At 46.3% G+C, this 117158-nt stretch overlaps 5 protein-coding genes across 11 annotated transcripts; 1 reads left to right on the forward strand and 4 right to left on the reverse strand.

Annotated features, from left to right (window-relative positions):
• Positions 1-7665: 7665 nt before the first annotated feature.
• On the reverse strand, positions 7666-10596 carry Kncn (kinocilin). Its single transcript, XM_057785436.1, has 4 exons — positions 10446-10596; positions 9424-9492; positions 8545-8619; positions 7666-7745 (listed from the first exon to the last, which is right to left on the reverse strand). The coding sequence occupies exons 1-4, from the start codon at positions 10594-10596 to the stop codon at positions 7666-7668; spliced, it is 375 nt and encodes a 124-aa protein (XP_057641419.1).
• A 5513-nt stretch (positions 10597-16109) lies between these two features.
• Mknk1 (MAPK interacting serine/threonine kinase 1) lies at positions 16110-57094 on the reverse strand. Of its 7 annotated transcripts, none has more exons than XM_057784336.1 (15): positions 56979-57094; positions 48751-48908; positions 41150-41407; positions 40798-40905; positions 38574-38675; positions 36521-36618; positions 32179-32258; positions 30710-30783; positions 28727-28831; positions 25528-25583; positions 22152-22247; positions 20497-20691; positions 19828-19992; positions 18767-18810; positions 16110-17395 (listed from the first exon to the last, which is right to left on the reverse strand). In XM_057784336.1, the coding sequence occupies exons 4-15, from the start codon at positions 40811-40813 to the stop codon at positions 17161-17163; spliced, it is 1266 nt and encodes a 421-aa protein (XP_057640319.1). In that variant the 5' UTR covers positions 40814-40905; positions 41150-41407; positions 48751-48908; positions 56979-57094; the 3' UTR covers positions 16110-17160. The 7 variants fall into 7 exon arrangements, with proteins under 7 accessions (XP_057640319.1, XP_057640324.1, XP_057640318.1 ...); XM_057784341.1 differs by lacking the exon at positions 56979-57094 and adding an exon at positions 49086-49261 and having other exon boundaries at positions 20515-20691; XM_057784335.1 differs by lacking the exon at positions 56979-57094 and adding an exon at positions 49086-49258.
• Positions 57095-60251: 3157 nt separating this feature from the next.
• Positions 60252-69176, reverse strand: Mob3c (MOB kinase activator 3C). The gene is made up of 4 exons (XM_057784441.1): positions 69008-69176; positions 65001-65457; positions 62708-62910; positions 60252-62211 (listed from the first exon to the last, which is right to left on the reverse strand). Exons 2-4 carry the CDS (start codon positions 65416-65418, stop codon positions 62182-62184), a joined length of 651 nt encoding a protein of 216 aa, XP_057640424.1. The 5' UTR covers positions 65419-65457; positions 69008-69176; the 3' UTR covers positions 60252-62181.
• Positions 69177-86859: 17683 nt separating this feature from the next.
• Atpaf1 (ATP synthase mitochondrial F1 complex assembly factor 1) lies at positions 86860-111262 on the reverse strand. The gene is made up of 9 exons (XM_057784107.1): positions 110818-111262; positions 108244-108352; positions 106102-106152; positions 105433-105495; positions 101269-101319; positions 100086-100133; positions 98588-98683; positions 93121-93228; positions 86860-87719 (listed from the first exon to the last, which is right to left on the reverse strand). The coding sequence occupies exons 1-9, from the start codon at positions 111141-111143 to the stop codon at positions 87525-87527; spliced, it is 1047 nt and encodes a 348-aa protein (XP_057640090.1). The 5' UTR covers positions 111144-111262; the 3' UTR covers positions 86860-87524.
• A 3383-nt stretch (positions 111263-114645) lies between these two features.
• Positions 114646-116339, forward strand: Tex38 (testis expressed 38). Its single transcript, XM_057785014.1, has one exon. It carries the CDS (start codon positions 115585-115587, stop codon positions 116233-116235), a length of 651 nt encoding a protein of 216 aa, XP_057640997.1. The 5' UTR covers positions 114646-115584; the 3' UTR covers positions 116236-116339.
• The last annotated feature ends 819 nt before the right edge of the window (positions 116340-117158 follow it).

The raw sequence follows: 117158 nt of genomic DNA on the forward strand, positions 1-117158 counted from the left end.
CTTTATTCTGTTGCTGCTGTAAATCCTTCAGCACCTTTGTGTTTCATTCCAGTTAAAGCCCTCAAGCCCAGCACTTGAGTGCAGGAAAGACCATTGCTCTGAATATTGAGTTGGCAGACTAAAAGAACTTCGCTTTAGTGAGTCCGTGGAGATCACCTAGACCATGCCCTGATCTGGGAAGCAAACCCAGAGCCTCATACGTGGAAGTCAAGTGCTTTACCACTGAGCTACATCCTTAGATTTTTTTTTTTTCTTTTGAAACAGGATCTTGCTAAATTGTTAAGCTGCCCAGGATGGCCTTGAACTTGTGATCCTTCTGCCCTGAGGAGGTGAAATTACAGGCACGCACCATCACATTCCACAACCAAGTCCTCAATAGATGGGAGAAACTGAGGCTCAGAATGAGAGAGGTTTTGGAGGAAGACTGTGCCAAGCCAGAACACAGATAGACAGAGGTCTGACCACTGATGTCTGCTGCCCACCATCCTGGCTAAGCTGTTTCTCCTCCTTGCTGTCCTGCTTCTGGCCAGGAAGACCTTGTAATCTCTATTTGGGAGCCTAGTGTAGAAGCATTTTGGGGCAGAGACAGGGGCAGCAACTTGGGGTGGTCCTCAGAGATTTGCATTTTAGCTGATAGGCAACTTGGAATAGCTGGGGCCTCTCCTTGGCACCTTAGCCGTCTGAACAAGGAAGGGAGGGATATAATGTGAATGGTTATCTCTGAACTGAGGTCTCTTGTCAACCTGATGCCCCTTGCTTAACTACTTGAGGTTTGTGAAGGTAGAAGTAGGGGCCTGTTTAGAAGTCCCTATCAAAATATCACAAGGTACCATAGAAGGAGCACACTGATCAGTAACATGACTTGAATTTGTTCATTTCCTCAAATTCTTTGCTTTGGGCTGAAATAAGCTATTTCCCAAAGAAGTCACCACTACACCTGGGTTCTGACACACACACACACACACACTCTCTCTCTCTCTCTCCCCCTCCCTTTCTCTCTGTCTTCTGCCCTCCCCCTCTGTGTGTGTGTATGTTTAGGTCAGAGGAAATCTCAAATCCTTCAGATGCTATACAGACAGTCAATCACTCAGACAGACAGACAGACAGACAGACACACACACACACACTTTTTAAAAAGACTGTAACCGTTGATTATAATTACCTAGGTAACCATCAGCAAGCAGGGTGGTTGTCAGTAGGTAGAGCTACGAGCTCCTTGTCGGGGAAGTTTCTGCCTGAAGCCCCTGTGTCAGCCTGTCCCAGACCATGGTTCTAAGACTTCTGTGTTGAACAAAAGCAACTGCCTGGCTGGCAGCAATTGATAGGCCTCCTAGTCCTGGCTCCTTCTCCAAGAGCCTCTGGGTAAGAGCCCAGGGACTTTGGTAAAGATATTAGCCTTGTCCTTCATGTGTGTTCCAGACATTTCGCTCAAAGCCTTTTGTTGTCCTTGCCTGGGAACTCTTCCTTTCCTCTTTAGTCCCTAAAGTTTGGGCAAGGCCCCTCCCCCCCTCTGGGCCCCAGACTAATGCCCGCTCTATCCTCAACTCCATCGCATCCTCAGAGAGCCTCCTATATCACTGTTACTCATTGCCTGCTGGGGCTTATTCATTACACTGCAAGTTCTCAGCTCGTGCCAAATGGATTCTGCCTCCCCAGGGCCCAGAGAGACACCATCATCCCTCTCCAGTTAATGGCCAGAATCTTTCCCACTCACCCTCGACATACGCAAACACACACACACACACACACACACCAACCTAGGGATGATGTTTGAGGAAGAATTTTGGAAAGCTTAGCTTTCTAGTCTGTGTGTGACATCTGGACTCTCTTATCTGGTCTTCCAGTGTGTGACACCTACCACCACCACCCCCTCACTCACTACAAGCACACTCAGGAACCAAACAAACCCAGAGCGCAGCTGCATTGCTCGCAGAATGCAGACATGAGCTGACACATCTCTGTCTGGTGGAGAAGAGCTTCTGCTTAGCAGGTGTATCTCTAGATGCACCCCGTGCCATGGTGGTGGTGGAGGACGGGTGAGGTGCCTGAGAGCAGTGGCCTCAGGAGAGCTGACGGAGGAGGAAGCTCTGCTCCATGTGCTCCTACGACGCTCTCCTGTTTACAGTGGCTCTTCATGCCTCTAGCCAGCAAGCAGCCCCAGAGCTCCTCACGGGCTATTCCACTGCCACTCGCCTATCACCTGCTTACCACTCGCCTACCTGTGAGGTAGGAGCCCACGTGGAAGGTCCCCACAGGTTTCGTAGGCTTTCATTCTAACACATTCTAACACAGTAGATAGCCCAAGGGACAAAGGATTCTGCATCAGCCACAGTCCTGTGTCCATTAGACCAACTTTTGTACCCATCCGGGCGACAGTGGCTCTGCTGCCCTGGGTCTTTTGTTTCCTTTCGGTTCTTATGCATTCCTAGTTCCTAGCCAGGGGACAGGTATGGGCAGATGGTCTAGGCCTCTGCTCCACAACAGCAACTGAGCTACCTGGAACAACAGGAGGGATGGCTGGGGGAACTTCGCACCGTTGGGCTGGAGCTATCCTCCCTTCATCTCTTCTAAGGCCTTGAGACCAACTCCACTTTCCCCTCCTCCCTGCCCTATCTTGCCCAGGGCCTGCAACCCTTCTGGCCTTTTCTCTGTTAGTTCCTTGACTTCTAATCCCCATTGCCCAGTTCCTTCACCTCATTTCAGCTACTCTGCCCCCCAATGTACCCTCTAGGACTTTATCATCCTGTAAGATACTAAGTCATACGTATTTTGTTATAGCAATGGAAAATGAACAATGATTTAAGCCCTTTATATGTATTAATTCATTTAATCCCATGACAGTCCTAAGAAGTAAACATATTACAATCCCTTTTTGACAATTAGGAAATACAGATTCACGTTAAGTTAATAATTTAAAGACACAAACCTTGTGGTAATACATGGCAGAGCTTACCAGGCTACTTAATGTTCTTTGAAGCCATGCAATCCCCAGAGTCCTATCTCTTTGCCATGATCCTCATGTCTCTGATATTTTCTGTGTCCATTTGTGGCCCACATTGACTTTACTTTAGTGACTCTTGTGATTTTGTCTCATCTCTTTGTCCTGCCAATGTTGACCAGCAAAGCTTAACCCTGTCTCAGTCCAGCTTCCCACCTTCTCAAGACTTCACCCAACTCTTAAGTCTGGGAGATGAGAAGAAACACCACTGGGCCACACCAACCAGTATACCTACAATTCCCTTCCTGACCCGAGCTCACCAGCCCCCTCGGTGGGTCCCGCCTCCTGGTGGGAACTGTGCCTGTCCCATCTTCAATCCAACCCAATCATGGTCTTGAACTAGCAGCCTCCCCGCTCTGTGAATACATGGTCTATTCTCCACAGTTCCCTTCCTTCCCAAGGGCATCCACTCCAGTCTGATTTCTGCCCCATCCTGTTCCGGCCTCTCTATTCACAATGCCATCAGTGACTCCCCCCCCCCCAATGAGCTTAATGGACATCATTCGGCTCTTGGTCTCTGCTACTGAAGCCTCTGAACCCTACTTCCTGGGAATACTGCCTCTGTGTATAGGTTTCTTTAATATTGCCTTTTCTCCATGAAGGCGGCCCTCCATCACCCTTAGGTTCTCCTCCACGCTCTTGAAACCCATCTTGGGGCCCTTTAGGTCCTCCTGCCAAAGATCCTTCCAGTCGGTTCTTTCTTCTCTTTTTCCACACTTGATCTTGGTCATTCCCCATTCCTCCTCACTGTTAAACCCTGCTGAACCCCTCAGCTGCTTCTCTATCAGCCCTCTGGATTCTGCTCTGGTGGGAGCTAAGCTCCCCAGGTTCAGAGAGCTGGTCTCCAAGTCAGTTTGTCCCCAGCTCGCTCCCCCAGCTCTACCATCCTGTGCAGAGGGTGTGCCATTCAGTTCAGGCTCCCGTAGTCATGGGGGCCTCTTGTGTCCAGGATTGGGGTTCCTTTCTCTTTTCAGCGCTCAGGGGGATATTAGAGAAACACATGGGAAGGGAGCATTGGTTGCAGAAGCTGCGGAAGTCTGTCTCCTGGGCTACACTTGTCTCTCGGACTGGGAGTTGCTCTCTGCCAGTTTCTCTCAGCTTCTCCTCATTTTGGGCATTGGAGAAAGTGTAGGGGGTGGAGGGAAGTTCTAGGGTAGATTCATCTGTTAAGAGCATCGGGGACCAGGGTAGGACAGGGAGTCAAGGCAGCCAGTCTGTGGTATGTCTCCTGTTCGTTTTCCCCTTTCTCTTTTTCACTTTTATTTTCTCAAGACCCTGATCCCTTGTCTGGTACCCTCGCAGGATAAGCATCTTCCCCTTTTCTTCAGCAGTCCCTCCAGAGTCCACGCCCACTCCAGCAACCCCCAAATTTCTACAGCTGAACTTGCCTGAAAGGGCGCGTGGACACGCCCCTGTTGTGACCAGGCTCCGCGAGCGAAGGGAGTTCCGGGGTTCCAGGGTCTGGTCAGCCAACGGTGCAGGCAGGGACTCCGGGAGGGTCGGCACAGCGGGCCGAGATCTGTGGTCAGTTCCTCTCTGCTGGGTCGCAGCACGGGCTGGAGGCAGCGATGTGGGTTGGAACAGCAGACCTGGCTGTGTATCACAGCTGCCTCTCGCTGGCCGGAGCCCCTTTCCGGCGTGGGCGGCCAACCTAGCCTGGCTCCCACCCGCTGCCTCCAGCCTACAAGCCCGGAGCGTCCTTCTCGCCTTCGCTCCTTTGGGTGCGTGGTTTAGGAGCACCCCAGCAACTAATTCCCCGCCGCCCACACTGTCTAGGCTGCAGTTTTTCTCACCCTGCGTGGAAACAGTGCAGTTCCTTTCAGGAAGCCTCTGCCTTTAGCATTTGTGCAGCCCTGGAGAACCTGGGGCTGGGGAGGGGGCAGGGAGAGTTTTCCCAGGGGTGGGACTTCTTTTCAACACCCCTTCCCTAATTAGAGTCTGCACTAGAAAGGGGTGTGGCTGCATGCCCCTATAGGCATGGGTTGAAGATCCAGCCTGAGGGTGGGTTTTGTTGTAGAGAAGCCCGGATAGACACAGAAGAGTGTGGACGGAGGATCATCTATGAATTCATTCACAAATCCACTCAATCTGTCCACATCCCAGGCATCCTTCATTCTGAGACTGGACCAATAAGGACCTGTCAGAGTCCTCCATTTGCAGACGAACCAGGTCCAAGTTTCCCAGCTTCTTCCTCTGCCCTCTGGAGGCCTGAACCAAGATGGAGATCTCATTTTCACACCCTTACCTGGAGCGGTTTCCTTCCAGATAGGCCCAGTAAGGATGCAACTTCAAGGGGCTGCCTAGATCAAGTATTGCCCAGCTTTGCTTGGGTACGTATTCTAACACTGAACTGGCTCAGCCAAGGCTCAGGCCCCAGATGTTGGGGGCGTCTAGAAAGAAGCAGTTTCCTTTCAGAGTAGACCCCTGGAAGAGCTGGGTGTCTGTCCACTCCCAGACTCATGCTGACCCATTGGAAGGTTCTGTTGCTGCTCGGAAGTCCTCCCTAAGAACTACTTACCACACTGCTGCTATTGCTTGGCCCCACCTCTTCTCCCAGCAGGCCAGGAGAGAAGGTGTGCTTCACTGGGTGGGGGTGATGGCACAGGGGGGGCAGGGGGACTGGGAGAGTAGGTACTCCCATAGAGATCGCATCTAGACAAGCCATCCGTGCTGAAGAATGGAGGTTTCAGAAGGCCCACAGCAGGGAAAAAGGGAATGAAAGGGTCAGGCTTCCAGAGCGCCCACCCACCTCAGGACTCTGCCAGTTTCTCTAAGGGATATAGCTCTTGCTTTTGCATGTGATTACTTTTTGAATTTATTCCACAATGGTCACAAGCACTTCTCTGTGCCTGACTCCTCAGGCGTCAGGTTTACCATATCCGATTTTAGGGAGATCCTGCCTGGGAGGATCAAACGGAGGGGAGCCACCTTCTCCTCAGCTTAGGATTTATAGCTCCCATTCCCACTCTCCACCTTTGGGCGTCTCTCTGGAGCACAGAGGTAAGACTGAAGGTGGACAGGAGGAAGGGGTTTCTCGTTCATCAGGGAAGCGTGAGTGGTTATGATGTTGAGGAAAAGGAGAGGAGAAAATGACAAGGAGCAGGCAAAAGGGTGGTGGAGAGAGAGAGCGCGAGCTCCTCTCCTCAGCTGGAGGAGTCAGTCTCTACCCTGACCAGCATTTGTGAAATTCGCCCTTTTGTTGGCTGGGAGCTGAGCTCTATGGCTATGCCAAGGAGAGGAGACCTGGCTGCAAAGTTTGACTCTGTAGCTTTTCCTGGAGCACTCAATGAGTCCTTTATCCTGAGATGTTTCTCAGCTGTCCAAGATGGGCTCTCTTACATGGCCTGTTTGCCAACATCCCCTGTGAGTCTTCTGTGTACCTAACCCCTTGCTCTCACGCTCAACATGAAGACACAGACCAATGCCATTCAAGTGAACAGGTGTCCTTGGAACTATTGGGGCGATGTCAGAGAAGGCTTCTGAGAGGAGTCATTTGTATGGGTCCTACAAGAATAAGAGTGTTCCCAGCTTGTCTTCTCCTCAAAGCAGGACAAGGAGCAGGTGTCTGTGGCGATCAAACAATATTGCTGTTCCTGGAGGGGCAACTGTGGAGGGTGGAGCAGACTTCTGTCTGTGCGTGTGCACCAGGGCCTCCCTATCTCAGACCTTAATGTGCATGTGCCATAATGTAGCTCTCCAGGAGAGCCTAGTGGGTAGGGTTTTTTCTTCACTTAATTTAAACCACTAGCATTTGCTAAGGACCTACAGTGTGCCCTGTCTGGTGCTAGGGACTATGGAAAAAAAAGCATCATTCAGCATATTTAATATGCTTGAGAACTGTTTTTTTGAGGCCTAGGGATATTGATGATGATTGGTAGAGTATTTTTCCAAGTGTGTTCAAGACCCTGGGTCCAGTACTCAGAATAAAAAAAATAGAATTGCTAATTTTAGCCAGGCATGATTGAGCACATAAGGTCAGCCGAAACCATGAGATTCTGTCTTAAAACAAACAAACACAATTGCTTTTGTGAAAAAGAATTCAAGCCTTCCTGATGGTCCCAAAAGAGAGGGAGACACAGGCTTCTAGAATAGGATAAGGAGGCAAGAGGCATGTAACTTATGGGATTCTAAGCTGGCCTTTAAGAGGGAGCAAGGAGTACTCTCCTTGCCAAGAGAAGCGGCGAGAACAGGAGATGCTGGGGACCGTCTGGAGCCAGGTGCATCAAAGCCCTGAGAGGAGAAGGACAAGAGCAACAGTGCCAGTGCTCGGCTTAGCTGGAAAGTCACCTCGTCAGTGGTCACCTGTGCTCCTGACATTGACGTGACAGTCTCAGCTAGGAGCCCCATCTGAAGTTCTTGCGGTCAGCTTCTATGGCCAGGATAAAAAAACATTTCTGGCTGTAGTCAGGACCCTGGACCAAATTCCAACAAGAGATGAAAAAGGGAACAAAGCTGAGCTGTTGTCCAGAGCGATGAGCCGTGGGGAGAGACTGAAGCCACTGGGGTCTTGCAGCGATGCCAGGAGTGAGGGGACCTACCATGAAGAACCTCATTGGAAGAGAAGGAAGTCCAGAATCCCCAAGGATCATTTCTGGATCTTCTAGCTTGAAGGAGGGCCCTGAGATAGGAGTCCTGGGGGAGGGGACGGTGGGACAGGAGGCAGGGCCTCAGCTCTCCTCAGTTCCCCGGCCTCCAGGCTTCAGTTTCTCCAGGGTCCTGGTCACAGTGGACAGGCCGCTGCGGGCTCCTGGAGGAGAGAGCAGAATGCAGACACCTGAGTTCAGACCCATATTGAGTTGTCAGGTCAGAGAGTCCAAAGAGGGTGGAGGTCAGAATGCTCCAGGACCTAGGGCAGAGCTGAGACGGATGGGGATGTGGGGAGTTCTAGGGACCAGTGCAGTGTAAGGAGGGCAGGACTCGGGAGCTGATGTTTGGCTTCAGCGCTGGTCCTACTGACTCCTAGCTGTGATCTTGGATATGCCATGTAACCTCTCTGCATCTCAGTTGCCCCATAAAAACAAACAAACAACAAAGTTTACTGTAGCACCTCTCTGCCTGTGGTTGTGAGAACCCAGCTGTTGTATTTGTAAAGTGGTTGGGTCAGCATCTGGAATTCGTCCTTCTGCTGAGTAAGCACTGGGGGCAGGACACATCAACAGATGGGGCTGGGCTGACTTGGAGACACTCCTCCCTGGGGTTTCCCAGTATGGAACAGAACAGAGTCAGGAAGGGAGAAGATGCCCGGTTGTCATTGCCAAGAGCCAGACTCCAGTATTGGGAGCAGAATGGACAGTAACCAGGGTATGAGGTAGGGGAAGGGAAAGCAGGGGGCCCTGTGTCTCAGTGTCTATGCTGGGCAGGATTGGAAGACCCTAAAGACAAATGACAAGAGCTTGCACACATGGAAAGAAGGTGACCCAACATCACTGCTTCCCTGGGTGGGGACCCTTCCCTGCCTATTACCCTCAAGGTTCCTCCTGGGACTTATACGGTTGCTAGTCATAGAGCAGAGACAACAGCTGGGCCCCACAATGTCAGGTACTTACCTTCCTTATTGCCGCTGTTGCTAGACCTCCCCTCCCCATGATCTGGTCCTGAGTTAGGATGGATTCTCAGGTTTCCTGCAGGATGAGAGCACCCCAAATTCCCATTTACTGGGCCATCCCCAAATTCAGCCCAGTTTGAGAAAGGAAGTTCTTCCTGCTGTCTAATCTCAGTCGGGGGGCTGTCTCTGCTCTACTGGAATCCCCCAGGTCTTCCATGTTATCTGGCTGGTTTGGGAAGGGGCAGAAGAAATGAGTCCTTGAAGGGGATGGCAGTGGCTTCCATTAATTAATTAATGATAAACTAATTAGTTTATTGAGATAGGGTTTCTCTGTGTAGCCCTGGCTGTCCTGGAACACGACGTAGATCAGACTGACCTCGAACTCAGAGATCTGCCTGCCTTTGCCTTCCTAGTGCTGGGAATAAAGGCGTGCTGTGCCAGCATGTTCAGCCAGGGTGACAGGAGGAAACTAGGGCTATGTGAAGCTACAAAGGTCTGAGGGTGTTGGGAGTCTGGATGTAGGTTGTGGAAGATGGGAACTATTAGGAGGTCATGGGACCCAAGAGGAGGTAGAGGCTCTTCTTGGGGTTTGGGGATGAGAGTGTCATCTGGGGATCTTGGAGACTTTGGGTAGTAAAAAGACTTCCTGATGTTTAGCTGTGTCTGCTCAGGCAGCTGGCTGGATTCTGGGATTCTGCTACTCTGTAACCATGGTGACTGGCACACACACACACACACACACACACACACACACACACTGATATGCAGCGAGGAGTGCTCTCACACATAGGCATGTTCAGTGACAGTCCCTCACAGGTTTGCAGACAAAAGGTATTGCACTGTACTTGTCAGAGTGTCTATGGGGGAGGAAAATGCTCACCTAGTGCAGGTAGGATGTGGTCCAGGTTGAACCGAGCTTTCAGGAAGGGGTAGGCGAAGATGAGGAGCCCTGGGGAGGGATACAGAGAGTGCTGTGGTTAGTGTGAAGTGCAGGATGCTGGGCGTGGGTGGTGATGTAGGTGGGCAGAGGTACAAAGGATCAGTACTGTGGGTGTGTAAATGTGTGTGTGTGTGCGCGCGTGTGTGTGCGCGCGCGTGTGCATGTGCATGTAGTTCCCCAGGACTCCGACTCAGCCCTTGCTGGGGATTCAGCACTTCTCTGGGGCAGGGTCTGCAGATTATGCAGGCCACAGGTTTGCAGGCTCTTGGTTCCACTCTGCTCAGGTGAAGAGCAGGTTGGTTACTTTCCTTCTGGGCCAGCTGACACCAATATCGCTGCTCCCCCTTTCCTCTCCAGCTCTCTCCTCTTCCAAGACCTCTATGGTGGCCCTCCAGGCTCTATTGCTGCTCCTTCCCACTCAGACCTGATGTTTAGGAAGCCACAGGCTGGGGTCCTCCCAGACCAAGCGTTTCTGGCACTCAGTGTTTGAAGCTATGCCTAGAGGGCCCAGCCTGGAGCTCCAGGTTTTACTAGGAAAGTGGGGTGGGGTGAGAGATGGCATTCCCCATCACTGGGCCTGGCCAGACAGAGAGACAGAACTGCCACTGACACAGTGGAGGAGAGGAAGGTCTTTTGTCTGAGCTGTGCTCTCCTGTCTTGTAGGCTCTATCACCCCACTCCAACCAGGTTTATGAATCCTCCCATAAACACAAGATCCCACCAGGTAGCCAGGAAGGTGTGAACACCCAGTTTATCCCCCCCTAGTCTCGGCATGCCCAAAGGCGCTCCAGGCCGGCTTTCCTTCCTGCATGCTGAGACTGCAGTACTTGACAACTTTCTCTCTCCCCAAACAATTTCCACTAGCCAGTCCTGCCCCCGCCCCCATCTCTCATTTACCTCACCAGACCCCTGTTTCCCCAGGAAACTGCCTCCCCCTACCTCTCAGGCCAGTGCCTGCTCACCAAGCCCAGCGGCGCCCAGAAAGATACCACCCACAGCAGCAGCAGCCTTGGACACGGAGACGCCAATGATGATGCTGCCGGCCACCAGGCCAAGGGCCACACAGGCCAGCTGCAGGCAGTGGAAGTCTCTGGTGCTGATGGGGATGTCCATACAGGTCTTCCCAAGGCTCTTCTTCCAGGCCTCCTGGAAGTCTTGGTCTTCTTGGATGGATGCCTTCTTGTTGGAGTGCTACATCCAGGGTGGAAACTTCTGTGCTGTAAGTCTCTGGGCTGCTAACTCTGGGATTTATCTGTAACTTTATCTCACAGCTCTCCTGGGGGCCCCCAGCCTTAGCTTGACCTCAGCACCCCAGCTTATTCCACCTTCGGTGATGGGCTGTGATGCTGGCAGTCACTCTTGGGGTTGCCTGGCCACATTTCTACTTTGTTCAGGGTTCTAGGGAGGTGCGTCTACTCCACGGGGTTCACTTCTTATAAGCTACCATCTGGGACCAGAGGGTGCTGAGCCTACATTCTCCTGCTCAAGACTTTTGTTTGTCCCAGCTCTGTGGACCCTGCTCAATTGCCTTGGAGCATGGGCCTATTAAAGTTTAAAGAAATGCAAGGCGGGGTTGCAGGGAGGCCTAGGGAACATAAGCTTTCTCAGAGGGGCAGGCAGCAAGGTGATGTGTTATTCATGAGCCTGTAATGTGAGCTTCCCTTTGAGTCCCCAAGGTCCAAGGGGAAGGCAGCACAGGTTCCACTGTTGGTTCCCAAGCAGGAAGACTGGGCTTGTGGCTTCATATGGTGCTCAGGGGGTAGGGATGTGAGGGGACTCCCGAGTTGCACACCCAAGGCTGGCTGTTGGCCTCTGCCCCTTGGCCTAGTGATGCGCCTAGAGGCTTGTCTGGAGCCATGGGAGGAGGGGGTACTCCTCCAAGTCGACTCTCTTCCCTGTCCCTCCCATGCTTCTTTTACCATCTTGTCAGCTGCTGGCCCTAGGAGGTCTCAGTCCAAGCCGTGATCGCCTTAGGTAGGCATTGGTACTGCCCCAGTTTAGCTGCCAGTGGGATGGAAGGCTTAGCCCTGGGGATTCCCGGTTGGGAAAGCAGAGGCAGTAGTAAGTAGTGAGTTTGGGTAGGGTTGGAAGGAGGAACTGGGCGAGAAGTGTCATGAAGCTGAGACATGGTGGGGAACTCTTAGCGTTGAGTACCTCTGCCCAGCCTGGTTGACCTGGTCAATCTGTTTGGAGGATCCACCGAACAGTCTGAGCAGTGGTGACCCAATCAAGCCTCATCCTGATCCCTGTCCCTTCCTAGAGCCTAGCTCTAACTCTCATCATTAATTGCATTCCAGGACCTATGCGGATCAGGTATTCCCGCTCTTAGAGCATGGGCCTGTGCCCTGCTCTAACCTGGAGACACTCCTTAAGGTCACATTACCCTGCACAAAATCCCCAGGCCGCCGTCTCATTGCCAGTCTCTTACCACCTGCAGTCTCTACCAGCTTCAGAATCCCCTGCCTCCACTGTTTCTCCCTCCTCAAGTCCCCTCTCTTCTTTTTTGTTGCCCTGCTGAGCATACGCCTGGCTCTTTCTGTCTAGGGAACCAATCTCTCCTTGTCCCTCAACACCTACACAGACAGCCTTTCCTGAACATGACTGAGCTGCCCTGCCACCCCACCTGAGGGACTCCCCCCTCTTCTTCTGTGGACTGTGAACTTTGCAGAATGCCATGATCACAGAGACTGTGGATAGAAGACAGAGCTCTGGGCTTGGCCCTGCACCACCACCTTGAGACATCAAAGAAGGAGGGCACCAGTAAACTCCATTTTTACCAAGTCTTCTCCTGCTGTACAATGTAAGGGAGGGGAGCTAAGTCTCAGGATCATCAGCTGGGAGCCTCAGCTGTAGGACCACAAGCATAGATGGGCCCTCAGGCCCCATAAAAATGGTGCCTCTGAAGCCAAGCCATCCCACTGCCATCTCCCTGTTCCCAGGATAAGGCCAGAGTTTTCCTCTAATTTGGCTTCAGTTTATATCCCATGTCCTTGTCATTTGTGAAGCATCTCTGAGGGCTAGCTTTAGAAGTTGTTGTCAAGATAAATGGCCACGCGTACATGTTCCCTCAGGAGTCTCAATGGTGTCCACAATGCCTTACCTCCCACTCACCCTTCAGTGTTGGCATCACTGGGGGTTAGTAGGGCCAGTACTAGCTCCTCTCAAAGTCCAAGGCTGAGGGTGGCTCTCCCACACTGTCAGCAAGATAAACCTCCTGGGGGCGGGACTGGGCTTCACCGCTTGCTTTGTCTTGCATCAGGCACCTGTACAGGTACCTCAGGCCTGAGGCAGGGGTGCCTTGCCCTGTGAATTTCAGATTCAAGAACACCCTGATCTTACACTTCCATGTTTTGTTTGGCAATGTGGATGTAATGGGGAGATGGCTCCGTCAGTAAATGGCTTGTCGTGCAAGCATGAGGACTTGAGTCTGATTCCAGGATAAGCATTAAAAGCTGGGCTGGTGACACGCACTTATAATTCCATGGCTGTGCAGGGCACAGAGAATTAAGTTCCTGAAGTTCACTGGGCAGCCAATCTAGTTGAATTAGTAAGCCTCAGGTGCCCACGAGAACCTTTGTTTCAAAAACAAAATAAAACACAAAACCCTGGGATGGATGGCCCCTGAGTAGTAACACCTGAAGTTGATCTCTGGCCTCTCCATGCATGCAAACACATGTGCACATGCACACGTATGTGATGCATATCCACACATACACACTCAATTGCACACACACACACACACATATACATGGAGAGGGAGGCTCTCCTAGTCTTTCTTCAGTGTATGCTAGACAGTCCCTGAGGAAAACACATGCTGATCCCTGAGAGATCTGCTTGGAGTTAGAGATGAGTTCAAGGGAGTTGTCTGTGGGAGACGGTGAGTTCCTAGCCCTTCCAAGTACCAGAGTCCTTCTCATGGGATAGGAGTTATCCTGGAGCCACAGACTCAGAGCACAACTGAGCCATGGCACATCTAGGTCCCACGATAGCATCTCCCAGGGAGGCAATGACTGAGAGGGTGTCTGCCTACAGAGGTGTCTGACTATGGAAGGTGTCAGTCTACACCCTTTCTGTTTCAGAAGTTCCAAGTCTAAGTGTGGGTTGAGCGTGTGGAGGGAGAGTGGCTGAAAAGCCCCAGCTTGGTTTGGTACTATTTATTTTCCATGAAGGGTGAGAACCCTGGTGCAGAGTGTGATTAATCTACTAGTCCCCTGGGGGACGGGCAGTTTTCTTGGATGGTTCAGAAGCTGAAGTCAGGGAAGCAGCTTCCAAGGCAACTGCTACCATGGAAACAAGAATGTCAGCTTTGTGGGGACCTTGCTCCTAGGGTCCTTCCAGACCTGAAGCTGCTGAAGTAGTTGGCATGAAACCAAAGCAAGCTGTCAGAGGAGCTGGGTCTGGCCAGGGGCAGTGGACTAGGAAGGAGAAGAGACCCCAGAGTTCAAGCAGGTGGACACGTGGAAGCCCAAAGACTTGATTATCCTATGACCAGAGCTCCCGGGGTCCAGTTAAACTAGTACTGGGGCTAGACCAATGTCCTCTAGCTGGATTTGAGAAATGAAGCCCGATATCTGAGATATCTAGGACTGGACCAGTTCTCTCCTCCCAAGATGGAGTATCTGCCAGAGGAAGTTGATAGTGCAGAGACAGGAACGCCAATAGCCTCCATCAGCTCCTTGAAGCTGGCTCCTGAAGACTATAGCCCTGTGTGACCTCTAGAGCTGGAAGGCTGGCTATTACCACCCCAAGATGAGATGTCTGGACCAGGCTCCACTATCCAGAGCTCCCTCAGAGCATCCACTATACCTGTCTGTCTAGCAGAACCAGGACATCCAAGGTACCCCAGTGAGTGATGGCACAGATAGGACTAGAACCCAGGACCTCCAGCTTCTAAAAGTAGGCTCTTCCTTGGCACTACGGCTGCCCCGCCCCCCCGCCCCAGGAATCCCAGCACAGAGTGCTGGGAGAGCAGCCTCTCAAAATAAGAATCTCAGGAGCCAGAGGTCTGACTCATCTCAAAGTCAGATCAATCTGTAAACCACACAGGGGGCTCTCAAAGGGCTCCCTGGGCAAAGAAGAGGACAGCTTCTTTCCAGCCTTGGTGTGGTAGCTTCATTACTTCCACCCAAGACAGGACAAGTATAACCAAGATGACTTTCTGGATGTATCTGGAATGCATGACCCTTTATTACTCCGTAGCTCTTAGAGCTTGGTAAGCTAAACACCACTGTCCCACATTTAGAGCCAAGAAACAGACTAAGTCATTTGTCCAGGAAACAGAGCCATGAGTGGCTGAGCCGGGACCTGGACCAAAGCAGCAAGGCTTTAGGTCCTAAGCCGCCCTGGAAGGAATTCAAGTCCCACCATCCATCCCTAGCTATACGGCTCTGGGCATCTACTTTTACTTTGCCTGTTTTTCACGTCCAGTGGGATAAAATAATAGTATGTACCCACAGGACAGCTGTGCAAATGTAATGTCTGCAAACTGTTTGGAATGGACCTACTACTTAATAAATGTACAATAGCTAGCAAAACCGAAGCTCACATAGTCTCATTTAAACAGCTGTCCAAGGGAGAGGACCTTACTATGTGGGTCAATGTGAGGAGGTTGATGGGAGGGCTCAACTTGAGCAAAGGCCAGAGGGATGAGAGCCTGGGGTCTTGGGCTGCAGCAAGATCGGGGATGGTGGTGAAATGTTTGGTCTGGGAAGCGCCTGAAGACACCATCTTACTGGGGCCAGTCTGGAGGACTATCCAGGCCAGTGCTTAAATCCACAGACAGAATTCATTTCCGAGTCCTAGATGTCCAGGCACTGGGAGTCTTTCTGCAAAACTGTTTTTCCAGCTGGCCTCACTTCAGGTGAGGAAGAATACATGCCACCACAATGTACAGATGTCCATACTATGGGATATTGGTAGCCCATGACATGAGCTCTGATCCCATTCAGATTCCTCTTGACACCTCCTTGGGGAGTTAAAATGTCCTTCCCAGCCGGGCAGTGGTGGCGCATGCCTTTAATCCCAGCACTCGGGAGGCAGAGGCAGGTGGATCTCTGTGAGTTCGAGGCCAGCCTGGTCTACAAGAGCTAGTTCCAGGACAGGAACCAAAAGCTACGGAGAAACCCTGTCTCAAAAAATCAAAAAAAAAAAAAAAAAATGTCCTTCCTTCCCACCTAACTCTCTCTAGTCTGGCTGTGGCTGGGAGGTACCATTTCTCTTTGTCATCAACTCTGGTAGGACAAGTGCAGTCCTGGGCATACAGCAGGTCCTCAATAAAGGCATAGTAATGCTTTAGACAGGAAAAACACGGCCTTTCGTGGGTGGGTACCAGGTCATCTATTACAGCTCCTTTGGAAGTCTGCTTGTGTGATGGCTACTGACCCAAACACAACCTCTTGACATAGCAGAGCCGTTTATGGTAGAAGTGGTGTCTGATGAATTTCATCTCCTCATCTACAAACAGAGAATCAAAGGTCCCCATCTCACCTTATGGATCAAATGTGCTATTATATTTGGGAGTCCTTCCCGTAACCTCACTAGGCTCAGCCCTGATCCTGGAAGCCTGCCTCCTCTTCAAGTCTATAGTTGAAAAAAGGACCACCAAGGCTGCCACAGATGGAATTTTAAATTATTTATTAAAACAAGCACAAGTTATGAAAAAATTTTGGTGACTGTGGTTGACTAATGTGTGTGTCACATATGCAAATCTGTTTTATGTGACTCCACAGCGTATCTGACAATGGTTGCACCTCTGTGTCTGAGGAAGTGGGTACAGCATTCCTCAGAGTAGGGCAGCAAGGCTGCCTGTGACCTCGCTTCATCTCAGATGCAGCAGTCTAACTGCTCTGGGTTTGTGCCCATGGCCACAAAAGACCTGGGAGAAGCATCAGCAGACGAAGACACCGTCTCTAAAGTGTTCGTCATAGTAACAGCTTCAAATCTGCTGGGACCATGGGGAAGAGGGGGTTAAAACCCAAACACATGGATATCCTGCTTGGGGAAGTCCATGGGCTTGCAGTGGGAGTTTGGAGTTCTATGACTGCTAAAAGAACATGGTTAAAATAGCAAACATATTTTTAAAAAAGAGAAATAACACTGACTCTAGCAGCAATCCCAAACGTGGAAGAGGATGATAAATGAGGAATACATTTCGGTCACGGCAAAGAAAGATTATGTGCTTCTCTGTGCTACAGACTGGAAGACTGATCTGGCTCCCTGCCCTTCCTGAATTGAGGGGACGGCTTCGCTCAGCCAGGGAGAGGACGCCTGTAGGACAGAGGAAGGTGGGAGGACAGCCAGAAGGAGACAGTGTCGGAAGAGGCTTGTGTGTCCGCAGCCTCTGTCAGCTCCTGGAAGCTGGCTCCCTGAAGGCTGCAGCCCCAGCAGCCCCCACCGCGAGCTGGATCCCGGATGCACACTGGGAGCACTTGGAGCCCAGCGAAGAGGCTCAGGCGATTATGCAAAGTGACGAGTATTGCTTTCCTTTTCAAAGACAACCCCTCTGGAAAAGGCTTTTCCTCGAGGACCCAAGGGAAATGGGGGAGGGGTGGGAACCCGTGGAGCCTTTGTGGACAAAAAAGGCTCGCCCGGAGCTGCAGCTTAGATCCCTCTCTGCCTGCTTCATACTTTGACCAGGGGCATCGTCTGGACAGGCCTATAAGATGTGCCTGCAGTGGTTCAGAGCCCCATGGGTGTTGAACATGGGTTTGCATCTCCGCTTCGTCCAGCCTGGGCCAGGGCTCGCCTTCGTGCCAGGCGAGATTTGGAAGGAGGGGACAGCTTCATGGAGCAGAGGCCCTCAGCAAGGGCCTCAGGTTCCTCAGCCAGTTCGTTCTCCTCATGCTGAGACAGCTGGCGGTTAAGGGCAATGGCCTCAGCGGCGAAGAGCGTCAGGTCCATGGTGCTGCTGTTTCTGTAGGGCCAGGAAAGGCATGGGGAAGAGAGCAGCGGGATTGAGATCAGGCAGGCAGGCTCGCGGATGCACCCGCCCACAGCTGGGCCCTACAGTCCAGTAGGTTTTCCTGGGTCAGCTTCTCTCTCCAAAGCAGCTTTGCCAGGGCTTGAAAACTTGCTTGACTAAGATGAGAATGGCCTTTGAGCCTCATGGGCAGGACAGTCAGGACAAATGGCCTCTTCTCAGAGCACCCACCTCCAGGTTCTATTGTGGTCTCAGCTCTTCCCAAACCAAGATGCTGGACTTATCTCCCTTTCTCCCAGGACAGGGGCTCTGGTACAGGGCCTGTGTTATTTATCTCTGTGCTCCTAGAACCCACCCCAGGGCTAGCATCTGCCGGACACTTTGGGTCTGTTAAATAATCATCTTAGAGGGACCCGAGGTTTGACACTTTGGAGTTCATCTGTAGCAGCGTCAGTCAGGTGGGAATGCCAGCTGGGTGGAGGAAGCCTGGGGTGAACTAAGGGAGACTCTTCTGGGCAGTTCCTAGGAGCTGCAGTGGTCCAGAGCCCCATGGATGCTGAACGTAGGTTTGCATGAGGCTGGGTCCCTGACGGGGTTCCTGTCTAGCTTAGCTCCAGCTCTATGGGCAGAGCTTGGAAGGGATTTATCTACAGCTGCAATGGGGACTGGAAAACTTAAATTTGTTGTGAAGACTATGGCTATTGGCTATAGCACTGTCTCCCACTGCACGGCATTTCAGTTGCTGATGTGTGCACATGACTCTATCACCCAGGGTCATCGCTGAGGTTTATACATGATGAGATTGTATTTCTCTTTTCCGTTTTTAGTGCTGGGGACTGAAGTCAGGGCCTTGTTGATGCTCTAAGCTCATGTTCTACCCCTGGACTACACCCTCAGATTTAAGGAACTACATTTCTCTCACTGCATTTCTCAGGATGGATCCTGGTCTTTGATCTACAAATGACTGTGTATGAAATACCGCTAGTACCACACTGGACATGTGGCCAACATTTAAGACATTATCATTCCTGTGTGCCTAACAGTATATGTGACAACCTGTCCGTCTGTTTCACAGTGGCCCTGACCTCCCTCTCCTTTTGCCAGTGCTAGGAGCAAGAACCCTCCAAGAGAATGATCCACAGATAAGGACCATCTTTGGGGTGTAAATGGTAATTCACAGCCACACTCAAGTGGGTAGAAAACAGAGGTTTTCTTGCAAGGAGAGACTGAGATGAATCTGAGAGAGGGATCTATGTGGAGATTGTCGAGAGAAGGAGGAGAATGATCAGAAAGCTCTCTGGAGAGGGGATCAGAGAGGAAAGTCAAGGTCGAGGAGAGAGGGCAGCGGGTAAGATGAGTATTTACCTCTGGAGGACTTGCGGCGTGGGGAGTCCCCTTTCTGGAGCTTGCTAGAATGGGAAGGACAGATTGTGGGTTATGCTGCTCCCACCTTCCAAGAGTTGCCTCCACGCAGGCCAGCAGAGGGGCAGGTTACTAGAGGTGCTTGGCCCAGCACAGGGGCTTGGCTATGTTGGCTGCAGGGTTAGGGAGAGCAAGGAAGGTATACTCTGAAGTCACAGCTGCCTCTGCAGATAGCCCTCCTTCCTGCTCAAAGTCTTACTAGGCCCCTAAGACCCAGTTCAAAGGTCACTTTCCCTGCCATTCTCCCACCCTTGCTGTTTTGCGCCCCTAGCATTTTCTACAGCATCCACCATACTGTTCTATGTCTTCCTCTCTCCACTGGAGGCTGAGACAGGCCTGCGCCTTCCTGTCTCTGTACTGCTTGGCTCTGACGTGCCGTGGATAGACATTAGCTACCGAGTCACCCTGACGTCACTCTGGGATAGCAATGCTTGCCTCCTTCCAGTGGCAGGGTGATAGAGGCTGGTTAGGGTCTCGTGGATCAAGGACACAGATTTCTTGGAGAGGAAAAGATCAGGTATTGTGACTAATCATGAAGGATTTAGTTTTTTATTGAGGACTTGGTTCCTGAACTCATGGAAACCACCACCACTTGTCTTTTAGGCCCCTGTACCCTGACCCCCACTGCAAGGAGAATCACATGATCCCTGGTGCAGCCACACAAGCTTCCCTCTGGGTGCTCTTAGCTAACACAATTTTATATCATAGACCCTGAACGGCAACTCCAGACTTCCTCTGGGATCGGTCCCTCTGCTGAGAGAGGGATCCATGTGTCAAATCCTCAGAGGACTTTAGGGTTTGGTCAGTGGCCAAAGTTAGAGACAAATATTTGGCACACTAAGGGGCTAAGCCAGGATTCAGCTCCTTCTACCATACAGTGGCCGAAGCTTCTGTCTCACCTATCCCCAGCCTGGGGCAGCCACACTGTCTGGGGTGACAGCTTCCTTGTGACATCTCTGATAGGCCAGCAGAGATCTCATGCTACCCATCCTGTGGTCACTCACCCCTTGTACCCACGGGTGCTGCAGAACTTGGGCAGCGCTGAGTCTTTGCTTCGCATCTCGAACCAGGAGTTTAGAGATGAGGTCTTTGGCCTCACTGGAGATATGAGCCCAGTCCTTGTCAGGAAACTCATATTTGCCTTCCTGGATGCTCTCAAACAGCTTGTTCTAGGCACAGAGAATTCCTTCTGAGGTCACATTGGCTAGGGATGGGCAGGACATACTGCCGCTGATCTGGTCACCTGGCTCCAGCTCTGCTAAAAGTATTGCTTATGGTTTTAGAATGCCACAGCCAGAGCCTCCTTCCTAAATTTCCCCTAGGACCCCAAGTAACACCCACTACCTTGGAAAGCCAAAATAGCTATGCTACACGTGAAGCCACTACTATGGACATGCAGTAGTTTCATACCCGCGTGTCTTGGTCTGTGCTTGTCCTACCTACAGTTCTTGTGTCGTCCCCTGAGCCAGACATGCTAGAGTTTGTTCAGGTCTGCCATTCTCAACAACCCTCCCCCAGAATGTTAGCACTCTATTTTACCTCTGGCTTCCCTACCAGAAGAGGGCACCAAAGCCCCTCCGAGATGGGACAATCTTACCCTAAGCCTGTCTGGCACCCCACCATCACGCTGACACCCCCCTCCCCATGCCCAGTGAGGCCCAGGCAGCACTTACCTGGCACACCCTGCATACCTCTCCCCGATCCCAGCCACAGTCAGCCCCACAATGACCTACAAAGGGGGGGTAGCCACTCAGCATGATGTAGAGGACCACACCCAGGCTCCACAGGTCACAGCGCTTGTCATAGAAAGTGGCCTCATCCCTAAAGACCTCCACCACCTCAGGTGCCATATATTCTGCAGAGCCACACTGTAGGGTAAAGGCATGGGAAGAGGAGATGGCAAAGAGAGAGGGTAAGTTCATGGGTGAGCAGACGGCAAAATACAGAACATAATTTAAACAAGAGCACAGAGGATGGAGCCAGAGACAGAAGTCCTTGGGAAAGCTGCAGGACTCACCAGTACCCCAAGGACACAAATAGAAACTTCATCCTACAGCTCACATGGCCAACTCCAAGTTACTGTCTTGTGCTCTTGGGTCTTTCTCCAGTGGCCCCAGGTAAGGAGCTCCAGGAGGGCCTTCCTACCTCCTCTCTCTATAAAGCAGACCCTGTATACACTTAAATATATGAATGGCACTGGAGGGGGATCTGTGGATATTTGCCTCTGTCCTGCAGGGAGTTTTTTTCAAGTGACTCTTGTCCATCTTTTCACTGCTTAGAGGAAGGAAACTTCAGGGTTCAAAATTCAGAGGCCATCGAATCTTGAAGATCTCTAATGAAATGTCTGTTCTCCCTGCCCTTTAGGAAGGTAAGGACGGACAGAGGCATGGCCGTGGCAGTCTCAGGCTAGGATCGTCCCAGGCCTTGAGCGGAAGACTGTCGAGACGAACTAAACACATGCATTTTGCTTCCCCCTCATTATTTCAGGCTCACCTACTCCTCCCTACCCCTCTACCCCACCACTCCTAACTAATTTGATTAGAAGATGGTAAGTGCTCTCAGGAACAGATAACATTTTGGTTACTGGCAATTAGAGTTAATGAATTCCAGAACAAGGGAGTGCCATATGTTGGATGCCAACATGGAAACATTCCTAATAACTAATAACACTGCTTAGAATGAGACACAATAAAAGCATATTTAAAGGCAAGTCTTTTTTTTTTTTAAAGAAGGCTATTAGGAAAATTCACTGATGAAGCATGAAAATCTCAAAAGAATCATCCTAATTACAGCATATTAAGGACGTGGGAGAGATGTCTTCCGGAGAAGCAGCTCCCAATGCTACCATTTGAAACGCAAAGGGGGAGAAACAACAGGACAAGAGATCCTCTGTGCAGATGGCCTGGGACCTCAGTTTGCCCACAGAGTGAGTTGTGTACTTTCCCGGATGGGATGATTGTTTCTACCCTCTACTGCAAGGGGGGTGCACTGAGTTCAGCAGGGAAAAGGGGCTTACAGGCTCTCCACAGCCTCTATGCAGTAGGGCAGGCTGTGCAGTGTCTGTTTTCACTTGGGGCAAGAGATAGGATGCAGTCTATTTGCGGAGACAATGGGTTCTCCTTTGGCAGAGGGGACCCACCCCAAGTGAAAGTTCCAATGGCAGTCTCATTAGCAACTGGGTGGGAGGGTCTGAGAGCCCAAGCGCCACTTCAGCCTGAGCAGACCACCTCGAGTTCCTTCCCCATCCTACTCAGAGTGGCACAGAGTCGGCTGCTCCTCCACACCCACACATACAGTAGCAGGGGCACAGGGGACTAGGCATACGTACTGGAGTGGTCAGCTCTGGTGTGGTTATGGGTGTGCAGGAGTTGTTCAGTTTCACCCCACTGCCCAAATCAAAGTCACAAATTTTCACTGGAGACACCTGCAGAGGAAGACAGAATCCGGGGGCTGTCATAAGAACCTGGAGGCAGTGGGGACAGAATCCGGGGGCTGTCATAAGAAGCTGGAGGCAGTGGGGACAGAATCCGGGGGCTGTCATAAGAAGCTGGAGGCAGTGGGGACAGAATCCGGGGGCTGTCATAAGAAGCTGGAGGCAGTGGGGACGCAGCACGACCACCAGAGGCTTGGCTGTCAATGGCACCTGCTCTTTCTGCCAGGCTGTATCTACTGTCCTCGGGTTAGCAAGGCATAGGAGGACTGACTCCAAGCTCTCCTTTTCCTTACACTCTTAGTTCCTAAGGGAGAGGGAGCTGAACTAAATGGGGTTAAGATGGCTGTGACCTCATTGTGATTCTCTTACTCCTCTCTACTTTTTCATCTAGCCTCCTCCCTTCCTCCTTTCCTACCTCCCCTTTCCTCATGACAGGGTCTCTCTACATAGCCTGGCTGACCTGGAACTCACTACATAGACCAGGCTGACCTCAAACTCACAGAGATCCACCTGCCTCTTTTTCCTGAGTGCTGGGATTAAAGGTGTGCATCACACTTCCCTGTTTTAGCAATTCTTAAATTACAGCCTAGTGGCATCAATTATAAACACCATTACTACCATCGATTTCCAAAATTCTTCCATCCTTCCAAGTGGGAACTAAACTTTAGCAATTCCTGGCCATTTTGACCCCCTGCTCAGGCAACTCTAACCTACTTCTGTCTTGAAGAATTGGCCCGTTTTAGATATTCCACATAACCAGAACATACATATTTGTGTCTGGACTCCTTTCACTTTGCACAATGTTTTCACTGTTGTTGTTTGGGCAGTGCCGGGAATAGAAGCCCAGGCTTCGTGCATGCTAGGTTAGTACCCTCCCACTGCCGTACCTCCGGTCCTGGCATAAGCATTTACAAGATTGACGTATGTTATAACAGGTATCAGAACTTCATTCCGACACGGCGTTTCTAGGCTTAACCTTTGGATATTCGCCACATTTCAAAGCACCAGCAATGCATGAAGATTTCAACTTCCCCACATCCTCACCACCAATCACTGTCTATTATAAAAATATGGCCGTCCTAGTAGGTATAGAGTAGCATCTGTTGCTTTGATCTGTACTTCACTAACAACTAAGGATGCAGAACACTTTTCTATGTGCTTGCTAGTTACCTGCAAATCTTCTCAGAGTAAAGTCCACTTCCTCAAGCCCTTTGACATTTCAGAATTGAGTTGCTACTCCGTTGTCGAGTTTTAGGAGGCCTTTATATATTTTGGAGTTAAACCTTTATCAAGTAAATTACTTTCAAATATTTTCTCCATTATTTGTTATCTTTTCCATTTCTTGATAATGCCTTCTGACATTTAGCCTCTCTTAAAATTTAGTTTTTTAACCATAAAAGGGGCAATAAACATGTGCCACAGAGAACAAATGAAACAAAGGGGCTAAAACACCTTGTAGTCAGAGGCAGTAATGGGAAGTTCTGAGCACCCACGCAGCTCTAGGGTCAGGTTACCTTAGTGTTTGTCCAGGCTTTTCCATTTGCCATGGATGACCATCTTAAGGTGTTTTATAAACACTAAATAAGCATAGATGCCTTGCACAATATGAATATTTGAAATGTTAACTATTATTAATGATCATAATAATGATACATTATGAAGGTATTGATGTGGGAGGTGATGTATGCTGTGAATATGCTTTATTGCCATTGGTTAGTAAAGAAGCTGTTTTCAGCCAATGGTTTAACAGGGAAAAGCCAGGCTGAAAGAGATATATAGGGAGGATAGGCCATGCCAGAGAGAAGCCATGTAGCCCTGCTGGAGACAGACACCAGATGCCAGATGGAACTTTACCCGGTAAGCCACAGCCATGTGGTGATACACAGATTAATGGAGGTGGGATAGTTTAGGATATAAGAATTAGCTAAAAATATGCTTAAGCTATTGGCCAAACAGTATTACAAATAATATAGTTTCTTTTTTAAAAATATTTATTTATTATGTATACAATATTTTATCTGTGTGTATGCCTGTAGACCAGAAGAGGGCACCAGACCCCATTACAGATGGTTGTGAGCCACCATATGGTTGCTGGGAATTGAACTCAGGACCTTTGGAAGAGCAGGCAATGCTCTTAACCTCTGAGCCATCTCTCCAGCCCCAAATAATATAGTTTCTATGTGATTATTTTGAGTCAGGGTGGCTGTGAAACGAAAGAGTGGTTTCCCCCAACAGTGTATGCCAGAACCACTGACAGAAAGTCACAGTCAAAACAAATTTTTTTAAAAGACAGATTTTATGTAGCTGTGGCTGTCCTGGAACTCACTATGTAGATCAGGCTGGCTTTGAACTCATGGAGATCTGCTTGCCTCTGTCCGGAGTGCTGGGATTAAAGGCATGCATTACCACAACCAGCAGAAGTCACAAAATTTTACTTGCACTAATACATTAGCATCCCCACAAAGAAGTGTGTTATGGACTGACACATTCCCTTCCAGCCACCTCTTAGCCATGAGCTAAGCTTTAGCACTCAGACAACCCATTCCTGCAGAAGTACATGCATGCACACACATGAAGCTGTGAATGTGGACTACTGGTCTACCAACCTCTTCTAACACAGAATTTTGTTAAATTCATATACTTTTATGGAAATGCAAACACTTTCATTTACTAGTAGATGGGCTAAGGTAATGTTTATATAGGGTGCACTGTTCAACATAAGCATTGACGTTTTACTATTAATGACCACTTCTGGAGACAGAAATAGAAACAAACTCTTATCAAGAAGAGTTCCTAATTATTAGTTCTAATAGTGGACACCAACTGGCATTATACCACACCATAATTAGCATTTATGAGTAGAGACACAGCCATATAAAAGGATGCTTTTCAGTTGTCCCTGACTCACACAACTACTCTGAAGCACCGAGAGAGGAAATATTAATGTTGTGCAAGGCTCATATACTTCATGAGCTCACAGGCTGAAGCCAATTATACAGATGGTAAGATCAAAAAGACTACTTGAAATTTTTTTTGGGGGGGGGCGGTCATTTCAGATAAGGTCCCATTTAGTAGCTGAGGCTGGCTTTGAACTCATGGTAACTCTCCTGTTTCAGCTTTCTGAGTGCTGGGATTGCGGGTATAAGCTGCTACATCTTGCTGGAATGTGGGAACATTACATATTAGGTACAACATTCTCAACCCTGCATTGAGGCCGAGAGGCATTTCTGAGCAACATGGACTGTAACATCCCAAACCAGGTCCTCAGTACCTTTTCTGGAGATTCACACAGTATATTTTCTGGCTTCAGATCACGGTGAGCAATGCCTGGAATGACAAACAGCAAAGAAGGGGTTAACACATGCACATAATTATCAAACATTCCACACACAATTAATTTTTTCCAAATGCTGTTGTTCGCAGATTAATTCCCAATTATGGTACATTAAAAAATCAACGAGCTGCAGGAGGAGGCAGTACCCAGAGACACAGACAGAAAGTGCAGTTGATTCTGCGAGTTCTTTGAAGTGGCAGCTTTAGAAGTCTGGCAGGGATAAGAAGCGCTAAATGAATCCCAGCCAGCCTACTTTCCCACTGCGGAGACGACCACAAGGTCTTACTGTGCCACCTGACACGGAGCACAGCAGACAGCCCTGCAGATGGCAAGGCTTGGGACAGTGATGCAGAAATAACTAGTGCCTTGTTTGAGAGTATCTTGGGGGCCTGGACGGTTCTACCTCATTTCTTCTTGTGCAACTGATTTTAGAAAAAGATTCCTCCAATGTGACTCCTGGGATGCTCAGAGGACCAAGAGTTAGCCTGTGATTCTCATAGTTCCAGAGACAGACACCCCAATGCTTGGGCCAGACCTCCTGCAGAGGCCTGCAGACAGTGGCTGACCCATGATGGGGTTAAATTTTTGCTGAAATGGATAAGACGGCACCTGGGGGAAAACCATCTTCTAGCCACAGAAAGGAACAGAGTCAACATGAAGCCATGTTTCTGGCAGAGAAAACAGAATTCTCCCCTCCTTCCCTCCACAGCACACACAACACTGAGACACAAGACCGGGAAGACTGAACAAGAGTCAGACAGCTTCTGAGGCCTGGGAAGCAGCTAAAGAGAGCGAGGGGAAAGTGAATCGCCATACTCAAACTCCCTGGATGATCAGCTTCTCCGGCAATCTTCCAATTCCCTATAACAGGCCAGGCCCAGGCTTCAGAAGTCACTTCATAGAGAAGAAACAGCTGAGCTCCAGCAAGCTAAGTAACTTCATCAGTCACCTAATTGAATGAGAACCCAGAGCAACTCAGGCCGGCCTGCACAAATTGAGTCAGGCTACTGCTCACTGCACTAAAAGTGAAGTATATTTTCCATTATGGCAAGTGCTCCCACAGAAGATCACAAGCCGCACGCGGAGCCTTCCTCTCCAAATAGGTGCCCGTGGTCCATCTGTGCCCCAGCCCGAGAACTCAGGGAGCCGGGCTGTAATAATGGACCTGCCTGAGTGAACGCACCAGCCATCCAGCTGCTCTGGTTCATTTCCCAGAGGTTAAGCTGCAGTATGCCCAGTATTTAAAAGTAGGGAACTTGTTTCGTGGCTGACCCATTCTTGCCCAATTCATCTTTCCGGCATGAAGTTATTTAGAAAACAGCCAAGTTCAGCTGGAAATCGTTTTTCATCCCCTCCAACCTCTAGTCCACGGGCAGCGTGGCAACTAGATGGTAACAGGCACTTCGGAACTCCTAAGACACCACTGGCCTCTGTTCCCTTTAGTGTATTTTTGTAAATAAATAAATAAAAAATAAAACTGCCTTTGCCCCTCCCCCAAGGTATGCTCCTGTGAAAAGTGTGACCCAGTTTTGCAATCTGCAGGGGCAGCTTGGGGAGCAGTTGTAAATCTTTGTCAGGCAGGTATTACCTGCATGCATCCCAGCTTTCAGAAACAGAGCCCCTTCCATTCATCATGCTGCACCAAGTACAGACATCCCCTTCTAGGAATTTTCAGCTCAGGTGCAAAGCCAGGCCCCAGCATGGACACCAGCAGTTTGCAGATCACTTTCAGCCACCGAGGAACCAGGAGGAGCCAATGAACCTGAACGTCTGCTCCCCTGCCACACCTGGATGTGCTCTCTGTCAGACACAGAGTGGAAGGCATGGATGACATGCCACAGCTGGGCCTGAGTCCTCACAGCACAGCTGTGCAGGGAGTAGTGCTAACTCAGTTTGCTCCACCTCCATTCCCCTGCCCAAACCAGGCACAAAGCTTTACTTCAAGGAAAGTAATTTTAGAAATAAAAACTCTTTATGTCCAGTGAGAGAGGGTAGAGGAAGAGAAGTAACATCTAACAAAGGACTACTCTGTGCCAGAGGCCACACACAAGACACTGCTATAAGCCTTTATTATATATGAATTTGTGTATATAGCTGTGTGCAGTCTTCTGTATGTACTGTGTATATATGCACATACATGACAAGAACTGCGCACAATGATCCCATTGCTATACACGGGTATAGTTCCTAACCTGTGTGCACACATATGCCCACAAGACACAAAGAAGATACACACAAATACATAAATGAATTCATCTAATACATAACAAGTGTAACGTGTCAACCACCATGGAGAACACTGTCATCTCTCCTAGTCCTTACCATAACACCACAGGTGGGTGCAACCGCTGGAGGACCACAAGAGGGTTACCAGAGGGTAACTCAGTTTTCTATGGCATTAAAAATGTATTTAATAGTCTAATGGACTTATGGACATGTGGAAATATTTAATTCACTACAGAAGGTCTTAAATTATCATATGCACAAGACTACCTATACCCTACCAGGTTAACTTGAAAGAGAGATACAGGTGATATGCTTTAAAAGAAGAAAAGGAACGATGCTAGAATGTTCACATGGCAATGGGCCATTCGTTTATGAGTTTTACATTATTTGCAAAGAAAAGGAGGGGCTGGAGAGATGGCTCCATGGTTAAGTGTGTTAATCATTCTTCCAGAGGACCCAAATGTGGATCCCAGCACCCACAGCAGGCATCTCATAACCACCTGTAAGCCCAGCTCCAGGGGGATCTGATGCCTTTGGCCTCCTAGTAAATCCTCAGTTGTATATACCACCACACAGACACACATGCATAATTAAAAAAATTAATTTTAAAAAAAAGAAACATCACTTACATAGAACAACGGCGCACCATTCCACACATGCTATGGGGGTGTGAAATCTGTCTTCTTCTCCCTTCTTTTCCTGTACCTCTGTCTTGCCACATTACCATCTCCCATCTTCCATAGCAAACCCTAGAGACATGTCACTTCCCCTTACTAAGTGGACAAGTTTGAATCTTGAGGAACCAGCTGCGCTACCTCTAGACAGGTCCCCTTCCAGGACTGTGACCTCTACCTTGGTACCTAGAGGCTGCCAGCCCAACCTGCCCACCCAAGGCAAAGGTTTCCATCACCTTTAGTATGCAGGAAGTCAAGGGCAGTGGCAACGTCCCGCACCACTCTGCTGGCTTCTAGCTCATTGAAGTGCTTCCGCTTCTGGATGTGCGCCAGGATGGAGCCTGGCGGGGAGCAGAGGGACAAGAAAAAAGGGTTTTGTAGGCTCTGGTAAGCATCACTTCTTACAGCACAAGGTTGGGGTGGGGACATGGGGCTTATTCATTGCTGAATGTCTAGCACCAGCTGTGGTGCTGGCACGGCAGGACCTGCATAATTCTGCTGAACCAGATCACCCCTATGAGGAGTTCAGATGTAGAAAAAGAATTATATACAAGGAAAAATATACTAAAGCTACTGGGGTTGATCTGGCTTCTGAAATCAAAAGGAGCTAAAAGTGAACACACATAGGGGTGCGGGGGCTTAGAGACATTTCCTCCTCTTCCTCTGTACTCAGATCCAGATGAGAACACAGGCCTTCCAGGGGAAATTCCCATGCTCATTGTGTAAGTAAAACCCTGGGGGGAGGGGATATGAGAAGACAGGACTGCTTTTCCTCCTAAAATTCTCCTTTACACGTCATTGTTAATTTTGTTGGCAATGAATAACATTTATTAAGTATTTACTATGTGCCAAGAACTGTTCAGTCCTCCTTAAACACATTATCTCAACACAAATGCACAAAATGGACAGAACAGCTATTCCCATTTTATGAATAGGCAATTTCATATCAAAAATGGTCAAGCAATTTGCCTAAGCTCACACACTAGCAAGTGATGGAGCTATGACTTTTGCCCAGTAAATTCAGCCTCAGAGTTTGTGTACACTTCCTTTCATTGGTGGTCCAACCCCTGCGGGGAGGTAAGCAGTCTTGAGCCCATTCACAACCCTTTCAACCCTACAGTCTGGCTTCAGCAGAGCCACACCTTAAGTGATATGGCTAAAGAAGACTTAGCTGTGCCCAGTATTCTTAACATGTAATCCATACTCACTACTGGACGCCAGTATTTCTGGGCTGAAGATGGTCCTAAAAATGGTCCATGCTTATTCATTATGGCTTTTGCCCTGCTGAATAAGTCTCTGGTTTCTAAATTGATTTAAACAGCAAGGCAGAGAATACCGTTCTGCATACTTCTCAGGTGTCCCTAAGCACAGTCAGTTGTCTTACTAACACCAACAGTCAGCACTCATGGCCCCTCTGTGCCTCTCAGCACAGGGCTCAGTGTTTCTCAAGCACTGCCTCATTCAGTCTTCAGCAGCACTGTGAGGTAGGTGCTACCAACAGCCTGTACAGATGAGAATGCCCTTTGGAAAAGGCTGATGTTTCCAAGGTCATGGTGGCTGAGAAGTGTGACTTAGGTTTAGCTTTGATAGTTTCTAAAAGCCCCTCCATGAGGCGTTCGACTGAGCTCTGCACATTCCTGTAACTTCACCTTGTGAATGTGTCCTAGGGCTGGGTGAGCAAAGGGGAGGGAATGTGTCATTGTTGCTTTCACTGTGTCAGAAGAGCCACTTAAATGTACATTCCAGTGACAGCAGTGTGGTGGCAGAAAGGTATCTTCCTTCTGCCTCAAGGGTGGCGTGTTCTTGTCCTCCTTGTATCCTGAGTCTGTGCTCCACACAATGGGGCCTCTTCTCCTCTGTTTAGCCTTTCTAGACTTTACAATAGAAGCCAAAGCTTCCACTTCATAATTAATTTAGTTAAATAGTGAATGTGTCAAAACAGCGGATTGATAAATTGATCACTAACAGTATCTCTATATGACTCCTATTATAATGAAAAGGCTTTTATAGACTGCCCGCACAGGTGACATTCTAAGCTCTGCAAAATGCTAATTATCACCCTTCCCTGCGGCCTCCCTTCTCCCAAACCAAGGGCAGCTTTTAAGTCCTTCATCCTTTTTATTAGCTTGACTCATTTCAGAAGTCTCTGGGATTCATGATGGATGATCACCACCCTGGGTCTTAATCCAAAGTCCAAACACATACTCAACGAGATATACCTCCTTGCAATTTCTCAAAGACCAAGTAAAACCGTGTGTCATCTTCAAAGAATTCAATCAGCTCCAAAATGTTCCTTAAATAGAGAAAAGGGGGGAGCATTATATGCTAATGTCCACTAATAAATATCCAGTACAGTGGCTGTAGTGGGCAGAAATCAACTCGAATCAGAATGCTTATTAAGGACTCATGTTTGAGAAGCAGATTCAGGTCACCTTATCTTTCCATAATGTTTAGTCTCTGGTGCTTTCGCCAAGTCTGTGCTGTCAAACCCCAACCCTAAAACCCACTAGGTAGAGTTATAAAAAGTCCTGGTCACATTAAACTGAATAAAATCTGCAGCCGACTGGAAGCAATTGCGGCTAATAACACTGAATAGTAGGTGTGTGTCCTGGAGGCAAGCAGCAAATAATTACTTGCCCTCCCTCTTGCCCATAAATCATGGGGCAGTATTTACATTGCCTGGAGAAAATGGAAACATCTGTCAAATAGACTTGGGGCCTAACGTGGGCACCGCTAGACCCTAACTGCTAAGCGCTGCTTAATGAAACCGCCGCGCTCCTGGCCACCGTAGCACTTGTGGCCTTCCCCGGTGAGCACTCTCTGTCTACCCGAGTACTGCACTGCTCTGCCAACAAGGTCGTCTTGTAGCTCAGCGGGGAAGTCACCAGCCTGGATATTGGAGGTGTTGGGGGCTTTTTTCTTTAGAAGAACGAAATAAACCTAGTCGAGTCTCTAATGCTGAACTAAGAAGCTGCAGGGCTGAAAATAAAAATCTGTCCCTCGTAAAAAAATGCTGACCACTTGGGGAGATACCAGGCTTTTACTAGTGTGAAGGCGTCCAAATAAGATGGCCAAATGGCCTAATTTGAAAGAAGATTGTAGAGGCAGTGCCTGGAGTTAAATCAACAGCAGCCTCCATCGTCCGAGCTTAATAACAAAGCCATCAATACCAGGCCACTGGCTCCCTGCTGACCCTGCCAAGGAAGAGGGGGGGGGGCAAATCTTGGAGGTGACCCTGATTTAAAGCCACAGAGGGAGGACCACTCATTTGTAGCTGTGTAACACGGGCTAAAGGTTACTGTGGCCCGGTTATCAAGCAGAGTGCTGGTCCGACTTCAGCACTGTAAGGCAGCCACTGAGAACAGGAAACAGCAGGGAACAGTCTTCAACACTGTGTCGGGGTTAAAGCAGCCCTAAAGATTGCTACCAGGCACTACTCTGCTGGACCATCTTCCAAGGCACTGGAAGAAAATGAAACCCCATTTCTTCCTCAAATAGACACCGACTGGGGGTGCTCATCTTCCTACCCATGAACTACTATCCCTTCTCTGCCCTGGATAGATAGAAGTTCCATGAGCTTGTGGAGACGCAGTGACGGCGATGTGGGAAGAGCTGGGGGTGGTGAGAAGGGATCCCTCCTGTGGCCAAGCATTCTCCAGAGAATCTGCCACCTACATAACACACTCACTTGTTTCCTTGACACTGATACAACGTCTCCACTTCACGGAATACTCGACTCCGACTGTGCCCTGCTTGCTTTTCAATGACCTGTGGGAAGAATGAAATGTGTCAAGTACACTACCTGACCTCAAGATCCCCAGCCAGAGCCCCTGGGAGGAGGCAAGGTCAGACACAGTCCAAATCTACTCTTCAGCAGGAGCTGGAACAGCCTTCAGTGACATGGGAAGCAGGACAGCAGCCGGAGGCTTCCATGTAGTTCTCTCTGGCCATGTACACCATTGTGGCAGCTTACACAGCTGCTGCTCTGGGGCTGGAGAGATAGTTCAGTGGTCAAGAGCACTGGCTACTCTCCTAGAGAACCTAGGTTCAGTTCTCAGCTCCCACATGACAGCTCACAACTGTCTGTAACTCCAGTTCCAGGGCATCTGATGCCCTCACACAGACAAATAAAAATCAGTAAAATATGAATCTGCTAGCTCCTGGCTGCACATGAGGGCTGGAGCGATCAGTGAGGCAGCACTTTCTACTGACTCTTAATCTCAAAGAGCAGGTATGACTGTGTTGAGATGGAGAGAGGGTAAGGATGAAGGAGGACAGGGTGGAGAGAAAGCAAAGACTACTCAGATGCCACTCTGCAACTCCTATAGACAGAAGAAAACACTTCCTCTTCTGCTAACTTTCTTCTCTGGCAGGCTCTGTGTAAGTAATTTAGACATTCTCTGTTGGTCAACCCTGACAACCATGCTAAAAAGATAAGGAAGGTGTCTATCTTCTGTCCACTCCCAGTCCTCTCTCTAGCCCACTTGCGCCCAGCCTAGACAGAATCTTGAGCACCAAGGGCTTTGCTTCTCCTCCCATAGTGTGGGCAGCTCCTACTGCCTGGCTGCATCTCCACTTGGAGCGTCTTAGCAAGTGTTGACTTGAGGAACACATGAACCCACTCAGTAGAGGTTTGCATGGGGTCTAGCTGACTCTGAAAAGCTCTCTGGAACTATCTGGAGCCCTGAAGCATTGGAAACAGAGCCTGCAGGCAGAGCTAGCCCCACTTCACAGCTCAGAAGGGAACATCCTGACCCTTTCTTCTAGCTGCCTGGCTCAACACTTCAAAAGAGTCTACTTTGATGTAGCACAGTAATGTGTATCCAACCGTAACTTGGGTTAGTTACACCTGTTAGGAAATCATTCTGGACCCATCTTTTGAACTATCAGCAAAGTGCAGTGCTGGGGAACAGAAACCATGTTACTCTGAGCTATTCAACTACATTCATCAATCAGGAATTGAAGCACTATTACTAAAAACTAAGAGAGAAATTGGAGTTCAACCTGAAGATCTGAAAAGCAAAACAGTCAGCCATTGGCTCTTACCCCAAGCTTAGTTCAAAATGGCGATCCTGTCTCCAGAAATCTCAGAATGAGACAGTGTCTGAGAGCTGTCTCCTCCTATTTTATAATCCTCTTTAGGGCTGGTATTAAAGGCGTGCACCACTGGAATTAAAGGCACGCACCGTCCGGTTCTTATGCCAAACTAGTGTGGCTACTGGGATTAAAGGTGTGTGTTACCACTGCCTGGTCTGTAAGGCTGACCAGTGGGGCTATTTTACTCTCTGATCTTCAGGCAAGTTTTATTTATTAAAATACAAATGAAATGCCACTACAAGGGATGGTCAAAATTAGAGACAACTCTCCAGCAGGCAGGCTTTCCAGCAACAGCTGACTTCTCTCTGAGGAGGTAACCAACGAATGGACTCACCACTATCCAGGGAGCAGATCATGGATAACTACTTTGAATTAGAGGCAGTGTGGATCAGATTGTTTGGACATTTCATCCCAGTTCTGCAGTCACTGTGTGGATGCTTAAAGGAAAAGCAGTAGTAAGCCATGTCTTGGGAGTCATGCTGTGAGATCTGGCTTGTTTTAAATTACCTAAATTTTCCTGAGAAACACGGATCAGAGGGCCATGTTTTCCTCCTATGACTCACTCTGGAAGAAACAGACCTGTTGTCCATCCATCTGTCCATTAATCTGCCCATTTGTCCATCCATCTGTCCATCCATCCATCTGTCCATTCATCCATCTGCCCATTCATCCATCTATCCACCCACCCATCTATCTATTTATTCATCCACCTACCCACCCACCCACGCATCAATCTATTCGTCCACCCACCCACCCACTCATCCATCCATCCATCCACCCACCCATCAATCTATTCGTCTGTCCATCCATCCATCCATCCATCCATCCACCCACCCATCAATCTATTCGTCCACCCACCAACTCATCCATTCATCTGTTTTTTTAGACAGAATCTCTCTATATAGCTCTGGATGACCTGGCATTTACTATGTAAATCAGGATGGAACTCAGGATGTTTTGCTTGCCTTGGCCTCCCAAGCACTGAGATTAAAGGTGTGTACCACTGCTGTGGGATAATGCTTTTGTACACTGTAAAGATTTGTCACTCATATTGATTTAATAAAACAATGATTGGCCAGTAGCCAGGCAGGAAGTATAGGTGGGGTGACCAGACTAGGCAAATTCTGGGAAAAGGAAAAGTAAAGAGTCACCAGCCAGACCCAGAGGAAGCAAAATGAGAATGCCTCACTGAGAAAAGGTACCAAGTCACATGGCTAAACATAGACAAGAATTATGGGTTAATTTAAGTTGTAAGAGCTAGTTAATAAAAAGCCTGAGCTAATAGGCCAACAGTTTATGATTCATATAAGCCTCTGTGTGTTTCTTTGTTCTGAAAGGCTGCGGGACCAGGCAGGACAGAAACTTCTGTCTACACACCATAACACTGGGCTCCATTCAACTTAATATTTACATATGTGTGTCTATGCTTTACTCATTTTTAAGCATATTAAAAATTCTTTTTAATTTATAGCAATTCGTTTACAAAGAGGAAAGGAAGTAGCTCTTTTGTTATATGTGGAGCAATACCCTAGCCAGAAGGCTAAGCAGAGACGTTCTACATAATCATAATCCACAGCTGGGATTGAGGAGAGCTGGTTGGAAGAGATGTTTCTTTGGATCCAGTTCAGCAAGATTGCCCCAAAGGAGGCAATGCTTAGACCGGATGGCTCAACTGGCTGTTCTAAAATAAACTAAGTGATATGCCTCCCCAGCTTCCATAAGCCTTTCCATGGAAAACTCAGTGGTCCTCAGTGTGTCTCAGAATCATGGGGACACTTTTGCAAAGATATAGCTCCAGGCTCTCTCCTACACCGAGAAACCTGTCTCTTTGTGCTGCTGGCTCACTGGTTGATGGCTGCCCACTGCAGTTGACATCTGCCCTCCATCAGGGTTTTCCAACCATCCTGAGGATCACACTTGAATGGTGACATACATACACAGTGCTGGGCCAGGCCTAATTTCTAATGCACTTGGGCAAGATCATGAGCATTTCTCATACTCCAGGGGGCACTGGTGCTGCTGTCCCAGGGGCCCTACTTTGAGAACCTCAGCCTCTATCCCTTCAGTAGCCAAAGGGTTTGAAAGTGAGACATGCCAGAGTCATGAAGCTAATTAAAGGCAACACTGAGGCGAAGTCCACATCTGCCCCAAAGCCGAGTGGTCAGTCACTTCAGGTCTTAGTCCTCACTGTCCTGATATTGGTCCTTGCTTGTACTTTGTGGTTTATCATAATCACTTCACCAGATTTTGAGGGCAGGAACTGTCACTCTCATTTACATATAGAAACCAGGGCTTCACAGGTTCAGTGAGTTGCCCGAAGTCAAGTAAGTTTGTTAAAAATGACTCAGGTTGCCAGGTGGTGGAGGCACATACCTTTAATCCCAGCACTTGGGAGGCAGAGAAAGGTGGATCTCTGAGTTCGAGGTCAGCCTGTTCTATAGAGCTAACTCCAGGACAGGACCCAAAGCTACAGAGAAACCCTATCTCAAAAAAACAAACAAAACAAAACAAAACAAACCCTCCCTCTCCCCCCAAAAAACCCAAAAAAAGCAGATTCAGGTAGAGCGTCTACTTCCAAAGCTGATGTCGCTTATTGCAGTAATCAGAAACAGTCTACTATGTACAGACAAGGATGTAAGTACATTACATATATTAATTTATTTAATCCCCATAATCCTATGCAGGTTTTATAATTTACACTCATTTACAGAAGAGGAAACTGAAGGACAGGAGGCTGAGTAACTTGTTCAAGGTCAAAAAGCAATTAAGTTGAATAGCCCAGATTTGAGTCCGGTGAATTCAGGTGTGGTCACCCTCCGTCCTGTCCTGTTCTTTCTGAGCTACCATGCTGCATAGTACACAATTTATTTGATGTGGGACAAGCTAGGAAAGACAATTTGCAAAGTAGAGGTGGGACTGTGTGGGACACTCACTTTGACAGCGTATTCTTTGCCGGTCTGCAGGCTCACGGCGCCCTGGACTTTGGCATAGGCTCCCTCTCCCAGCAACTCAGAGGTCAGCTTGTACACATCTAGAGGGAAACAGGCGAGAGAATAGCCAGGTGAACCACCCCACTGCAAGCCATGGCGGGAAGAGCGACTGTCACTTGGCTTCTCTGGTCTGCTCATCCAGGCAGAAGAGGCCATGGTGCCTGCAGCCTCAGTGACAAGAACCTCCCAGCTCTCCCAGACAGCTCCCGACTCTCAACAAGACTCAGCAGACACCTATTCCTCATTTTAGAGATGAGGTCAGAGGAGGGATTTCAATTCAGGGACCCTCGAAGAAGGGTATCATTTGAATGAACAGCATTCATTCATTTACTTATTTGCTGAACACCTACTATGTGCCCAGCTCTGAGCCAGGCATGGGGACAACTATTTTATACACACAAAGCGGAGGTCACCAGAAGAGCCTCAGAGGTTTCTGAAAGTCACCCACAGGAAATGAAGACACAGAGCAGGATGTAAAGAATGCCTTGAGGTTCCAGGTCAGAGTGGTCATGGCAGAGCAGTGACAGACCCTGGCTGGAGGAGTGTTCAGAACACCTGCCCAAGGCCACAATCAACACAATTCTCTGAGCCCCTTCCAAAGGAAGCTGTGGCTCTACCACAACCCTTGCTGGAACTGACCTCATCCTCCCTTGTTCCCTTCCTCAGCTGCTCTCTTGAGGCGACCTAGTTTTTAAACCTACAGCCTGAGCAGAAGACTTGATCAACATCAGGAGATTTTATCACTCTTAGTCATGAGATGTCTGTTGTCTGTGCTTGCATATGTGACAGGAAACCTTTCTGTGCTCAACAAACAAACAAAAGACCTGCTGATCTGTGACGTCTTCTAAAGCCCCAGGGACTCTTCTCTCCCCTACTGCCCAACACACGCGTGTGTGCATACACACACACACACACGTGTGCGCCAGATGTGGTGGTACATTCCTTTAATCCAAGTATTTGGGAGGCAAAGGTAGATAAATCTCTATGAGTTCAAGGCCAGCCTGGTCTACACAGTGAGTTCCAGGACAACCAGGGCTACATAGAGAGATTCTATCTCAGGAAAAAAAAGAAAGAAAAACAATAAACCTCTATACTAAGTGCTCTGTTGGTTCCATTACAGTCTATCCTTGCAGCTGTCTATAGGAATGGATGGCCCATGTTGACACTGTTGACTACTACCTGTAGGTGATTTAAAAGGCGTGCTTCTCTCCCACAGCATCCTTCAGTACCGCCCTTTACACCAGGATGTTAGGTGATAAGAGTTAAGTATTTCTGATTCGTACAGTGTTTGCTATCAGAACATTCTACAAAACTATCAATTTCCTATGTGTGTGCAAGTTTAGGAAGAGGGCCCATGAGGGGAAGTTATTTCAAGTCTCACGGTGAAACCCACACAAAGGAGATATGCTATTCCTAAAAGAGGCTACTGACCCTTCATCACTTAGTGATTCACGTCTTCTCATTGAATGCCCAAATTAACCCTGGTGGCCCCCAGCCTAGTGCCTTAAGCCTGGTCATCCAAACTGTCTGATGACGTAATGTCGTGTACCCTAGATGCAATGACTTCTCAAAAAAAAGCACATGCAGCACAAGTTGCTGCAGCCTCTGGGAGGCTAGTTCCCCACTTAGAGAAGACTGCGCTGTCACTGTGGCTGTAGCTTCAGTGTTCTTGCTTCCTCTTTTCTGGTTCTTCTACCCCCAGCCTTGCAGGAACCACCAGAAGGCAGCTCGCATCAAAGAGGGCTGGCATATGTGAGGCTCTTAGCTCTCAGATTGGCTTTTCCGCTACTGAGGCGATGCTCACGCCACTCAGAGGAGGCCAGTACCTCGCCTGAGAGATTTGCCCATCCTTTCTCCCTCTTGATCGCTTCTCACTCACCCGTCTTACTAATCACAAGGATGACCTGGCTCTGAGGTGAGGTGTCCTGGAATCTGGTCCCGAGGATGTCACAGATGCCCCTCCCCTCTTGCAGCCCAGACTCAGGCCCAGACCAACCTTCAAACTTTCCTGGCAGAGAGTAAGTGGCCCGGGTCTTGCGCTTCTTCTTCCTCCTCTTGTCACTATCCACGATGGGAAGGGGCTCACTGCTGCCCATGTCTGGGAGACAAGAAGGAACATGAAGGAAATTGCACTGTACTGATCAAGCAGTGAGTTTACCCATAAGGAGAAAAGAAAGAGACCCAGGAGCTTTATACTGACGGTTTTAAATATCTGTGAGAGATATTGATTTGTTTTGACCCAGGAGGCAAAACTAAAGGCAAAACCATTATAGGAGATCATTAACTGTGGGAAGGGACTCAGACAGGCAGCTAGATTAGGAGAGGCCACCATAAGCCTGCATTTGCCAAGCTCATTAACACATGGATAAAGATCTGCCACCAGCTAAACCAGAGTTCCCAAACAGAACAAGCAATCTACAAGCAAAGCCCACCTGTGATCATCAGAAAGGGAGGGTCCTTGGGGCTAGGAGCTAGGTAAGGAAGGGATGAGGAATAGAACCTGATGGTAAAATCAGAAGCTGAGCGCTATTTCCATGGATATGCACTGGGGGCTGTGAAAGGCCTTCTACAGAGTCCGCTTTATCCTCAAAGACAACAAGAGGGGTGGGGGCTGGGCTGAGCCTAGCCCCCAATTCCTTCAACCCAGGAGCACAGATTGAATGCCACATCATCCTCTCTTTCCCCGGTCCTTCCTTGAAAGAGTGCAGAGAGGCCCGCAGCTGACAAGTCTAAGACAGGCTGCTGGATGAGGTCACTTATTGTAAAAACATCATTATCTCGCCCTGGCAGGCACCTGGCTCCCATGCTGGCAGACACAGACATGGGACATATTGGGCAGGAAGGGTCAGGACAGAATGAAAGCAGTAGGAGACGGAGAGGGGAAAGAGAGAAAGAGGAACAATGAGAGCCAATCGCAGTTTTGTTTCTAGGCCACTCTAGTAGGGGCCTTCCCCTGCTAAAGATAAATTACTTATAGAACATGTCGTGGCCCTGATCCAGAGTGGAGCCTTAATACTCTTTGCCTGCAGTTAGAAATAATAAGATTTCTCTCAAGTCTCTGGGTCTAAATCCCCACCAGGGTGATTAAACCTCTACATCCTTCTAAAATAGAGGCACTGAGAGCTGATGGGCAGAGGATGTGAGACTTTCACACCAGACTTCAATAAACATAGGCTCTAAGGGTTGGCTTTTCTTGAGGAATTCAAAATGGAATCTGGCTCTTTGCTCACTGAGGGCAAGGCCCACTCCCTCCTCCAAGGGTCTGATGGAAGATTGCGTAGTGCCACTGCCCAATTGCATGCTGCTCAGAGAGGCAGGCGCTTGACAGCTGTTAGCAGGAAGCATGCAGAGCGCCACTTGCGGTGCCACAATCCAGAAAGCACAACTAAACAGTGGAGCGTCTGACGGCTCTACTTAGAGGCATCCCTCCTTCCCTTTTAGGGAGATAACAGCAGGTTTTCAATTACACTCCAGAATAGGGAAGAAAACACACACACACACACACACACACACACACACACACACACACACACACAGAGAGAGAGAGAGAGAGAGAGAGAGAGAGAGAGAGAATCCACAGAGTATCTAAAAGTACTACTCCTGTCGACAGCTTCAAACACAGGTTCTACCTGGGGACAGCAACGCCCTATGGCTCTCAAAGGGTTAAACGCTGCTACTGAAGTAGCCACACGCATAAGGTAAATTACAAGGAAAAATGCCATCCAGATGCATTTACAGGACGTTCCGAGAAATCCTTTAGAAACAAAGCACAAGGTCATTCATCTTTGAAGGTCTGGAGGAGCAGGGCAGGATGGGACAGGACGGGACACGACTGGACTATGTCCCTCTGGTATGCGATCTTGGGTCAATGCTCGTCCCAACTATTTTCTCACCAGTGCTGCAAACCCAGAGTGGAGTGAACAGATTGCGGTTTCAGCTCCTTCACCCTCCCCTGGCCACATTCCGATTAGTGGCCTGCGGACAAACCAAACAGCCAACAGGCAGGCAGTGTGGAGAACAGCAGGAGAGCTGCAGCATTGTGACTCACAGGGGACTCTCAGGCACACTTACAGCTCTAGATAGAAAACCCTGTTAGCAGCAGTTTATACGTGCTCTTTACCACAGCAGGACTGTGCAGCCTCCAGTGGAAGCAGCATGCCCCTGGGCAGAGCCACACATTCAATATTAGATTTATGGCTTCACATACACAGACAGAATACCTGGTCTATTCTGCATGGATCTCAGTGGAAGATGGTACTCCAGGAGGGACAAATGGTTAAGGTTTTTCTTGCAAACAGAACTTGTTGAGGGAGAGTTGTTTTTTGAAACTAGGAAGGAAACATGTAGGAAAACAGTGAAATGAAAAGAAGCATGTATAACTTACCCTGCTTCCGTAGCAAGAGATTGCTGGGAAGGAGGCGGGCACACTCCAGTTTTAGCATGGAGTATGTCCCAGCCACTGGACAAATGCATCCTCAGGGAAGCCCCACAACCACGCTGTACCTTGACCTCCCCATTCCCCTGGTTGTAGGAATTCTTCCTGGCCATCAAAGCCGGCTCAAATGTCCTTACCCTATGCAGCTCCCCAGTAACTCCAGATGAGTTATGGTGTGTGCAATCAATCACTCTGGAAGTCAGGCATGAGACAAATGGGGTAGCACTGTGTAGAACTAGTGGCTGGTATGTCTGCCTCTGTCTCCAAGAGAAGCTCCACTAGGACACTGATTTTCTCTGGCCTTGATCATTCCCTGGGTTCCTGCTGTCCTCTATGCACCGCTGTCTCTTCTGTAAGTCACAGTACAGCTTCAGCTGAGTACCGTCAATCACAAACTGCATTGAAACGGAAAGAGTATATGGCACATACAGTATGTGGCGCAAAGGCCCCTTAGGTGCCCAGTGCACACTCTGAAAGAAATGTGGGTATGCGAGTGCCTTGCAGATGATTCAGGGAAAGGGAGCTCTGGGCTCTGAACCCCATCAACTCTATCACACACTCTCTCCAAAAAGGTCTCAGATACAAAAGTTCTAGAAGCCTGGTCCTCTTTTAGACTAGGTGATGGAGGAAGGTTATTGGCTAATAAAGAAACTGCCTTGGCCCATTTGATAGGCTATCCCTTAGGTGGGTGGAGTAGACAGAATAGAATGCTGGGAGGAAGAGGAAGTGAGCTCAGATGCAGGGCAGCTCCTCTGGGAGACAGACGCCATGCTCTCTTCTCCAGAGCAAACACGATGAAGCTCTGACCCAGGATGGACGTAGGCTAGAATCTTCCCGGTAAGCGCACCTTGGGGTGCTACATACATGAACAGAAATGGGCCAAGCAGTGTTTAAAAGAATAGAGTTTGTGTGTCTTTATTTTGGGGCATAAGCTAGCCAGGTAACCATGAGCCGGGCTGTGGGAAGAGGCCCGCAGCTCCCTACTACAGACTAGGTAATGTGAGGAGGACGTAAGCAAGCAGTTTTCCAGACAGACTGCAGTGGTCTAGAGGCTCCCAGCACTTTGTCTCCAGCCCTCATGCTCACATCAGCAGTACTTGGGGACCCCATCTGTGTATTCTTGTGGAGGCACACGTGGAATGAGTGGAGGCATACTGCAGATAGGGAAGGCAAATGGGCCTGGGTCAGGAGAACAAAGGAAACATTCTGGTGCTGGTATTACCAGAGAACCTCAAGTCAAGCAACTCTGCCTCTTAAAAGCCTTAGTTCCTTCATCCTGAGAATAGGTCTAAAAACACACCTCTTCCGGCTGCCTGCTAGATTGTTATAAGATCTCAACGACACAGTTTATACAAATGTGCTTTAAAAATGTATTGTATGTGTATAGCTATGCATGCATGCATATGAACACAGACAGAATGCGAAGTCTAGGGAAAAATGCAGGAATCTGTTAATATGACAATTTAAAGTGTGAAACTGTCCAGTCATGCTGAATAGTTTATATGCCTCCCCCTCTCCCCCCAAAAAAACAGGGTTTCTCTGTAGCTTTGGAGCCTGTTCTGGAACTAGCTCTTATAGACCAGGCTGGCCTCGAACTCACAGAGATCTGCCTGCCTCTGCCTCCCAAATGCTGTGATTAAGGACGTGTGCTACCACTGCCCGCCATTTATATGCTTTTTAAAATAATGTCCATATCATTTTTAATTTATAGACATGCTCTATGTGATGGGGTTGTTTTTATTTTCTTCTTCATTCTTTTCAGGATTTTCCAAACTATACATGATTGAAATTTATCATTTTATCTCATCATTGTCTGAATCAAATTGTACTTCAAACAAAATAAGTGGGCTGAGGGTGGTACACGGAGCTCAGAGTTGGGGCTGCAAGGAAACTCAGTAGCAGAGCTTTTACTTAGATGGTCAAGGCCTTAATTTTTATCTTCAACACTGGGGAAGAAGAAAAAAAAACCTTTTATTGAAAACACTTTGTAACTTAGAAGCTGATTGCAGTTTTTCAAATGGTGTCTAGATTTCTCTGTATTAAAATCCAATGTTTAGCTGGGTGTGGAGGCAAAGGCCTTTAATCCTGGCACTCAGGAAGCAGATCTCAGTGAGTTCAAGGTCAGTCTGGTCTGCAAATCAAAAGTCAGGCAGGGTTGCACAATGAGTCACTGACTACACAATGGTGGAGAGTAACTGAAGAAGACATTCAGTGCCAACCTCCTGCCTCCACACCTCTGTGCACAAATGTATATCTGCACTTACTTAGACACATCCATCCATCCACATGAATAGATTTCACTAGAAGTATAGCAGTAGAGGTTTTAAGGATACAGATCTAAGACTCAGTCTGGCACCTTTACTCACGGAACAATTGAAAGAGGCTAAGGAGTCCTGGGGGCAGGGACACAACCTATAGCAACAACAGGTACTGGCCGGTGTTCTCCCCAGCAGACAACCTCAAGGTCCACTTTCCAAAGTAAGTGTCACTTCTTGATAGAGCCTGACGAGCCAGCCCTCAGGTTACCAGACAGCACTCCATTCTTCGATAGAGTCTATACATATAGATCGCCAGCTGTCATATCCATGTGTAACACCAGAGGGTCATCTGGTTCACTCGGCTCTGAAAACAATTCTTACTCCCTCCCCGCTCCAACTCTGGAGCTCTTTAAGGATCCCAGTCTGCCTGAGTATTTCCTTCATTTGAAGGCTTTCTAGGAAAGGAAGAATAGTGGAGAGCAGGTTGAAGGGCATTATCAGAGGCAAAGCCAGCTGTGTCCTCAGGGTCAGCTGAGGAGCATGGACAATGGCAGGAAACCAAGGGGCTGGGAGCAGCTGGGTAAGAGTGCTTGTCTACCGTGCTCAGGACCCTGGGTCCCATCCTCCTTAGCAACCATAACAAAACCATAGACAAAAAAGGAAATGGAGGAACTGAAGGAAGTTTGACACACACTTTAGGAAGGGGTTGAGTAAGCCATGTGAGACCAGGGAAGAGGGAACACAGGAGACTGGGGTCATCTGTGTCCCTGTAGACAAAAGTTATGTCCCTGTAGACAAAAGTTATGGTGCACACTACCATAATATTTACAGTGTACACTCTCATGTGGTCCTCACGTGCCAGGCAATGTCGGAAGCCCTTTATAGTTACATACTCTACAGACCCACTGATGCAAGCTTCACAACTCCGAAGCAAGCATAATTACTGCCCACATTTTACAAATGAAGAAACTGGTACAGATGGGTAAAAGTGGTATGCCATGATCATCTCATGAGTAAGTGGCCATGCTAGAACTTAAGCCTGGACTCTGGCTCAAGAATTCTAACCTGTGATGATGCTGTTCTCAAGCATTGATGCTGGAAGGCAAAGGAGGCAGCTGGTGACAACCAGGCACCAATGCTATTGTTTATAAATCCTGGTAAGTGCTTCTTTACTGATGTGCTGTGCTGGCTAATTTTATGCCAACTTGATACAAAGTATAGTCATCTGAAAGGAGGCAATCTCAACTGAGAAAATGCCTCCATAAGGTCTGGCTGTAGGGCATTTTCTTAATTAGTGTTTAATGGAGGAAGGGTGCAATCCATTGCAGGTGGAGCTACCCCTGGGCTGGTGATCCTGGGTTCTATAAAAAAGCTGACTAAGCAAACCATGGAGAGCAAAAAAGTAAGCAGCACCCTCCATGGCCTCTGCATCAGCTCCTGCCCTGACTTCCTGCAATGATGGGCTGTGACCTGGAAGTGTGAGCTGAAATAAAGTCTTTGCTCCACAAACTGCTTCTGCTCACGGTATTTCATCACAGCAACAGAAACTCTAAGACAAGTGCTCTGAGACTCTGACCTCTCAGCAGCTGTCCAGTCCCTCAGCTCACTGTTTACACACATGTTTTTTGCATGTGCTCTGATGTCAAAAAGGTTGGGCAGCTCTCATCCAGCTTACCTAAGCACAAAGCCCTAATATTCACATCCTCACTACTGTATTAGTTAACTTTAACCTTCCAGAAGTCTCTTCTTGCCCTGGAATATCTTAGTATTTGTGTTTTGTCATCTTACAGAAGATGAGCTACAAACCAGTGTCTAAGTACTTTATTTATGGCAGTTCAGAATGAAGCAAGGTGGCAATCTTCTCCTGTCTGACTTAGGAGTTGGATGTGGTTTCTGATGACATCACTATTAAAATGAATCCCTGGATATTGGGAATCCGCCACCACCGCTGTAATAAGCCAATCAAATCTAATTAATAAATCCAGGCTTATTCTGAACAAAGCAAAGGCAGACCCAGGAGAAGTTGAGGAGACTACAATTGGAACCCATGAGGTGGGGGCTTTTAATGACCTCTGGGAGTGGAGCCTCTGATGGGGCTTTATCGGGGGCAGAGTCTGGACTGAGGCAACTCCAGGGAAGTGGGCTGGGGGTGTAGCTTCCACCCGAACATTCCAGATTCTTTGGGGGCTGGAGTGAAGTTTCCACCTGAACAATTACTAGGTATAAGGGCAAAGGAAAAGGCACATTTGAGCAGAAGTTGGTCAAATTTAACAGACAATAAATGTCAGGAGTCACGTATGGAAGTAGCTCCATCAGAGGACAGTCTGTGAGAGTCCACAGAACTGGAGGGTTTTTATTTCAGGACCTCTGTGGTGGCTTGAAGGAGGAAGTGTGTCACGTGTGGGAGTGGGCTCTGAGGTCTCCTATGCTCAAGCTAGGCCCAGTGTTGCATTCACTTCTGCTGCCTTCGGATCAAGATGTAGAAAGATCTCTCACCTCCTCCAGCACCATGTCTGCCTGAACACCGCCATGTCCTGCCAGGACGATAATGGACTGAACCTCTAAAACTAAGCTACCCCAATTAAATGCTTTCCTTTATAAGTGTTGGGGGTTGGAGAGATGGCTCAGAGGTTAAGAGCACTAGCTGCCCTTCCAGAGGTCCTGAGTTCAATTCCCAGCAACCACATGGTGGCTCACAACCAACCATCCATAATGAGATCTGGAGTCCTCTTCTGTTGGTGGAGTGGCGGGGCTGTGTCCCGCCACCCGGTTAGCTTTACCCAGAATAATTACACGGAAACTGTATTCTTTTGAACACTGCCTGGCCCATTCGTTTCAGCCTCTTATTGGCTAGCTCTTACGTATTGATTTAACCCATTTCTAATATTTTATGTAGCACCACAAGCTGGCTTACCAGGAAAGATCTTAACCTGCATCTGTCTGGAGTGGGAGAATCATGGCGACTGACTGACTCGGCTTTTTTCTCCCAGCATTCTGTCTGTCTACTCTGCCTACCTAATTTTCTGCCCTATCAAAGGGCCAAGCAGTTTCTTTATTAATTAACCAATGAAAGCAACAGACAGATACAAGACCCACCTCCATCACTCTTCTGGCATGAAGGCAGAACACTGCATATGTAATAAATAAATAAACATTAAAAAAAAGAGTTTCCATGTTCATAGTATCTCTTCACAGCAATAGAAACCCTAATTAAGTCAATCTCCATGTGTAGAAAGGCCGGGCCATGTGGTTCAACACAGTTGCAGTGAAAATGGCAGCAGGGAGATACTCTGCAGATTGTGATACTCAGATGCCCAGAGGCAAACACCCAGACTCATCTTCTCCCTCTGCTGGGATCCTGGGATCACAGGGAGCTTTCATAGCCACATTGCAACTCCTGGTGGAAGGAATGACATCAGAAGGACGTGGAAGCTGAAACAGGAAGCGTGTGTTTACAGATGAAACAAGGCTGGAGCAAAGGGCAGGGCTTGGGTAGGAAGCACAATACAAAGGCTGAGAAAAGCAAGCTAAGCTAGCCACCTAAGCTCATTAACACAGTTCACAAGGCCCTTTAACATTGGTCCCTGGCTTCTTTCTACCCTTAGTAACTATCAACCATTCTTCCACAGAAAAATGACGACAGTTGCTTTTTGCTCAGCTTACAATTCAGTGCTCACGAGTGCCATCATTGTGCTTTGCTGCACGAAAGAAGTGCTTTGTAAGTGCATCTTCCACACATCATATGGAATATTACAGGTGGTCCTCAGGTCAGGCTCAGTAAAACTAGCATCCTCTCTCTGCTGCTTCATCAAGGATGTTCTCAAGTGAAGACGGCTGATCAGTAGATGGCAGGAGGGACGACGTGGCTACGAACACAGTTCCGTGTCACCGCCTTGACTTCTACTACGGCCATCAGCGGCTTCCTCACTGACGCTGTCCAACAATACATAATACCCAGTCACTACCACTTTGAAAACTGTTGATCCTGCAGGTCCCCTGAAAGGGTTTCTGTGTGGCACACTTGTGAGCCTCTGTTGTGGGCAATGAGAGAGAGTCAGGAGCACTGTGGCCTTCAAGCTGGCTGTGACAGACAGTTAACCAGCAGCTGCCTAGAGACAGGAGAGACAGACACTGCACCAGGCCAGACAGAGGCAGGGAAGCCTACACTAGGGGCAAGAGCAGCAGGCTGGAAGGGAGAGCTTGATATAGAGCAAGGGAGGCAGCCACAGAGGCAGACGACTGGAGACAGTGCAAGAGTCACTGTCCTTAACAGTTATGACCATCCTTGAAATGAGGGGAATGTTTGATTCTTCCCTAACCCCATGGCTTAGCTTGGAATCAGTCACAGAGTGGGGCCTCACTGTAGGTGTACGAAAATATGTTTTTCAATGGAAAACAACCATAAGAACAACAATGTCATCAGAGAAGCGGAGAACTTGGGGGGCAATTATGGAAGTGGGGAGCAGGGTAAGATGGCAGAGCCACCAGGAAGCTTCAGCTGAAGACAGGTGACACACAGCACTTGAGTACTATGAAAAAACACAGGCCAGGCTAAAACAATCTCCTCAACCCTCATGTGCCCCAAATCAGTCACTGAGGTTTGACTGATAACCTGCCACGCATGATGAGGCCTCCGACTTGAGCAAACACGGAACATGTCACAGCCTCGGCATCTGTGCCATGTGTGAGATATAAAACAAACAGAATTTTCAACAGTTCCTCAGGAAGAACAAGACTCCATGGGCAAAAGAATTTCACTTTTTATATGTCTGCTGTACTTGGTTCATCTTGTTACGATGCAGTAGATTTACTTTTATAGCTAAAAGGAAATAAATATGTTTTATTTACTGTTCTATTTTCCTCTGTCCCTCTGCCATTTTGCTCCAGAAGAAATGTGATCCTGTTTACTAGGTAACTGTCACAGGAAGTTACTGGGACCTGAGACAGCTAAGCCAAGTTGCCCAAGCAAATATTGAAAACCATCAACTGGCCGGGCGGTGGTGGCACTCACCTTTAATCCCAGCACTTGGGAGGCAGAGGCAGGAGGATCTCTGTGAGTTCGAGACCAGCCTGGTCTACAAGAGCTAGTTCCAGGACAGGCTCCAAAACCACAGAGAAACCCTGTCTCGAAAAACAAAACAAAACAAACAACAACAACAAAAAAAAAAAAAAAAACCAAAAAAAAAAAAAAAAAGAAAACCATCAACTGCTTCGATGATCTAGAATTCACTCTTTTCTCTGGACAGAGACGAGAAGCTCAATTCAAAGTAATGTGAAAGGGGAAGTGGGGGCTGGCAGGATGGCTCAGTGAACAAAGGGACCCGTCTCCACGCCTGAGGACTCACACGGCAGAAAAGAACTGACACGTGAAAGCTGTCCTGTGACCCCGCACACAACAGCATGGCCCATCCCAACGAACACAAAATAAACAATTAAAGATGTGGCTTTAGGAAAAAGGGAGGAAGCTCACCCAATCTTACCCACAAAGTTCTTCGACTCAGCAGTGAGGCTCGTGAAATCCTGGAGGAATCCCAAGGTGGCTGTCTTCCAGACACAGGGAGCTATCTAGGGGCCTCTGCCCAGTCAATGTCCTTCAGTTTGCCACCTGCCTCTGCTTCATCGCATCCAGCATGGAAATCTTCAAGGAGCAAAAGGAGAGAGGGTGTGAGACTGATGGCTTCGTCAAGAGGACCACAGGAGACACTGATCAACCCAAGTGTTCCTGCTCTGTGAGCTCCACTAGGAAGCGGACGTGTACACAGGAGTCACAGATGTCCCCGGGCTTTAAAACCCATGGCTAACTGAAAATACTTACGCTAAGCACTAGAAGGTTTGTCGGGAGTCTGAATAAAGAAATTCCAGATTTGCTCTCGTGTGGATTCCAGGCACTAAAAGCCATAACCCTCCAGGGTGACAGAGCTGGACCCCTTTCTTGGCTCCTACTCTCACACAGAGGGTTCGAGTTGGCACTTCACAGTTGTTTGCTATGAGAGGCTCACGCGTTCGCTCTGCCTCCTAATAGTCAGGCCCAAGTCTCTAACAGTGCCAGATAAAGCAGACCCTGAGAGCAGTAGGTGGCGAGAACAATCACTGTTGATTCCCCATGTGATGACTGCATTTTCTGTAGGCCCAGTGCTATTTTTAACCCCCTGGCTTCAGTTATCATGTGTCAAAGTTGCTCAACTTTTTCTCAGTGAAACACGCGTGCACTTCCCCTTTTCCCTGGGGAAAAGCACTGAAAATGTGCTTAAGTCTCAATTCTGGGCTTCCGTGCCAAAATTTCTAAGGTTTCTAACTGGAAACTGGATGCATTTCAACGTTGCCTCAAATCACATTTTCCAAGTTGGACGTGCCTGAGCCCCTCCCATGGCTTCCTTCCTTCTGATTTCTCTTCTGCTCTATCCGATTACATCATCCTGCCAGTCATCCAGTCACAGAACCACTAACTCACTCTGCCCCACCTATCTAAGTTCCACAGGCTCATGGTCCAGGTCTTCTCTTCAGCCTTGTCTATAGCTCTTTGCAAAGGAGTTCCCAATTATCTTTCAAAGCTCATAGCAAATTACCGAGAGGATCCTATCAACTTTAAAAGCAGTCTGGACTTCCTTTTCTATTCTCTCCAGCATCTCATCTAGCTCACAGCATTCCATTACAACACAAAATACGAACCACGACTCTCCCACCAAGCTACAAGCGCCTCAAAGGCAAGATGTAGATATTTCCAGTTATATATTTCTAGCATTTAATACAGCATCTGGCACAAAAGGGCTCCAGTGAATCTGAATGAACCACTTCATCCACAAAGTATCCTGTTCATTGCTTATTAGAGACTTCAGCACATTGGACAGTCCTATCTATTGTGCTTTTGTTCCCAAAGGGATCTCCCGAGGCTCAATGAAACTATTTCTAGAACCCAAGGAAGCTTGGCTGATATGCTTTCCTGTTCCCACCACTGTCCTTCCAGGGTCAGCCTTGAATATCTGTGAGCTTTAACTTGCCGCTCGCAAGTATTTTTCTGTAAGGGGTCAGATAGTAAATAGTTCACACTTTGTGAGCCACACGGTTGTTGCTTCAGCTGTTCAGTTCAGCCTTTGTAAAGAAGAGTGCAGCCACAGATTGTACGTAAATGAATGATTACGACATATATCAACAAAACTTTAATTATGGAAACCACAGTTTGAATTTCACATACATTTCATGTCTCACAAATCCCCCTCTTGATTCTCCATCTCCAAACACTTAAAACTGCAAGAAAGCATCTTAGCTTGCAGTCTTTACAAAAACAGGTGGTGCACCAGGTTTGCCAACAACTAGTCTATTGTGAAAAAAAAAAAACCCACAAAAAACAAAAACAAAAATAAACCATCAAAAAACACAAAGAAACAAAAAACAAGATCCAGAATTCTGTTACAGACTTTGTCTTACCCAGCCATTAGGAGTCACTCTAGGGCTGAGGAAGTAGAAAGCATATGGGCTTTCAAACATTAGATTCTAGATTCAGCTTCTGGTCCTGACATCTACTAGCAAGGCAGCATTGGACATACTCCTTAACCCTTCTTCACTGCCATCAGCTACAAAACAGGGGCAATAACATACACTGTGAGAATTAAGCAGAGTGTATAGATCAAACTTGTGGCATTTACGAGGCATTCCATAACTTCCACGATTACATCTTGTGAGACAGCCTCCCTATGTCAATCATAGCTCTGGAAGCAACATCTGGACAGCAAGAGAGAAGATGGTGTCAGCAAAGGCCAAAAGCAGAGAGGAACTTTTAGATACACACAGGGGATCTAAGGGCCCAGGGAGCCTGGTTGTTCAGTCACCCCTCTTATTCCTTTGGGCCACGTTCCTTCTTCAGCAAGGGATCCATTACTTGACTTTCAAGACTAAGCATCTGGAGGATACAGAAAAGGCTAAGGTTTGTGGCATTTACATTCTTACTCCCCAAAGCCAGACCTGAGCTTGCCATGTCTTTGCTGGATGTCTGATAGGTGCCACGGCCTCTGCTGGGGTGACTCGGCCTCCCTGGCACTGCCCAGATCAGTTTCCTAAACTATGCTTCCGCTCTTTTCTAGAAGTCTTTACCTGCAGTCCAGCCACAGGGCCAAGTCACTGCCAACTTCCCATGAGTGTACATCGTATCACAGTCTCCCCGCAGGCTGAGCCAGGGAGAGAGTGGACTAACCTGGGTCAGCTCTGGGTCCTTCTACCTGGCACAAGGCTGTGGCTGACTTCTGCAGCATTCACCCCTCAAACTGTTCTAGTTGGACTTATTAGCAGACTGAGCACAGTTTGGATCACCACCAGGAAGAGGAAAAACCTCAGAGAAAGAAAAGAAGCATAACCAATGTGATCCAAGCGATGGAAAATAGGTTTTGCGGATGAGGTGAAAGCAGCCAGGCGGTGTAGCCCGGCGAAGCGAAGATGAGGCCTAACTGGATTCTGGCTTTAAGTATAGAAAGGTTCTCATGAGAAAATCTTGATCTCATCCCCCCCCCCCTTTATAATCAGAAGGAACTTTTCCATATTCATGGAAAACAGAACAATAAGAACTCACTTAAGCTAAGGCTCGAGGGGTTTCAGCTGGGAGGAGCTAAGTTAGACACCACTATCCAGAGACGCCATACTGCTGTTCTTTTTGACAAGTGAAGTGAAGGGGCCTTGCTTGGTGCTTTGCTGAAGGCTATGCAAAAGGAAATGAACACCTGCTCTGGTCCTGTTTACTATGGAGAGAGGTGTGGAAAACATGAGTCAGGTGAGATAGTCTATCGAGTCACTGGCTTTTTAACTGACAGTTTCCCATCAAGCACTTTAAGTGATGTCATGCTTTGGAACCCTGAGATAAAATCACCTGCCTTTCTAAGTTTCTTGATGGGGCAATGAAAAGAGAAAACAGCAATGTCAGAGTAAGATAGTGGGGAGAATGGCCCTAATAAACACACTTCCTATGAAATTAATACAAAACTGGGTATTACGGCAATTACTAATATAATTACTAAAACTACTATTATTAATATTATTAACTATTAATTACTACTATTATTAATATTAGTTACTGATACTACTACCTGATGGTCACTGAGCTGCTTAGTGTCATTTTAGTTCTTAAAGCAGTCCCATGAGGTTGGGAATATCTGTACCCCATTTTCCAGAAGAAGAAATCTAAAACTAGGCAGAGTTAAATAACTTGTCCAAGTCATATAGCTATCCAGTGACAGAGGTAGGACTCAAACCCAGGCAGTCCGATTTAAAGCCTGTACCCGACCTATTGCTTCCCCACAGAGAGGAGAGGCTGGAGTTTAAACCCTTCTTTCTGAGTCCAGGCTCATCCCCTCTGCTTTATCTTTTAGACAGTCTCAGGGAGAGCAAAGCAACACACGACATCAGCAGGAGAGACCTGTCAAAAACCCAGACCCTTTATCCTGGGGACGGAGGCTGAGAAACACAATGAGGGATGAGTACTACCTGGACCAAAGGCCAGACTCCTGGCTCCAGCTCTTTCCATTACAGATTCCTGTTGAATTTCACAACAGGTGAGAAAATGAAGCATTATGATAATGTCAGTTTTACCTCAGGATTTGCACCTGAAATCCAAGGGCGTCACAGCCTCTGTAAACTCATTCTAAGATCATAGGACCCAGGGCAGAGATGCACTGACTGACTGAGAGCATTGTGAGAGCAGCCATAGGTTCGCATAGCCGGCACAAGCAGACTTAGACCAGGCTTCTCAGGTATTTTACAGCTGAAGCCTCCTCATTCATGTCCCTGTTCTGGAAGTTTCTTTGTTCCAGTTAGCCTCTGTCCCACAGCCACACTCAACAGAGGCCTCATCATGGCATCCAGATTCCTACAGCATAATGGAATGAACAGGAGCCTTTGAACCCAACCCTCCTAGGTCGTCTGAACCATGCAGCCAGTTACTGGCTTTTCTACCCTTAGCGAAGCTACTTTAATCTTTCTGAGGTCTGCTTTCCTCGTCTTTACGGTGGGGATAAGTGTCCCTCTATTACAGAGGTTGTGGGGGTTAAGCAAATTACAGAGTGGCTATGTGGCTCATTGCAGGCCACAAGCAGGCTAGTACTGGATGAACGTTAGCTTCTTCTCCCCCCAGATCAGCAGAACCCCTTCTCTTCCTCAGTGTGCCTGTGCCTCATGTGTGTGTGCCCTTCCACACATTTCTGCCTCCAGACACAACTCCAGCTGCCCTTTCTCCTGGAGTGAACTTCCTCCGTGTTCCAGCTTAACTTCTCGCCATCAGGAATCTGGTCATGCAGGGATCGATTTCTCCTCCTCCCGAGCTCCCTCTTGGTTTACATCCCTGACTTCATTTACCCAAGTCAGTCTGATTTCAGTTATTTATGTACTGATCCATTTTCCTAACTGTGCACAAGGGAGAAGGCTTCGAGGAGACAATCACTTATAGAGCAAAAAAAATGTTGTTATCCTTGGGCATGCATTCCTCAACACTAGAGGCGCACTCACAGCAACAGCTTGTATGTGCCGCTGAATCGAATCTTTCCGTGTTACATTGGGAATCTTATTGAAAGATCCAGGACTGAATTTTCCCTAAAACTAATGCATTTTACTGTCTGGCAATAAACAGACAATTTTTGTTTGGGGATCAAAGTTGGAGCCTGGTGAACGCTAGGCCATGGATCTATCATTGAGATACAGTATCAGTCCGACAGGCAATTTTTTAAGTAATTCATATTCTCAAAGTAAGATCCGCTAATACTCATGTGGACTTGCTTCATTCCTTTGTCCATCCTTCTGGCACATCATGGATTCCTCTTGGGACATCTCTTCAGTGTTCAGGGGGCACTGCTGGGAGGGTGGCGCTCACTCCCAGAGTGAGGGGGCTCCAGGAGCAAGATCTCCAGAGAACTGCTCATCCACTGGGTGGGTGACTGCCACCACAACCACACTGAGCCCTCAGAACCATGTAGGGCTAGAAAACAGTGGGAATGATTCCTATCTGCCTTGGTTTCTGAGTCTATAAAATAGTTTAAGACCCTAAAAACTATAGTCCAGTCCATAGTAAGTATGTGATAAGTGTTAGCTTTATCAACTATGGAGAGCTACTTGGGAGGTCTCATAGGCAGGGTAATCACTTGAGCTTAGTAATCAGAGGCCAGCCTAGGCATCACAGAGTCCATCTCAAAGAATTAAGTTTTTTTTTCTTTTATTTCTTAGAGCACCAGAAAGATGGCTCAATAGCTAAGGGCAAGTGCTGCTCTTGCAAAGGGACCTGAGCTCAGTTCCCAGCATTCACACTGAGTGACTCAAAATGATCGGTAATGTCAGCTGGGAATCCAACACTCTCTTCCGGTCTTCCTGGGCACCTGCACTCATGTGCAGATGTACATAATTAAAAAATACAAATAAGGTCAGAGGTGGTGAGAGTGGTTTTAATTTCAGCATGTGGGAGGCAGAGGTAGGTGGATCTCTCTGAGTGTCATGCCAGCTTGTGTACATACTGAGTTCCAGGCCAGTTAGAGATACATGGTGAGATGCTGTCCTGAATTAATTAATTAATCTACTAGAGTAGAATTGAAAAAAAACAAACAAACAAGTGTCTGGACATTTCACTTCCAGTACCCTCTATCCTTGACTGAATCCTAGTGTAATCTTGATCCAGCTTTTCCTAATCCATAAGATGAAGGTAGTAGAGTCGGATGGTTCATTGCTATGTTCCTTCTGCCTTCAAGAACACACACACACGAGCAACTAAGAACTTTCGGTTCCATATGCTGGGGCTGTTGGCAAGGAAAAATGTGAATTTGTAGCTGCTGGTCCCACACGGAAGGGACTACTGTTTACCAAGGCCAAGGGCAGAACAATTGATTACTCCGCCACCTGTGAGCTTTCCCTACATGAACTATATCACTGACTATACAGGTCCCTGGACACAGCACAACTTCTTTCGTAACTAAACTCAACAACAGCAAGACCAGGGCCTGAAATCAATAACAGCGATGAAGAATCTTGGCTCATGAAGAATTCCTGCCCCTTTGTGCCGCTGATGCCTGTAAGTAGGGCATCATCCATCTAAACCAGGGCCCTCCTTAGCCATTAAGGAAAACACAAGGTCTCCTTCTAAACCTGACAGCTTGTAAAACAAGGACCAAAGCAAGTAAATTTTTAAAAAGTCACTGACTCATTTAACCACAAGCACTACAGAGACCTACTATGTGCCAGTCCCGTGCCATGAAGAGGAGGTATATCACAGTCATGGCTCCTTGCCACCAACTGTAGTCAGGGCACATACGAGTAATGTATCCCAAGAGTTCTTTGCTGAGAATTTGATTGGAAGGTTCAGTCTCTGCTACAGGAGACTGGAATGGGAGTGTCTACTCCAACAGGGGGATGAGAAGCTTCACCGAGGATGTCATAAGATGTGGTGTGAGCAACCATGAGAAGCTACAAAAGTCGCCATATTACTGAATTACTATAGGTCACATAATAGGAGACCCTGCTCTTCCTGGCTAGGCAGGTGCGCAATTTGCCAGCTTGTTTTCAGAACTTCTCTCCCATGGTTTGGTTGGCTATGGCCAGGCCCTCTGACTGCCAAATCTGCTGAAGCAGGAGAGCAACGACATTCCTACACAAGCCAAAGCCCAGCTACTAACCGTCATCAATGATAAAAAGACACTCTGAGGTGGGAGCAGATTGGGGAAGGGGCTCCAAAGGTCCCAACTAGCTTGCATCGATCCAGAATCCAGACCCTGTGTCTTTTCATATCACTCCAAGCCCCGGCCCTTTAGAAGGCTTGAAGCTAAGGACAGTGGGCTGAAACTCTTTGGTTTGATGGCTGGGGATCCAGGGAGACACTGTATGTCAACTACTCAGCTGGTGCTTGGCACAAGGCCTGTCTGTGGTCAACAAGTTTTAGCTCCCTCCTCACACTGCAAGGTCAATTCCGGTGTGTAAATCCCACAGAGGCTCCAAGGCTCAGATTACATCAGCTTTTCCCCCAGGGCCTCCCTGGAATATGCCAGACCAAAATATTCTTTCCTAGAAATCACAACAGTTATGTAGGCAATTTGCATATAATCATACGTAACCCTCGCATGACATTATTATATCCACTTTAATAGATATAAAGGTTCTGAGAGATAAAACGAGTCGTCCTAGGATATGCAGCTAGGAGATGGGAAAGCACGCCTGACCCCAAAGTCACGCACTCCCACGCTCATTCCACAGTACTACAGCTACAGAAGAGAGCCTGCATCCTACCCACGGTCCTACATCTCTATGCTGGACAAATGTGGCAGGAGCCTTTAAACACTGTATTGCGAAAATAACTGGAAATAGTTAATTTACCACAACGAAGTACACACATTTTATAACGTACTCATGCCAGCCCTTCCACAGTCTTGAGCAGATCTTTGGTCTGAGGTTCAAACCCAATACAGGCTGAGCTCCGACCGTGGGTACCCAACCGGGTCCTGAACCTGTCACAATCCAGCCCAACCCCAGGCACAGGCTGAGGGCCAGCGGGATTTTACACACTGCAGTCTCGGCAGGGAAGCAGCTCAGAGGACAGTCCTAAAAGGGTGTCCCCTTCGGCTGTCCCTCCGCAGAGGAATCGGGTCGTGACCTCGAACTGCTCAGAAGGCCCTGACTGCCGCTCCCGGGCGCACCGCCGCACTCCAGACCCCGGCCCCGACCCGCACGGAGGGACTCTTGGCTGTCTCGCTTTTACCTTAGCTGACCACCACGGGAGCGGCCGCGCGCACCCCCTCCTGCAGGTCTCTGCCGGGAACGAGGAAGAGGCGGAGCTAGACTCGGGAGGGAGGGCCCGGGCAGAAAGGGGCGGAGTCACGCATGCGCCCTGAGGGTCACAGTGGTCAAAGAGGCGAGTCGATTACATCGCGCAGGCGCGGCGAATCCGAGCGGTGGCGGCTTGTTGACTTGCGTTACTCTTTTTCAAGCGGAGAGAGGATCCCGCAGGTGCAAATAGTTATTTCTGCGAGCCAGGACGAAAGCGTTTCTTAACCTGAGGGCAGCTCTGTTAAAATTTCTTCGTTTTAAAGTTTAATTTTGAGACAAAGCTAAGGCTGTATACCCCAGGCTGGCTTCAAACTCGTTTTTTTCTCTTGACTCAGTCTCCAGGGTTGTGTGATTACAGACTCGCACACCACCAGGCACGACTATAAAGTTTCTGTAAAGGTCTGTGTATACAGAATTTCATGAGAGTATGGCCAAAGCATTACTTCCAATAATTAAAAACGTTTGTTTTCGAGACGGTCTCACTATGTATCCCTGGCTGTCCTGGACCTCGCTGGCCTCGAACTCAGACATCCACTTGCCTCTGCCTCTGCCTCTCGGAGTGTTGAGATTGAAGGCATGCACAACTACGCCAGCTACAACGAACTCTTATTTTACTGTGTATGTGCTAAAATTAGATGACTACCTCGACCAGCTGTGTGTGTGCATACACTAATTAGATTAATACCTCAACCAGCTGTGTGTATACGGTAATTAGATTAACACCTCAACCAGGTGTGCGGGTGTGTGCGTGTGCATGCGTGTGTGTGTGCGTGTGCATGCGTGTGTGTGTGTGTGTGTGTACACTAGATTAATCCCTCAGCCAGCCTCCCTGTCTCAGTTCCACAGGCTGCAGGTGCCTGAGAGGGGAAGAGCGCTGTTTGGCTTCAGTTCAGGTTCTAAAGCAGTCTTTCTTTGTGTGGCGGAAGTAAACATCCCTGTCCCATTCAGTATTGTTGTGAGCGTCTGGTGAGCAAGGCGCTTAAAGAGCTTCTCGGCTTTCCCATCAGTCACCTTGAAAACATGGGCTCCCTTCTGTGTTCCACTCTGATGGAAGGAAGTGGGAGTTTTCAAGATTTTGCTAGATTTCCAATCTAGATGAAGACTGGAAAGGAGAGTCTTTCCCCCAAGCTTTTGTATTTTGTCCCTCCCAGAATTTGAGTCCTACCCAAAGGCTGTATATCCCAACCTCTTCCAACCTTCCAGGCCCGCCAAGCTTCATGTTTTCACAGGCCTTTCTAGCCTATTCCCCAATTCTCAATAGCCAACTAGTCCTGAGTTGCTCAGGCACAGATTGTGATCTAGATTCTCAAAGTCACTACTCTCCCACATAAATGACAACCATGGATAAAAGCTCTGAGGGGCTGCCCGGAAGGAGGGCAGACAATGCAGAGCCCAGACCTTCTTTGGGCCCATGCTACTCCATTCCACAGCTCCACAGGGGCAGCAGGGAACACAGAAGGGGCTGCAGTGCTCATGAAAGCCCAGGTTATGCAGTAGTGTTTACTCAGTGGGGGATGTTCTTCCCTGCTCCCTGCCACAAAGGTTGATGTAGATTCTGAGCAATGGACAACGAAGCCCAACCTGGTCTCCTAGGTAAGCTGCTTCTGCTAGGTTCTGCCTGCTTGGGTGAGAGAGGCTCTTTTCTGTTGTTAAAGAGGTCAAAGCTCTTCCTCTCTTTCTCTACTAACCATCCCTCTCACTCTCTCAAATCAATTCTCTCTCTCTCTCTCTCTCTCTCTCTCTCTCTCTCTCTCTCTCTCTCTCGTGTGTGTGCGTGTGCGTGTGCGTGCATGTGTTTTCTAATATATTTCCAGACATCTTGATTTTGAGATAAATCTAACTCTTACTTCCATAATGTACATGAACTTGCTAACAGTTGGACTGCCCAATAGGTTTGAAAACACCACTTTTTTAGAAAGCTGGGCTTTGGGCACTAGAAGGAGCATCAAAATGGAGAACCTTCTAGATTCTACAGCAGTAAAAAGAGGGGAGAGATACTGGGGGCTGGGAGGAAGATCAGACAGCTGGTTAAAGAGAGATTTCATTATGTGTCAAGCACCTGAGGCTGTACCAGACATAGTCAGTATTAGCTAAGTCACTATCATCTATGTTCACTGAGAATGAGGGAGCTTAGAGATCATTCACTTTCACTCCCACTTTTTTTTTTTTAAAAAAGTTCATTTATACCAGGTGTGGTGGTGCACACCTTAATCACAGCACCCAGGAGACAGAGAAAGGTGACCCATGGGAGTTTAAGGCCAGCTTAGTCTACAGAGTGAGTTCCAGGCTAACTAGCACTACATGATCAAACCTTGTCTCAAAACAATAAAAAAAAAAATGTTACTACTGTGTGTGTGATGCATGTGTGTGGGTATGCATGCCAGAGTGATGTCTCTCCTTTCACCTTTACTTGGGTCCTGAGAACTGAACTCAGGTCATGAAGCTTGCATTATTGGGCAGGAGATGCCTTCATCTACTGAGCCATCTTGCTAGCTCACCACTTCTGACCATAAAGTAGATTAAGAAGTGGTTTAGAGAGGGAAGGTACTTGCCATGAGACCTTGGGGGCTGGCTGGAGCTAGAGAGCAGGCGTCCACCTCTCAGGCAGAGTCCCTACAGGCTCCATTGCAGGTATAGTAGGAGCTCTAGGTTGGCCTTTATTCATTGTTTACAACCAAACTGCTTTTAACTCTTGTCTGAGTGGCTTGTGGTGTGGAGGCAGTGAATTCTGTCTTCAGGGGAATAAGATCTGGAGTGAAACCTGCCATACTTCTCCTACCCTGAGTCCTGAGAGAGGCTTCCTCTCTTGTGAATGGGGTTGTGGCTGAATTTCCCACTGCACTTTTAGCCATTGGTTCCTCCACACCTCCCAGATATAAATGGGGATAGCTAGTGCCAAGTGCCTAAACAAAATCTCCCCGTCAGACTGAGTTACTTAAGTTCCTCTCTTACCCTCCTCAAGGCTCCCAAGTTAGCTTGTCTAGAATGTAGAACCCTGAGAGAATCTGGGTGTCCTCACATTGGAGACTGGGTAAGTCATGCCTATGCCCATATGGTCAGGAGCTGAGTATTGAATGTCTTTAATCCCATTCTGGAGGTTTTTCCAACAATCTGCCAAGACCCAGATGGTACCCAGACCACAGCTTCTCATCAGTGGTTGATTTAGTTTGTCTTTTATTTTTACCAAAAATAGCAAAATCTTCCCTTTTTCACAAAAATATATTTCCCTCCCCACTCCCATCATCCCTGTTCACAGCCTAGACTTAATATGTCCTGTAGCCCACTATGGGGAATTACCCACTTTCCTTACTTCCCAACCACTGCCAAAGCTGTAGGACAGCATGCTTTCTTTGGAACTTTTCTGGAGCTGGCAGAGAAAGAAAGTTCCAGGTCCTGCTGATCTGGAGAGCCCTGCTGTTTCTTTGGAGGGCAGGCAGTTCCTAGACCATAACGATAAGCCTAGTTTTGGAGGTTTGTCTCAGTAGCCAACTTGAGCCAACCCAGGGGTGGTGGGGCTCTCTGGCATCAGGCTAGAAATCCTTGTTCAAAACAGGAACAGTTGTGTCCTGGAGAGTATTTGACAAACCCTATTTCCACAAGCATCTCGGTGTCACATCAGCAGACCCTAGAGTAGAAGTCAAGAGCCTTGGCTTTTATACCAGCTTTAAAAAAGCTTCCGGGTTTCAGTTTCCTCCTTTGTACACTGAGAGACAGACAGGATTCTTGTGTTACTTCTTGTTCTCCATCCTGACCTCTCAGGATTAAGGCTCTGGAAGGATCACGGTTTCCCTACCTGTGAGCCTGTGCATAGGGCTCAGTATGGAGGTACTAAGTAATGGCTATTGAAAGAGCATCCCCACCTCTCTGGATAGCCTTGCTTGGAGATCCAAGTAGCTGGGATGTCTTGGGATGGTTGGGTGGAGGCAGGTGTTTTCAGGATGGGAAGGTCTCCACCAGCTACATGATCCTCCGTGTCCTGAGACAGCAGAAAAGATTCCAGATGCCCCAATTCAAGTTCCAGTGGCTCTGTTTTAGAGGGCTATGTTGTGCTGGCCTTCAGTCAGGTCAGTAGGTTCTGGGTATGAGCTTGAAGTATCTCAAGTCCCAACTGAAGATCCAGGGACCTTTGTGGACATGAGGGATCAATCTCAATCCTCAAGAGGCTTACTGTTTTGCTTTGCTGTTTTGTGTTTTGTCTTTTGAGACAGGGTTTTTCTGTGTAGCCCTAGTTGTCCTGTAACTCACTATGTAGACCAGGCTGGCCTAGAACTCAGAGATCCTCGTGCCTCTGCCTCATGAATGCTGGGATTAAAGGTACGTGCCACCACAGTAGCTTAGAGGCTTACTGTTACCAGACCCTCCTGGAAGCAGAGAGATGAGTGACATAACAATTCGTGGACATCCTTGGCTGAGCAAATCAGCCCACATGGTGGTAGGTCAGGGTTTAAGGAATTCAGGGCAAAGCTGAACTTTCTGGCCTCCACTCAACTGCATGGGACTCATGTAGATAGAAAATGGTGCTCTAGATGATACCACTCCATCTACACGCACATTCTGTACACTTGTACATATGGTCAGAGTTGAGCTGGGGAACAAAGCTGTCATTACTCCTAAAAGGGTCACGGACTTAGATCATCCTGTCTGTCTGTTCACCCATCCACCCACCCATCCATCCAACATGAGGGCCTACTATGTGCCAGAAAGGAAACTGAATCTCTCAGACAAATCCTACAATCAAACCCCACCCCTTGCACACACACACACACCTACCCGCTTGCTCAGATACAGGAACTCACTCTCATAATTTTCTTGCCACCACTTCAGCCACATCCATATTCCCCAAATGGATTTGGAACCCACCATGATAGGGTGAAAGGGTGAAATATCAGAGCAGGAACCTGGAAGCCTACCCTACTCTTGGACTGAATATGAGGGGTTAAACTCCTTTGCTTCAGTTGCCCACTTGAAGCCCTCCCTTTTCCAGGCGGACTTCTGAGAAGTCCAGAGGTGTTGGGTATGTAGAGGGGTCCTACAGGCCTTCAGATTGCTCTACCGACAGGCTCCTAAGGGTCCCCTCTCCCAGCTACACTGTGTCCGATGGTCCACTTGATAGGCAACAACATCTAGATCTGGACTCAGTGGCAGATCCGTTCTGTCATCTCCCTCTGTAGAGACACAAAGTAAAGAAGGGTTAGCTGGGCGATGGTGGCACACGCCTTTAATCCCAGCACTTGGGAGGCAGAGGCAGGTGGATCTCTGTGAGTTCGAGACCAGCCTGGTCTACAAGAGCTAGTTCCAGGACAGGCTCCAAAACCACAGAGAAACCCTGTCTCGAAAAACCAAAAAAAAAAAAAAATAAAATAAAATAAAATAAAAAATAAAGAAGGGTTAGTCTGAGCTCAGCCTGCTGGGCAACTCCTTGCCAAATCATGGGGTTTGGGGGGCCTCATTCTTCCCCCACTATAGCTTCAACCATGGCAGCAGATCTGGGTTTGTAAATTGACACCTCCAAGACTTCTCTATGAGCGTACCGAATCCACTGGTAAATGAGTTGTCTCCCCTCACTTATCTACCTGGATATGGAAGTTTCATACAGATCCTTTGGAACTGAACTTTCAGGACGAGCCTTGGCAGTGAAGGGTCAGGGAGACTTGGCCTTACCAGTGGCTCTAGCTCCCTCTGGTCCACCAGGCTGAACTCCTGGATGAAGTAGTAAAAGTGCTTATAGCAGGTGTTGACATGTGCCTCCGCCCCCATGCTGAGGATGCTGTCGAAGTGGTGGATGTAGACGTGGACAAAGACTCGGAAGAGTCGGGTCAGGATCTTGGTGCAGACCTGCTGGAAGTTCTTGGGGAAGGGAACTCCTGGGGGTGGAGAGGGATGGAAGAGGGGGTCAAAATCCTAAGGGCAAAACTCCATCCCTTCCCACAGGCACTCCTCACCTCTCCTCAGCGCAGGACCCATAGAGGAAGGCAGAGCAAGGGTTTGGTTTTCTCCTATACTTTTCCTTTTGGGGGTGGTAGATAGTGTTGGGATTGGACCCAGGAATTCATTCACATCATTGAGCTCCAGCCCCAGTCCCCATCTTCCCTTTTTAAATGAAGCACAGATCAAAAAGTACCTTCCTTTCTTGTGCTGTAACACGGATTGCCGTCCCCATTTCCCACTGCCTGAAGCAGGGCTTTTCAAGCTTGTCACCGGCCAGTCTGCCTCAGACCACAGTGAAAATTATGGCCTAACCTGTCTCCAGAAACCTATGCACCCACAGAGATATGCACATCAGCCTCTCCTAGACAGTCCATTGTGGAGGTTGTGGGCCAGTTTTTAAGAACACGGGCCTTGAGGGTTAAGTCTTAATATCCCGGTAGGGCATAGAGCAAAGCCTTTAATGTGCCAACCCTGATTGCTCTCCAGCCACACCCCAGTTCCTCTGCTTACGAGTCTCACAGCTGGCTCACACCCTCCTCTCCATGCTAATTCTTCAAGAACTATTTCCGATATCACTCGTTCCTTCAGATAGCCAATAACATAAAGGACGTTCCCTCTGTGAGTCCAGCCCTGAGCTGGGCCCTTTGTACCTCTGTCCTCTGCTCTTTCAATTGTGCTGATGGGTCTGATAGTCAATCTAGATATGATAAAATGCAGGTGATGCGTGAAGGGGAGGCCACTTGCCAGAGGACCCGTAATTATTCACTAGTACAGACTGCAGGCAGGATTCAAACCCTCTCTGCCCAGCAGTACCTCTCAGAGATAAACCATACAGATCCTGCCCGGCCAGGAAAGACCACGAGAACCATGCGAAAGGCAGCGTGCACAGACCCCAATCCAGGACAGGGATCCCGGTGGCTTACACCCTCTCGTCTGCTATGACAAAAATCATCCAGTTATCCGGTTAAAAGTTTACCCGGGGCTCACCAGCCCAGGGATGTAGGCTAGAGGAGAATAAAAGCCAGGAGCAGACTGAGCCCTATTCCAAACACCTCCGCAGATCCCCTTCCTTCTCACTGCTCCTCGGAGCTTGTGCTCTGCTTCTCAGAGAGTCCAGCCTCGTCCCCGCAACTCCTATCCCACCCCTATAGACAGACTATGGCACCTGGGGCCCACCACACCTGGCTCCAGTTCTGATCCTTTTTCTGTTCAGTGTGCTTCTGTGTAAAATGGAAGGGTCCTGCTGTACACAGTAGTGCGGGAAACGGCAGCGGCAGCTGGGGAGGAGCCGGGGACTCGAATTGTGACTCAGTGCCCCGCTTTCCTCAGCATTCAGACTTTTTCCCTCTGGGCTTGACCATCTGCCCCACCCATTTGAATCCCTATAGCTCAGATGGGTGCTGGGACCTGGGTTGCAGGCGAGGCTGCTGTGATGAACACAGTGTCTCCTGGGTGGGGAGCCTGGGCCAGGGTGAATCATTCATCTCCTTTCCCTACCCTCCTCCCAGCCCAGGTCCATCTGAGGTAAGGAAAGGCCCCATGGCCTGGACCTGACTATGGAGTACTGATGAAAAGGTACCTTTTGGACTGATCCAGCTTTCAACTCTTCCCTTTCTGGGGCCAGGATTCAGAGGGGACTCTCAGGAGGCTGGAAGCCAGATCAGCCCAAGCATGACAGGGTGTTACTTGGTCTGGAAAGGGGAGAAGCAGCGTTTGTGGTCTTGTTGGGAGAGCCCCTAGTGGGGTCTGTGCACACACTGCCTTTCCCATGGTTCTCGTGGCCTTTCCTCGCTGGGCAGGATCTGTATTGTTTATCTCTGAGAGGTGCTGCTGGGCAAAGAGGGTTGAATTCTGCCTCTATGAGGAGGACACGAGGATCCCCAAACCGGAGTGATGTTGTCCTTGGCAAATGTTTGATTGTAACCAAGATCCTGCCTCAACTGGCTTCCTTTTCTACAATATGGGATCTACAATAGAGGAACGACCCTCCCTGGCTAGGCCAACTCTCCAGCCTGACAGTGCTCACCAACACGTGTCGGAAAGACATCCTCATCATTGATGAGACCCTCGATCCAGTCCATGAGCAATGCCATATAACGGGGTGCCGAGAGCTTGGCAGGCCTTCGGTACTGGCGCTCATCCTGCCAGCGGTACTCATAGCGAGGCCCGCCCGCCATGACTGGGCAGCTGGTCTCACTGCAGTGCTCAGCCATGGTGCCATAGATGAGGTTGATGCGGTTGAAGAAGTCCACCACGTGCACAGCGATCCAGTCATCGATGCTTTCGCCAGGTGGCAGCCTCACCACACTGCGAAGGTCCAGGCCAGACTTGAGTGAGGCTTGTGCCTTCTTATAGAGCTCGAAGCGTTGTGTGCCGGGCTCAAAGCGCTTCCGGGGCCGGAAAGTCTTGTCCTTGGCAAATACCTGCTTCAGGCACAATGCCATGGCCAGGCCTAGTAGAGATGGATGTCCAGACCCAGGGACCTGGAGATGCCATGCCAGGGACAAGGGCAGGAGAAGTGGGTGGTCAGGGTCTTAGAAAATGGACTTTGACTTCCCAATACAGCATTTTCCTATTGACTGTCAGCCTTGGGGCAGTTTCTTTACCTCATTGAAACGCTCATCCCCTAGCAATGGCTAATCTTTCAGGGAGTACTTTAGCCCTTACCCCACCCTCCAGCAGCCCCACATGCCTTTCATTTTGTTTAGCTTCCTCCCTGCTTTCTTTGAATCTTGCAGTGTAGCCTGGGCTCCAGACAAGTACTTATAGGACTTAACTGCTGACCATTACAGAAGTGACAAGAGGTTTTTGCAGGCTAACCAGGAAACAGGGGACTCAGATAAGGTGTTCTCTGGAAGCCCCATAGGCTAGCTGTGTAGTGTGAGAGAGCCTAGCTGCATTGTGCTAGGGGGGACCAGGGTGGAGAGTGGGAGGGGGGTTGATGGGGTGGGCCATGGGCTTTGATTTCCTCTGGGATATCCCGAAGTCCATCCGGCCACTGGGGATTCCCAGGGAGCAAAAGGGACTTTTCTACCAAAAATGTCCTTTCCTTTTTCTTTACACTGAAAGAGGAAAGGGCCCTCACACGGCCAGCTGCGTGGCCTTAAGTGTGGCTGCAGACGCTGCAGGAAGGGGCGGGTGGCAGGTCTCGAAGAGCGCTACTTCCTCTGACGAATGTTACAACTGGCTCCTTTCCTCCAAGCTGACCTCCTTCCCAAACCTGAATAAGCCACTGGCCTTCCCCTTGCACCTGACACTCCATAGATTACCAGCACACCTACTATGTACTTGGCACTGGGGGTTGGGGGGAGAGCAGCCAGACCCATCCTGCTGGACCCTTTGGATGTCTGCTTTGCATCTTAGAATGGAAGGATCCCAGACTCAGAGCAGACTCCAGGGGGCATCAATCAGAGCTCTCAAAGTCCTGGGACCCAAACCCGCTTCAAAACTGCCTTGCTAACATCACCACAGATTTATTCCATGTAAATCCTTGAAGACCCTGATGCAGTCAGGTTTCTGAGCATCTTAGGCATTTCACTGGGGATCCAGGCAATTGTAGATCCAGGCAATCCCTGAGACTGGGTCAACCATAGGTGAGTGCAGACCCTGACAGACCCTACTCACTAGGCTTGGGCACTGCGCTTGGGCTCCATTCTGACTAACCCATCCTCAACCTTGGTTAGTCTGAGCTCTGAGCCTAGCTCCACACTGAAAGAGGCTCGAGATAGTGGTGGACAAAGCTTATCCTTCACCTCAGACTGGCCTGACTTTGAAGCAGCTTCCTTTCTCAGATCTTTGCTAACTGCTGTGGCAGGATGGAGGAAGAGAGGGTGGGAATAAGGTGGTTAGTGTAACAAAGGCACGGAGCATAGAGAGATGTTACTTCTGGCCACAAATCCAACTTTCAGAAATGTTTGGACAGTTATTCCTTCTCATCACAGCAGACAGGCAGAATGGAACAAACAGAAAAAATGAGAGTAGTGTGGAGGGCAGAGAGAGTTACTGACCTCTTGAGAGAAGCTTGATGACAAGGAAGGTCCTCTCATTTATTCTGAACCCACCCCCTCCCCCCGCCTCAGCTTCTTCTCAAAGAAATGCCAGGCCAGGGCCTGAACTTCCTGAATGAAGAGCTCTGTACACTCCAGTTGCTATCTCCCTTGTAAGCTCTACCTGGGCCAGGGCTTCCAAAATCACTCATGCAGTCAGTGCGGTTTCAGGAACCTCCACCTTGATATGACCACCCCATTACTGACTGTTACAAACTCTTATTCAGCCTTTCAACTCCATGCCCTAACTTCCCCACCCCACCTCCTCACCAGCAGTCACCCTGGGCTTCTCCTTAACCCCTGAGCATGCCCCTTCTCTCCTGCCCATGTGTCTTTTGCTGGTTGGTTCTGGATTTCAGATTCCATCAGGCTGAATGCTACCTCCTTCAGCAGCCTTCTCCAGATCTCAACCTTGTGCGGTTGACTGCTCTTTGACCATTTCTGTTACTAGCCCTCTCTACACTAAGTCAGGACTGGCATAACGCTGGTGGCCTGTTTTCGGGAAAGTTTAGACTCAAGAGTCTTAGAGTTGGCTGGGGAGATTGTTCGCTGGGTAAAGAGATTGCAGTAAGCGTGAGGAGCAGTTTTGATCCCCATAACCCATGAAAAACCTGACAAGGCCTGGTGGCTTCTTGTAACCCTAACACTTAGGAGGAAGAGGCAGGGGATCCCTGGAAGCCCCAGGTTCAGAAAGACCCTGCCTTGGGCTGGTGAGATGTCTCAGTGGAAAAACTTGCTTGCTGGAGTTTGATTTCATGAAACCCACATGGAAAAAGGAGAGAACCCCCACAAACTGTCTCTAACTTCCACATGTACACTGTGGTGCGAGTGTGTGTATCTGTATGTATATGCATACACAGAAGCAAATGTAATTATTATTTTTTAAATAGACCTTGCCTCGGTAAATGAATTGGAGAGAGTTAGAAACTGTTGCCAACTTTGGGCCTCCATACCTGTATGCCCAATTCCACTTGCCCACAATACCAGGCATGCATACACATAGAGGAATACAAGTCTTCAAGTAGAAATAGCTCTGAGAAATCAAGAGGCTTAACCTACATGAACAGATGGGAAAACTGAAGTCCAGCGAGAGGATCTGAGGAGCCTGGCTTTGCATAGCAAGTTGTAGGAAGTAGAGGATTGGGATAAAGAGGGACTTAGCCTATGACAAGGTACAAAGGACCCTTTTCCTGCTCTGTCTGGTCACTGGCCTAGTGTAGATAAGGGGAGAGGAAGGGAGTAGAGAGGCCCCATCTTCTTGCTGTAGAACTTTAAGGCCCAGAACTTTTTCTAGAAAGAGTAAACGTGGAGGCTGAGTAAGGAGGTGAGAGCAGATGCCCTCCTACGCCTGGTTACTGCTGCTCTCTCCCCATGCCATCACTGAGATGGTTTCTCATACAGCCTCTGTTCCCCTTCACCCGTGGACCCTCCACTTTAATTACTGGGTGGGTGCCCAGCGGTTTGCTCACTCTGAGCATCTAATCTTCCCAGATGAAGAGCACAGATTGATTGACCCAACCTGTTTCTAATATTTAGCCCCCTGCCAGGGACACACCTGCCCCTCCCTGGGTCTGGCTCAGAAACAGCCCCAGTTTGAACTCAGAATCTAGCCTGGTATGCCCTGCAGCACAAGATCTAAAATAAAAGTAGGCGCATAAGACACAGCACTTGTTCAGCCAGACCCCCTCCCACTTCCACCGAGCTCCTAAGACCATCCCCTTATCTTCAGCTGTTAGGGCCAAACAGGTCCTAGGACCCAGAGGAGCCAGCCTGACGTTTCCGCCTTTGAAGACACGCCCCCTCACCAGCCACCGCCACCCCCACCCCGGACTTAGGGCGCTGAGCCTTGGACCCAGGGCTGAGGACTGTGGCCAGCCTGCTTTCGGGCTGGGCTCGCTTTTAAAAGGTGCCAGGCGAGGACCAAGAAAAACTGAAAGTGGAAGCAAGACTGGGCCGCGAGGGGCGCGGAGACGCGGCGCTCACTCACGCGCTCCGCCAAGGTGGACAGCTCCGGGTCTCAGTCGGCGCCGCCGCACCGCAGCGCGCTGGGTCGTCCTACTGCGGGTGATCCCGCCGGGCCGGGCTCCGTGCCTGTCCGCCTGCCTGCCCCGGGCTGCGGCCGCCGTCCCGCCGCCCGTTCGCGAGGAGACGCCAGCTCCGCCCCGGGCTCAGCCACGCCGTGGCCACGGGGCGGGGAGGGGCGGGGAAAGGGACTCCCCCGTCCCAGGACACACACACTCGTTTCTCCAGCCTTTCCGGGAAGTGGGAAGTCCGATGGGGCTCGCAGCCTCCCCGAGGGCCAAGGACTTGCTGAGCAGCCGCCCCAAGGGGCGTCTGGATCTTCTTTAGGGACGCAGCCTCAGATTTCTAGGCTGTAGATTGGGAACAAGCCCAGCTTCTCCCTGAAGCAGAAAGAAAAAGACAGTGGTTTGAATGGTTTCCTAGCCCTCCTACTGTCATCTGTGCTTCATTCTCTGAACTCAATAGGGTTCCTAGCAGCCTATGTTCAGCTTCAACCCCCTGTCACACACAGCACTCAAGAACCACGACTAGAGGCTGCAGGTGATGGAGAGAGGCAGAGGCAGGCAGATCTCTATGAACTGCAGGCTGGCCAGGGCTGCCTGGCGAGACCCTCTCAACACACACACACACACACACACACACACACACACACACACGAATGAGTGAATGAATAGGCAGTGGGAGCCGTGGACTAGGTCACTGGAGTGATTTCTCCACCCTCCTTCCCAAAGAAGGTTCAAAGAATTCATCACCTTCCCCACTCCAGCTGGAGACCTTGTCTGGCTGGGCAGATTCTCACACCAACCAGTCACCATTTCCTATCTCCAAACCTTTGTCTCTGTGGTTCTGCAGAGTGGCTCCTCCTACAGCCCTTTCCACCCGGTTTCAAACCTTTACATATTTGATCTGCATTGCCCACTCTTCTACCTAGATTTCTCACCTGAGAACAGGCCGATATCCCACAACAGGGCTCAACGCATACCGTGGCTTGCTCCCAGAAACCAGACTGCAGGCTCTGTCCGGGGTGAGGAAATTGAAGACTTTCTAGACTAGGAATTATGGTTACTCTTCATTGTCAGCGGCACTGCCTTCAGAACTGCCAAGGAGACACATCTCTGGGAGTGTGACCAGCCTCCTCATGCTCTTCCTGCCTCTTTCTGCCATCCTTTCCCCACCGTGGTGGTCTGCACTCCCAAAGTGTGAGCTGATACAAAACACTTCTCCCGAGCATTTAGTCACTGCCTGAAAAACAATACAGAAGGCCAAGGCAGGCAGCTGGGCTGCTGAAGTCACCTGGAGGAAGTGAACGGTGAGCAGGTGTGACAGGGGACCTGCTAGAGCTACAGGTGGTTTTATATCATGGCACAGATGCCTTATTGGGATTCCCTGGATCTGAGCCTGGGCCTGCTTTCTCAATTGCATGACAACACACAGATCCATGAGAATTTTGGTCAGAACTGAGGACCCATTCTTTGACCAAGAGCTTATTTCTGTTCCAGCATAAAATTCTCTACTGCTTTGTGCCCAAGTCTTAATCTGTCCCAAATTTCATATAAATAAACACATATGTATGGTTTCACATTTGCTCCTCGTAATTTGATATAACAACCAGTGCATTTTGTTGAGCATGACAGTGCACCGAGATCCAGATGATGAATCAGTCTCTGATCTCCAGTGCTGATAGGCCAACAGTTGGGACACGACATACACAGGTAACGGGGTCAGAAGTGGTAGCATAATGCACTGATGGTCAAACACTGGCAAGAGTGGGGGAATTCACAGGAAACACATAGAGCACCCTGAGTGTTTTCAGGAGCGTTTAACAGTGGCGCTGTCTATGGGTGTAGTTAGTTGTGGGGAAGCCATGTAGAGACTATATTACAGATGAGGTAGCAAGGGCCGCAGACAGCCGTCAGCAACCCTAGGCTGAGGTGCAGTGGGAATGGAATCTATGAGAAGCTCTGTGGCCTAAACAGAGGCCGTACCCAGCTCACAGCAATCAAGGGAAATCTACTGGCCAAATAAGCCCTCATTTCCCTCTGTTTTCCTCTCATCTTTGGCCAAGTTCCCCATAGCCGAGTCCCAGAAAAGCCAAGGATAGGGGAACCTGTTGCCACAGCCCAGAGGTCAGCCCCCGGGACACAGAGCTGGGAGGGTAGAAAGTTGTCTGGAGGAACAGTGGGTCAGGGATGACTTCACAGAGGAAATGACTTAGGGACTGCTTGTGCTTATCATTCCACTCTCAATATTTTACAAATGCCACTTATAATTTCCTCTCTCGAACTCTCGGGTGAGTTAGGAGTGGGTTTTTAGTTTCTCAGCCTAGGAAGGTTTGTGTTTTTCTTTTCACCTCTCATTACATTGCCTTGTGGTCAGAGAATTTGATCTATGTGAGTCTTTGGAATTTTGATACGACTTCCTTTGTGGCTTTGCACATGGTCATTTTCTGTGCCTCTGAGCTAGGTTTATAGGAAAGGCAGGGTTTAGTGAAGGATGAAAAGCACAGGCTCTCGCTTTGTGGGAAATGGAGGTGACCCATCCTGAAGGAATTTTAGAAGTTCTGGGTTCATCTGCAGTCTTGGATGTCTTCAGGGCAGAAGGTAGGAAAAGTTGGGGTGGAGGAGCACAGGAATGGTCCAGATTTCTTAAAGCTTGTACCCCTTCCTGTTGCTCTCAGTCTGGGCTGGAAGGACTGCATTCTTCCGGGAGGCCTTTCTGGGGCTGAGAAGACCCAAACCCGTGCCGACAAGTTTCTGCTTCACTGTGCATTTACTGTGTGACCTTGGGTTATTCTCACCCTCTCTGGTGGTAGACAACAACCATCCAGCACTCACTGTACACCCCTACGGGTAAGTCACTGTTCCCTCCCCCTGTGTCTTAAATGTGATACCTGGCTCCAGAGGGCTCAAACAGGAATCCATCTCTTTAGGCTGATGGGAGTCTGTGAGGATCTAGGAGAGTATTGCCCTCTTCCATTGCATAGCACTGACACCTACCTCCATGATGGCAGGTACAACTGTGTGTTCAGGAGATCTGGACTCCATACTCCCTTAACCACACCCTCTGGTGTTCAGGCGACCTGGACTCCTTAATCCCTTAACCACACCCTCTGGTGTTCTGGGAAAGCCCTTAGCCCCTTTTTCGGACCCACTTGTACCACCAAAGCATCTTGTAGCCACACCAAGTGTTCTCCAAGTGCCTTATCAGAACTAGCTCTCTGCTGTATCCCTCTCGGCATGTACCCAGGTAGAGAGTGGCCTCTTCCTGGGGAATCCCTGCCCTTCCCATGCCAGGAAAGACCCCCATCTCCTTCCTGAAATGAGCTGCTACACATCCACTTCAGTTTACCAAGCATCTGGCATCTAAGAGAGCCTTTTACAGGCCCACCCTCTCCTCATTCACTGAGGTTCCTCAGTCAGCCTCTGCCCTTCCCAGGAGGCAGGAGCGCACATCCTAGCCTGTTAGTGGAAATCTGGCAACCAAAGGAATTGAGGTGAGGTTTCCTTGAGCTCGAAGAGGTGAAAGATCAGTGGAATATGACCAGAGAAGACAGGATTGACAAGGATATACATTAAGATGTAGTGTGACCTTGAACAAGGCACACATTCTTCCTGAGCCTGTTTCCCCTTCTCTAAAATAGAAACACCATCTGCTCCTCTGAAGAGCTGTCAGGATTATATGACAGCTCTTGCAAACAGCAGAAGACAATGGCCGGTATGTTTGGGGGGTGCTGCCTTCAAAGTGTTTGTGTAGAATCGCTGAGCTTGTTCTGGAGCCCTGGGGGACAGTAGCCACCAAAGCAAAGGCTCGGGACAATATGAGAAGACACTGGCAAATTAGAGCTGGCCAGTCATGAATCTCCATGGTTGTGCTCATTTTTGGGAGGAAGATGTGCAAGCAGAAGTGAACCGGCCCCTTGTGATGTCATATTCAGGGTCTTGCTTCTCTGAGAACTTCAGACTGCCATGTCCTTTGGTCCAAAGTCTTCCTCCCTTCCAACTTCTCACTCACCCCTTGAGCTGGAGACATTCACATCTCCAGGTTTAGGGGTCTTCTGTCTTGGGAAGATGTCTGTAGTTTTTTTTTTTTTAATAGGAATCCAGTTTGCATAAATGAGGTAAATTCACAGTCCCCTGGTGTAACAAGATTCTCTTCTGCCAGCCAGCCCCCAAATAATGGCATGGGGACTTCTTATTAGTTATGAAAGCTTGGCCTATAGCTTAGACTTGTTTCTAACTAGTTCTTATAACTTAAATCAACCAATTTCTTTAAATCCACATCCTGCCATGTGGCATCACCTCTCTTCCATCTTGCACCTCCTGTTTCCTCTCCATGCCTTCTGGCTTTCCCTGTGTACCTAAATTCTTCTCCTTTTCCTTTCTCTCCCTGGAAATTCCACCTATATCCTGCCTATCTGTTTGTCAGTCAGCTTTTTACTACACCAATAACAACAATACAATTTTTTAAATATTTATTTATTTATTATGTATACAATATTCTGTCTGTGTGTATGCCTGCAGACCAGAAGAGGGCACCAGACCTCATTACAGATGGTTGTGAGTCACCATGTGGTTGCTGGAAATTGAACTCAGGACCTTTGGAAGAACAGGCAATGCTCTTAACCTCTGAGCCATCTCTCCAGCCCCCAACAATACAAATTTTCACAGTGTACAAATACCCCATAACATTTCCCTCTCTTTGTCTAAATAAAAAGGAAAAGTTTTAATTCTAACATAGTAAATAAGAGCATATACAATGAGAACAATAATCAGGTATGAACTACATTTATAATGTCCAGTCCATTTGTATTTGGCAATTTTGGCAAAAATACTATATTATCTATCCTATCTTGATAAATCTGAAGTTTTATACCTAATTTGCTTTCTACTCTAACTTGTATTACCAACCCAAAAGTATCTTTTTAGATCTCAAAACAGTTTTTTAGAAGACAACTTAAGCTTTTATGTCTCTTAATCTTATACACCTTATACCTCTTTTGTGAGTTTTGTTTTTGAATTTGGTAACGAGGAAAATTGTACCTATAACTATCTAGTCTTCAACATAACAAATACCTGAAAATATATTACCTGAATAAACAGGAAGTGCAAAACAGACAACTTTCAAAACTATAGAAATGGCAGAAACAGCTGGCTGCCTGGACAGTCACCCAAAGTTCCTCTGCAGCATTGGGGCAACTATCTTTGGTCTACAGACATAGAATATCTGACAGACTTTTCTGTGAAGGAGGAATTTTGAAGGACTGTCCTACCTTGTCTTGGCAAAGTTCCGCAGTTGCCTTCTTTTGTGTCCTGCTTGTCCAAATTTAGACAACATACTGTCAGCAGTCAAGGCAAGGGCCATTTCTTATAAAGTGGCTAGCTTTGTCATAAGAAAACAAACTCCATATGGAGGTTGGTTGGTGCCCAATATCCTTTTTTGAAGTAGATTGGCACTGTCAGGAGTAGATGTGTTTCATGGTCATGGAAAGCCTTCTTTATTAAAGCGTCTTGAACGCCATATTCTGTAGGTCTTTGAAGTGTTTGAAGACCACTTATCTAAATTATATCTGTTTAACCTTGAAAACATACCTACCATGACTACAAGTTTGATTGTTAGAGATGACTAACTACTAACCTGAATTTTTAAGTTATCCTAAATATTTTGTAATAATAGCTTTCAAGGACTACAACTTTATATAACATTTTAAAATGAGCTGCATAGGTACAATACCTTAAACAAGAGTAGAACTTATATACACAATAGCAAAGATAACCTTAAAACTCTATCAATATACAAAAATTCACACCAATGTAAAATATTTGAGAATAGTGATTGTTCAAAAGTAGACTCAACAATTGACCCTTTTATCCCATCATTTCTATACTATATCCCCCCTTTTAACTTTAGAAAGAGATCCCTGAATCTAATCTCCTTTGTTCAGATTTCTTCCTATGACCAATAATAATTTGTAACCACCTTCCCCCCAAAATGTCAAACATCTATAATCCACTGAACGATCAAAAACCACCCACCCTGCCTCTTGGGAATCTGGGCAACATGTTTTCTAGACTGCTTCCTATTGTCTTGGCGTTATGGCGTCTTAAGGGGACCCTGAGAAAATTGGGATAATGGTCAAGTTCTGGGAGAGTTAGCTGTTATCTAGTCTTGGTGTGATGGGAAAATGTAGGGCTTATCTAAAGTCTGGCTGGAGTAGTCTGTGAGGCTGGATCACCTGGGCTATTTGTCTTGTCTTTATTGGTATCTAGTCCTTTAGTTCTGAAAACATACAAACTTTTAAAGATAACACACATATCTGTATTAACATAAGTATGGAAAGTGCATTGTGCACAAGTCAGGTAAAGATGATTTTCTGTTTTATTTTTGAGCAGGTAAAAAGCATTTGTCAACTTTATAAGTCCATTTGGACTGTATAACCAAACTGTAATACAGATTTCCATCCATGTTATATGAAAGGTTGGCATATAATAATAAGTCATGAGGACTCTGTAGTCAACAAAAATTTTCAAGTCTCATCCAGTCTCGGAGCTGTTCCCATGTAGAGGGATCAGCATATACGTCATCTGTCCTGTAGTGTTTCCTGCCTTTTCCCGTCATGTCTGTAGTTAAGAACCTCAGGAGGTCTCCCCTGGTCAAATCTGATCTTGATTAACTTTGAAGGAATCTAAATGTGGAAACAAAAACACAACCTCTCCTGCAATGCAACACATTGTCTGACTTCCATTTTGAAGCCAAGAATCCCTAAAGCATACAGGCTGGTTTAATCCAGCAGTCCCTTCCATAATCCTATGTCTCTCAGCAACTGCCAGTCACTCATCAGAATTCAAAAAATTCAAAGACAACAAAGCACCATCCAGGATCCAGATGTTCTGTGTATTTCCCATTCTTACATGCCTTATTTTTTTATATTACTTTACTCTGTCTTTAAAGTCTTTATTATTTTTAAACTATTTTTTATAACTGTCTATACCCATTTGGTATTGTATCTGTCTACAGGTTTTCTCAGTTTGGACTGCTTTACTGTGCACCTGCAGCCTTCTCTGACGGTGTGAGCCAAGTCTTAAACTCACCCTCTGTGGGCTCTGCGCATGGCAGCTCTGCACATGGTGTTGGCTGGCTCAGGCCTGCTGGTAGCAGTTAGGAGCCATATCTCTGTATGCCAAGGCCCGCTTGAGAGACTGCAGGGCTAGAAAGCAATGTCTGACTCTGTGTTTGCATGTTTGGAAGTTTTTTTTTTTTTTTTTTAAAATCATTCTTGGAGCCTGTGTGGAAATATGTGCCCCACATTGGGCACCATATGTAATGAGTCTCTGCCAGCCAGATCCCAAATAATGGCACAGAGACTTCTTAATTAATTATGAAAGCTTGGTCTATAGCTTAGGCTTGTTTCTAACTAATTCTTATAACTTAAATTAACCCATTTATATTCATCTACGTCCTGCCATGTGACATCACCTCTCTTCCACCTTGCACTTCCTGTTTCCTCTATGTGTCTCCTGGTTTCCCCTGCACACCTAGATTCCTCCTCCTCTTCCTTTCTCTCCCCAGAACTCCTGCCTACACCTCCTGCCTGGCTATTGGCACCAGTCACAGCAATACATCTTCACATAGTGTACAAATATCCCACAACAGCCTGGACCTGGACTTCAGCATGGCTCTGGTAGACATTTTCTCTTCCAATCCCTTGGGCTAGTTCACAGCCAGGGGCACCCTAGGCCTGGAGGTGACAGTTGGGAAAGAGCTTTCACCAGTGTCCCAGGTAGGTGCCATGAAAGCTACATTTAAAAGTCCAGTCCTATCCCTGCTATGCTGTTGTGGTCCTTCAATTTCAACTGAGTCCAGATCCTTCTATAGGAAGCCTCATAACGCTTCCCCAGTCCTTACCTCTTTTTTCTTCCACAGCTTCCTTTCTCCAAGTGTGTTCAATAATACCTGCCTTAGAATCACCAGTGCGGACATGGTGGGGGTCCTTTTGGGGCTCGAGTAATATCTTTTAGTTGTGCTAGGAGATTAGTGCAGTTATAACAGAATATGATGGGATGCAAGCCGCATAGCCACTTTTCGCCTGTCACCCATTCATTTACTCATTCAACAAGTATTTACCAATGACCTAATAAGGGTCATAACTTGTAATGGACTAAAAGCAGACCTTGTCCTTACCTGGTGGGACTCACGTCTTCTAAGGAACTTCTAAGTGGTCTACTCATCCCAGCGCCTAGTTCAAAAGACTGATACTGGACAGGAACATTAGTGAATGCTGTCTGGGAAGTGGGTGGCTCTCACAGAGGATCTTGATATCACTTAGTCCCATATCCTTGAAGTACTTGAGAAAACTGAGGCACAGGGAAATATGGACTGTTCCAATGCTGAATCATAAAAAATTCCTTCAGTAAAACTTCTATTGACTGAGATACATTTTCTCGTTTGTTCCTTTCAGCAACCTGGGGAGTTTGTCTTTAGAGCTTTAAAGATGTCTTCACGTCAGAGGGAGGGAGGAGTGGGAAAGATAAGGTTCCACCAGCAGGGCCTGGACGCTTGGATAAGATCCCAAATTCTGTTTTGCGGTTCCCTCTGTGCCCCCTCCTGCTGTCACTTCTAGGAGATGGAAAGACTGTGTTAGTTGCAGCTGACTGGCAGCAATTCAGGCAGTGGTAGGGTTCACTTCTTGGTGGAGACCTAACTGTACCCCATGAAGTCTGGGTTTCATGCCACGTGTAGCTTGTGACTTCCTGCAGTTGTTATCTGGCTTGTCATGGGGCGGCATGTGAGACTCTACTGAGAAACAGTCTGGGGGTGGTCCAATGAAGCACGATTAATAAAAACTCAGGGTCAGAAATTGGGGTTCAATCTGAAGATCCGAAAAGCAAAACAGACAGTCATTGGCTCTTACCTTGACCTTAGTCTGAAATGACGACCCTGCCTCTCAGAATCTTAGAATGAGACTGTCTCTGAGAGCTGTCTTGCCCCGTTTTATATTCCGCTCTAGGGCTGGGATTAAAGGCAAGCACCACCAGATTTCTATGGCAATTAGTGTGGCTACTGGGATTAAAGGTGCATGTAATTGTGGCTCCTGTGATTAAAGGTGTGTGTCATTGTGGCTACTGGGATTAAAGGTGTGTGTTACCATGAACTGTCTGTAAGGCTGACCAGTGGGACTATTTTATGTTTCACTCTCAGCTCTTCAGGCAGTCTTCATTTATTAAATACAATTAAAGTGCCACTACAGTCCAAGTGTGGATGTTCTCTTCCAAGAGTTTTCCTGAATAGTCTCAACTACCCAGAAAGAGCCTCTTCTGTTGGAGCCGTTGCTGCAGAGTTCTTGCTGCCTTGCAGACATGCTTCTGTTGTCTTCCCTTTTGTTCTGTAAACCCCTAAAATGGAGTCTTATTTATTTTACTTCTCATGGGACCCTGTAGCAACACGAAGAGTTGTAAGGAACTGTCTGTCTTAGGGAGCGCTTTCAAGACTCCAGTTACTTCTGAATCTGTCTACAACCTAGAGAAGTGAGTACTGACTTCAAAAGAGGAAATGACTTGGCCAAGAAGCACAGCCTCAAATGGCAGGCTGGGACTCAAGCTTAGGCCCAGTCACAGGGCCTGCACTTGGGCTCCTTCCCGCCCAAGCACTTAGCAAATGCATTGCTTAGACAGCTATCTCATATGACACACCAGGAGGTTGGAATGGGGCTAGGCACTCCAGAAATGTTTTCCTGGGAAAGGAGATAGCATAGTCATGTGTGCCTAGGTGCTTGTTAAAGCAATTAACAGAATTAATTATCTTAGCCATCTTCAGGAACCTTGACCCCACTGAGATTCCCTATTCTTTTGACAGCATAAAATCTTCTGGGACCGATCATATTCCACACAAGGCACAAACGGCACCAAAGGAGAAAGCCATTTAGCTGAGAGCAAAAAGAAGAGAGAGGTAGGGAGGAAGCCATACAGAGAAAGAAGAAAAATGGAGTAGGCTATAGAAGGCCACCCAAGGGCCACTCGCTTTCTAGACACAGACTATTTACTTCTGGAAAGAAGGCCTGAAGTGACCCACAAAGAAATTTAGATCTTCTCTGACCTTGTGAGCAATTTCCTCTCCGTAGGAGCTTCCAGAGAACACAGCAGGCGGCTGCTCTGAGTCAAACCGAAAATGAGAGATTTCAGGCAATCCATCCCAGCTCCAATGGGGTGTGAGTTTTCCCAATGAGCTCTGAGCTGAGTTGCCATCAATCCCCTGACTTCTTCCATAGCTGCCTGCCTGGCTCCACATATCTCATCCCTCTCTGCTTGCTCACCATGGGTCAGAACAAATGCATGCTGGACAGATGGAAGCTGCAGCCTGTACAGGCAGCACTGAATTCACACAGCCACAGGGTCAGGGCCAATCAGCAGGGGCTACAGCTAACCCAGTGTCTGGCTCCAGGGATCGTGAGCCAGTGGGTGCCTCGGCTCTCAGAGTCAAACAAGGAAAATATTTGGGCCCCATGGGTTTCTTCTCATGCCACACTGAGGTCCTCACTTAAGACATCCTGGCAATAGTGTTTCACTCTCTGGAAGATGTTCCTAAAGGACAACGACTGGCAAATCTTTGTTTTATTTCTTTTTCATCAGTTCTTTGAAAAATGTGTACTGCATATTTTGATCATATTCAAGCCCTCCCTCAACTCCTCCCAGATCCACCTCTCCTTTCCTACTCACTCCGCATTGTGTCCTCCCTTTCTTAACCCATCAAATCCAGTTTGTGCTGCCCAAATAACTCCTAATAGTGCCCCATCATAGAGGCTGAGAACCTGGCTGTTGCTTGGACCTAGAGGTTGGGTCCCATAGTGGCTTTTCAACAACCCAGCATTGCTCAGTCTCATGGGGCTGGGTGCCTCAGCAGCCACAGTCTAGCACAGAGAACCTGGAGGGTCCTGGAAAGCCAATGGATCTTAGTTAATGATGAGCCTGGGAATGGTGATTCTTGAAGATTTCAGGAAAGGAAGCAGCAGCAGCAGCAGCAGCAGCAGCAGCAGCAGCAGCAGCAGCAGCAGCAGCAGCAGCAGCAAAAGAGCTAATCAATTTGACAGTGAGAGGGCAGGCCAAGCACGCAAGAGCCTCTTCCTTCTGCCCATGTCCCCCTTTCAAAATCTGGCCTGCTATCGGAAGGCAGCTTACACAGCTGATGGGGTCTTCCCCTATTAATGGAGGCAGTCAGGACAATTCTTCTGGTGAAGCTTCTCAGCTGATTCTAATTTGTAGCAAGGTGACATTAAAAGCAACCATCAAAAAGCTAGGTGTGGTGGCACAGGCCTTTAATCCCAGCACAAAGGCAAAGGCAGGAGGATCTCTGTGAGTACAAGGCCAGCCTGAGGTACGTGGTGAGAGACCCTGTCTCAGAAAACAAAACAAAAAAGCAACCATCAACTTGACACACAAACAGGTTACTCTAAAAGCTGTAACTTTTGAGGGGCAGGGTGCACATACCTACACATAAAATATTCTTTTTTGCAAACAAAAATAATTCTCAGATAAGCCATGTATAAGTAATGATACAAGCTTATATACTTTGGCCCCAAGTTCCAGGTATTAACTAGCTCCTGATCCAGATGTTAGCTTGCTGGCTGTAGGCCTTCCTGCATCTTACTCCCTACCCTCTTGCTATCTTTGCCTATGTGTGGGCACTGTGTTCAGCAGACTGTGACTAGTGAGTGCTAAATCATTACCCCAATCTGCATGATCTGGCCTGAGTTTAACCTGCTTTCTTTTCTTTCTTCCTAGCCTCCGGTTTCGGAGTCCAGTCAAGACTCCCAAAATTCTCAACATGCTTTTTGTTTGTTTGTTTTTCGAGACAGGGTTTCTCTGTAGCTTTGGAGCCTGTCCTGGAACTAGTTCTTGTAGACCAGGCTAGATCCGCCTGCCTGTTTTCCGAGTGCTGGGATTAAAGGCGTGCACCACCACTGCCCAGCTGACTTGGCTGCTTCTCATGGTAGCACCTTGCCTTTGTTTTCTACATGTAGCTTCTAGAGTAAGCAAAATAGCCATTGACTGAGACTGGACACAAACACCATGTTTACCAGGGCTGGACCTTGGGGATGCTTATAGACTTTGGTGGGTTTGAGTTTAGTGGCCACTGGGGAATTTATTCAGACTCCTCAGGACCTCCTATCTTTCGGTAAGATTTCATGCTGGAACACAGGAATAGAATTCTGTCGCTAACGGGCGTCATCATTGTAAAGGCTGAGAATGTTGAGGGAGCAGAGCATATAACCCTTGCAGTGGTAATGTGGGGACAGCAGGACCTGGGAAAAGAAGGCTGAGATGCATTAATGGAAGTTTGAAAGATAGGAAATAACTTCATGAAATGAGTATAGGCATTTCAATCAGACAAACATAGTCAAAAACACCAGAACAGAGGTGGGAAGTTGGAGCACTATCAATAAAATGGCTGTAGCTAAGAAGCCCAGCAAGAGATGAGAGTCAGGAGGCACCAGATCTCAAAGTCCCTGTGAGATGATCCAAAGAAAGGAACTTTGTCCTGAATGCTCATTGAATCCTAGGAGGCTTGTTTGTGAACCTTTTTTCTTACAGATATCCCGGTTCTCTCTTTCTTTTCTTTCTTTTTTCTTTTTGACTCAAGGAAAGATGGGCCTCTATATCTCAGTTCTTCAGGCCCAAACAGCCTGAAGTAACCCTGTGTGAATGGATGTGACAAAGGGAAGTCATACGTCTAGAACATGGACAATCACTTCTTTTCTTGGCATGGCTCCTGATGCAGGCAGGTGCCTTAAGTCACCTCTCCCCTTTGCCCGAAGTCTCTCTGTTGGCAGACAGGAATAAAAATGCCCCCATCCTGTTATATGAGCAAAACGAAGAGGACCAAATACTCCATGAGCATAAAGCAGCACACCAGAAGGGTTCTCCGGGGTTAGATCAGGGTGTCCTTCAAAACGCTCACATTGTTCTTTCATCCCCAGGAGAGTTGGCAGACAAGTTTTTTGGACTGGCTCTGCCCTGCCTTCTGGAGACCTGAGCTTACAGCTGTGGCTGGGGTGTGAGGTGATTGGAGGTTGCTCTCTTCTGAGCTGGGGGTGGGGGAGGGCAGGAGAGTACAAGGAGAGTGGGCAGTGGATCTCTCTCCCTGCTTCACTTTACCTGGTACTCTCTCCCACGCACATACTCTCAACAGTTACATTACATTATGTTTTATAGTTGCTGGTATTTGAGTCATGTTGTAGAATATTATTTTAAGATATGCTTGTTTATGCTGTGGAACATTTGTTTAATGATGCAAAGATGTGTTGCATTCTTTTATGTTGCATTTGTTTAACTCTGTGAAACCGTGTTACTCTGCCTGTCTAAAATACCTGATTTGTCAAATAAAGAGCTGAAAGGTCAATAGCAAGGCAGGAGAAAGGATAGGTAGGACTGGCAGGCAGAGAGAATAAATAGGGAAAATCTGGGAAGAAAGGATCAAGGAACAAAGAAGGGGTCAGCTACACAGCTACAGACAGAAACGGAAGAAGAAGGAAAGAAAAGAAATAGAGAAAGGTAAAAGCCCAGAAGCAAAAGGTAGACAGGATGATTTAAGTTAAGAAAAGCTGGTTAAAAACAAGCCAACCTAAGGCCAGGTATTCATCAGTAAGAATAAGACTCTGTGTGTTTTGGGAGCTGGGTGGAGGGCCCCACAAAAAAAGTAAAGAGCCAAAAAGTAAACAACCAACAATAGAGTTGAGATAATTTTGCTAGTTTACTTGTCTTTGTTATGGGAATAGAAGCTACTGAGAGCAGAGGTGCTATTTGTCCTGTCCACTGCTGTATTCTCACTTTAAGTGCTCAGTATGTAAACAGGTGCTTGGTAAGTGTAACCGCTTTATCAAGTGCCTGGGGAGTCAGCATCTGTGCCTCTTCTCCCAGACCGAACAAAAGGTCACTCTTGTATAGAATAGCTCTACCTTCTAAATGAGTTGGAAGAGAAGTATGACTATTCTGAGAACAAAGCAAAGCAGATTCTAGATAAGGCTCAGAACCAGGCAAGATACAGGTGGCAGATACACAGCCCAAGAACAGGGGGTTGTATCCTCCCTCAGCCTCCTATGTGCAGCACCGAACCCAGCAGTAGGTGCTCTGTGGGTAGCTGCTCATTTGCTACAGCTGGGGCTATAACTCACTGCTTAGCATGTGTGAAGGTTTAATTTCTAGCACTAAAAAGAGAGAAAAGTCAAGGATACTGGTGCATGCCTGTAATTCCAGCGCTTAGGAGGTGGAGGCAGGCAGATCAGGACTAGCTTTAGCCATATAATGATATAATAGCTCATATAATGGGCTATATATATGAGATCGATCTTGTCTTAAACGTCTGAGAGGCATTGAGAGATGGAGGCTGGAGAGATGGCTCAGTTCTTAAGGGTCCTGGCCTCTTTTCTAAAGGACGTGGGTTTGATTCCTAGCATCCACATGGTGGTTTATAACCACCTAGAACTCCACTTCCAGGGGATCCGACATCCTTTTCTGGCCTTCACAGGCACCAGACATGCATGGTATGCGAACATATACACCAGCAAAATACCCATACATATACTTTCGTTTTTTGAGACAAGGTTTTTCTTTGTGTAACCACCCTGGTTTCCTACAGCTCACTCTGTAGACCAGGCGGGTCCCTGAACTCAAGAGATCTGGCTGTCTCTGCCTCCTGAGTCCTAGAATTAAAGGCATGCGCCACTACTCCCTGGCATAAAATTTTTAAATAATAATAAAAGAAGACCCAGGGAGGGCAGATAGGAGAGAGCGAGAATGAGTGTGAGAGTGAAAGATGATAGGTAGATAGATAGATAGATTGATAGATAGATAGATTGATAGATAGATTGATTGATAGATAGATAGATGATAGATAGATAGATAGATAGATAGATAGATAGTCTCAAGTTCAAGTGTATCACTAGTTACTTTGTGTTTCTGTGACAGCACACCTGACAGACAGCTTAAAATAAGGATTTACTTGGGTTTGTGCTTTCAGCAGGTGTAGTCAGCCCATTAGGGTTGGGAAGGCCTGGCAGAGTTCCCAGCAGCTGGACGGTGGTAGCTGAGGCTTGTTCACACTGAGGCCATGGATCAGGAAACAGAGTAATCTTGAACTAGAAGCTGGCATAATGTTTTAAGGCCTTGCTTGCTGACCTACCTTTGCCAGCTGGGTCCCAAACCTCCCAAAGTAGTGCCACCAGCCATGGACCAAGTGTTCAAACACAGGAACCTGTGGGATACCACAACATTACATGATTCAAATAGAGAAACGCATACATCAATAAGAGTTTATGGCTAAAATCTGTATCATTTATTTGTTCAACAGTTGAGTTTCTTTTGTGGTTCACGTCATGTCCTTGGCACTGAGAATAAAGATAAATCCTGGCCCTCAAGGAGCTCACAGTCTAGTGGGGTAAACACACAAAAATAAATCTAATGTAATGTAACTAGAGTACATAAGGGACTACTAGAAAGACAGCGAGCAGAGGAATCTAAATCCTTTGTGAATGTCTGTAGGTGAGAAAGGACCATCTAGTGGACATTTTCATAAGACATAAGGCAATGGCTCACAAAAGCTCACCAATTACCCACATCAGAATTACCTAGAATACATACATACTAAAATGTAGGTTGTCGGGGCTTTCTGCATACTTCGAGTCAGCCAGCCAGCACCCAGGAATTGCATCTTAAAGTGCTCTTAAGTGATTCCACCGCATCTCAAGCTGGGAACCAGTGAGATAGAATTTGTTGTGATCTCTGCATTTGAAATGCTGACTTAACTTTCTTCCTGTCAGTACTGGGAACCAAATGCAGGGCCTGATACATGCTAGAAACATAGTTCCACTATTGAGCTATTCCGAGCCCCTGTGTTGGTCTTTAATGAAGAACTAAAGAAGAAGGGATCCAGTATGTACTGAATTCTTGTAGTCTATCTAGAAGCTTACCAAAGTCTCAAAATAATCCAATGAGGTAGATATCGTCCCCATGTTCAGAAGAAAGGTAAGAATTAGAGTTTAAGTAATTTATCATTAACAAGCTAAGAAAAGTAACGCTGCTATGTGAACCCAATTCAATGAGCTCCAAAGCCCACCTTAGAAACAGTATGCTGGAATCAGGGAATGCATTTACAGACTAACTGCTATGGTTTTCATTTATCTGCTAGATCTCTTTGGTAAAATAAATATTAACAACAGTCAGATGGCATCCTTCTTTGGCAGGATGGGATTGAGGGTAAAGCTGGGAGGAGCTGTGACACGAACAGCTAGTTCTTTACTTTTTTCATCATTTTTTTTTTTTAACCCGCTAGTAGTGGTGTCATGAAAATGTTCTATGACTAAGAACTGGGCCTTTCTAGAGAAAAACAAACATAGCTGGATACCCACAAAAGCAGCCCCACCCAAGGCCGAGTCTCCAGACTTATATCACCCAGAAGCGTGGAAGGCATTTAAGGAAAACTGCAGAGTTGATAGCATTCAAGTTCTTAAAATGTAGACTATTGGGACCATGGCAGGTCTAGAAGGTGCATCAGAAAACACTCAACCTTCAGAGAAACTGAAAGCGCAGCACAGCTTCTCCAGATTAAAGAAACACTATCTGTTTCTCCATCCAGAAAATAATGGGATGGTCAACCCTACTGTCTTAGTTACATCCTACTGTTGTGAAGAGACACCATGACAAGGCAAACTGTCTTAGTTACATTCTACTGTTGTGAAGAGACACCATGACAAGGCATATTTCATAACAGAAAGCATTTAATTGGGGCTTGCTTACAGTTTCAGAGGCTCAGTCTATTATCATCACAGCAGAGAACATGGTAGCAGGCAGGAATAATACAGGAGAAGTAGCTGAGAGCTACATCCTGACCTGCATGCTGGGAGGGAGGGAGAGAGGAAGAGGGAGAGAGACACACTCTGGGCCTGGCACAGGCTTTTAACCTCAAAGCCCCCCCCCTCCTCCAAAGCCACACCTCTTAATCTTTCTAATCCTTTCAAATGGTTCTACTCCTTCCTTGGTGACTAAGCATTCAAATATATGAGCCTATGGGAGCCATTCTTTTTTTTTTTTTAAATATTTATTTATTTATTATGTATGCAATATTCTTTCTGTGTGTATGCCTGAAGGCCAGAAGAGGGCACCAGATCTCATTACAGGATCTCATTACAGATGGTTGTGAGCCACCATGTGGTTGCTGGGAATTGAACTCAGGACCTTTGGAAGAGCAGGCAATGCTCTTAACCTCTGAGCCATCTCTCCAGCCCCGGGAGCCATTCTTATTCAAACCACCATACCTACTTAAAAAGCTTTGAGAAACCCACCCTAAAAAATCTGTAATGAAGAATATATAGACATAAACTGAAAATACTACTTGACTTTCTATTCACCATGTTTGGTTGCATCTAACAACATCAGACTGGGTAGATTAAGGTGGAGCACATTAGATGAGATGAGAGGTGTGGTACAGGGCCCGGCAATAACACTGGGAGATACCTGAGGCTGAGTTCATAAGGCTGGTCCGGACCCACCATTCTTTTTCACCAGTGAACCTGGAGCTAGAGTGATATATGTACTTCTGGTGGAGAATATCTTGCTTATTTGTGGCACTTCAAGACATCACTGAGCCCCAAGATGAGTTCTGATAAAATTAACCCACAGCTCTGATGCCACCAACAGCACACAGCTGAGTTTCCACTATTTTGTGAGCAAAGACTGAAAACCAGACTTTCTGCTACATTCCCCACACTCAGTCTGGGAACATTTGCTCTACCCACATTTTCATATAATTTTTTAAAATCATGCAAATCTGGAATGATCTTATAAAAAGGTTTTATTTACACTGAACTGATTCATTAGCTTCTCACAGGCAGAGTTCAGGGAGTAGGGCCAAAAGCGACGGTTTAACAGTGTGCAGGCATTGTATTTGTTTATTACTGCAGGTACTTGTACCTGCAGTCGCTGAGCTACATGGAAGGCAACTAGAAGTCTTTATTTTGAGGAGAATAGCAAGTTGTGTTGAATCTGGCCAGGATTCTTGGGTTGTTTTTAGCCAGTTCACTGGTGCATGGAAAGAATGCATAAAGCCGACATCTCTTAAGATTCTCAAGCTTATTGCTACAGGTTTAGAAAGAAATAGAACTGGGAGCTATGAGGTCAAAATGGCCAGAATGCAACTTCACTGTTACACTGAATAAAACCCAGTCAATAGTATTGTAGATCCCTGAATATTTCTTGTTTAAATGCCCAGAAACACATAAAAGGAACCATTAGAGTGAGAGGTAATTATCAAAGTATTTGCATACCTTCGTTCTGAATATCAAGTATTGGGGCTCATTCCCATAATCACTTCTTGTAGTAGCATACATGGTAACTCTTTACAGACTGCGTGTTGCGTTGAACTCTGGAGGTCAAGGGTTTGGGTGGACTTTAGGCTATCCAGGACTGAGTCAACTCTGCGAAGGGTAAATCCAGATATCTCTAAGTCTTATCCTGTTTCTGGGCACATTTCAGTTCTGCTCCAAGTCCACTTTGCTCCAATTCAGCGATGACAGACATATATTTGAACTCATTTGGTCTGAAGTTAAAGGTTTCTACTAGCCCAAAGATCTCCTTCCGATCAGTGGCATAGAAGAGTTGAACCTGATTGGCGATGCACTGCGCCTCAGCAACATTCTGCAAGGCAATGAGAGGAGTGAGGCACCTTCCCGCAGAGGACCAAAGCTCTGTGCCTGAGTTCATAGTGGAGGCGCTGTTCTTAGCTTCTCTGACTCCCTGACTTCTCAAGTCTTGGCTAGACGTTCCTTCCTCATGTAAGCAAGGCATTTTGTACACCTGTTATCACCTTCTCTTACTTGTCACTTTTGGTCTGTACTCTCTAATTTAAATTCCTCACAGATACAGACATCAAGGCTTGTTTGTATTTTCCTGTACATAGTGACATGCTGTTTGCTAGGTAAGTTAGTTCATATGTTCACAGTTTCTCTTTTTATTTAGTTCTTAAATAGCTATTACATCCATCTGAGGAAGGGGGGAAAAAGCTACCCAGCTCTAAGAATCAGTTTGTAAGTACTAAGTTTCTGACTAATTAGATACCCTTGAATAAAACCTATTATTGATGGTACCCCAGTCAGGAACACAGTATCAAAGCCAGTTGTAATAGTTATAAAATGTCCACATTTTGAGAGGTGTGGTACAGGGACCGGCAATAATACTGGGGGACACCAGGGGCTTTGAGTTCATAAGGCTTGTATGGCCACCATTCTTTTTCACCAATGAACTTGAGCTGCAGAGTTATACCCATACTTGTGCATGTATCACTTTGGTACATATACCCCCTTTGGAGAGTCCAACCTCCATTCTGAGTGTGAGGTTGTACTTAACGAGTTGCTTCTAACAACTGAATCATTAAAGAATATGTCTTGAATCACTTGTCTGGGGAAAGTTATCGTATTAAAAAGACATTCAAGTAGGCCTGCAGAAGAGCCAATGTGTTCAGGAAAAAAATGGACCCTTAAGTCCAGTCAATCTTCAGATGACTGCATTCCTACCAACATCCTGACAGCAACCCCATTAGATTGAGCAGGATCACCCAGCTAAGCTGCTTCTGAGTTCTTGTCCCATAGGAACTGTGGGACTCTTTGTTATACAACCATTTATAGGCAGTTCCAAGGTACAGAAAGTGCACTACCAGGAAATGGAAATGGGGAACATATTACATGACAGATGAATATACAGGAGAATGCATGGGCAACATCTTTGGAACCTCATGGAAGAACTGGTTGAGGGCTGGTAAAGGGCCTTGCCTCAGACCTGAGCTCGATCACTGGAGCCCAAATAAAGATGGAGGGAAGAAACTAACTCCACAGAGCTGTCCTCCGATCTCCACACACGTGATGTGGTTGTAACCTCTCTCCATCATACACGTATATACACGTACAAGAATAGGAGCTGTCCTCCAATCTTCACACATGCGGTGTAGTGTAACCTCTCTCCATCATACATGTATATAATAATAAGTCTGTCCTCTGATCTCTACACATGTGGTGTAGTTGTAATCTCTCTCCATCATCATGTGTATACACGTGCAATAATAAGAGCTGCCCTCTGATCTCCACACACGTGATGTGGTTGTAACCTCTCTTTATCACACACGTGTATACACGTATAATAACAGTAAATAAAATGAAAGGAAAACAATGAACTGAAATAACTATTGTTTTCTACATATTCTATAGTTCTAGCTGGCCAGAAATATTTATCTATTATTACTCAAACACGGAAAAAAATCACTTGGAAAATGACTGCCTAAAGTATGCTATGTGAATGTGAACTTAACTCAGTGGTAGGACATTTGCCTTAACAAGTGCAAGGTCTAAGTTCAACTCTTAGCACTGAAGAAGAAAAGTATGCTATGCCTAGCTGTAGAATGATGTGCTATGGGATAATGCTATTATTGAGACCTTTAATGGATTCACATAACAAAGATGCAGATGAATTTATAAATACCAGAGGCTGTGCTTCTTGTCTCTGTATGCTGCACCTTCCTATAAAGCATTCAATTAAACCTTTATTTTTTAAATTGGGGCTGGTGAGGTGGCTTGGTGGCTAAGAGCATGTATTACTTTTGAGGAGGACTTGAGTTCAATGTCTAGTGTCCATGCTGAGTGGATAACTCTAGCTCTAAGGATATCCAATGAGGGCACTTGCACACACATGCACATACTCATACTCAGACCCACATATATACACATAATTAAAAATAATAAGGTAAATCTTTGAAAATTGCATTTTATTATGTGTATATATTAGCAGGTATGCCATGGTTTATCCAATGAAGGTCAGGAACAAGTTCCAAGAGTTAGTTCTTTTCTTCTACCACGTGGGTCCTGGGGGACTGAACTCAGGTCATTAGGCTTGGTGATGGGTGTCTTTATCTGCTGAGCCAAGTGCACAGGGATCTCACAGTCAATGTGGTTTATACAAGGCAAATGAATATTGTCTGATACATTGTCAAATGTTATAAAGCCAGAAAAAAAAAGTTAAAAAAGAAAACTCTCACCCTCCAAAACCTTAATGATGCTAAAACTGCATCAGTTTGAGCCTACCAGAGCGAAGTGGTAGAAACAGAACCAAGAAAAAGTTTCTTTCCTCTGACCTCTAGAGTTCACTGAAACATGGTCAGACACCGTGTTTTGCTAAAGACCAAAAAATATAGAACAGTCTGAATGTCCTATTTCTGTTTCTTTGCCATCAACAATGATAACCTCCCTAAATCTCAGTCTGAAACATTTGCACTGTCTATTATTTTTACCTTCCTAGTTCACTGCAAACTCTAACAGCCTGCAGCTGAAGTCCACAATTCTTAGTGTGTCTGTCTTCTCTTCTCCTTTATCCAGCCTTATTCTCTGGCCAACGAGTGTAAGCAAGCATCTTTTTGTATTCATTCTAAGCTTCTTTGCCCCTCAATTACATCATTACACCACATGGCTGACCCAGATAAATCCGACATCCTCTCCGTGCATGTATCTACACACATTCTCTTTTCCATCTCCCTAGACTATGGTTTATAAACACTTTCTGTAAACAGTAAACATTTTAGGCCATAAAGTCAAACTACTCAACTCTGTTACAGAACTAAAGCAATCTTAAGTGATATGTAAGTAAAGCTTCCTTTTTCTTTTTGGCTTAAGACAGGAATTCTTTATGTAGTTCTTGGCTGTCCTGGATCTTGATATTTAGACCCACCTGCCTCTGCCTCCTAAGTGCTGGAATTAAAGGTGTGTATCACCATGGCTGGCGTACTATTTCTTTTTGACTCAAATATCTAACTCTATTCTTACATGTTTACTCCAAGCTGATGGTATATATATATATATCACATACACACACTATATATATATTATATATATATAATAATCTGGCAAGAACTTCCACAAGCTGCCACTAACCATGCATCTAACTTTCCATACCTATGTCCTCATATCCTAATTTCTTTCAGTTACTATACTCCAGGCAAAGATTAAACCCTCATTTCCAGACTTGTCTATCCAGAATATTACTCCTTTCCTATATGACCAATATTTTTCCCTACCATATTTTCCATATATTTATTCGATATTTAAAATAAAAGGCATCCTTGTTCCCACTTCTTTCCTCCATGTAACACTATTCTTTCCCCTGAAAGCATTAATGCATACCCTTCCTATATTTTTCTTCCCATCATTCTTAAATTTAATTATGTTTATTTATAGTGATACCATTCCTCTGAAACTGTTCTTATAAATGTCACCAAATTGTTTCATGTTTATAAAATCTAGTACACTTTCAGTCTTTATTTCATTTGCTCTATAAGCAAGTTAGAGTGACCAACTAAACACTCCCTTTTGCTTTTAGAATACTTTATTTTTATTCTACCATCTTAATCTCACCCGTATCACAACTGTTTTTTGTTTTGCTTTGTTTTTTTTTTTTTTAATTTTCTGATGTTTCTTCATCTATCAAGGACTTAGTTCTTATATCTTTTCTACATCCTCATTTATTTTCTTAGTATTTCATTCAATCCACACCTTTAAATACAACCCACATACTAGACCTGGGTCACTTTTCTGAACACCAGGCTCAGGTATCTAACCGTCTACACTACATAGATAACTAATGGGCATCTCAGACTTAACAGTCTAAAAGTGAGGTCTTCTCAAAACTATTTTTTCTGCAGCCTTATCTCAATTAACGATAAATGCATATTTATAAATAAGATTCTGGATCAGTGACTTCCAGTTGAGTGTGATACAAAAAACAGTTTAGGAGGAAGGAAAAATGGGAGAAATAAAACTGAATAGTTTAGGAATAACAGTCAGGGAGGCAGAGTCCTACTCCGCTCCAGGTCTAGAGTCTACTGTTACTGCGAGACAGTAGCTGGCTGAAATCACTTCTTTCTCACTATGTATCTGATAAAGATGAAAAAGAAATCTAAGTGGGTGTTGGAATGGAGGAAGAGGCTTTGAAATGCCCAGTCTTCTGAGGGCATTCTAAACAGTCTCTGTCAGACAAATGTCTCTGGAACCTAGACGCACAGGGAAACACAATGGGCATCATTAGTTATGGGTATGTGGTTGATGGTCTCCCTAGCAACACAACTGGGAATGGAAAAGGAGCAAAGGAAATCCAATGGTGAATGTTCCCGTGAACAAGGTAGAGGAAGAAAAAGATACAACTATTACTCTAGATTTTGAACTCATCTTACATTTCAGAAATCACCTATATGTCCATAACCTTGTTTGAAATCTCCAGGGCCAGATGTGTCTTGGTTTTGGCATTATTGGATTTAAAAATAGGTGAAGATAATATGTAACTACATTATGCCCCATAATCAAACACATTCATACTTCCTTAATAAAATATATAGTATTCTGTATTACATGAGAATAATGACTATAAATGACCTCATATCAGTTTAAATTTAGCTTCAAAAGAATTTAACGCAGGGAAAATTTGTGATCAAATGAGGATGTGAAACTATTTTCACCATCAGCCTCTAGCCCAGCACTCAGCAGGCAGAGCAGGCAGGTCTCTGATTCTGAGGCCAGCCTCATCTGCTTAGTGAGATGCAGGACAGCCAGGGCTACATAGTGAGTCCCTGTCTCAAATAAAATAAAACAACCTATTTCCAGGGCCAGTGAGGTAGCTCAGTGGGTTAAGGTGTTTGCTGCAAGTTTGATGACCTGAGTTTGACCCCTGGAACCTAGATGGTGGAAGGAGTAAATGGACTTCCAGAAATTATTTTTTGACTTTCATACATGCACTTGGCATTTGCTCCATACCCACAATGTACGCGTGCACACACACACTTAAAAAGTAAAATGAAACAAACTAGCACCGACAAAGGAAATCATCCATTTATCTGTAGCTAACTGTACTTCAACTTAAATGTATACAAGCAAGACAAAATTATTTTCAACCATGAGAAACAAAATACACAAAGGTATCTTTCCCTAATCTAGACCTGAGGCATTGACAAGAGTTAACACCTGCAGAACTACGAGGTAAACCCAAAGAGACAAATGTAGACTCTTACCAGAAATGTGGAATCCATTTCAGCTGTCATCAGCACTATGCCCTTTTCTTCCTTAAGTTCAGGATAGTGATATAAAATCAGCTGGCTGGCTGCTGCATCCCCTCGGGTCTGCACGGAGAAACACTTATCAAAGCTCAATAAGGTACCACCACAACAAACTGCAGTTTCAAAGCAACAGAGTCTGGAGGAAATTCTAGCTCTTAATAGCCCTCTGGGAAGCTAGTGAATTAGAGGACTGGTATGTATGGGCAAGGTCAGGCCTGCAAAGGCATGGTGAACTGACAGTTTTCACGGTGTTATTTGTGTCTTCAATTGGAAAAGATCTGGCTTTTTTCCCAGAGAATGTTTACGAAGGCAGTGAATCCTTCATTGTGGTCATACATTTAAAAACAAAATGGTACAGGCAGCTACCAAGTCAAGTTCTAAAGAAAGCGATGTGCCTGTGTAATTGCCACTTCTATGGACTGGTGCATTTCATCTACTCCCTGTGGTGGCTCTGAAAACTGAGCTCTTTTACGCTATAGCAAAGCACTGTAGAGTCTGTGTATGAGCCAGATTTCTGCTGTGTGGCTTCGAAATATTATCTGGTTGTGGCAGAAAGGAGACAAAAAAATAGGAATTGTGTAACTTCATGAAGAATGATCAGTGAGGTCACCAGATTTTAAGTCTAGTCTAGGAAGAGAAGCTGAATTTAAAGCCAATGCCTTCATGTAGAATGACAGAAAACAGCTCCCAGGGCTTCATCTCTGAAGCTTCAGCAAGAATCCTTTAATTATTGTACCTAATTATTGCTAAGGCAATCTTAACAGTTCATCCTCTTGGTTCCCTCATACACTCTTCTAATATACTGATAATTCTGCTTACAAGATAGTAGGATACCACACAACACGCTAATACACAATATACTGTAGTACACTATACAATATACTAATAGTTTCTTATGAAATACACATGATAATATCATAGGCAGACATACACTTCTCAATCCATGTAAGAAAGAAAGCATTAGAGACTGGTAGTATAAATGAAAATGTCCCCTCAAGGCTTGCTCTCCAGTTGGTGGCACTATTTGGGGAAAGTTATGGAACCTTTAGGAGGTAGAGCCTTGCTGGAGGAAGAACATCTTGGGGGCAGAGGGAGGCCGTGAGAGTTTATAGCTTCACCTATTTCCAGTTTGCTCTGTGCTTTATGTCTGTGGATGAAGAGTGATCTCTCAGCTTTTGGCTCTGGCCATTTGCTATCATGCCTCCCCATCCACTGTGGAGTCTCCCTCTGGAACTGTAAGCCCAAATAAACCCTCTCTTCTATAAGTTGTTTCTAGAATGGTATTTTATCACAGCAACAGAAAGCAAACAAGGACAGAGATACAATTAGAGGATCCTTCTGTATCCCTTTCCAATCCCATTTTAGAGTTAACATCTACTCTGTATTTGGCTTTCTCTTATATATGTATTTCTCTATAAACTCCTCCCTCCATCCTTCCTTCCCTTCCCCTTCCCTCCCTTCCTTTTCTCATAGATCTACAAGACCTAGCAGAGTTTTCAAGACAATGGTAAATATTTAAGTTTATAGACTTTGGAGTCAGACAACCTGGACTCAATGTAGCTTATTAACTTCCCTAAGTTCACTCTCTATAAGTAAAAATAATAACAGTAACCTATTCATTTGAGGATATTAAATGACAAGTAAAAAATACCCATATTTGTTCCAAGAGGCTGCTAGCTTGTTCCCAGCTACTCAGCCCCAAGATAATCACACAGAAACTATATTAATTAAATCACTGCTTGGCCCATTAGCTCTAGTTTCTTACTGCTAACTCTTACATCTTAATTAACCCATTTCTAGTACTTTATATTTTACCCCAAGGTTTGTGGCCTACAAGCAAGGTTCCGCCTGGTGTCTGTCTCTGGCAGTGCTACATGGCTTCTCTCTGACTCTGCCAACATTCAGTTTAGTTTTCCCCACCTACCTAAGTTCTGCCCTATCAACAGGCCAAAGCAGTTTCTTTATTCATAGCATGCAGAGGGGAATCCCACACCACCTCCCTTTTCTGTTTAAATAAAAAGGAAGGCTTTAACTTTAACAGAGAAAAATTACATATAACAAGACAGATATCAAACAAGAATTACAGTTACATATCATAACTAAGAGTTAGCCAATAAGAAGCTAATGGGTCAAGCAGTGATTTAATTAATATAGTTTCTGTGTGATTATGTTGGGTCAGAGCTGTCGAGCTGCCGGGAAATGAACAAGCAGCCTCCTCCTACAAATTGGCACCCAACATGGCTGACTAAATCCATGTAAAACCTGAGAAAGCTTAAAAAGTAATTTTAGACACAAAAGAACAGAGTTAAGCACGGCTTCTTGGTAGCCAGCATTCTGTTGGTGGGGTGCCGCAGCTCCTTTAAGAGAGATTTTCCTGACCCAGCGATAGCAGAAATAAACCTGCATCAGTTTGAAATGCCGGCTTTCTAGGCTGTGCTGCCAGTGCGAACTCTGATTCTTACTCTGATTCTTTCTGGAGGTCCGACTATGAAACATTTAAATGGGGTTTGTGAACAGAGTGCTACAACTTGATTAATGGCAACAAAGACTAGCTATGTGCTTAAGAATGGGGCTGTGAGGATGGCTCTCAGAAGCAGCAAACAGTTCCGCCAAGCTGGACTGGATGGGGCAAGCAGGCAGTGCCATATTTACCCTAGCAATGACACCGCTTAGATTCTTAAGAAGCACTTACCATTTGAAGAAGCAGTCCTGGTCAGAAAATAATTATAAATATACAATAAAGACAATAAAGACAAATTCAGATGGAAAAGACCTCTAAATTATCAAAATGTTGGATTACGTAGGCTTGGGAGAGAAAAGAGAAAGCATATAGACAGTTATAAAAAGAAGTAAATGGTTTTTTAAAAAAGGTAAAGTCTTTAAAGAGAAAGAGTACAGACAGTCATAGATTAAAGAAGTAAAGTAAATATAAAATAAATATGAAAAAGTAATAGATTTAAAACAAATAAGCCATGTAAAGATGGAGAATATGCAGAGTCTGGATTATGTATATTATTGTGTTTTCTTTGAATATTTTGACTGTGAAGAAACTAAGTAACCAACTATATACTTTCAAGGTATCTTGTCTTCAAAATCTGGGTCTAAGGATATGTTGCTTTGGAAAAGAGGTTCTTCTTTTGTTTCCACAGAAGATGAGAACCTGTGGATTGCTTCTAGACTAATATGGTTTGATGGACCAAGACCCCCTGAAAAGTTTCTGTGAACACCCCCAAAAAATTACTTTGCCCAACTGCTGACTGAGATGAAACTAGCACAGGATACACCATGAAAGACCTGTTTAACAGCGCCCCAATCAGCAGGAAGTAGTCTAGAGAACTACGCCCAAATTCCCAAATATTGTTTATAAATATTTAAACAATATTTGCTATATGTTTAATATGCAATAAAGATTTGCATTTGGTATGGATCTTGGTTTACTGATACAAATTTAAGATCAATTTTGTTATACTGTGTGTATATATATTTCTGCTCCTGATTAAGGTATTATGTTTGTACAGCTTTGTACAGCTCATTTAAAAAGGTATTGTGTTTGTACAGCTCATTAAAAAATGTAATGTATAATTAAGAAATATAGGTTAATAGATAGTCATCTATAATAGTCAAGCTTGTAGTCATGCTAGTTAGATTTTCTAGATGTACAGAGATGTATTGCAGATGGATAAGCATTCTTCAAACCTTTCAAAGACTAGGGAATATGGCATTTAAAATGTTTAAGAATTTAGGACTTTTCATGACAATGAGACACATCTGCTCCTGGCAACACCAATCTACTTCAAGAGGAAAATGGGCATCGAAGAGGCTTCTTATGGAGTTGGTTAGCCATTTGGGCAAGAAACTGCTCTTGCCTGGGCTGCTTTATGACCTGGACATGTAGGACCTGCAGAGAAATGACTGCTAAACTTGCCTAAAGGTGAGACCATCTTTCAGCGTTCCTGCTTCATGAAAGAGTCTGCTACATATTCTGCAGGACACAGAAAAATGTGACTGACAAACTACCAATATAGGCAGAACTGTGTTTGAAATTTCCTGCTTTGTGGAAAAGTCTGCTGGTTACTATGGGCCTGTAGACTAAAGATGGATGACCCAATGGTACAGAAGAACTTTGGGTGACTGTCCAGGCAGCAAGATGTCTCTGTCATTTCTAGAGTTTTGGAAGTTGCTTACAATGCATGTCCTGTTTATTTAGGTAATATTATATCCTTCTGCGGTCTTTGATGAAGTTGAAGAATTGATAGTTATAATTTTTATTAGTTATGATAAAAGATAAGTAGAAATAAATATTGTAACTATAATTCTTGCTTGATACCTGTTGTTATATGTAATTTTACTATGTTAAAGTTAAAAGCTTAAAAGCTTCCTTTTTCATTTAAACAGAAAAGGGGAGGTGATATGGGATTCTCCTCTGTATGCTGGGAATACCATCAGTGAAAAAAGAAACTGTTGATAGAGCAGAACTAAGGTAGGCGGGGAAAACTAAACTGAATGCTGGGAGAAAAGAGTCAGAGTCAGAGAGAAGCTATGTAGCCCCATTGGACACAGATGCTGGAACTTTACCTGGTAAGCCCCAGCCTCATGGTGATACACAGATGAATAGAAATGGGTTAAATTGATATGTAAGAGTTAGTCAATGAGAAGCTAGAGCTAATGGGCCAAGCAGTGATTTAATTAATACAGTTTCTGTGTGATTATTTTGGGTCTGAGCTGTGAGCAGCCGGGAAACGAACAAGCAGCCTCCTCCAACACACTGTATAATATCTATCAAATGTTAACACAGTATATACTCAACAACTTATCAGACAAAATGTAAAAATTTCTCCTTATTCTATTTTGTGCCATCTGCCTTAATGTTAAAGTCAAAACAATATTTGATTTTTTTTTTACCAGCTGTGAACTCTAAATATAGAATGCCAATCCTAGTTATTGTGAACTAAAATACTGACTTCTTTTTAAAAGAGCTTTAAGTATATTTTGAGCTTATTTTTTTACTGTAATAAGTAATTTGGGAATAAAACAAAGAAAGAAAAGAAAGCAAATAAACTAATATTTATAAAATGAAAACTATTCACCTAATAGTGTGATTAATAAAACATAGGTAAGACATGGAGCCTTCCTCAAAGGGTTTACATCTGGGTTAAGAAGATAACATTTTGACTCATCCATGTCTATTCAGTATGCATAGAGTTCTAGGGAGAAGACAAAAGACAACAGTGAAGTGGGAGAAAAGTATACGGACTTCAAATTTCTGGTATTAAGTGAGGCCTAGAAAACTAGCCTGAGTTGTCAATATATGACAGCTCATCAGTGCACAGCAAGTACTGCTGAAGTCAGAATATACTGTACCCCAGCCCTGGGAAGGCTTCTAGTAGTGCCTCCTGTGTTGTGTAGGGCATACATGACCTACCTGAATATTTATAAGAGCAGTGAAGTGGAGTTCAGTACCCGTCCACTGTCCTACAAAGAACTCATAACCATCTCTTCTTGGTAGTGCACAAAGGAACTGTGGGAAACAGAAAAACAAGCATTGGACAAATGAAGTAATTTTCAATGTCTAATCACTTGATCACTTGTACCACTCTATTTCTTCAATGTCTGGCTTTTTAATTTTTCCTTCCTTCCTTCCTTCCTTCCTTCCTTCCTTCCTTCCTTCCTTCCTTCCTTCCTTCCTTCCTTCCTTCTTCCTTTATCCCTTTTCCTCCTCCTTCATTCCTTTTCTCTGCCTCCTCCCTTTTTTTTTTTTATAAAAGTCAGTGTTTCAAATATCCCAGGCTGGCCTCAAACTTCCATACAGCCAAGCAAGACCTGATTCCTAATTCTCCTGCCTCTATCTCTCAAGTACTTAGATTAAGCATGTGCTATCACACCCAGTCTATAGGGTGCTGGGGATTGAAGCTGGGGTTCTCTGCATGCTAGGTGAAGGAACCTGCCAACTGACTTATATCCCCATCCCATAATGCTTGGCTTTAGAAACATTTTTTAAATTATGAAATTAATTATGTGATAGCATAACAAACATACACATTTCTCAACCTACATTTTTCAAACCTATCTAAGAAGGAAAGCATCAGAGATGAAATTTGAGGAGAGCTGACATTAAGCGATATTGCTGTTCAACACACAAAAATGATATATGTCTCCAGTTTACTTAGGTATTTTTTATTTTCTGAAAGCAATGTTTGGGAAAAACCCTAGCAACCATTGCTGACAAGTTGGCTGTCACATCAGCTATCCATTCCCTTTCCCTGGAGCCTTCTGGTGGTTCACTACTTCAGCAACAAAATAATCATTTGGTTTTGGCACATACTATCAGAATAGCATGGGCAAAACTGTAAAGAGAAATTCTAATACAGGAACCTGAAGGAGGCAGCAAAGATTAAGGTCTAGTATCATTCATTCATTCATTTTTGTTGTTGTTTTGTTTTTCAAGATAAGGTTTCTCTGTAGCTTTGCTGCCTGTCCTGGAACTCATTCTGTAAACCAGGCTGGCCTCAAACTCACGGAGATCCGCTTGCCTCTGCCTCCCGCGTGCTGGGATTAAAGGTGTGCACCACCCTTGTCTGGCTCATTCATTCATTTATTGAGGCAGGGTCTCTCTATATCCCTAGCAGGCCTGGAATTTGCTATATAGACCAGGCTGAATGGAATTAAAGGTGTGCATTACCGCACTGGGCTCTTAGGTGCCTTTTCCTATGGACATACACTGAGTGATTAAGATCCAATTCAGAAAGGCCTACTGTGGTAGAGAGCTAAAATGCCATTTATAAGGATGAAAATATCACTTATCAAACAAATGACATGTGAGGACCTCTGTTCATAGAGCATTATATCATGAGCAGGACTGGTTTGAAACCAACTATTTGGTAGCATTTATAAACAATTCTACATGGTTACCACAGACTTACTGTTGGGCAGGACTGAGCCCGGTTCCAGATCAAATCAAACTTCTCTTTCTGCAAATTAGAAAAGAATAAAATTAACTCACAAATAGGAAAACATGAAAAGTCACGATCAACTGAGTCTTCCAAGGCTGAATTCTAGAACTCTACTATGGCTGAAACAGGCTTTTAAGTTCTATCATTTACAAATCATCCTTATGACAAAAAGCAGGAAAAACCAGATGCATGCTTTGCTGTTCATTGCTACAAATTCCGTGTGAAGATGAAGTTCTTCATGCTTCAAAGTCTCCACGGAACTGGCTGAATCCAAGAGAGACTTGTGAAAGCCTGTTCAAACAAGGAGTTGGAATGAATGATCTAAAACATAATAACAAGTACAGACTTTAGACTATGGAGTTCATGAAGGCAAGAGTATATATGCGTAGGAAGTTAAAAAACAAAGGATAGGGATTTCTTCATAACCAAAAGGTCTGGCTTTTCCTTCTGTATGCATTTTCCTCCTTAATCTTACACATATGCAAGTTGAAAATATAACTGTTCTTCAGTGTACTTTAAGGCTAGCCTCGAACTCACAGAGACCTATCTGCCTCTGCTCCTATCTCTCAAGTACTGGGATTAAAGGTATGTACCACCATGCCTGGCGTAGAGTAAGATTTAATTTTAACTGGAGAAGACAGCTGTATCCTTTCTTAGCCATAGACCTTAAGGGTAAGGCAATGGCCAGTGCTCATCTCTAAGGCAATTTCAACAAGGTAAAACCAAGAAAATGCCACTTGCTAAGGGGAAAAACTAGAGAAAGGCCAGGAGGGAGCTCCAGGTCAGCTCAGGCATCTGCCGTTTCCAGACAAGAATGCTGGAGGCAGTGTCTTGAATCCCAGCAGTTTGGTTGGAAAATGAGAAGGAAATAAAATGCATCTGGAAACCACTCAGAAACATGAACTTACACTAGCCTCCCTGGTCAGAGACTTGGAAACATTTCTGAACCAGAAGGAGGGAAAGCAAATGTCATAAATATACCACATGGAACATCCAATCTCTGGTGCTCAGGGCATAATAAAAACTCTTAGAGCCGTAAAGTGTAAGTTCTCAAGATGTCATAAACACAGGAAAAGTACAGGCAACTGCCCGAGAGGGCTGGAGCGCTGACCTTCATGCTGTAATACTTCTACTTCCCCTTCAAATTACTTACAGGAATAACTGCGTAGACCGTGTCTTTTGCTGAAAAATACTGCTGCCAAATCTGAAATAAATAAATAAATAAATAAATAAATAAATAAATAAATAAATAATCTGTGACATATGGGTAATCTTTTCTTGTATGCTGAGGAATAGTGACAGCTTTCATTGGACAAGTATTATTCTAAATGATAACAGGGAGGAAAACACACTGTAATGTTTTTACAATTAGTACATGATTATAACAAATTTAATAACATGTTCTTCTGAATGATTAAACTGTGATTCTTTAAAACTGCCTAAGATTCAGTTTTTAAAAATGTATATGTTTGTGTATACAGCACTATTTAGAAGCCCTTGGGTTCCCTGAAGCTGGAGTTAAAGGCAGTTGTGAGCCAGCTGATGTGGGTGCTGGAAGCTGAACTCAGGTCCTCTGGAAGAGCAGAAAGTGCTCTTCACTTGTGAGTCATCTTTCCAAGCCCCAAACTGTACCTCTTAATAACTCTGGGGGCTGGAGAGATGGCCCAGTTAACAGCATCTACTGTTCTTGAAGAGAACCTGAGTTTGGTTCTTAGCATACATCACGCAACTTATGACTACCTGTAATTCCAGTGTCAGGAGACCAGTGGGATCCCAACCCTCTGGCCTCTGCAGGCTCCTGCACTCATGTGTACATACCCCCAGACAAGCAGACAACTGAAAACAATAAAAAGGCCTGGAAAGATGGCTCAGCAGTTAAGAGCACTGGTTGTTCTTGCAGAAAACCCGATTCAATTCCTACTGCTTTTATGGCAGCTAACAACCATCTGTAACCTCAGTTCCAGGGGATCTGACACTCTTTTGGTCTCCACAGGTACTGCATGCAGATGGTGCACAGACATACATGCAGGCAAAACACCTATACACATAAAAAATAGTAATAAGATTAAAAAAATAACAAACCCTTGTCAAAGAAATTGCCTCTAGATTTCTGAAATAATTGTTCTCAGGATAGATCTTGTTGGTGGTAGGTTTTTAGCAGGTTCTTTATCCCTTCCCAAACCCACACCTCCCCAGTCAACTGTGGGCCTTCTCAGGGAGCAAGGATATGACCCTTTCAGAGTTTAGGGTCTATAGTCAATGGCCTGGGAGGCAAATGGTAGCCCTGATAATTTACTAGCTATTCTACCTTGGGCAAATCACTGAAACTTCTTAAATAATATCAATAAAACAGCAGTGATGCCAACCTCTCAGGGTTGTTATGAAGACTGACAGAACCAACAGAACCCCGAGACTGGAAGAATAGACACTAAAAATCACACCAGCTTTTATTGCTATATTTTAGGCAGCTCTTAAAATTTTGCTTCCAGAAAGTTCTACATATCAGGAAGAGATAGAGTCTGCTGGGTCTGACTAGACTATAGAGTGGCCACAAGCCCTACCCCTCTTCCTGGCATCAAAGAAGGCAGAGGGTATAGCTGACTTTCATGGTGCAAATACCTAAAAGCAGTGAATAGGTTTACATAGTGTAAAATTAGAGAACAGAGAAAAGGAAAAAAATAAATCCAGTTTTATAAGCCTAAATGAGTTATTCTGGTGTCTAAGAAATGTTTTACGATGTATTTATACAGACATCGTAGCCATGCACTATTCCCCTTTAGCACATCATATGCACGTTTGCCTGTACTTTTCACTCCTATTGATTTTATTATCCCCCATGCCTTTTCACATTACTGGTTTTTACTGGAAAGCTTTCATTTTCCCATCTCTGATTTCCTTCTCCACCAATTCTTCCTAACATTCAAGGCTAAGTTTATATGCTCCCCCCCACCATATAATTTTCCTTCATTGCATCAGTCAGAAGTTTTTCTATGAAATGTTTGCACCTCATATCTCTCTAATGATCGTGCTGGCTAGTTCTGTGTCAACTTGACAGAAGAAAGTCATTTGGAAGAGGGAGCCTCAGTTGAGAAAATGCTCCCACCAGACTGGCTTGTGAACAAACCTATGGTGCATTTATGTATATGACTCTTGTGCCTGCATATATGTATGTGACTGTATTTGTGCTAGGTTCCTAAGAAGTCAGAAGAATGTTGGATCCTCTGGAACTGGAGTTATAGATGGTTGTGAGACACCATGTGGATGCTGGAAATCAAACCTGGGTCTTCTACAAGAGTAGTAAGTGCTCTTAACTGCTGAGCCAACCTCCCAACATTTTCTTAATTTTCTTAGTGATTGATGTGGAAGGATATAGCCTATTGTGGATCTTGCCATCTGTCAGTAAAAAAAAAAAAAAAAAAACAACCAAAACCAAAACAAACCAAAACAAAAAAACAAAAACAAAAACAAACCACCAACAAAAAACAGGCTGAGCAAGGAAGTAAGCAATCCAACAGTATTAGATGACTGTGGTGCTGGGGTATAGCTCGGTAGCAGAGAACTTGTTTAGCATGCACGAGGTCTTGGTTCAATTCCCAGAACTGCTGGAGGATTGAAGCAGGGCTTGCAAAGGGGAGGGAATTTGATTTATACTTTTCCACTTGTTACTTCCTTTTTGACTGAGAAATTTGAATATAGGTAAATATAATAGAAAATAGGCATATAAATCAAACATTTACTGATAATAAATCATAAAGAACATTCAAAATAATTCTCTCACATACGTATAATTGCATACTATTGAGAGGGGTATGCTTATTTTTAAACAAATAACTGAATCTTGGCTGGAATTTGGTATTATAGGATATAAAGAATCTTCAAGCTGGGCGGTGGTGGCGCACGCCTTTAATCCCAGCACTCGGGAGGCAGAGGCAGGCGGATCTCTGTGAGTTCGAGGCCAGCCTGGTCTACAAGAGCTAGTTCCAGGACAGGCTCCAAAGCTACAGAGAAACCCTGTCTCGAAAACACCAAAAAGAATCTTCAGTATGCTTCCGGTTATATTTTTTTAAATTTAAAATTGCCAATGTTGAGAACACTGCTTTGCATAAATATTCATTTTTTAACCCCATGTCTTTAAATTGAGAATAACCGCATGTATTTCCTAGGGTGGACATTAGAATTTAACGAAGAAATACCAGTGAAGCAATAAGCATATGACTGCCTGTTTTTATTATTCTTTTATTACTATGCTGTTAATCACCACATACACTTAAAATATGACTCTTGGAAGTATAAGGAATGCTCAAATAGTTTCACACAGGCTAGAGAGAAAAAAACCTATAGGTATAAAAAATGCAACAAACACCAGGCAGTGGTGGTACACGCCTTTAATCCCAGAATTTGGGAGGCAGAGACAGGTGGATCTCTAAGTTTGAGGCCAGCCTGATCTACAGAGTGAGTTCCAGGACAGCCAGGGTTACACAGTGAAACCTGTCTCAAGAAGAAAAAAACCCCAACAAACAAACAACAACAACAACAACAAAACAAGCCATGCAAATCAAGGTACACAGAATGACGAAGAGGCAGGAGAGATCATGAGTGCTTCCTAGGGGAAGGTTCAGGAAGCTTCTAGAGAAGGTCCTTAGGACACAATGCTAAGGAAGTGAACACAGGGTTAGGGGAGTGGTTGTCACTGGACACCTGCAAACAAGCTCCCAACATAGTAATTTTTCATTTATTTTAAAACATAGCTATAGCACTTACTCTGTGCCAGGATTTGTTCTGAGTGCTTCACAAATGTTAACTCATTTAATTTTCAAATGGCTCAAGAAGTAGGTGTCCAGTAGTTATCACTTTACAGTGGGGAAACCGAGGTCCCCCAAAATTAACTTGTCTAGTCAAATAAGTGACAAAGCTAGGACTTAAAAATGGCAGCTCATTTGGAAAGTCTCCATTTTAACCAGCACACTATCTTCTCTGCAAGGCAAGCAGAACCTTCAGCACACTCAGCTACGAGAAGGTAAAGTGGGCACAGGGAAGGCAACTTGCAGGGCAGCTCTGCTTACCACTATTCATCAGTACTGCCCCAGGGAGCCTGTTTGGAAAGGCAGTGCAGTGATCCAGGTATAGAGTTCTGATGGTTTAAATAGTACATGGGCAACAGGAAGAAAAAAGAAAGGGCAAGCCTAAGTTGACTAGACATATGAAAGCATCTGGGATAGAAAATGGTGTCAGAAAAACGTGTGACCTTTTCTGTTCTCAGACTTGCTCACAGAGCACATACTTCCAGGGAGTATACCTACTCATTTTCATTCATTACCTGTTTTATTTCCTCTGCAGTTTTGTCTTTCACCATCTCAATGTTAAAGATTGAACTGAGAGTCTTGAAAGAAAAAATAGCAATTAATATTTACAATTAACAACTCCAGCTTAATTCTGTCTAAAGCCTTGTAGAAAAGAATGTCAGCAGCGAAGCAGATTTTAGTAGGTTCAGAATAGCATTCGACACTCACATGCTCTGAAAATGTGAGTCTCTGCTCCCACACAGACCTTCACAGTTCTATTCCTGGGGAGTAGCTATTAGGTCATCAAGTGCTCCCAAATGCTTGTCTCACCAGTGAGTCCTGCAGCACTTTGCAGCTGGTGAGAAAGAAGAAACCCTGGCTGCGGTTCTACCAGGAAGCTCCTTATCTGCACAATAAAGGACAGGCTACAAATGGTGTTTTGATTTTGAAAGTTCCTTTCTATAGAAAGGAGAGTACTCATTTCCTTCCATTTCTTGTAGCCTCCTTGGACTCACACTGAAGCTAGGGGTCATGTCAAGGACACAAAAATCTAGAAGTATTTCTCATCTCTACTGTTGGGAAAAAAAATCACCTTACACAAAAAAATCATTGAGCACAATAAATATGTTCAAATTTGCAGTCTCTTATTATAGATGTCCCATATGACTTCAGACTCGGATTTCGGTATTTAATTAGAAACCTACCTTGTCCTTAGTGAATCCTTTGCTCACAGGCTGTTTCCCTGAGGCATCTGTCTGAAATACATGATGAGACAGGCTATTAAACTATCTTTCCTCATAAAAAAAAAGAAAAAAAAAGGAAAACCAAGTCACAGAAGTACTCAATCTCATTAAGTAATTCTGTACCTAAGAATTCCCTTCTATCTACTCTTTATAACGCCGTACATACTATTCTAAGAGTTATTGTTTATAGATAATTTTCCCTCCACTAAGATCCTGAGATGCAAAGATGAGAAAGGGGTTGCTAGTAACCACTGAATCCCAGCACGAAAGTTCATTCTAATCTGCGGGTTCCTTCCCATTTCTTTTTGGGCTTTCTGTGCTTGGCCCTCTGACCTATTCCACACCAGCCATAGATCAGGTGGGAAATAGATGTATTTTCTAAAACTAATTATTTCTGATAGCATTTCTTGTGGTAGGTGTCCTCAACATTCTAGAGTCCTGCTGAGTTCTCACTCTCTCTATTAATTCAACTTCTGGTGATGGCTAATAGTCCATGTTACACTGACTGGACTGAAAGGTGCCCAGGGACTTGTAGAGTACACCTCTGGTCAGTGTGAGATGGCATTTCCTGAGATGATGAAGTCATGAGGGCTCTGACCTGATGAATGGATTAATCTTCTGTTGGATTCATTGTATTATGAAATTGAGAAGTGATGAAGGATGGCTAACCTGAGGTCGTATGTCATAGGGTCATGTCCTTAGGGGCTCTACCTTATCCTGGTCTCTTCTCATAGTCCTCTCTGATTCCTGAGCCCACACCCTAGTTGACATGATGTGCTGACATGTTTGAAACCATGTGCCAGAACCATGTCCTCATTAATCCATCCATCATTCTGTCACAGGAACTTGGTAACAACTAATTCACTTCCTCACTAAAGGGCCAGAAACGACTGAAAGTGGCCCAACCTGGCTGAAGTCGCTCCTGAATTTGTTCCATGCATCTCCCAGCTTGGAAGTTTTCAAATTATAGGTTGTAAAATCAATTTGGTGGATTGTCATCAGAATTATTTAGAAAATGAAAACTAAGAATGCGCTTCCCAGCCATGATGGCTCACACCTGCAACACCTGGGATCTGAGCACATGGGAGGCGGAGGTGGGGGAGGGCCCAGGTGAGACTGGTCTACAGGGTGAGAGCCAGCCTAAAAATAGAATAGGAATGTATTACATATCACAAGAGCGCTGCCCCATAAAAAATGTGTATGTTATACATGTGTATTCTAAGTAGCAGTGTAAATGTATTTCCTACTGCGGGTTATGGTCAAAGAGTTTGGAAAGCCTTGTTCTGGGTAATTATACACACAGCTTTCCAAGTGCTTTCTCCAGCTCTGACTGCTCAAGGGTCCCAATGGCTAAGAATACAGTAAGTTCTGACGATACTAGTTCACTCAATCTTTAGCATGATTCTGTGAGAAAGGTGTTAATGATATTATTTCTAATTCACAAATAGGCAGAACAGAGGCAGAGAGAAGTAACATAATCTGTCCATAATTACCGAGCTGGTAGCTAAAGGCTGTGATTCAGCCCCTGGCATGTGCTACCAGACCTGTCTTCTCAGCAGGGAAGTCACCTACCTCACTTCTTACACTCAATTGCCTCTGCAGTCATATGTACATATTCACATGCACACACACCTACATATAGCAAAAAAAAAAAAAAAATATATATATATATATATATCTTGCTGGGTGTGGTGGTGTACGACTTTATTCCCAGCTACCAGAAAGCAGACACAAGAGAATCTACGAGTTCAAAGTCAGCCTTGTCTACATGGCAAGTTCCAGGCCAGACTGACAGTGAGACCCTGTCTTTAAACTCTGGACCTCCACTGTAAACACTTCCCTGCTCCCTATAGCCCAGTGCCATGTGTACCTTGATTTGATCACTAGACTGCATTCCTTGTGAGCAGAGGCCATCCTTTCATTCCTCTACATTCCATCATGACTACAGGATCTTGCCCAGCAAGAACAGAATATGTATTTATTGATGAAGATCAGATGTTCAGGTTACTACCATCTCACCCATCAATGAGATCACTTCAAGGGTGAGGGCTGAGAGGAATGCTAGTAAACTTATGACACACAACAGGACTAGGCAGGCCTTACCTTCTGCTCCACACATCTGATAAACTCACTTTGTTTGGAGTGCCCCACTGGTTGCTTCCGAAACTCACTGCGCTTCTCCAGGCGGGACTCAAAGGCAGCTGGGTCGGACCTGCCCAAAGGGAAATCAAAGGGTAGAGCACCTAGGATTTTGAAATAACAAAGCATCATAGATCACACCCACAAAGACAGGACACAGGCATTATGAAGGTTTGCTTTCAGTTGTTAAGAACTGGGCATAAACCTGGAAGTCAAGAAAATGGAAAGCAAAGCCAGCTCATCAACTATTAACCCTCAACATTTTTTATCTCTTGCAGATTATTCCCAGGTGATGCATGGGTTAGTTTCATATACTTAAACATTATAGATACTTATACTACTCAAGATAGAAAGAATACTTTAAGTCATATTGCTGGGTCAGCTCTGCAGGCAGGAATCCTGTAGCACTCCTGCTAGGTGTTAAGCTTTTACCTGAATATATCTAATTTTTGGCGTCTCCCTCTATCCCTACCCTCAGATCCTGGGCTCCAAGTGGGTGCTTTGGGAGAAGAGTTAGTACCCAGTATCTCCCTGACCTATCCTCCAGAGAACCTGCAGACAGAACATCAGAATTCGCCTTTTATCTTAAAATGGGGACGCTCTTCTGGCTTGAAGGCCAGGCTGGGGCTGCCAGGAATACTTCCGAATGTGTAGCTGACCACGGATGTTTGGCTTTATATGCTAAGATGAAAACATCATCCCAGCTACTTGGCTGGGAGACACACAACACCATGGGTGAGGAGACAAAGACATCTTGTTTAATCCTTTGGTAGACCTTCACAGTCAAGACATTATAGGGTACCCTCTCTTCCATTTGGATGTGACACCAAATGTCACTCTTTTCATTACTATGAAGATGGGCTGACCTTTTTCTTTCTGTCTGGAAGGACTAGGTAAGCGTGGCTAGCAGTCACAGATGTACCTAAGCTTGCCACAGTGGGGCACCCTGGGCAGCAGAGCTCTTCCTAGGCTCCAGGGACATAGAAAATAACTAAGACACTGTCCTTACTTGAAACTTACTATCTAGTTGCAGATACGTAAATATGTACATGAGCACTACTGATCATTAAAACAAAAAAGTGCACAAACATCCCTAAATGACTGAGGTGGTTTCATGATTGTACTTTCGACTGTGCTGTTCCCATATTTGGAGCACATTCCACCCTTCCCCTCCCCCTCCATTATCTTCGAGCTAGGCCTAGACCACAGTATTCGAAGTCTTGGTACTACATCAGGCGAGAGAGACTAGCAGGAGCTAGGGTGTGAAAGCTTTATGTGGAATACTAAGCTGTTTGGACACAGTACAGAATTCAGTGGGACATGTTCTGGAATATCAGTAGGTATAATTGTTGATGGGAATGACCTAGAGAAAGGAAAGAAATCATATGGGTTCTTGAGTAAGTGTGAATGGAACCGCTAAGTATTCAGAGTGCGAGTAGACCTCTCTTTGGAGATGCTGGTGGGTGAAAGATCAGAGAGAAATGGCTGGGGAGAACTGTGGGTCAAAAAACTATTTTAAAATAACAAATATTTGAGAATACCTAATGTTTGAAGAACAGTAAAAGTACCCGTTCATTTGTTTCATCATTGATTCAAAAAGTGTGACAGATCACGATGTTCATGTAAAGGGGACGGGCGGAGGGTTCCAAGACTAGAAGGGGTGAACGCTAGTTAGTTAGAGGATGATGTTGTACACGTGAAGAAGAAATTAAGGGAGTGGAACTAAAATGAGACAAAACGCAGAGAGTTTACAGTCCTTTCAAATTGCCTTCCTACACCACCAAACGCTCTCTCAGAGCCCCTTTCCATTTCGACCTTCAACTCATCCACCTGGAACCAGGCACCTACGCTATTTTTCCCCCTCAGTGCTGGGGGTGCAACTCAAGGTCCTGTGCATCCTAAGCAAGTGCTCTCCCGCTCTAGGTTTTACCTTCTGGAAGCTGAAGCATTAGGAACCCTGGTTTGCGTCAGGCAAACCATAAGCAACTGTGCGACCTCCAGCAAGCCTCCACCTCTCTCCAGACCCCCTACATTTCCTTAGTGAACGGGTTCAATGGGCGATCCAAAAGTAATTGTACTAATCTCTGCAGCACTTTCCCACGCCCAATCTCCTCTCCGCTCAGCCAGGGACATCAGCTTGGAGCCTGGGAATCTGATCTCTTGGCCAGGTGTCCGCTCTGATTCAACATGTGACCTTGAGCAAACCAAGTGCCTTTTCTGAGGGCTTCATTTTCACGTTTCTACAGAGGGGACAACTCTCTCGGAGCTGTCTTCCTCAAAGGGCTTTAATTAAAGAGTTCACCGGAGCGTTCTGAGAACCAAGCACAAGGACAACTGTGGGAAGATCCAAAGGCGCTACAGAGACCAGCGATGTGACCTTAGGCAAGGGACCTGCCCTCTCTGAACTAGAAAACAAACTATTGGTATAGTGGGGACAGTACAAGCCCACCAAGGAGGGTAGTTTAGTAGTAAATGACGGAAGCTCTGCCCGCGCGCCGCGAGTGCCCACCCCCAACGCCCCGCCGGTCAGTGCCGCACCTGCGCAGCTGCTGGATCTTGTCCCGGTAGCGGTCGTAGAAAGGGTTAGCTTCCAACTCGCTGACCCCGCTGCCGTCTGCTCCTCCAGAGGGCAGGCCGGAGCCCCGGCGTACCGGGAACATGAGGAGCTGAGCTGGTGACACGAGCCCCAACCCCAGGGCGCGGCTGCGCACTGCACACAGACCCCGGTAGAGGCCGGCCACCTGCAGGACTGCGGGGCAAGCTCCACCCGCAGCAGACACTACGGCCGCCATAGCCGCCCGCGCCTCCCCCTCCTCCTCCTCTGGGGCGTCAGCCTCGGCCCCCGGCCCGCGCGCCTGCTCCATCGCCTTCAAGGTCCGTGACGCCCGTGTTCCGCCACCGAGGTTCCGCACGCGCAAGGTTCCGGGTGCCGGAGTGGAGAAGGGACAGCGACGCTAGGGGCTGGTGGCTCTCCTCTCTGCCCACCGGCTCTGTGGGTGTAGTGGTGCGTCTCCTCCTAGGAGTCTGCCGGGATTCACGTCCTTCCTCCCAGGACCAGCAGCCTCTGCGCGCCAAGCTTCTAGAAAACTGGCTTGGATCGTCGGGTTCTCGCTGGATTTGCCCCTTTTCTAAATTTACTTGGCTCTAGCTGTTAACAGTTCCTTTAGAAGCAGAGGATGTTTGAACATCACAGCTGAAGCTTCTCTTTATGGGTTTCTATTTGCAGAAGGTCCCATTGGCCTCATACCCTGTGCAGTAGGCACTACCCTCATTTTACAGACGGGGATGCTAAATTGGCTGTAACTCATTAAAGCAGGAATTCCACCTAAGAGCTGAACTCTTTTTAAAACGCAGTGTCTCTGAAGTCTGGTTCCTTCTGTTTCTGGCATGTAATTAAACTACTCTCAGAGACGCTAGGCATTGTCCTTGACAAATCATTATTCAGGCTCTGTTTTCATCCTTAGAATGTGTTGGTTCCCCCACTTCCACCGAACTAAAATGTCACCATATTCTTCACCTGTTGAACAAGATGTGAGCTTGGGGACAATGACATCATCTCCGTTTCACCTGCTGCGAGCACGAGTGTACCCTATGGGAGAGCAGTCACATGGAAGTCCTTATCTGGGCCTCAGTTGATAGGAACTCTTCCTGTGGCAGGAACAGAGCCTCCAAACTTCAATGCAGCCTGCTGTTAGGCATGAGACACCCAATACTGGGACACCACAGTGTGATTCCGAAAGTCTCGCTTCGCTGCTCTGCATCTGGCTCTGGATTCCTGTGCTCAAATAGGCATCCACTGCCTTCCTCCTCCGCATCTAGAACTCCGTTCACATCTCAGCACCTCAGAGAGACTTCTCTTGACGAACCTCTCTCTCCACCATTGAAAAAAGTATGTGCGTCGGGGTTGGGGAGACAATTGTGTGGCAGGCAGAAGACAATTTTGAGGACAATTTTCTCTCCTTCCTCCTTTCCATGGTTTCCAGGGATCCAGCAAAGGTCACCAGGCTCACATGGCAAGTGCCTTTAACTGCTGAGCCATATCACCCCCATCTCCCTTTAGAGTATTTTTACTTGACTTCACCCTGTTACCGCCCTCTACTTTTTACAGAAGTTATCGCTATCTAAAACTTTAGACCTGTGGTGGTCTGAGGGAGGACTAGGGTTTCTGAACACTTGTTCCCCTGTTGGGGAGGCTGTGAACCTTTAGGAGGCAGAGCCTTGCTGGTGGAAGTGTATCACAGGGGGCAGGCTTTGAGAGTTTGTAGGCTTGCCCCACTTCCAGTTACTGCATTCTGCTTCCTGCATTTGGATAAGGATGTGATCTTTCAGCTTCTTGCCCCATCCTCCTGCTGCCATGCTGCCTCTGTCATTACGGACTCTCTTTCTGGAACTCTAAGCCAAAAAGAACCTTGTTCTATAAATTGCCTCAGTCATGGTATCTTTTTTTTTAATGTTTGTTTTTAATTTCTCCTATGGGCTTGATGTTAACACTAAAATAGATTCTGATTTTGACTCCTAATACAGTACATTGTTGCACACATTTACATATTATTTGCAGAATCTCTCTTTACTAATTTTTTCATGCTGGCTCTGACCCGAAGGAAATTTCTTTCCTTTATCTTTTTTTTTTAAAAAAAAGAAAACAAACTATCTTCTTTCATTTTTCATACCAATCCCAGTTCCCACTCCCTCCCCTCCTCCCCTTCCTTTCACCTTTCTCCCCACCCCACCCCATCCACTCCTCAGAGAGGGTAATTTTTTTTATTAGAGCAACAGAAAAGTAACTAATGCAAGCACGATGCTTACATAAATCCATGGAGTTTACGTTTTAGTGGGGAAGGACAAGTGACAATGCTTGTATGTAGAAAAAACAAAGAGTGAGGAGAGACACAAACAGGGGGATTGCCCAAGCACAAGATCTGAGTGAGTGAGGAGACAGAGGCAGAGATGAGGCCCATGGGTGGCTTTGGAGGCTGTGGCTAAGAACTGGCTTTTATCCGAGGGAGATGGGAAATTACCATAGACTTTGAGCAGAGGAGTAACATGGCCTACTTTCAAAGGGTCATCCTGATGGTGGAATTTGCTCCAATATGTGGGGCAAATATGGAAACTGCTAAGGGTGAGTAATTTTCCTACTCTAAAACCAAGAGTAAGCATAACTTCATTGAAAGGTAAGGAAGGACGGCAATCAGGCTGTTGGGGATGTGACTCTAAAGTTCCAAGGTGTGTTCCAGGCTGGAGGTATGAAGTTGTGAATTATCACGGTATTTGTGTTCTTTAATGTTAGAAATGCGGATAAGTTCCCTGAGGAGGGAATGTAGATAGAATGCTAAGGGTTGAGCCCTGGAGCATGCTAACACTTAGAGACCAGGAGAAAAGGAAAGCACCAACGAGGAGGAGGAAAAGTGGGGGCAATAGGTAGAACAGAACTCTGTAAACAGTGCTGCTCTGGTTTGAATCTGAAATGACCTCAACGAGCTCAAAACACCCCCATCTGGTGGCACTATTTTGGGAGGCTGTGGAAATTGTGAAGAGGTTGGCCAGAAGGTCACAAAGGGCAGGACTTTGAAGGTTATGGGCTCTGACCCTGCACTGAGCTTCCTGTTTGCTGCGATGTGAGCGCCATATGAGCAGTGCTCTTCTGCCACACGTTCCTCTGCGGCTGGGTCTTCTACCACACGTTCCTCTGCGGCTGGGTCTTCTACCACACGTTCCTCTGCGGCTACGTCTTCTACCACACGTTCCTCTGCGGCTGCGTCTTCTACCACACGTTCCTCCGAGGTGGGGATGTTCTGCCCATCCACAATGGGATCAAGCAACTATGGACTGAACCCTCTGAACCAGGAGCTAAATGAAACCCTTCCTCTTTACATGGTTTCTGTCTGGTATTTAGGTCAGGGAAATACAAAAGCAACCAAGAGTGTTTCAAGGCACAATGGGGGCTATAATGAGAAAAGCTAAATGGTTAAGAATTCAAGTTAGGACAGGTTGGTATATCCTTCTGTGAGTTGATTTAGGCTTAACTCGCAAGGGCTTTCTAACTGAGCTGCCCATAAATAGATCAAGCTGCCTTACGAAGTGATAAGCAAGGCCCTGGCTTCAATAAATCCTGGGAGATTGGTTGCTGGGTAGGTGAGCCCTGGCCCCCTCAGGGCTTAGGCAACCTGAAGGGAGTTGGACTAGACAACTCTAATGCACTTCTGGGAAGAGAAGCTATTTGTTATACTGCAGGGGGTTAGGGGGGTACTCAGTGGGAAAATGAGAAGCATGAGCAAAACTCCCAAGGTGGTGTGTGTGTGTGTGTGTGTGTGTAGGGGGAGGGGCTCTGTTGGGCTGGCCAGAAGGGAATAGAGTGTGAAGGACAAGGAGGGAGGTTAGGCTGGAGAAGGATGGAGGATTAGCTAGCGGAGATTCCTGCAGGGCCCAAGACACTTGCCAGCACTTGTTGAAGAAATGAAACATAAATAAAAGAGACTGTAGGAGCCAAAGGAGGTGCTGACTACTTGGTTCCCTTGAGCCAGTTTTCTTCTGACAACTTCGCCCAAGATTTGTTGAAGGCAGGCGTGCCCAGTGTTCTGTGTGCTCTCTGTCCCAATCGGCATTGGGGAAGGTATCCAGAGATGTTTCCTTACTCACCAACCACGTGGTTAGTTCCTTGAGAGTGCCAGGGCCCTTTCCTGGGGGCTAGTTCTACTGGTTCACTGCAAGGGTGAGGGCAGACAACTCTCCTGGTGGCTCAGTCTTTGGTAGAAGCAGTAGGTAATGTTTATGAGATGCCACTGGATGGGTTCCTCCCGTCCATTAACAGGACTACTCCACAAACATGGCCCCTGGAATGCCCGGTGGACAGAACCCGGTGACCTTTCCTTTAGAGAACAATGAGGCCTGGGCATTCTGAGGACTCCTATTGGTGGAGAGAATTTCTTCTCCCCAGAGCGATAGGCTGGACGCTAAGGCTGACCTTTATGGATTCCCAAAAGGAGGACCTGAGCCTCCCTGGCAGTAAGTAAGGGACCTCTAGTCCCTGTCCCTCACTTTGTGCCCTTAACATGGGGGACAAATAGGGAAAATATTTTGCATGGACAAAGGAGTAGTGACTGCTTGGGGTGCTAAGCAATTAGATGATAATCTTTCCTAGAAACATAGGACCCCTGAGATGCCGACTTAGCTCTTACGATTTCTAGACCTAGTGTTTCTTATCTGTAAATAGCTAAAATGGTCCTTTAAGTAACTGGGAAGTCTAGCAAGAGAATGAGGAGGGAGGGAAGGAGTTGAGAGAGTAATGGTGATGAGGGCAAGAGAGGCATGAGGCCTTACTTGAGCACATCGGATTTCTTTCTCACTGCCTTAGTGTGGGTCTCCTTGTGCGTTGGATTCCTGGGGCTGTGTTCCTTGCTAATAGGCAGCTGCATACTCTTTCTGCATTGGAAGAAGAACTTGCAGAGAGAAGAACACGCCCAGCAGTGGGTGGAAGTGATGAGAGCTGCCATGTTCACCTACAGCCCACTGTTGTACTGGATAAACAAGCGGCGTCACCATGGCATGAACACAGCCATTAATACTGGCCCTCCCTTTGCTGGCACCAAGACCGAGACCGAAGTTCAGAATTCAGATTCTTTATGGGAGCTGGAGATCTCTGAAGGTGGGAACTGTATTGTGCAAGACAGCAGTCCTAGGGGTGAAGCCTCTGGTCCCTTGCAACGTGCTTTGGTGGTTCCAAAGCAGCCCCAGCCTTCAACAATGCCACAGCCTCGGACTGACTCCCCAGTCCCATTACCCATTTTTCAAGAGGTGCCCTTTGCCCTGTCCCTCCGCAACCTGCCTCCCACGCTGAACCACTCTGTCTCCTACCCTTTGGCCAACTACCCTGAGAAGAAAGTTCATTTCTGTTCCCTCCCCATACTGGCCCATGGAACAAACTGTTTTAATGCCAAGTCCTTTGCTTCAGAACTGTAGTCTCTTCTCATTGAGGGTGGGAGCTGCAGGTACCAAAGGCTCCTTTTTGGTAGAAAGCAGAAATAACCTCAAGGAGTTGGTATTGGCAAAGAGGTTAGAGCCATCTGGACATCACATCAATAAATTTTTTTTTAAAAGTCTAAGTCTCTCCCCCGTCTCATTAGTTCCTAGAAGGGCAACGTCTTCAGCATGTGACTATAGCACTTTCAAATCAATCTGGTCACGAGTTTCACTGTTGCATGTTCCGGGAACTGAATGAAGGTTAGCATTTGGGAGACACGCTGAACCAATACTCGTGGCTGGACTCAATATCCCTCCATCCAGTATTCAAGCCCAAACAAGTGCTAGGCTCTGACCTAGGTAGGCCTCCAGACACTGCTGCTCAGCAGGGCGGGAAGCACAGGGGCCATAAGAGGACATTGTTGGAGGCTGTGGTGACCCATGCTGGCTATGTCATAGGCCTAACAAATACCATGACAGTATAGCTTGACTGTTATTTGCCATGTATTGATTCTTAGCTGGCTGTCTTTGTCCTTTATTTCTAATATCCCCAAGCACGGTGCCAACCAGCTGCTATTCAGATCCTTCTGTCAGGAGATGCAGACTCGGGTTCTCTGTGCATATGCTTTCACTGTTACATGGCTAGCTCTTCAGTTCACATTTTTCTGGCATCTAACTTCCTAGTAATTCTATCATACTCCACGGTGTATTTGCTTAGCCATGTCTTGTTAGAACACTGATTAAAAGCATCAGTGTGTGGAGGCTGTCATTAATTGACAGACTGGTTGGTCAGCACATCTAGAATTACACCTAGTTTGTATCTTATCCTTTCTTTCCTCCTCTCCTCCCATCTTCTTTTTTTGAGATGGGGGCTCACTATATTCCAGGCTGGCTTGCGTAGGTAGGCTACCCTTAAACTCCTG

Source organism: Chionomys nivalis, chromosome 11 (assembly GCF_950005125.1).
Source record: "Chionomys nivalis chromosome 11, mChiNiv1.1, whole genome shotgun sequence".
NCBI lineage: Eukaryota > Metazoa > Chordata > Mammalia > Rodentia > Cricetidae > Chionomys > Chionomys nivalis.

Coding starts and splice junctions, on each gene's coding strand:
- Tex38 (XM_057785014.1), top strand. CDS start 115,585: ATGAGGCCTTACTTGAGCACATCGGATTTCTTTCTCACTGCCTTAGTG.
- Atpaf1 (XM_057784107.1), bottom strand. CDS start 111,143: ATGGAGCAGGCGCGCGGGCCGGGGGCCGAGGCTGACGCCCCAGAGGAG. Junction 106,153..108,243: donor TCAGATGTGTGGAGCAGAAG/GTAAGGCCTGCC, acceptor CATGTATTTCAG/ACAGATGCCTCAGGGAAACA. Junction 100,134..101,268: donor CGGTCTACGCAGTTATTCCT/GTAAGTAATTTG, acceptor TCTAATTTGCAG/AAAGAGAAGTTTGATTTGAT.
- Mob3c (XM_057784441.1), bottom strand. CDS start 65,418: ATGGCATTGTGCCTGAAGCAGGTATTTGCCAAGGACAAGACTTTCCGG. Junction 62,911..65,000: donor TGTCTTTCCGACACGTGTTG/GTGAGCACTGTC, acceptor CTCCACCCCCAG/GAGTTCCCTTCCCCAAGAAC. Junction 62,212..62,707: donor AGAGGGAGCTAGAGCCACTG/GTAAGGCCAAGT, acceptor GTGTCTCTACAG/AGGGAGATGACAGAACGGAT.
- Kncn (XM_057785436.1), bottom strand. CDS start 10,596: ATGGACATCCCCATCAGCACCAGAGACTTCCACTGCCTGCAGCTGGCC. Junction 9,493..10,445: donor TCTGGGCGCCGCTGGGCTTG/GTGAGCAGGCAC, acceptor ATCCCTCCCCAG/GGCTCCTCATCTTCGCCTAC. Junction 7,746..8,544: donor CAACAGCGGCAATAAGGAAG/GTAAGTACCTGA, acceptor TCTCTCCTCCAG/GAGCCCGCAGCGGCCTGTCC.
- Mknk1 (XM_057784336.1), bottom strand. Junction 36,619..38,573: donor TCTGCCAGGAAAGTTTGAAG/GTTGGTCTGGGC, acceptor GTTTCCCTCTAG/ATGTGTACAAGCTGACCTCT. Junction 22,248..25,527: donor TGTGTGAATCTCCAGAAAAG/GTACTGAGGACC, acceptor CTTCCTCTGCAG/GTGTCTCCAGTGAAAATTTG.